Below are 122140 nucleotides of genomic sequence, written 5' to 3'. Positions count from 1 at the left end.
ACACTGGAAGAAGCCAAGGCCTGGGAGGAAGCGGAGCTCCCAGGGCTTGGGGTCAGAACATCCAAACCCCTGCAGGTCCTGGGAACGGGGGGCCTTCCAGGCTAGCTCAGAAGCTGCAAGTGTCGCCGTCTCCCCGAGTTTCGCCCCTTTTTAAGCCACGCCCACATCATTTACTTCTCAGGAATGAGGGGCTAAGGTTTAGCCCTCTGGACTACGGACGCCAGTTCATCCTCCTCCCCAGGAGCCCAGCCAGCGCTCAGCACTACCCCACCCCCACAGTTTGGAGACTGGAGGGACCCCTTCCTTTCCCCTATCTAGTTCGCTGTTCCGCCCCTGGCCTATGAAACTCCGCCCCTCTACCCTCTGCTGACGGTGATTGGTGGAGCTCCAGCGGCGGTGCCTAGTGATTGGTTCCCATGGATGACGGTAACCGGTGAGGTCCCGCCCCCAGCTGGCGCCGGGGTCTGGGGGCGCTGCTCAGCGGTGCTGGGGCTGGCGCGGCTTGAGCCGCGCCGCACTGACAGCTCGGTCTGCGGACCATGGAGACCGGCGCCGGCCCACATCCGCTGCGCCAGTTCATTTGCCTGATGCCACTTTCTCTCGCGTTGCTTTTGGGACCAGGGAGGCCCGGGACCGCCGAGGAAGGTGAGACTGGCGGCTGTTCTTGGAGCCTGGGGTGCCAAAAGACAGGGGGCTGAAAAGCGGGAGTGCTGGCGAAGGAGTCCTATGGAGAGACTGGAGTCTGTCTGTGTTGGGGTTTGAAGCAAGCGGGCGCGGGAAGCAAAGAACTGGAGAGACAGAGGAAAAGGTGGCTAAGCGATAGAAAAGAGAGGGGCATCGAGGAGCTCCGGGTCTGGAGACCTGGGAGGCTGGGGAAGAAAGACACCAGGAACTGTGGGAGCCAGAGGCGGTGGTCCAGGGGCCGTGAGACAGACCGGCTGAGCAATTGGAGGTGGGAGGTGTGGGGGCGGGGAGAAGAGAGCAGAAGAGAAGGGGGATGCTGAGGTGAGATAGGAGTATGGGGGGACGAGATGCAGCCCGAACAGCGGGGGCTAAGGGACCACTGTGCAGCCAACTGGAGGTGGAACGCTGCTGCTGCTGCTGGTGGTGGTGGTGGTGGTGTGTGTGTGTGTGAGAGAGATGGATCATGGAGCTGTCCGCAGTGCTGAATCTGGAGCGTAGACTCTGCGGAGGGGTCCTTGTTGCGGGTTTGGGGCTGCCTGCGGTACCAGAGCCCGAGTCTTACCTCTGATTCTGAATTTGGGGGAGCTGTATGCTTAGTTGAATCCAGAGGCGTCATATGCAGGTGCATAATCCTGAGGAGTTGGGGTTTGAGGCTTTAACGGCGAGGTTGGTTGGGGCGCTGGATTTCTGAGGCTTTCCAATATGAAATTTCCTATGTGCTGTCAGTTATATCGAAATCCGCTGTTGGCGATGCTGCCCACTGTCGCTGATGCCTTTGGGGCCAAACCTTGTAGAGGCCCTCACTTTGGAGCCCCATCCCTTGCGTAAGCTCCAGATGAGTAATCTTACAAGATTTGTCTGTGGTCTGGGCTCCTGTCTCTGAGCTGCTGCTATGCTGTCCAAACCTGTGCTTTTCTGGGACCCATACTGAGAGCAGAATTCAGACTTCTGAGCCAATGCCTCCTGGGGGCGGGGAAATGACTCCAAGCCTCTCTGGTGCAGGAGGGGTCATGGTTTTATATATAAAAGGACCACGGCCATTCTTTCAAAGGCAGTGGAGGTGACAGCCCTGGGAAAGGGGGTAGCTGGGGAAATGAGAAATTTTTATTTGTTATCCCCAGAGGCCCTAAAAGCCAAAGTAAAAAGGCTCAAGTTTCCTCCCTGGTGACGCCACACCTCAGAAGAGCCCCTGAGTCTACATGAATCCTGGGCTGTACACAGGTGTCTTCTGATATATTCACTCTCTCCCTCTTCTTGATGCTTAGTTAAAATTCAGAAAACCTGGGAAGGCTGGGGGGTGTCACTGACAACACCCCCCCCCCCAATTTTATAGGCAACCTTAGAGCACTTGTCATAGGCTCTGTGGCAGGCTGAATAATGGCTCCTCCCAACAGGTCTATATCCTGATCCCCACACCTTTGAATACTATCCTAAATGGTAAAAGGCTTATCAGATGTGATTAAGGAGCTTGAGATGGAGAGATTATCCTGGATTATTTGGATGGGCCCAATATAATTGCAATGATCCTTATAAATGGGATTTGGGAAGAGTCAGAGCCAGAGGAGAAGGCAATATGATGACAGGAGCAGAGACTGGAGTGATGCGCTTTGAAAATGGAGGAGGAGGCCACAAGCCAAGGAATCAAGGTGGCCACTAGAAGCTGAAGAAGTCAAGGAAATGGGTTCTCCCCTCTGAACTTCCAGAAGGAACCCATCCTCTTGACAGCCTGACTTTAGATCCGTGAAACTGATTTTCAACGTCTGACCTCCAGAACTGTGAGAGAATAAATTTCTGCTCTTGTAAGCTGCCAAATTGTGGTGGCTTGTTACAGAAGCCACAGGAAATGAGTACAGGCTCCTTCCCTAATCATATGGCTACCCCTCTCTGGACTTGAGCCTTCATGAAGTGGAAAAAACTTGTCTGTGTTCTTTGTCACATTCGCCATCCCTTCAGTTAGCAAATTTACAGTGACCCCACCAAAGGTCCACCCTCCTGGCTTTCTGACATCTCTGTTCTCCCCTCTCCCTAGTCATCCTCCTGGATTCTAAAGCCTCCCAGGTTGAACTGGGCTGGACTGCACTGCCGAGCAATGGGGTAAGTGTAAACCTTTCCCCCCGCTGTCACGGGGATCCTGTGGTGGTCCAGGACTCAGTCCCTTTAGCTCCCCATGGTTACATCACATCAAAATGCTCCTTGGAACATGTGGTCTGCAGCAGCCCTGGCTTCAAGCCAGAATCGCCTATTAGAAAACGTTGAGTCTTCAGTCAGACAGTAAAAAACAACAAACAAACAAACAAACATAAGTGAGGCAAGAACTGTGTCTAGCAACAGAAATGTGGCCTCTGGATGGAGCCAATGCTAGACAGTGCCTTACACACGGTAGATACTACAAGCAATGTTGTTGATTGATGGATTGATAGAACAAACAAGACTTGGAATTCTAAAAAAGGCTTGGAGAGAGGGTCAGCGTGGGGGTGTGTGGCCTGTGACAGCAGGTTGGTGTCATGGGAAAGACCGGGTGGAGAGCCAGGAGACTCCAGGCACCATTTCTCCCTCTGCTCCTAACTCCACGTGTGTAGCCAGTCAAGCCCCTGTCACTCGGAAGCTTCAGTTGCCCCATCTGTTATAAAACTTAAAATTGGACTCAGTTGTCTCCAACGTTTCACCTTGCTTTGCATCTTATAACCTCAGGGGCGTGTACAGGGAGCGGTGGGGGCCAGCGTGGGTAGGCGGGAGAGGAGAATGCGGAATGGTGGGGCAGGGGGTGTTCAGCCCCCGTCACCGCCGGGACTCTACCTACGCGGGGCGCCCGGGCTCTGAGCTGCCCACGTCTTTGTTCTTCCTCCTCCTCAGTGGGAGGAGATCAGCGGTGTGGACGAGCACGACCGTCCCATCCGCACGTACCAGGTGTGCAACGTGCTGGAGCCCAACCAGGACAACTGGCTGCAGACCGGCTGGATCGGCCGCGGCCGCGGGCAGCGCATCTTCGTGGAGCTGCAGTTCACCCTGCGCGACTGCAGCAGCATCCCCGGCGCCGCGGGCACCTGCAAGGAGACTTTCAACGTCTACTACCTGGAAACCGAGGCCGACCTGGGCCGGGGGCGTCCCCGGCCAGGCAGCGGCCGGCCCCGCAAGATCGACACGATCGCAGCCGACGAGAGCTTCACCCAGGGCGACCTAGGCGAGCGCAAGATGAAGCTGAACACCGAGGTGCGCGAGCTGGGGCCGCTCAGCCGGCGGGGTTTCCACCTGGCCTTCCAGGACGTGGGCGCATGCGTGGCGCTGGTCTCCGTGCGCGTCTACTACAAGCAGTGCCGCGCCACGGTGCGGGGCCTGGCGGCGTTCCCGGCCACCGCGGCCGAGAGCGCCTTCTCCACGCTGGTGGAGGTCACCGGAACGTGCGTGGCGCACTCGGAAGGGGAGCCCGGCAGCCCCCCGCGCATGCACTGCGGGGCCGATGGCGAGTGGCTGGTGCCGGTGGGCCGCTGCAGCTGCAGCGCCGGATTCCAGGAACGCGGGGACGTCTGTGAAGGTATCCGGCCGCCAACTAGGGGGTGTGGCGGGGGGGGGGGGCGGGTGTAGCGCGCGGGTGGCAATTGGGAGAGAGGGGGCCCTAGAGGAAAGAAGCAGGAGCGGGGGTGGAGAAGCCGTGGGCTGGGGAGCCCGGAAGTCCTGAGCTTTCGTGGAGCTTCCAATGGGTCCAGCTGGGACCAATGAGTGAAGTTACTAGGAGGTGAATTTGACGCCCAAAAAAGGGACATTAGGGGCCTATATTTCAGACACTATGGTAAATGCCTCGCAAGGCCTTCCCATTTATTCATGGCAATAAAGTTAGTCATCATTATCTCTGTTTTGCAAATGGGGAAACAGAGGCTCAGAGAGACTAACACATTTGTGAAGTTAGGAAATGGGGAACCAGGATTTGAATCCAGATTTGCCTAACTCTCAAGCTGTTTCTTTTACACCGTGGTGCCTCCCTGTGCATAAGGAAGAACTCACCCCGGTAGCTATGGGCTAGTGGCATTGGCTACATTATAGGGAATGGGCTACCTGTCACTGACAACATGCCAGTCAGAGGCGGCCAAGAGCATTCTGAGTTAAGAGATTGAGTGCAGAAGCATGGAGGCAGGAGAGAATGTAGCACGGTTGGGGCTAGGCAAAAGTCAGCCTGGCTGGGACAGAGGGCATTTGGGGATGGGAGGGGTGATGAAGCTGGGGAGGGGGTAAGGGCAAATCATGAAGGGTCTTGAACACTGGGATAAAGAGCGTAGACTTTATACTTTAGACCATGGGGGAGTATTTGAAGAAGGAATCTGACATGTTCAGATTTGTATTTTCAAAAGATCACTCAAGTGGCAATTAAAAAGAAAGGATTAGAGAAGGAAGAATTAGAGGCCAGAAGACAAGGAAGGAAAAGGATACCACAGTCCAGGAGAAGGAGCACAAGGTCTGAACTAAGGCAGCAGCAGAGATCATTGAGAGATGAGGACGGCTGTGACAGTGAAACAGCATCCACAACACTTGGTGGCCATGTGATACAGGAGTCCTTTTTGACTCCGATGCTTCTGGAGAAATGAATGGGCAGAGGGTCATTCACTGGGGTAGAGAACACAGGACATGGGTGGACATGTTGAATTCATGGTGGCCATGGTGCATTCGAGTGGGGGTAGCTAGAAAGTGGGTCTGGAGCTCAGCAACAGGGAGGTAGATGCTACTTGAATTTGTGGGTGTGATTGGGACAGATCAAGGAGAATGTGTGGGGTAAGAAGCCAAAGGCCAATGATCAAGTCTCACAGAACAGCAATATTTAAGAGGAAGTGTAAGAAATGGAGCCCACAAGGAAGGCAGTGATCAGAGGTTGGAGAGTGTGAATTCATGGAGATGGAGGTGTCTGGGAGGGAATGGCCTACAGTGCTGGGGAGCAGTCGGGGAAGGTGAGGACGGGACCATGTCTGCTTGGTGAGCGCAGTCTCAGCTGAGTGATGGAGAGGGCGAGCAGCTGCAGGAGGGTGAAGGATGAAGGGAGCAGAGGAGCGAGAGTCAGAATATAAACAACTTCCCAGAAGGCTGGGCTTGAAAGGGGAGGACAGGGCGTGGTATCTTGGGGACACTGTGTGGGGTGAGAGTGGATTTTTGCTGTAGAGGAGAGCTTTCATTATATGATAAAGGAAGGAACCAGTGGGGTACCAAGGAGGGGGTGGTAGGAGCCGTCTGCCTCAGGGGGGAAAAAGTATTTTATTACTGCTGTGGGTTAGAATAGCTGACACATGTTGCTAATAAAAGCAGACCATGTTTCAGTTAGTTTTGTTGTTTTTAAACACGATATAGGCAGGGCCTTACTGTCTGTACTCTAAATAGATCGCTTTTTTTTGCTCCACCCCTGTGTTCTGCCACTGGGAAGAGCCAGTAGAGAAGGCCAGTGTAAGAGTTTGGAGGTTAGGTAACTGATGGGATATAGTCTGGGAGGAGATGAAGGGGTGGGATCCAGAGTGAAGGATCCACTAGGCTTGGAAGGAAGGAAGGAGAGGGTGTGGCTAGAGGTGGATTTGATGGCCAGATATTGAGGGAATTACCAACTGACGGCCTCCCTTCTTTCTATAAGATGGGAGGAGGGCATCTGTGCCAGTGGACAGTAGCGTCCTGGTTTCCCTGTTGCATCTCCAGAGCCTAGAACAGCACCTGGCTCATAGTAGATCCTTTAAAAAAATTGAATGAATGGATCGGGGCTGGAGGGGGAGGTTTAGATCACACACATCCACCCAACACACTCAGAAACCCAATTCCACCCTGGAGCTGTGCTGAGTTCCCTCTCCTTAGGCTGAGACCAAAGATCACTTGTCAGGGCATCAGCTCTGCCCTGGGGAGCAGGGAGCTGGGGAGGATGCCAAGGAAAGCGTCACAGGGAGGTGTTATTTTAAACTGGGGTTTGGAGAAGCCTGGGAGTTTGCCAGGAGAGAAAGGGTGGAAGACATTATAGGACAAGACCCCGCGTTGTGAGGGAAGAGTTCATGGTGGCATGGGTGGTGTGATGGCCGTGCGGAGCTGTTGGAGGGGAAGTGAAACGGTCAGAATTGTACTTAGAAAGTAAAGGCCTCCCATGTGCCTTTGTTTCTCTCTTTAGTGATCTTGACTCTTGCTCCCCCTCTCCCAGCCACTAGAGAAACTGTTGAAAGACGTGGGGAGGAAATCAGGGTGTCTAACCTGTGTCTCCAAACCTCTGTAGGACTCCTTTGGAGCAGGGGAACCCTTGGAGCAGATGCCCTTCAAGGCTCCACAGGGCACACGGAGACCCTGTGATGTGGTGGCATTAGGGGGGACTACAGACAGGGAGACTGACTGGGGCTCAATATAAGGCAGCGCTTTCTAACTGCCAGTGTTGCTTGCAGCCTCAGAACAGCGTGGGCTCCCCATTACTAAGTATAGGAGCAAAGGCTACAGCTACTGCTAGGAAAGCTGCTGGAGGACTGGGCCAGCTGAGCTAGATGACCTCTGAAATTCCGACTGTGACCTTGAGGAAGAGAGGGCGGGGCTAGCAGTCAGGAGTCCCTTCTTGAGTCTGCCCCTCAACACAAACCTCTTCTAAACAAAGCCTCTCAAAGCAGAGATCACCAATGCTGTCCCTGATGGGACCACCCATCTCCGAGACACAGATGCTCACATGCACACAGAGCAAGGGAGCTCCTAGCCTTCTCTCCTGACAGCTGCGAGGCCCTGCAAGCAGATCGCCTCTCTTATTTTACAACAGAGGTGAGCAGGCCATGGCTGTTATTGTCATTTGACTGAGGGCTTCCTGAGACCAGAGAGGCAAAGGAAGTGGCAGCGCTGACACTGGGAGCCCAGGACTTCTGAGTCCCAGCTGGGGTCACTGCTGCTCACTACACTCCAGACCACAGAGTTAGTGGGTTCCGTGCTTTGTTCTGAGGCAGAGAGGTCCAAAGGCTCCTGGGCTACTGAAGCCTGGGCTACTGGATTCTAGGCAAGATGGACCCTCCCAAGCCTAAGCCTTCCAGATGAGGGAAACCCTCAGCTCTGCCCCTCCTCTCCCAAGCAGGCTGAACGTCCTTCCCAAGGGCCAGTCTTCATCCCTTCCTTTACACTACGTCCTCCTGGTGCTGGAGAGCAGCCTTCCATAACCAGCTCAGTTTCAGGGGAGGGACAGGGAAATCCTGATGGAGCTAAGGAGCACGGGAGAAGCACCCGGGCTCTGAGAGGAGGGGCCTGGAGCCACTGCCTCCTTCCCTGGCCCAGCTGGGGACACAGTTTCTTTAAGTGGGTGTGTTCAGTTTCCATTTCAGGCTGGTGCTGGGAGAACAGTAATTACTACCATTATTGTGTAAATGTTGTCTCTACTTGGCTAAGCAGTTTACACGTTTTATTTCGGTTAATCCTCCAAAAACCTGGTGGAGGTATTTTACACAAGGCTCAGAGAGGTCAACCGTGTTGCCCAAGACCACACAGCAAACAAGTGGCTGCAAATCCAGGTTGTTCCGTTTTCAAAGCCTGCGCTCTTAACAACCCGCGTTCTGGGTGAGGCGAGAGAAGCAAAGTAACTGAGAAGATGCCGAGACTAGAGCTGGTAGCCCTTTCTGTTCTCTTCTCTTTCCAACCCCCGGCCCTCCGGCTGGCTGGCCCCCCTTTCCCACTGGAACCAAGCGTGTGCGTTGAGGATTTGTGACGCCTTAACCCCGAATAGTGGTGTGCGTCAGAGTGTGTGTCTCTGTGGCCGGGAGGGTGTGGGCGTCTGTCCCTTGGTAACCGTGGAAGTACCTCTCTTCTGTCCTCACATCAAGACTGGAACGTTTGCCTCGTTTGCTTCCAATGGGCACTGGGACCCTGGTTGGAATCCCACCATTTACCAGCTGTGGGACATTGGGCAAGTTACTTAACCTCTCTGAGCCTTAGTGTCCTCATTCTTAAACTGGGGATCCAGCACATACCTCACAGACGGTTGTGAGGATTACAAGGATTGCTAGCAGTCAAACAGTGTTCTAGCACGCGTTCAGCTCTCCGAGTGAGGTAGGGTGGGGTTGCTCAGTCAGGAGCTACCACGCCACAGGGCGGTGCTGGGGTAGCTGAGGCCCTTCCTCCCACTTTCCCCACCACAGTTAGAGGAGATCAGCCCCACCCTAAGGAGGGCAGGCAGGAAGGCGGGGGAGAAAGAAGCTGTGGAGGACCCCCTCCCCCGTCCTTCTCACATGGCTCCTGCTTGCAGCCTGTCCCCCAGGGTTTTACAAGGTATCCTCCCGGCGGCCCCTCTGCTCCCCGTGCCCAGAGCACAGCCGGGCCCTGGAAACCGCCTCCACGTTCTGCGTGTGCCAGGACAGCTATGCGCGCTCGCCCACCGACCCGCCCTGGGCCTCCTGCACCCGTGAGTCCCCCTCCGGAACGCACTGCCCACGGAGGGTGGGGGGCGTCTATCAAGTCGGATCAAAGTGTTGGCGAGGGAGGGCTGGGGGCTCCGCACTGGGGAGGGTAAAGGCAAGCTAGAGGGGTGGGGTGGGGGAGGGGAGCCTGGGTGGGAATGGGGGCCCGGGCTTTGGGTTGGAAAAACCAGAAAAACGGGGAGCATGCGGACAGCGGGATGAGGCGGGGCTTCTAGGCTGAGGTCTGAGTGGACCGCCCCCATCCGCCCCTACCTCACCTCACCTCACCTCACCTCCCTCTCCAGCCAGGAGGCGGGCTCACTTTGTTCTCGGCCCCCAAACCCCCATCCTCGTCCCCTCACTCACCTCCGCCCACCCCACCATTCACCTCGCCCCACTGTCTCATCCCGCCCCCTCGCTGGGCCCCCCGCGCCCGTCCCGCCCCCTCGCTGCCCCGCCCCCCGCCCCCTCGCTGGGCCCCACGCGCCCCGTCCCGCCCCCTCGCGGGGCCCCACGCGCCCCGTCCCGCCCCCTCGCTGCCCCGCGCCCCCGCCCCAGCCTCGCGGTGACCGCGCCGCCCTGTGCCGCCCAGGGCCGCCGTCGGCGCCGCGGGACCTGCAGTACAGCCTGAGCCGCTCGCCGCTGGCGCTGAGGCTGCGCTGGCTGCCGCCGGCCGACTCGGGCGGCCGCTCGGACGTCACGTACTCGCTGCTGTGCCTGCGCTGCGGCCGCGAGGGCCCGGGCGCCTGCGAGCCGTGCGAGCCGCGCGTGGCCTTCGTGCCGCGCCAGGCCGGGCTCCGCGAGCGCGCGGCCACGCTGCTCCACCTGCGGCCCGGCGCGCGCTACACCGTGCGCGTGGCGGCGCTCAACGGCGTCTCGGGCCCGGCGGCCGCCGCGGGAGCCACCTACGCGCAGGTCACGGTCTCCACCGGGCCCGGGGGTAAGGCCACCCCGCGCGCCGGGCCTCCCTGCGCCCCCGTGCGGCTCCCGCCCCCCCCCCCGTCCGTCCCCGCGCCCTCCCCAGGCGGCCTTCGCGCGCCCCACGGGATCATCCCCACACCCCGCAGCCACTCCCAAGAAACCGCAATCAGTGCCAGGCGCCCAGCGTCTCTTCAGCAGGCGAAGTGAACCCCCAAACCCCCGACCGCGGTGACCCCCACCCAGGCCAGCCCCTTCCCGAAGGCCAGGCGGAGGGGTGAGGGTGCAGGTGACTCCCTGCCGCGGAGCCCACGGGGATGAGAGTCCACGGGAGCCAGTGGGCGCTCCTGACTGCGCAGAAAGCCTTTGCCCCAGAGGTGCCTTGCCTTTGCTTTCCCAGGGAAAGAGAGGTGGAAAGTCCCTGAATCGTTCGTCTTCCCTTTTACAAACGTCAGTAGGAAGCAGAGTCATACCTCCTCTTCTGTCTCAGAGGGACCCTCCATCCCTCAGCCTCGGCAAGAATTTTGTGGCCTTGGTCAACCTCTTTCCTGGTCCTGGAGAAGAGTGAGGAAGCTCTAGGGTCAGGCTGTAGGGGCGATAGAGCTGCGATGAGGAAATGAAGGCCTAGAGCCCTTTTATACTACACCTTCTTCGTTCTTGAAATTGCTTTTGATTTGTCTCTCACTCAGCTGGGGTTCACCTTTTGCAGGAAGAATAAGTGGCCGAAACCGGTTTGGCTCAGTGGATAGAGCGTCGGCCTGTGGACTGAAGGGTCCCAGGTTCGATTCCGGTCAAGGGCATGTACCTTGGTTACTGGCACATCCCCGGTAGGGGGTGTACAGGAGGCAGCTGATCAATGTTTTTCTCTCATCGATGTTTCTAACTCTCTATCCCTCTCCCTTCCTCTCTGTAAAAATCAATAAAATATATTAAAAAAAAAAAAAAAGAATAAGTGGCCCAGCCGGTGAGGCTCAGTGGTTGAGCATCCACCTATGAACCAAGAGGTCACGGTTTAATTGGGGTCAGGGCACATGGATCCCCAGTAGGGGGCGTGCAGGAGGCAGCCGATCAGTGATTCTCTCTCATCCTTGATGTTTCTCTCTCCCGCTCTCCCTTCCTCTCTGAAATCAATAAATATAAATTTTAAAAAAGCATAAGTGAGTGGTATAGTTTCTGCCTTCCCATATCTGAGAAGATATGATTGGTTTGTGACTCAACTTTCCTGTCTTCTGATAGTTGTATTGCAGAAAGTCTGAGGCCAGGAATTTTCATTCCTCTGTGTTTGAAACCACTTGGAATTCACTTCTAAATGGAAGGGAACTGTACAAAAGTGTTTGAAAACACTTGGAAATCACTGATAAACATCAGCAAACAGTGTAGAAGAGTGTGACCACACACACACACACACACACACACACACACACACGTGCGCGCATGCGCACGCAGCTGTGCACATGCACATGTGTATAATTCTTTAACCTACTGATGAAAATAAAATTTAACCAGTAGCACTCTACTTTCATTGAGTTTGGCTGGAACATAGTAAAACTTTTGATTTACACATCTTTTTGTATTCCTGGAAAAAAATATTTCCAGTTATTGCTTTGACTGGGACTTCTGGTAACTCCAGTATCTCTCTTAAGAATCTCTCTAAGCCTTGGGTTGTACATTCATTTTCTGATCCTCAAATCTTGTCACTCCCTTTATCATTTTTAGCTCTTAATCCATTTCCTTTGCCTTTTGGGAAAAGATTGGCCAATTTGTCTGGTTTTCTGGAGCAACAGTTCTGGTTTCTTACTATCTCTGTGTGATTTAACATTTGCTATTGCATTTACATTTTAAAAATTCAGTATGGAAAAAAGCACCCATAATTCTATTACCCAGAGATAAGCAACTATTAATATCTTGGAATATATCCTTCCACATTTTTTCCTGCCTTTTTTTTTTCTGTCTTTATCTCAATACCCATATATAGAACTATCTACTAGAAAATCCTTTTTGTATAATACTATATGCAATACAAACTTTTATCTGGTATTTCATATTAACAATCCTGTTTTTTTTTTAATAGAGATGGATTTAGAAATTATGTTAAGGAAATACTCTTTATTTCCAGGAAATACTCTTTATTTTTATTTATTAACAAAAATATGAAACGTCCACTGATTGAATGCTGCTTTATGTTTGGCACTGTGCAATGTGATTTTCTACATTAATTCATTTAAATGGAATGATAATCATGTTTCAGACGATGAAACTGAGGTCTGAGAAGCGAAGTGAGTTGTCCAAAGTCAATTAGCTGGTAAGTAGAGACCAGTCTTTGAATCCAGGTCTATCTACCACCAAAGCCCCTTAGCTATATAATGCTTCCACTTTTTAAAAAGTGAACTTTCTGTAAAAATAAGGAATGGATGCTAATTTTATAAAATACCTCTTAAGCATCTTTCAAGATGACCACATGTTCTCTTCTCTTTTGACCTATTAGTAGGGTGAATTCTATTAATGGATTTCTCTATGTGAACTCTCTTTGCATTCTTGGATGACTAGAGGCCCAGTGCATGAATTTGTGCATGGGTGGGGTCCGGCCGGTCGCCCCGATCGGGATACCCTGCTGGATATGAGTGCATTATTCTTTTATTATTTTGCTGAATTAATTTGCTTGAAGTTAATATTTTTCTCCACCTACATTTATAAGAGAGATTTGTGTAGTGTTTTTTATTGCGTTCTTTGCCAACTTTTGGCATTGTGGTGATTCTGGCTTTGGGAAAGGCATCAGGAAGAAACTCTTCTTTTTCTCCTCCTCTGGGACAATTTAAGTAGCACAATTATACATTCTTTGAAGGCATGGGTAACTCTCTGGGACATGCACCTTTTTTTGTGGGGGGGGGGGAGGGAAGTTTGATGATATTCTCAATCTTTAAAGTACCCACCTGGCACCATACATAGTTATTACAATATTATTATTTTTTAAAAATATATTTTATTGATTTTTTACAGAGAGGAAGAGAGAGGGATAGAGAGCTAGAAACATCGATGAGAGAGAAACATCAATCAGCTGCCTCTTGCACACCCCCCACTGGGGATGTGCCCGCAACCAAGGTACATGCCCTTGACCGGAATCGAACCTGGGACCCCCCAGTCTGCAGGCCGACACTCTATCCACTGAGCCAAACCGGTTTTGGCTTATTACAATATTATTGACTATATTCCCTATGCTGTACTTTACATCCCCATGACTATTTTGTAACTACCAATTTGTGTTTGTTTGTTTGTGTTTTGTGTTTGTTGTTTTTTGAGAGAGAGAGGGAGAGAGAGAACATTGATTGGCTGCCTTCTGTATGTGCCTGACCAGGGGATCAAACCTGCAACCTAGGTCTGTGCCCGGACCAGGAATTAAACCGGCAACCTTTTGGTATACGGGATGATGCTCCAACCAGCTGAGCCACACTAGCCAGAGCCCAATTTGTACTTCTTGATCCCTTCACCTTTTCCACCCAGCTCCCTTACCTCTCTTCCCTTTGGCAGCCATCAGTTTGTTCTCTTTATGAGTCTGTTTCTGTTTTGTTTGTTCATTTATTTTGATCTTTAGATTTTGCATGTAAGTGAAATCATATGGTACTTGTCTTTCTCTTTCTGACTTATTTCACTTAGTATAATACTGTCTAGGTCCATCAATGCTGCCACAAATGGTAAGATTTCATTTTTTATGGCCAAGTAATATTCCACTGTATATATGTACCACAGCTTTTTTACCCACTTGTCTTTTAATAGGCACTTGGATTGCTTCCATATCTTGGCTATTGTAAGTAATGCTATAATGAACATATATCTTTTCAAATTAGTGTTTTGGATTTTTTTTCGGATATATACTGAGAAGTGGAATTGCTGGGTCATAAGTCAGTTCTATTTTTAATTTTTTGAGGAACTTCCATACTGTTTTCCATAGTGGCTGAACCAATCTGCATTCCCACTAACACTTGCACGCCAACATTTGTTTGTTGGTTTATTGGTGATAGACATTCTGACAGGTGTGAGGTGATATGTCATTGTGGTTTTAATTTGCATTTTCCAGATGATTAGTGATATTTAGCATCTTTGCATATGTCTATAGACCATCTGTATATCCTCTTTGGAGAAGTATCTGTTTAGATCCTCTGCCCATTTTTTTTTAAATCTTTTTTTTTATTAAAAATTTAAAAATTGATTTTATAGAGAGAAAGGGAGAGAGAAACATCAATTTGTTGTTCCACTTATATATGCATTCATTGGTTGCTTCTCTTTTAAATATATTTTTATTGATTTCAGAGAGGAAGGGAGAGGGGAGAGAGAGAGAGAAACATCAATGTTGAGAGAGAATAACCAATTGGCTGCCTCCTGCACGCCCCCTACTGGGGATCGAGCCTGCAACCCGGGCATGTGCCCTTGACTGAATCGAACCTGGGACCCTTCAGTCCGCAGGCCGATGCTCTATCCCACTGAGCCAAACTGGCTAGGGCTGCCCATTTTTTAAGTGAATTGTTTGGGGCGGGGTTGTGTTGAGTAGTGTGAGTTCTTTATAAATTTTGTTGCGGCTATTCTGGGTCTCTTGTGGTTCCTTATAAGTTTTTGGATTATTTGTTCTAGTTTTGTGAAAGATGCCATTTTTGGTGTTTTGATTGTGTTGAAACTATAGATTGTTTTGAATATATGTACATTTTAATGATGTTAATTCTTCTTATCCATGAACATGATATATGCTTCCATTTATTTGTATCTTTAAATTTCTTTCTTCAAGGTCTTATAATTTTGCGAATATAGATCTTTTACCTCCTTGGTTAAATTTATTCCTAGGTATTTTATTTTTTTTTTTTAAATATGTTTTTATTGATTTGAGAGAGAGAGAGAGAAAGGGAAGAGAAGAGAGAGAGAGAAACATTAATGAGAGAGAACCATAAATCAGCTGCCTTCTGCATACCCCCTACTGGGGATCCAGCCTGCAAGAGGGCATGTGTCCTGACAGGAATGGAACTGGCAACCTCTCAATGCGTGGGACAATGCTCAACCAACTGAGCCACACCGGTCAGGAATATTACTATTAATTTTTTTTCTTTTTTTTTTTAAATATATTTTATTGATTTTATTACAGAGAGGAAGAGAGAGGGATAGAGAGTTAGAAACATCGATGATAGAGAAACATCGATCAGCTGCCTCTTGCACACCCCCCACTGGGGATGTGCCCGCAACCAAGGTATATGCCCTTGACAGGAATCGATCCTGGGACCTTTCAATCCGCAGGCCGACGCTCTACCCACTGAGCCAAACCGGTTTCGGCTAATTTTTTTTTCTTAATGCAATTGTAAATAGGATTGCTTTCTTTGTTTCTCTTTCTGATAGTTCATTATTGGTGTGTAAAAATGGAACTGATTTCTGAATTTTTTTGTATCATGCTACTTTGCTGAATTCATTGAGCAGTACTAGTAGATTTTTGGTGAAAAAAAAGTGTAGTATTCTTGTTCTGTAGTGTTTCTCTCTCTCTCTCTCTCTCTCTCTCTCTCTATATATATATATATATATATATATATATATATATATGCTTCTTTTTTCAAGTCTATTTTCTTCTAATTGTGTACTTGGTGTTCCAAAGATTGAGAGGTTTAAGTTTTCCCATTCTGCTTGTGATTTTGTTAAAATCCCTTATACAGTATTTGTAATGAATTTTCTTTTTTTACTTTTTTTTTGCTAAAGTGCTTTTAGTTTCTCCACAAACCTTTCGCAATATCACCACTTTTTTTAAAATGTATTTTTATTGATTTCAGAGAGGAAGGGGGAGAGAGAGATAGAGATAGATAGAAACATCAATGATGAGAGAGAATCACCGATTGGTCGCCTCCTGCATGCCCCACAATGGGGATTGAGCCCACAACCCGGACACGTGCCCCCAACTGGAATCGAACCTGGGACTCTTCAGTCCCCAGGCCGATGCTCTATCCCCTGAGCCAAACCAGCCAGGGCACAATATCACCACTTTTATCTTGTCTCACTGCTTTTCTTCTCCACCTGTTTTCTCCTCATGGCCTTCTGCTTCTATTTTGTGGAGTCTGTGTTTCTTTCACCTTCTTGAAGTGGCCAAAGGATCTCCTTACGTATTCTTCTGTCATACTAAACCAGTGGTCGGTTTGCCGCTCTGTTGACGAATGAGTTTGTCAACCACTGTACTAAACCACTCTTAGAGATCTGCCTCTCCTGAGTCTTCAGAATAATATTTCTGTTTGCTTAGTCAGAAGTACTTTCATATGCCCAATTTCTTGGTGTTTTCGGTTTACTTGTTCTTGAACAATAAAAAAGCTGATGTTTGAAAAAAACAACAAAACCCGAGATGTGTGAATTGTCCTTTGATTGTGAGACTTTCAGCTGCAAGTACAATAAATCTCAATCCATCTGACATTTGATTAGAATGATTTCTGAGTTTACCTAAAAAGGGTAGAGTTAAAGCCTGGGTAATCCAGCAGCTCAGCTGTGTCCTCAAGGACCCGGTTCTTTCCATCTTTCCATTCTGACGTCCTTATCACATAGGCTGGCTCCTTCGTGGTGGTAAGTTGGCCCCAGAAATCACATCCTTACTACCATCCAGAGCAGAAAAGGAACTGCTTCTTCCTTGTAGGCATCCTTTTAAGAACAAGAAACCTTTTCCAGAATCCCTCCTCTTCTTAGCTGATTGCTCCTTTTGTTGGCCAGAACCGGATTGCAAGCCCAACCCTAACGCAATCATTGGCAAAGGGAACGAGTGCACACAGATGTGTTAGAACAATCAGAATTAACCTGCATCATCTCGGGGGAGACAATAGATCCTGAGTCAAAAATTGCGCTCAGCCGTCAGGGAAGGGGGACGTGGCTGCTGAACAGGTTTCCAGCAGTGTCTGCTGCACTCGTGGCCCCACTTGATGCAGATGAATCTCATCACACACCTGCAGCGGGAGAGCAGGTGCCTGGGCTCTGTTTTTAGCTCCATTCTCAGGATTTATCAGGCTCTCGTCTAACGTATCCCTATGGGGCTGAAATGGAACCTTCTCTTGCCGCTATATCCTGTCCATCTGATGCTTTCAACAAATGCGGTTTTAAAAAATGACATTCCTAGCCCCTTTCTATCGGTGCCATCCCTCTGTATCTGCAAGGGACTGTGCCACCTCCTAGGACACTTCATCATCCCTCGCTCCCCTTTGCGCCACGTCTCTTCTGGGAGCTGCTGTCTCCAACCGGATTCAGGCTGAGAGGCACTCCCTGGGATAAGGAAGAGCACTTTTCCTGAAAGCAGCTGTGCAGTCGAGTGATGGTTGTGCATTGTCCAGTTATCAAAGACCTTGCTATTTTGTAAGGGTCAGACATTGTGAGGAAGGATGCAGGACCTCTCAAATTATTTTTAGGATGAGAGGCAGTGTCACTCTGTGGGCAGCGTAGCCTGGGGTTCACTACAATTGCACTTTTCAATCTAGTTCCACTGGCTCTATCACAGGTAGAAATATGCCACTCCACTTCCCCTTCCCTGCCCCCATTCGGGCCATCAGCTGTCAAGAGTAGTTTATGGTGCTGTTCTGGGTTTTTGACTCCTTCTGTATCCCTGTTTTAATGGGAAAAATATATATTTTTAAATCCTCATCCTAGGATATTTTTTCCATTGACTTTTTTTTTTTTTTTTTTTAAGAGGGAGTGAAAGGGAGGGAGGAGGGGGAGAAACATCCAGGTGAGAGAGACACATCGATTGGTTGCCTCTGGCATGTGCCCCAACCAGGGCCAGGGATTGAACCTGCAACCCAGGTACCTGCCCTTGACTGGTAGTTGAACCTGCAACCCCTTAGGTCCCCGGGCCGATGCCTAACCACTGAACTGAACCAGCCAGGGCTTTAACTGAAATTTGAGAAAAACTGGAGGTGGGGCTGCTAGATGGATACCATTTAAAACTGGAAGCCACGCTAACACACTTTCCCAAGAGGGAGCCACCTATGACCTGCCTCCTCTTCCTGGGCCCCTCACCACCTGACATCACCTCCCCTGTAACCCCTGGAAGCCTCTAGGAACCTACACAGTGTGAACGCCGAAGGGCACTTGGGGTCATCATCTTCCCCCTGTCTGTCTCTTCTCAGCATGTGACACTGCTGACCCCTGGCCCCTCTTGTTAGCAAACTGTGTCGGCGCTGTGCTACTCTCTTCACATCATTACTTCATAAAATCCTCACAGCCAGCCCGCGCAGTGCCATCGCTGTTTCCATTCCGCGTATGAAAATGGAAACAGTGGGCTCTGGCTGGTGGGCACAGCGCTAATGACTGGAGGGGTCAGGAGAGAAGCTTCTTGAATGTTCTCCCGGGGCTTCTGTGACGTCGTTGGCTCTTTGTTTTCCTCCTGCCTCTCTGGCTCCTCCTCTTCAGTCCCCTCTTTGTCTGCCTCTTAAATGTCGTGTCTTTGGCTTATTTCCTAAAAGCTTTTCCTCCTCTCTTTCCGGGCAGTTTCATCCAGTCCCTTTCCGATGGCTCTTGGATCTCCATCTTCCGCGCAGACACCTTTCGTGAGCCCTGGAACCACTCACCCAGCTGCCTTTCCAGCAGCTGCTCTTGGAAACCCCTTGGCTCCACACACTGAAGTCAAGTCATGACCTTCCCCAGTAACCTGGTGGTTTCTGCTTTGGTGCAGGCCAGTGGTCGGCAAACTCATTAGTCAGCAGAGCCAAATATCAACAGTACAACGATTGAAATTTCTTTTGAGAGCCAAATTTTTTAAACTTAAACTTCTTCTAACGCCACTTCTTCAAAATAGACTCGCCCAGGCCGTGGTATTTTGTGGAAGAGCCACACTCAAGGGGCCAAAGAGACGCATGTGGCTCTCGAGCCGCAGTTTGCCGACCACGGGTTTAGGCATTAGTACCTGTTCTTTTTCTTTTCTTTTTTTTTTTTTTTGCTGTCCATCAACATTAAGTTTATTCTTGAGTATTTTATTCTCTTTAATGTTATTGTAAATGAAGTTATTTTCTTAATTTTTTTAGACTCTCCACTGTTAGTGTATAATGCAACTGATTTTTGTGTGTTGATTTTGTATCCTGCAACTTTGCTGTATTTGTTAATTAGTTCTAACAGGAGTGTGTTGTTGTTTTTTTTTTTGTGTGTGTGTGTGAAATTATTAGGATTTTCTTTATATAAGATCATGTCACCTGCAGACAGAGATAATTTTACTTCTTCCTTTCCAATCTGGATTTCTTTTATTTTTTGCCTAATTGTTCTGGCCACGACTTCCAATATTATGTTGAATCAAAGTGGCAAGAGTGGGCATCCTTGTCTTGTTCCTGATTTTAGAGGGAAAGCTTTCAGCCTTTCACTGTTGAGTAATATGTCGGCTGTGGTCTTTTCATATTGGTTTTTATTGTGTTGAAGTAGTTTCCTTTCATTTTGTGTGTGTTGAGTATATTACCTCTTAACCAGATCATTAGAAGAGTTAAGTAGCTGGTCATCCTGGCTCTTATACTCCAATGTCTCTAAACCACAGAAAAATTAGGGAGAGCCTGGGGATTAGAACCTACCACCAGGAGGGGAGCTGGAGTTTAGGGGCTGGTCAAGCAGCAGGAGGCCTGGCACTTTCCCCATAGGAGTCACGGAAGTAGAGCGCAGGGTGTGGAGTGACTGGGGGCCTCGCTTGCCTCTGGCTTCAGAGACTCTACCCCTCAGCCTCTGCCCCTCTGGAGCCCATTGGGCCCGCCCACAGCCATCAGGCCCCGCCCCTCAGCCTTCCCCAGCCCCGCCCCCCCAGTCCTCCCACGCCCGACCCTTCCAGCCCCCTGACCCTGCCCTGCAGTCAGATTGGGTCGAAAAACCCACCTTCTTTTCTTCCAGGGCCCTGGGAGGAGGATGAGATTCGCAGGGACCGAGTGGAACCCCAGAGCGTGTCCCTGTCATGGCGGGAGCCCATCCCTGCTGGAGCCGCTGGGGCCAATGGCACAGAATACGAGATCCGCTACTACGAGAAGGTGGGTTGGGGGCCCGGGAGGCACCTGGCGCTGCCTTCCCAGCTGCAGTCTGTCCCCTGGCCCATCGTTTCCTCTTCTTCACAGTCTTTTCCCAGCAAAATCCTTCTTTCTTTCTAAACATACCCACTGGCCTCCTGAGTGGCCTTCCAGGCTGGAGTTTCTTCCTGGCCCCTGCTCACGGTGGACTCCCCTGCCCTCCCTCTTCCCCTCAGGTCTCCCTTCATCACCAGCCGTCATCTGTCATCTCCGTCTTCACCACTTTTGCCTGGTTTTTACAGTTGACAAAGAGCCTTCTCTGCCGGCGGATCCAGATTTTGTGTACCCGAATCGTAGACATACAATTTACAATCCTTAAAAAAATAATGCAGAAATATTATATTGTTTCAAATTTTACAAAAATGCATGATTGTCTCAGCACATGGCTAGGTTAGGTGGCCTGCTAGGGCTCTGAGGTGGGCCGGTAAGTGTTTAACAATCAGCTCTCCGAACAGGGAACGGATGGATTATTATAATAATTATACTGACATAAAGGATATGTAACATCATTTACAAATAATAATAAAAATATACAGTGGTCCTGCTGGTCCATGCAGCTTTGCTTAAGTAGATCCCAACTTCACCCCCTCCATGCTGAGCAATCTGGGCTCTAAACACCATCACAGTTAGTTACCAACCATTCCAAGCCCCAAGGGGTCATTCTCTGAGATCCTGCTGCCTTAGAGGCGTCATGCCAGCCTGAGATGAGGCAGCCACCCTCCCACCCATTCCTGGGGAACTTGGCTTTTACCACTTGAAACCAGTGTCCTGCCACTACCTTAGTAAGATGGTAGTACACAGAGGCCTGTTTACTTTTGTGAGGGTCAAGGGTGGGGAGAGGAAGAGGAGGTTGATGGACAGGAGGGGATTCCTTCCACTCTTCCTAATGAGGTACCCACAGACAGGAGAACTTCATGCTACAGCAGTGAAAAGCAAAATCAAAGTTAAGTTTTCAGCACGTCAACCCCCCCTACACACACACACACACACACACACACACACACACACACACACGGTGTGGACATCCTACTGTCCCAGCTTTATAAAATTTCAACTGAAATTTTAATGCATTTAACTTTAAGTGTATATTTACTGTAAGGATTTAGAAAATACAGAAAATTAAAATAGCCTCATGGAACTTTTATGATTCGATAAGAGAAGAAGGCATGGGTAGTATAAAGGAGATCATATGAGATTTTCCATTGACGCCATGCTGAGGAGACTGTCCCTGGACAGCAGCAGGATATGATCTGTGTATAGATTTATAGTCCTTCGTCCACAGTTCTGACAGCCAAACCAGAATCTTTCCTGTAATCCATTTGGCATTGAAACCTGAGCTGACATTATATATATAGATGTAGCGCTTCTTATTGTAAACGCCTATAGCCTATTGATTCTGATAGGCTACTCTGGCTGATTTTTTGCTCACCTCTTGTGTCTGTTGTCAATCCATGGTTGCCGTCCCGCCATAATTTGACAAATGGACTTACCTCCCGATCCACTGTCTCTTTTCCCCATGGCTGTACTGCCTTTAAACCTGACACACAATCTCCTGTTAAACTTTCCCACGTGGTGCACATGCCTTCATCACTGTGAAGCCTGCTTTCCGCCTCGGCACTGCCTGGGTCAGAGCTTCAGGGCTCCCGGTCGCTGGAGGAACTTCTTGGCTGAATCACATAATAGGTTTTGAATAGGAAGTCTATTGGGAGCTATGAGTTGGGGGAGTGGTATGTTGAACAGGAAGGTGGAGGGAGCCCCTCTCCCCTCTGAGCTCAATTTCCTTATCTCAAAAAGATGATGCCTCCTGTCCTGTGCCCTGCAGGGCAGTTGTGAAAGTCAGATGACAAGGGGAGGAAAAGGCTTTGTGAGCCACAAGGACCGGGCAGGTGTCCGGGCTCATTTTCTTATTCTTTCCTCAGAGGCAGCAGGTCCAGCTCACCCCCTGGACTGCCAGGCCCTGGTGCCCGTCATTCTGTCACCCCCACGAAGGAAGATCTAGCCCCTTCCCTGAAGTTTCCCTTAGCGAGTGTGGGTGGGAACTTGTGGTGGAGGAAGGGGCTGTGGATGCTTTGGGAGAAACATGTGGAACCCCCGGAGACGATTGGAGTCAGGTTCTTCCTCCTAAGGGTGCTCTCCCGCCTCCTTCCTCCTGCCCCCCATCATTCTCCCCGGAGCCTGGGTCTGGCCCTTGGTCTAGGCCTCACTTCTTGGTCCCTCCCCAGGGTCAGAACGAGCAGACCTACTCCACAGTGAAGACAGGGGCGCCCGCGGTCACCGTCACCAACCTGAAGCCAGCTACTCGCTACATCTTTCAGATCCGGGCGGCTTCCCCGGGGCCCTCCTGGGAGACGCAGAGCTTCAACCCCAGCATTGAAGTACAGACCCCAGGGGAGGGTAAGTGAGCTGTGCCAGGGGACCTGGGCGGGGATGGGACAAGGAGACAAATTGGAGGGGGGCGGTTATCTGTGCAATTAAGGGAGCCTGCAGTACAGTTTAATGACAACCTAATTAACTAATGCATTTGGAACCCACCTGATGCCTGTTCAGGATGTGAATTAGATGGGTTGCCTGTGCTGGAGGAGCTCACCGGGAAGGAGGTCACAAACACCCCAGGTCTCAGCTGGTGGCTCCCTGCCGCTCGGGACCTATCCCACATCTTGTGGAAACATCCTGTGCCCTCCCCAAGATTCTTGCTATTTCCTTGGGAGGAGTTTTAGTCTCATGGTCACCTCTTGCTCTGACCGCTAATTCTTTTTTTAAAAAATATATTCTTATTGATTGCAGAGAGGAAGGGAGAAGGAGAGAAATAGAAACTTCAGTGATGAGAGAGAATCATTGATCGACTGCCTCCTGCACGCCCACACTGGGGGTTGACCCACTGGGGATTGAGCCGGCAACCCAGGCATGTGCGCTAACTGGGAATCAAACCATGACACTCAACTACTGAGCCACGCCAGCTGAGCTGACGGCTAAATTCTTGTTCCCATTCTGCTTCCTTCTCTCTGCCATGATATGGACCCAAACCTGGGTCACTGTCACGTTCCCCACTAGGCCTTACAGTATTGAAACAGACTTCACTGAAGGTTGGGGGCGGTGAAGGGGTCGCACCGCAGCAATCAGTGCAACCAATCGCGAGTTATACATTCTCAGTGGTGAATAATTTCTCAACAGAGCGGTTATCAAAACAAAACAAAAGCCGAACATCAGATATGCTGATTCTAAAACAGCTCCGCTTCTCCACGGCATTGTTCTACCACCCCCTTCACCAGCCTCCCCTGGTTCCTCGTCCCTGCACCCCCAAACTCCCTTTCAGGATGCATAAAGAGCAGTTAGCTTCCTCTTTTGTTGTTTCTCTTGCTGCTAACCCAGTCCTCGGGGTCTCACCTCTATCTATCCCCAGCAGCTCATGGAAGTATTTTCCTGGACAAAGGCAGTTCCCCCTCAGAGGCATTCTGGCACCAGCTGTCAAGATAATAATTCTTCCCAACCTGCTACATGAGTCTAATCCAAGATAGGAAGAGCTCTGAGCCCCAAGGGAGGCGGAGATAAAATGTTGAGGGCGTTTGAGTTCTGGGAAGGGAAGACAGCTCTTCTTGCTCGAATGCCCGTCTGTGCCAGACCTTGGCCAGGTGCTGGCAAACGGAGATTAGAAGCCATGTCTTGAAGGCTGGGGAACATGACTGTGTGGAGATGGGCAGGAAAGGCATTTTGGATAGATGAAGCCATCTGAACAAAGGCGCATGGATTTGGCTGGAGTGAGTGGGGTGTGGGCAGGAGCTGGGACTGTTAGCGGAAGGGGCTGGTGACTTCCATTCATCTGGTGCTTTTTGGCTAGTGGATACTGCTCAGCTCCCCTGCATCCTTTGCTGTGGCCCTGGCTATGGGGGCTTGGGCCTCCCAATCTGCATAGCATTTTTTTCCAGTGAGCTATAACCCCAGATCAGGTTCATGATGAAAGACCATGCTTCAATGCCCCATTGCTGCATAACAAATCGCCCCCAAAACTTAGCAGCTGAAAATTACAAAAGTTTGTTATCTCGTGATTTTTTTGTGGGTCAGGGGTATGGGTGCAGCTTAACTGGGTACCACTTGACTCAGGGTCTCTCACTCTGAAGGCTTAACTGTAGGAGACTCTGTCTCCCTACTTGGGTTCTTTATGTATGTGTGTATATATATATTGATTGATTTCAGAGAGGAAGGGAGAAGAAGAGAGAGACAGAAACATCAATGGTGAGAGGGAATCATTGATTAGCTGCCTCCTGCAGGTTGGACCAAGCCCACAACCCAGGCGTGTGCCCTTGACCGGATTCGAACCTGGGACCCTTCGGTCTGCAGGCTGACGCTCTATCCACCGAGCCAAACCGGCTAGGGCCCTGCTTGGGTTCTTGCTGGCTCTTTGGCGGAGGCATGCAGTTCCTTGGCTCATGGGCTTCTCCATAGGGCTACTCACAACACAGCAACTAGATTCTTTTAGAGACTGTGAATGAGCGAGAACACCCGAGACAGAAGGCACTCTCTCCCGTAACCTAATCTTGGAAATGATACCCATTACTTTTGCCATATCCTTCAAAGCCTTTGGGAAGAAATTATTGTTCCTCTCTTCAGCCCTGCTCAGCTTTCTCTGTTTCTTATTTTATTCTACAGTTAAGTTTTTGTTTCTATCTCTCCCGCTGGTCTTTACACCCCTCCCGGCCAGGGACTCTGGCTCATTCATCGCTTTCTCCCCAGCGGTAGCCTCGTACTGTTGGATGGATGGATGGATGGATGGATGGATGGATGGATGGATGGATGGATGGATGGATGTGGGGTGGGTGGGTGGGTGGGTGGATAGGGCTGAGAGCCTGAGCTCCTCTAGGCCTCTCCCTTGGTGAAATAATTCAAAGCAGAGGTTTGAAATCGAGTTCAAATCTTAGGTGCATTATTTATTAGCTCTGTGACCTTGAACAAGTTATACAACTTGCCTCAGTGTCAGTTTCCTCAGCTGTAAAATGGAGACAGTGGCACCGTACTGGCTGGTTGTGATGATGAAACAGGATCATTCAGTTCAGGCACATGGCCTAGTGTCCAGAATGGCATCAGTGTGCACTAAACGTTTACTTTTATTATTATTGGTGGTGAATGGTCTCGCTTGGGGTTGGGGAGCTCAGGCGAGAGGCCATTCCCCCTGCAGAGCGACCTTCAGTCTGTCCTTGCCCATCTGGAAGGCAAAAAGGGAGTCCCAGGTCTGCCTGTCTGGACCCCTGCGCCTCTCTCTCAGAGCTGGGCTTCCGTGGAGGTGCCCAGCCCCGGGAGAACTGGAAGCCGCAGGCGCCGCTGTGTTTGGCGGGACTGGACTGCCTTGCTCCCTCTGCTGCTGGGAGGCAGAGGTGCTGCGGAAATCCTTCTGTGGGGCGAGGACACTGACCCAGGAGCCCCGTGCTCTGCCTGCCTCAGCCTCCTGCTCTTCCTCCCAGCTGCCTCCGGCTCCAGGGACCAGAGCCCCGCAGTGGTCGTCACCGTGGTGACCATCTCCGCCCTCCTTGTCCTGGGCTCGGTGATGAGCGTGCTGGCCATTTGGAGGAGGTAGGTGGTCCGAGCCTGACTGACCTCCGGTGGGTTGTGACCCTGTGCTCACAGGCACCTGTATCTGTACCAGCATTTGCACACACGTGGATTTGCACATGCAAGCACATTGCTGTACAGATGCAGGCATGGCTAGTCTAGTCCTGGCCCCGCCCCCACCCACTGCTCCTGCGGCAGCCAGCACTGCAGCTAGCTCAGCCGCTCTGGGATGAAGGGGATTTAGCTCCTTAACTCATTAAATGTCAGAAGGCATCACTGAGGATGGAATCAAGCTGCGGCTGCTCCAGTGCGATTAGGATTCTCCTGAGGCGCTCCGAGGCCCCCAGCTGCTGCCCCAAGGGGTCCTGAGGCCCTTGAACACAAGCAAAGGGAAGAAAGGCATAAATGGTGTTTGTGTGTATGTGTGTGGGAGGGAGGAGGGCAGGGAGGGGAACTGATAAACCAGAAACCCCCAGCCCCCAGCAGAAGGAAGCTTGCAGGAGAAGCTTGCAGAGAAGGGGGCTGTGAGGAGGGGAAGATGGCTCTGGAATCGGGCTCAGAGAAGATTCCAGGCCTTTTGCTTGCAGCAGAAACCTCATGGCACAGGCTCCCCAGGCAGGTCCGGGTGGGGTGGGGAGGGGAGGAGCTGAGCTCAGCACCCTTGAGGGGTTGGAAAGTCTGCACGCAAAGGGCTGCCATTGGGAAAGCAGAGGAGAGAAATGGGCTGGCCAGAGAGCCACATCTCCACACCTCTCAGCATCCTGGAACAAACTGCCTGAGGCTGGAGGGACAGTGAGCATTCATTGGGCACGACAGAACGTGACTGAGGGGGAGAGGACCTTGTCCTGTGGGTCTGGGAGCCAGCTCTGCCCGGGCAGGGGGTCAGGAAGGCAGGACCAGAGTAGCGAGCTCCTTCCTCACAGAGCCCCCACGTTCATATGCTGGACCCATTGGGAAAGCAGCCGCGGCCAGGAGCCAAGAGCACCGTGTCCTGCCTGTGAGTTTAGGGGCTCAGGGAGGCAGAAAGGAAAGGGGAGCGAGGGGAACGAGGAGCACCTCCCTGGGAGGACTCTGCAGGCCGGAGCCCCTGCCCAGGAGGGCTCAGAGACAGATGTCCTGAGCAGGCAGAGCAAGCCAGGGGTGGGTTTCACAACCTGCTCAAAATCAAAGGACAGTGAAGTGGGGAGAACCAGCCGGTCTAGTGCCGATGGGCACGGGGCACACTCCAGACCTCTGCAGCCCTTGCCCTGAGCAGTGGTCTCACTCCTCTCCCCCTCCTCGGTCTATCCTGGCTCATCCCACTTGTCGCTAGAGGGAGTCTTCCAGTGGAAGCTTCTCGTTTCCTCTGCCACTCCACCACCCACTCCCCTTGCCCCTTCCCTTCATCTCGACCCCCTCTCCTGGATGTCCCCTCACTCATGGAAGTCCTGTCCCCATGCTGAGTGACTTGCGTAGCCATTGGATGGCCAGTCCCAGCCCCCCCCCCCCCCCCCGCCCGCCGCCTCTCCATTCTTTGACTTCCTCGTTCCCAAGGACCTTCTCTTCTGTTCCACCTCCCCCTCCCTCCCCCTTATCCTGACAAGGACCTGGACATCACCCGGGATACTGGTCCATTTCTACTTTGGTCCTTCAGGCTCCCTGTCCCTGCAGCTTGCTCCCTCAGCCACCTCTGCAGCCCCCCGCCCTCCCCCCTCTCTTCAACTGTATCGTTAGCCCCTCATCTTCTCACCACCAGGTTGACACACCTGCCTCTCTCATGTCTTCCCTCCCTCCTTTCGCTGTAGAGGAGGTACCTTCCTCCTAGCCAGGATCAGTCTTCCTACCTAGAACCTGAGCCCGCTCCCTCTCACATCTCAGGAACCCGTACTATTTATAATGTCCCCCCCTTCCCCCCCGTGACAGCGAACATTTACTTCGTGCTTAGTAAGCTCTTTGCAACAGTGCTATCAGGTGGGGCTGCGTTGAAAGCATTACATATGTTCCCTTTTCCCCTCCACTGGCCCCCCTCCAGCCCGCCCCGCCCCCCACCCCAGACCTTCACTAACCTATTATCTGTGTCCATGGGTTATGCATATATGCATACAAGGTCTTTGGTTGATTATTTCCTGATTTTATTAAAGAGAAAACCGAGCCGCTCAGCCCCTCCTCCGCTGAGTGGAGGAGCTGGGAAGCCAGTCCGTGCAGTGAGGTTCCAGAGCCCACGCTGTTAACCGCCCTGCGACCACTTCCTCCTGTGTGACAGACAGCCTTTCTCCCCTTCCCCGTTGGTATGGAACCATGGCCATCGCTCTCCAGCCTCCCCTAATCCCTCTTCCTCCAGCTCGCCGTGACTGACCCCTCTCCCTGCTGCTTTTCTTTCCTTGGTTCCTGTGACATCTCCACCCCAATTTCCCTCCCACTTCTCTGGCGGTTCCGGTTCCGTTGTGATCTCCTTGGCTTCCTTCTCCCCTACCCAATCTCGAAATGTAGGGGGTCTTCTGACTTGTTCCTAGTCCCACTTCTCACAGCTCCTGAATTTGTGTTCCAAACTCCAGACACAGACACACACATACTAACTCCCCCCAACCCATCCTCCTGCTCATCCCAGAGGCCCTGCAAACTCAAATGTCTCCACATGAACTTTTCATCCTCCCTTCGTGGTAAATGGCAGCACCATGACCTCTGCTGGGCAAGCCTTCTTCCTCTCCCTTTCTGCCTCCCCGTCACCTGCATGTCTCTCGAGCCCTCTCCCTTTCTCACCCCAGAGTCTGAGCCCCCGCCATTGCCAGCAGGGACAGCAGCAGCAGCGAGGATGATCTTTCTAAAATGCAAATGGCATCGAAGCACTCCCTTCTCAGAATCCCCTAGGGGCTCTCCTCCAATCTGGAATAAAAGTCAAAGTCTTTATCTGGGCCAGCAAGGCCCAGCCTCAGGGGGCCCCCCTGCATGCCAGCCTGTGCTGGTGGTGATGTAGTCCTCTGGGCCCCAGCGGCCTCTGTCTCAGGCAGCCTTCCTGATGGCCGGGAAGGGGTGGTTTCCGTCCACTCTGTGCTCCGCAGCGCCCAGCCCTCTCCTTTGCTGGGCCCTGTGAGTGGGCTGTGGTGAACTCCCAGTGTTGGTTTTCCTGACGACGCCGGAAGCTGCCCTCCAGTGCAAGGCCTGTTAGTTCTGTTCCGCTGTAGCCAGGGGGGCAGCTTGAGCTGAAAGTCAAGGGGTATAGATTTAGGCGCCTCCCGAGTGGCAAGAATAGGCCCTGTGACTCAACGTGACAATAACTAGGAATGCTGATGGGGGTGAGGAGTTAGGTCTGGCGCTAGGGTTACCTGAGTGCTGTGGGGAGGAGCTTTCAAACCAGCTGAATAAGAAGGTCCCTCCCCTGGGGCACAGACCTTGTCCTTTTGAAGGGACAAAGAGGTGCCCACCCCCAGCCGGTGAAATGGGGAGGGCTGGGCAGCCTGGCTCAAGGAATGACTCTGCACCCCCAGGCCCTGCAGCTATGGCAAAGGAGGTCAGGATGCCCACGATGAGGAGGAGCTGTATTTCCACTGTGAGTTGTCTGGGCTTGGCGTGGGGTGGGGCGGGCGCCCCCTACCTCACTCCTCATCCCTCTTCCTGCGTCCGCTGCACACCCCCACCCTCTAGCCATGGCAGCCCCTCTCCTCAGGACCCTCCCTCTTTGTCTGTGTTCCCAGTCAAAGTGCCGACTCGCCGCACGTTCATGGACCCCCAGAGCTGTGGGGACCCCCTGCAGGCTGTTCACCTGTTTGCCAAGGAGCTGGATGCGAAAAGTGTCACCGTGGAGAGGAGCCTTGGAGCAGGCAAGCTGGGCCCCCAGGGAGCCTTGACTTGGGGAGCACCGCCTCTGCCCGAGCCCCACCCACTCGAGAAGTCCCAGCACCGCTCCTCCCGCTTTGATTCTCTAAGCCTGCTCCACCCCAAGGCCCTTTCAGAGCTGGCCTGTTCAGACTGCCACGGGCAGACGGGCAGACATTCGGTCCCAGGCCTTCATGGGGCAGTGAGGGGGGCCTTTGCAAGCTGGGGGACCAGACATACCTGAGCTTCAGTCCCCGCTCTATCACTAACCAGCTGTGTGATCAGGGCACAGCCTTCTGCTCTGAGCCTGATTCTCATCTGTAAAATGGGCATGACAGCTGCCTCAGCCTGAGCTGATACGGGACTTCACAGGCTCAGTCCAAGGCCTGGCTCATGGTAGGTGCTCGCCCCCTAATGGTCAGCCTCCTGACTCTCTTCCTTCCTGTCTACACACCCTTGGCCTGTGCTGGGGAAGGCAGCCACGTTCACCAGGAGCCAGAAGCCAAGCCCTGACATGGTTGCCAGACTCACTGGGCAGAAGCCAGAGAGCGGCAGTGCGGCAGAATGGGTGCCATCGCCATCCTGAGTCACATGGGCTGGAGAAGCCTTTGATGTGCTGGCATATGCCAAGCCCTCTCTTTGAGGCAGGCAGGGAGGAGTCCCCTTTCACACGGATACCAGGCAGGAGAGGGAAGGAGAGGTGGAACCACGTCACTCTGCTGGTACTCAGTTTAGCATGATTTGAACCCGAGAGCTCCGAGTCCCAGACAGGAAGCAGCTCATGACCCAGAAGTCGCTCTCTCCTCAGCTCACCCTGCCCGGGTTGGCCAAGGGAGTGGCCTCCAGCGGGCGTCTGAGGTGCCGTTTCCCCACAGGGCGGTTTGGGGAGCTGTGCTGTGGCTGCCTGCAGCTCCCTGGCCGCCAGGGGCTCCCCGTGGCGGTGCACACGCTGCGGGAAGGCTGCTCCGACTCCCAGAGGCTCAGTTTCCTGGCCGAGGCCCTCACCCTGGGTCAGTTTGACCACAGCCACGTCGTGCGGCTGGAGGGCGTTGTCACCCGAGGTAGGGCCCGGTGCTCCAGAAGGATGGAGGTGGGGATGACAAGGCGGGAGGTGGGTGCTCCTGTGCCCCAGGGCCCTTCCCTAAACTGAGAGGGAGCCCCTGAAATGCCCAGCAAGGGGGAAGGTCTCAGCTTTTCTTCACTGACTCAGGGTGGCCCCTCTGTCCCTGAAGGACCTTTCTGACTTGTGGTGACACTCTGTGGGATGGGCTGCTTGGACCGTGGGTGACTTTTCTTAGCAAACTTGTGGCTGTTGACCTGGGCCTTTGTCCCCCTGTAGACGCCTCCTCTTGTTCTTCAGCATAGGGGACCCTGGGTCCTGAAGGAGGGTGGCAAGATGAGGGGAGTGTGGCCTTGGTTCTGGGCATCCTGGCCCAGGTCGGGCCCAGATAGGGGAGCCTGTGTGCAGAGGGAGCAGCCGCTTAGCCTGTGTGTGTCCACGTCCCCGGGCGCAGGAAGCACCCTGATGATCGTCACTGAGTACATGAGCCACGGGGCCCTGGACAGCTTCCTCAGGGTGAGTGCTGTGGGCCCTGGGGGAGAAATGACCACGTTATTTTCTCTTTGTTGGGACTTGGAGCGGCCTCGTTCCCTGGAAAGGTACCCACTGGCCAGGCTGACCTGGTGGGTGACAGGGCAGACTGAAGCACAGAGAGGGCCACGTGACTTTCCTGGGGTCGCACAGCACCAGGGGAGCTGAGTGTGCAGCCCTGGCCTCCATCTCCTTCCTCCCTCAGCGGCACGAGGGCCAGATGGTGGCCGGGCAGCTGCTGGGGCTGCTGCCTGGGCTGGCGTCAGCCATGAAGTATCTGTCGGAGATGGGCTACGTTCACCGGGGCCTGGCTGCCCGCCGCGTGCTGGTCAGCAGTGGCCTTATCTGCAAGATCTCCGGCTTTGGGCGGGGACCTCGGGACCGAGCAGAGGCTGTCTACACCACCATGGTGAGGAGTTGTTTCCCCGAGGCAAGCCTGCTCCTGTTTCCATCAAACTGCCCCAGAGGCCCCATCTCCCCCCTCCCCACTTCCCTGCTGGGTCACGCTAACTCCCCCCTCCCCGCCCCTCCCCAGTCGGTCCTGGGTAAATGCCAGTGTGGACATCGCCTTGTGGTCAGCTGTGTGCTTTCCCCAGATGTGCAGCTGGGAGGATGGCAGGTGGGGCGGGAACTGGGACCCTGTGGTGTGGGGAACCTGGGTGTCCCTCCCTGCCCCTGACCTGCCCGCCCGCCCGCAGAGTGGCCGGAGCCCGGCGCTGTGGGCCGCCCCCGAGACGCTGCAGTTCGGCCACTTCAGCTCCGCCAGCGACGTGTGGAGCTTCGGGGTTGTCATGTGGGAGGTGATGGCGTTTGGGGAGCGGCCCTACTGGGACATGTCCAGCCAGGACGTGAGTGACCTCGGCTCCAGCTCCTTGCCTTCCGATCCTCTTGCCCTTTGACCTCAGTTCTCTTCACTGTTTCTTTGCTTCTAGTCCTGCCTGGCCACCCCAGTCTTCCTCTGGGGTGTGTGTGTGTGTGTGTGTGTGTGTGTGTGTGTGTGTGTGTGTGTTGGGGGGATCTAAAGCCTCCCTCTGCACCCCCCACCCCATGGCCCAGGTAATCAAGGCCGTGGAGGATGGCTTCCGGCTGCCGCCCCCCAGGAACTGCCCTTCCCCCCTGCACCGGCTGATGCTGGACTGCTGGCAGAAGGACCCGGGTGAGCGGCCCAGGTTCTCCCAGATCCACAGCATCCTGAGCAAGATGGTGCAGGACCCAGATCCCCCGAAGTGTGCTACGGCCCCCTGTCCCAGGTACATTCCCATCCATCCCCGACCATAGCAGATTCAGCGACCTCTCACCTGTCCATGAATGGCCTCCCACGTGCCCCTTGTACAACATCTCTCCTACCCCACCTGTTAGGTAGGACTGCTCACCCAGCTGCCCCAGATAAATCTGATATTCCAGCTGCCTGAGGCACATGCAGCCTTCATCCATCTTAGTCACTTTTGCTTGTCCTGGGTTGTGCTCACGTATCCCAGAGACAGTGACCATTGGATAAATACACTGAGTGGCCAGATTTTTATGATCTCTGAACGCATAATAATCTGGCCACTCAGTGTATATCCTATATAATAAAAGGCTCATATGCAAATTGTCCCCTCGACCAGGAGTTCAACCAGCAGGCAGGCCGGCCAACTGCCCACATCCCCTCCCCCTGGCCAGGCTGGCCGGACCCCACCCATGCATGAATTCATGCACCGGCCCTCTAATATGTGTGTGTGTGTGTGTGTACACACACACACACACACACACACACACACACTGAGTGGCCAGATTATTATGCGTTCAGAGATCACAATCTGGCCACTCAGTGTATGTGGTAACAGTCCTAACTGATTTGTAATTCCAGTAAATAAAATAAGTGAAATTAGTACGAGTTGTCCCAAATATGAGTTGCCTCCAAAACTGTCCTAGGTGTGTCCTACCCCCAGGCTGTTCCAGATACTCCCAGGACCTTTGGCTGGCTCAGGTGCAACCCACTCCCACCCACCTGAGTGTGTCGAACACTCCCCTGCTCTGAGAATGCGGCATGCGGTGTGAGCAGGTCTGCCTGGGCCCAGGCCTCCCCGTCTGTCCCGGCACAGCCGGCCTGTCCGCAGGACCGCGAGCAGGCTGGGCACCAGATCCTGCTGTTGATTGACCACCCCTCCTCCTCCCCCAGGCCACCCACTCCCCTGGCGGACCGTGCCTTCTCCACCTTCCCCTCCTTTGGCTCCGTGGGCGCCTGGCTGGAGGCCCTGGACCTGGGCCGCTACAAGGACAGCTTCACGGCAGCTGGCTATGGGAGCCTGGAGGCCGTGGCCACCATGACTGCGCAGTGAGTGGGGGGAACCCAGGGCCCTGCCCCCGCCTCTACGGGAGGCCCAGCGGGTCCTGATCCTGGCTGTTCCCTGTCCAGACAGAGGGAGGGGGCTTGAGCGGCTGGGTCTGACCCGTTGTTCTTCGCAGAGACCTGGTGAGCTTGGGCATCTCGTCGGCGGAACATCGGGAGGCCCTCCTCAGTGGGGTCAGCGCCCTGCGGGCACGAGTGCTCCAGCTGCAGGGCCAGGGGGTGCAGGTGTGAGCAGCCCCCACGCTTCCAGGCCGGGACCCCAGTGGGCTGCGGACCCCCGCCTTGACAGCACCCTGGCAAGCTGTGCTCCACCGTGCAGAAGTGAGCACTCATCGCATCTTCCTCAGTCTGAGCGCCTTGGCTGACTCAGTCTCCCTGGGAAAAGGGTCACATCCGTGGAGAAGACCCTCGAGAGAAGAGGGAGGAAGCGCAGGGTTTCAGACACTGAGGTGGGGCTGGGCAGGGAGGGAAGACAGAGTTTCATATCACCGGGCTCATGCCCTCCTGTCTCCCACATCCATGGGGGGCTGGGACCTACCCCGTATCCCACAGGCCCATTGGCCAGCAGGCAGCCTGGGTCCCTGCTGGGCTCTCTTTAGGCCTGAGTGACCAAGCTGCCTGGAAGCCCGTCCTGATGGGCCCTGGAAGGCAGGGTCCTCAGCTCCTTGCGCCCTGGCTCAGCCCTGGCTGGACGTTGGTCCCCGAGGCGCAGGCAGCGGAGGAGGTGCTGAGCTCAGGGGCTGGACCCCGAGGCCCTAGACTCTGGAGCTGGTTTCTGCTTCCCTTGCTTTTGGGCTGGGACAGTTCAGGGGGAGGGGAAGGGTCCTGGCTGGGCCACTCGAGGTCCTGGTGCTCCCCTGAGGCCCCGCGAGCCTCTCTTTGTGCTTTGCATTCCTTTTATAAACTCAGTGGCCGTGACCCCTGGGATGAGCAGGAGGGGAGATGTGTTCTCTCCAGGGGGACCCGGGGCTTTGTGTCCAGCCTTGGGGATGGGGAAGAAGAGACTCTCAGAGATGGACCTTTCTCTCTGGCAGGCTGGCCCAACCCTCACTGTTCAGATGGGGAAAACCGAGGCCCAGGGAGGAGTCAGGGCCAGGCGGCACAGGGCCCTGTGCAGGGGTGAGGTTGGCTCTGGAGAGAGGCCTTGGTCCTTCCCTGTGGCAGCCAGGGGTACTCTGAGGTGAGCCCCTATGGGGAGCTCCATCCCTTGGCCACCACCCAGCCCCCACAGAGCGCCTCCTCCCTGGGGCTTCTGCAGGCCTCTGACCAAAGCGGGTGCACTAGGCTGACTCCAGAGTTCCTTGTCCAGAGGGGCTCCCTAAAAGTGGTGGTGACCATGAGGCCAGGCTGTCGTATGTCAGGAAGGCGGCTGGGGCTGGATAGGGCCATGGGGCTGTCTTTCAGGTTACTCCTGACAGGCCTCTCTGGGTTTGGCTGTGTGTGGGGTGGGGTGGGATGGGATGGGGTGGGGTGGGAAGGAGCAAAGGGGTGAATGAGACACAGAGCCGGCCCTTGGAGGGCTTAGGCCAGGTGGGGAGATGAGCTCAGGCACCAAGAAGCACCCCAGGGGTGCCAGCCCACAGTGCCCCAGGGGAGACCTTTGGGCTGGCTGGCGGGCTGGAGGGGCAGCTGGACACCCTTGATTGTGTGTGTGGTGGGATGTCTGGAGGGCTTCGTGGCTGAGAGGCTGACTTGGAAGTTCAGGGGCTTTAAAGGTGGGGGAGGGTCCTTCCTTAGGGGGTGAAGATGGAGGCCCTAGGAAAGGAGGAGCCCAGGCAGAAGGGCGAGCTGAGGAGGAGCCCGGGGGCTGGAAGACGCAGTGCACCTTTGGGGAGCCCCCGTGGTGGGGATGGTGCCTCACAGCAGTGCCTTTGGCCTGGCCCTGCCAGCTCTTTTCTCCTTAGGTCCCCACCCCCACCCCCTCAACCTGCTTTCTGTTTACTGGGCACCTGCCCCAGCTCAGAGACTCGGGGGGTACTAGGGGAGACCAAGATATTGCTTCCACCTTTGACAGGGCTGGAGGGTCCCGTGCCAGGTGCCCTTCAGGCTCGGCACCCCCAGCCCCTGCCCCCCGGGAAGCTTGGAGAAGACATGGTGTGGGGACCAGCGTCCACTCTTGTGTGGAGGGAGCCTCATCTCCAGCTCCCTCAGTCGAGGTCTAAAGGTCAAAGTCCCCTCCCTGCAGCAGTTGTTCTGCAGAGTGGCCCCTGTGGGCAGGACTTCGGTGTCCAGGGTAGATCTCCCTCCACTGGAGTGAGGTCCCAGAATCCTGAGGGGTCCCAGGCCTCAGCCCTGAACGGGTGCTGGTGTAATGCAAGCTGACGGCTCTTTAGGAACCCCCTATAGATCTATTTTTATATGGAACTCATTCACTGGACAGAGGGAGGTGGCCTGCAACCCCCCAGTACCCTCGTCTGAGCCCACCCAGGGAGGGAAGGGGTCAGTGGGGGAGGTGGTTCCTTTGATTAGTGCTAGAGATGTTTTTAAAATTTGGGGTTCTATATGGAGGACAAAGTAATAAAAACTTGTCTGTGACATGGTGTCTCTTTCAGTGACAATTGTTTCACCATTAAGTATTTTGAGAGCCCCCTCCCTCTCCCTTGGGGGTTCTCCACAGTGTGTGTCTGAAATCTCTCTGCATGGAAACAAATTAGGGTGTCCCTTTCATGAAAGACCCCTGTCTAGTGGGGGACACTCTTAGGAGATGACAAGACACTGTGATCAGGGCCCCAGTAGCTTTGCCAGCATGATCTTTGCATCAGATTCGAAGGGGTGTCTCCTTGGAGACTGTCATCTGTGGCCATCCCACGGGCTCTCAGCATATTGTGACAGAGCATGTGCTTGTGGGCACTGCCAATTTGCTGATGGGATGCTGGGCTCTTCCTGGTGTCTTGGTGCCAAGGGTATGTTATGTCTTCCATCATATCCATCATCTGAGGATCAGAAAACACCAATGGCATGGATGCTACTATCAGCTAAGGAAAGACGATTGGATTGTGAAGTGTAGGAGGCAAGAAGTGTGTGTTACAGCTGGTGGGAGGGAGTGGGGGAGGGGAGGCTTGTTCTACAGGTGAGGCAGGGGGATTGGACTAGTAAAGGGGACTGGGAAAATGCCTAATCCTGTAAAGGCATCGAGAAGGCACCTTAGCCAAAGCGAACTGCTTCCAGACTCCCATTAAGTGGGAGCTCAATGTAGCCCCAGTTCTGATTGATCTCTCATTGTCTCTCCTTCCATTTCTGAATTGTCTACTATTAAATCTTCAGCATGTATGTGTCACGCTGAATTTTAGGTATGGGTCAACAACTCGTGTAGAATTAGAGGGGGACAACATTTGTCAGGGCTGTGCACATGTGGACATTGGGACATACCAGTACTTTGCTTTTCAGGGGTGTAGGACACAGCGTGATAAGCTCTGTTGGCATGTGAAGTCATTTCTTTGGCAGAGCTGGGGATAGTAGATCCTTTGAGCTAAAAGCTGTCCGATGCTGTGAATAAACGATGCTTAGGTGATGTCCTATCACACACCTCAAGCTCTTTCTAGGAATAATTTAACCTAACTCTTCGTGAGGCACTACATTTGGAATTCTTTCAATAGGAAGCCCCAAGGAGGGCTTTGGAAAGATCAGGGGGCTTGCAGGGCAAAGAATGAAACTTCACTGAAATTCTAGAGTTCTATGAAACGGCCTCAGGGGCCCCAGTGAAGGGGACTCCAGGCCCCATCTTCCCTTCAACCCAAAGCAGCTCTGCTTAGGGTACAAAGTAAATTGCCCAGAGGTACAAGGTAGTAACAAAGGTTAGTCAGAGTGGGAAATGCTTTCAGGGGGAAGAGGACTTGGTCGACTGTGGCCCATGTTGCCAGATCTTATTTTTTGGAGCTAGCAATGATTTTTGTGAACTTTGGCAATTTTTAAATTGTTATAAAGTAATTTAAAAAAAACAGTGAACATATGTCTATGGGCAGTTTTTGCTCTTTCTTTGGCTCAGATATATAAACAATTAAATATATATATATTTTTTTAATTTCAGAGAGGGAGAGAGAAAAATATCATTGATAAGAGAGAATTATTGATTGGCTGCCTCCTGCATGCCTCCCCCACTGGGGATCAAGTCTGTAACCTGTGCAGCTTGTAAATGACAGGCAGGTGCATGTTAATAACAAACACACAGTTTATTGAAAACAGGTACCTCTCAGGAGCTCTTAGAAGAAATCAGAGATACCGTTACTCAGGAAAACAATATGTACAAAGTCTCAGGAAAGGGAGCATAAAACAACTCGAATTGAATACAACTTAAACAGGACTGGGTTACTAGGATGGTCATGTCGCAAAATTATACAAAGTACAGCAAAGAGACACACATGAGAAAACGGTGGCCCCCAAGCCTGGGGTGGGAACTGTTCCCATATTCTTGGACCACATCCCATGATTCTTTGGGGCAGAGGCACTGGCTGGCACACAGGGATTTCAGTGCTAAGGAACTAGTCCATGCCCAGGGCACAGGCCAAATGTGGAATGAGGTGACTAGGCAGGTTACACCTGCTCCCTCAATGAAGCCAGTAAGACAGAAGTGCTCACTGCGTCTACAGACCTGGCAGGGACCACAGGGCCATGGAGAGCTTAGAGAGCTCCTCTGTGCCAGTCACATAAAATCCCAGACTAATCTCAGCCTCCGATTCCCTTATCCAAATCCCCACTAGCTGGAGAGGTAGAGGAGGAAGACATGGAAACTGCCTTCACACCAATTTTTGGTCTTCGGTCGAGATAAATACAAAACACCATTCCACAAGTCAGCCTGAAAACCACTGGCACAGCAGGTGTGAGATTCCACAGGAGGAGGGATGGGCCTGGGAGGGGAGGTGTGTTCTGCTGTGGTCACTGCTGAGACAGGTCCTGACTCGCTGTCCTGGCCCCATTTGTACAGTTCCTCCCAGCGTTCTGCGTCTGCCCTCTCATGGCCCAGAACTCACTTCTCTGAGCCCCAAACTCCCAGCCTCAAGCATACAGAGTGGAAACGCCAGATGCACAGGGTTCTCAGGCGAGGGTGAGTAGACAGTCTGCCCAAGAACATGAGGTCCTTCCATGCCACTTCCACTGGAGTCAGGGCAGGGCAAAGAGGACACTGAGTCCAGGAGGAAGAAAGCGGCAGCTCTGAGAGCAGGAAGAATTCAGCAGGGAGAAGGACAGGAAGTTTTGATTGCACGGATGCAGTGGGTAGTGTCTTTGGAAGGTGTGAATAGTAAAACTTTGTCTAAGAGATGAGGGAACAGTGTCTCCCCAGGTCCCGAATTCTCCAAGAGAACACCACTTCCTGCTCTGGAACATCACACTCAAACAGACAATAAGCTTGAAGGGAAGAAGGTCCCAGAAATGCCCACTGAAGATCCATCCTGTCAAGTTTGGCTTCTTGGAATAGCAGCCTCATTTGTGAGTCCGTATGCTGCTGCAGATTTGGGCAAGACGGCTCTATAAAGGAAAGGAGACAGGTCGTTTAGAGGATGGCACTGGGCATGCTGGTCCAGGGAGCCACTCACAGTCTACTCGGGCAGCACTGCACGTGTCTGAGGCAGGTCTGAGGGAATCTCAGCCCTCCAGTCTGTCTGTTTCACAAAAGAATTCACCTTCCTGATTCTCCGTTTCTCATCTGAACAAAGGAGCAAAATAACATCTCACCTGAGACAGTGAAAGTATAATTTGGGAAGAGTTCTGCTGTAGGTCCAGCTAGATGATGAATGTCACCAGATGTGGGTGGCTGGCTTTGTGATCTCAGCACTGGGCCTATGTGCAATAGGATGTTTGGGAAAGCAGCCCACCTTGTCCCCTTCCCAAGCGCCCCAGACAGGTGGGGCTATGGCAGCCATGTTTGCACTAAGTGCTCCCACCCACCAGCCAAGACCATGCTGACTGGACCAGGGAGGCCCATGTGACCAAACCTGAGCCAATTAACTTCTTGGGAAATGAAGCAATAGTTAGAGTTGAAAGTGTGGCTACCCGAGATCACCTACAAACCAACACAGAGGGAGGACAGAACCAAGAGCCTTGTGGACGGGGCGGGAGGGGGCGCGGGGGGAGAGGAAGGAAGATGTGCGCGGGGCCCCAGAGACAAGAGGAGCTGAAGGAGCTGGCGCACCAGAGTGGAGGTCCATAACCTCCTGTTGCTGATGGTCCCATCACTCCGAGGCCTGGCTGTTCAGCGCTTTCTTTGATTCTGTGGATTCTTTGTAATAAGACTCCCCCACCCCCACTGCCCATTCCTGAACTGCTGTGAGGAAGTCTAAGTTCCTGGAGGTCAACTGTGCCCTAACATATAAGCATCAACTGACTGAATAAGGCAGAATTTTGATTCTGTTAAGGAACTTCTGTGGCAGGCACTCTGGATGGACCTAAATGCAACATCAATTTAGGGACAGAATTGCTACCAGGTAAGCATGACATCAGTCAAAATCCACTGGGGGAAAGAAGGCTGTTAAGTACAAAGGGTGAGCCTGGACCTGAAAGACAATCCAAGGAAAGCTAACCAAGAAATCTCCTAGAGGCAGCTCAGGTGTGGAGACAAGTGTGAGACTTACGGACAGCTGCTTAATGTTCCCCAAGGCCTCTGGATCCAGCTGTGCAATATCAACTCTCTTCAAATCACTGGCCAATAACCGCATGCTCTGTGTGGAGGGGAGAGTGGGTTAAACTGCATGTCCTTCAGGGTGGGAACCTCCATCTAGCAGCCCAGTGTGCCCCCTTTGTGTCCTGCCCTTGGAGGGGGATGAGGCAAGGTAGGCAGGACACAGGCTGTCACTGTTGTCCCTAAGGATCCAGTGACATCAGTGCTCATCACTGGGCCAGCTGCCAAATCACCCGGGTACCAGGGCATCCCCATCAGCTTAGAAATGCCCTGCAGACCACACCTGAGATAAAACACCCTTCCTTCCAGGAGGTGAGGTCAACAGCTTGCTCTACTCAGCCCAGAAAGTGGGCTCAGCCTGCTTCAGAACCCCTGGGAGTTACACAGAGTGGAAGAGACAGCTCGTGCTCCCCTTCCTAGATGACACACTGTATCTCCATTACTGCACACATCGCATGATGACAGTGTCCTCAACTGTTAACCTGTACGACTACTGAACTGCTTCTCCAGGGCAGGAAGGTCTTCTACATCTTGGGTCTGCTACAGACGGGTGCCCAAATGTTAGCAGATGAACAAATGGAACCCGAGCTGGGCAAGGATCTTCCCAGTCTGGGCCCCTAATCTGGGAGAGGAAACTGGGTTCTGAGTCTTATACAAGTGTGGAGATCAGGATCCATGCAACTAAAAGGACTCTGGGGGAGGGAAGGGGGTGACAGACCAGGGAAAGAAATGCTGACTAAGACACAAGGTGGCCCGGCATCCCTCAGACTGAAACACTTACCTCTCCGCCTCCCACTGGCACAGTGAGGAAAATCTCTTTGCTGTCGGCCAGAGGGCTGCCGTTCACTGAGACGTTGTAGATCCGCTCTCTGGCTGCTGGAGTTCGAAGGCCTGGGGTCTTGAAGACCCTAGAAAGTGGGAGAAGTCTCTGTAAAGACGGCTTGGCAGACTGCATGACACCAAGCGCTAAGCCCTTCCAGAGCCCACCTGGCCTTGCCCTAGCCGGTTTGGCTCAGTGGATAGAGCGTCAGCCTGTGGATGGAAGGGTCCCAGGTTCGATTCTGGTCCAGGGCGCATATCTCAGTTGCAGGCTCCTCCCTGGCCCAGGCCCTGGTTGGGCCTCATGCAGGAGGCAACCAATCAATGTGTTTCTTTCACATCGATATTTCTCTCTGCCTTTCCCTCTCTCTTCCACTCTCTCTGAAAATCAATGGGAAATACCCTCGGGTGAGGATTAAAACAAAACAAAAAACAAAGCCCACCTGGCCTCAATCTGCACTTTTCAAATCACACATTTCTCAGAAGGAGAGTTCTAAAATTAGGGGGGGAATCTTTCTAAGCAGTAATGACTAAACACAGCTGGAGAAGGGAGATTGTAATTATCAAACATACATTTAGCAAGTCAATTCTTATCCATGCAATTTTAGGTCCAGAGCTCCATATAAATGCCAGTCATCCATCCATCCATCCAGAAATAAACTATGGTTAATGTACTTCCAAGAGTAGCTAAGTGTTTCTATCAAGAGGAATTTTCCAGGGTCCAAGGAGGAGGATTCAGAGATTACATCATTATATTAATTCCCAAATTCTAACTTTCTCAAGACAGTTACAATGCTATTATTTTTCCTCAAGTGTCCTTTGCTATATGCTCAGGTGAAAAACAAAGCTAAAGAAGATGGGAATTAAAAGCAGAAGGTAAGTCTTCCTCCTCCCCTCACCCCGGGGATAACCACTCTCAGTTCCTTATGCACCCTTCCAGAAACTTTCTATGTATGTAAAAGCAGATGGGACCATCCATCTAGGACAGCGGTTGCCAACCGATGGTCCGAGAGGTCCGATAGGTTGGCGACCGCTGATCTAGGACACACCGTGTTCCAACTTCTTGGAGATGCTTGTAATCCTGAAGCTGCTTCCCCCCCACCCCCCTACCCCCCGCCACACACACATCAGCGCATACAGATCTACTTCTTTTTAAATGTCTATATGGCATTTCCTATTTAGTTAACCAGCCCAAGGGAAGGGATAAATTATACTGCAAGAACATCCTTGTTTATACTGGTCTCCTAAAAGAGGATGTCAATTTCCCCCACGGGTATAGGAGAATGCCTACCCATTAAAAAAAACCTTTTGATCAGACTCAGAATAGACCAAAAATTCACTAGAGCTCCTAGTCATCAGAGACAAAGATCGCTCTCTCATCAGATAAAGAGAGGAATCATTTTGTTGCTGAAACAGATGAACCTGCACTCAAGGGAGAGGCAAACAACACCAGGAAGCTCAGCCTATCACCCTCTTCTGTGAGGGCTCGGGCCAAGGAGTCAGGAGTTATCTTCTTAAGCAATGTTCTTTTCTGAAGTTAAATACGGGTCTCCCACCCAAATCCAAGCCCGGCTCTCAGTACTCACCTTGAGTCAAATCTGGGCGTCAGGCCTGGAGTAGGTTTCACCAGGGACAGCTCCATTCGGCCCACAGCTGGGGTAACAGTGTTAAAACTGCTTGACCTACAGGTAAGAAATGGCCATTAGGTGCACAACTCAGGTCCAGTGACAGCAGCAGCAGGGGCAGCTAACACTTGGAGCACTGACCTTGTCAGATACTGTCCTGAACGCCTACATAATCTCGTGTAATTCTCCCAACAACCCTATGAGAAGCACCACTATTATCCTCATTTAGAGATACAGAAACTTCTTCTCAAATAACTTGTCCAAGATCACACAGCCAATCAGGAGAGCCACAACTTTGGACCCAAGCAGTCAACCTCCAGAATCTAACTCCTCAATCAAGCTAACGGAATAAGAGGAAGGAGACAGGCCCCCCCGCCAGCTGAGTTCTGGTCCTCTTGCCAGGAGTTACCACTGCTGAGGAAGAACTGAGGAGTCCACTCCTTCAGGCACCCCCATCACTACTTTCCCCAGCTTGTGTAAGATGCAGCCCCCACTCCCAAATGGTTTAGTGGGGTCCAGCAGAATCAGGTTAGGCCCATGGTGAGTCTTCTTTTTTTTTTAAAAATAATATATATTTTATCTATTTCAGAGAGGAAGGGGAAGGGAGAGAGAGAGAAAGACATCAATGATGAGAGAGAATCACTGGTCGGCTGCCCCCCTGCTCACCCCACACTGGAGATCGAGTCCACAACCTTGGCATGTGCCCTGACTGGGAATCGAAGCGTGACCTCCTGGTTCATAGATCGACACTCAACCACTGAGCCACGGTGGCTGGGCTCCATGATTATTTAGCAGGACCAGGAGGACATTTGAAGAAACTACCCATTGGGGTAAGTGACAGCTGCTTTGTGACCGACTATGGTGTAACTCTGCACACGGACTGTCAGGCAACTAAACACAATAATCTGCAATGCTTACCACATATTACTGGGCCTCATTCCCCCTGTTTGCATTGAAAAATGTGGGGGAGCATAGAGAATGTGGGCAAAACTGGAGGAGGTATTGGTTCAGATCATTTCGAGAAGCCCCTCAGTTCAGATACCCAAGGACTTGAAGCTCTACAAGAACACGAGCCACAAAAGTCCTCTGGCCCCTAGTTCTGCCATAATGAATGTGGCTCTCCAATAAACCCAACACCACACAGCTGAACTGGGAAAAGCCATTACCTTTTGCTTTTGCCTTTTCCTTGTATGGACTGCATTCTTTTCCTGGATGGAGGGCACCTTTTGACCTGAAGTCACAATCAAATGAAAATGAGGTTACAAAAAGCCTTTCCTGCAAAGGGGACAGGGGAACCAGCTCTGGAAAAGAAACCTAATATTGAACATATGAAGGTCTACCTCACAGATGTAACTCAGAACATAACTGATCAACTAAAGCCTCAAACCTGGCTTGGTTTCCAAAAGAGAGGATTTTGGCCAGAATTAAGGTTGAATGTCTTTTGAACTGATTGCAGCCTGGCTGGTCACGCCCCTCCACGCCCCCTATATAAAGTGCCACTGAAAAGGTGCATCCCAGGTGCCCAATACAGGGAACCGCAGCCGTCCTCACGCCTCCTGTGTCCTCGGAGATGTGTGACAAGAACCACTCATCTTCTGACGATTCCCTCCTCCCTCACCTTCCTCTGCAGTGTCTCACAAGTTTCTCTCTCTCTCACCTCCTTCTCCACGCCCTCCCTGCACAGCACGACTCCCACACTGGGACGACCACCTGAAGACCTGGGAGCCAGTGTGACTCTCAATCTCCTCCTCCTCCCTGAGCTCCAGGCTGAAATTTCTGTCTAGGCTACATGTCCCGGAAAAGTGTTACATGCTCAGCATGTCAAACAACTAACATGTGAACTGTTCCCCAAACCCAGCACCACTCTTCCTCCTGTGTCCCGCATGCCACCAGACGGCAGCTGCCTAAGCTAGAAACCATTTAGTCACCTCTGGTTTCCGTTCCTCCCTCCACCAATCTTTCCCATTCTCCCTTTTAAATCTTATCTCAACACCAGCTCTTTTGATAGGGTCAGAGGCTCATCCACGAGTTACAATAGCCTCCCTACTGGTTTCCTTCTCCCCAGTTCTTGCCCTCTCCCATTGATCCTGAATACTATTCTGATATACAGATCTGGCGAGGTCACTCACTACTTCTTACCCAATGAAACTGAACTTCCAAACCTGTCGCACAAGGCCATTCATTATCTGGCCCCTACTCTACCCAAACTGCCTTCACAGTTTATATCCCAGCCATTTCAAACTGCTTCCTGTTCCTTACATGGGCACTCTCAGACCTCCTCTGGGAATTCCCTTCCCTTTCTTTTCCAGCTAATGAAATGTCATTCACCTTAAAGGCCTGGTTGTGTCCCAAGAGAATAGGTAAGCCTTAATAGCTTCCTCTCTACGCCTACGCACGCTGTACATACTTCTATGATCGTGTTTGTATCAGCTATTTAACTGGGATCTTCTCTACTAAATTGTGAACTCTGGGAGGGCAACACTGTATTTTAAGTACTTTTGTATTTCCCCATCTGTCAGACCACAGACGGGAAAATACAAAAATCTGAGTATTTACTTACTTTGGCAGTTTTAAGTTTCTTATTTTTATTTTCTTCTTCTTCTTCATCTTCTTCTTCTTGCACTTTCATTTCATTCATTACCTTTCGTGCTACAAGGAACAGTTTAATAATGATATTTCTCATGAGAATAAACTTTCATACATTCACATCTTATAGGAAAAAAAACTAAAGCAATCTTAGGCTGTAAGCAAATAGACCCAATATAAAGATAATTTTAAAAAAAAGAGGGTTTAGACAAAGGAAACTGTAGTGGTTAAGAAACCCAATATGATGCCCTGTTATGGTCAGCCAGCATTCTGATTAATAAGTGCCAAGCCTGTTTTATCTTCCTTCCCATTTGGCCGGCGATATCCGATTTCACCGATAATGCTGGCGGCCAGAGACTGACAAGTTCCAAACGGAAAGGACAGTGTCAGTCACTGGTCACTGACATGGTGCTTAACGTGTTAAGAGTGTAGACTGCCCAGCAGGTGTGGCTCAGTGGTTGAGCATCGACCCAGGAACCAAGAGGTCACGGTTCGATTCCCTGTCAGAGCACAGGCCTGAGTTGGGGGCTCTATCTCCAATAGGGAACATGCAGGAGGCAGCTGATCGGTGATGTTTCTTTCTCCCTCTCTCTTCCTCTCTCTCTCAAGTCAATAAAAACATTAAAAAAAGTAAGAGAGCCCTCGCTGGTTTGGCTCAGTGGATAGTGTTGGCCTGCAGATCCAAAGTGTCCTGGGTTCAATTCCGGCTAAGGGCATGTACCTTGGTTGCAGGCTCCTCCCCGGCCCGGGCCTTAGTCCAGCACGTACAGGAGGCAACCAATCAATGTGTTTCTCTCACATCAATATTTCTGTCTTTCCCTCTCTTCCACTCTCCCTAAAAATCAATGGAAAGATATCCTTGGGTGAGGATTAAAAAAAAAAAGTGTAGACTGTGTAATCCGACAGACATGAGCTTGAGACCTGGCCTCACCACTAACTTGATCACATGGCTTCATGGTGGCTCCTCAGTTTCCTTATCTATAAAAGGCAGTGGTCACTTTATAGGGCTATCATGGGACCTGGGATGTGTGCTCCATAAGAACAAGGTCTTGGTTACTTTTATTTGGTGTTTCCAGTGTGGGGCATACTTGTGAGAGCCATTTACACGTGTGGGTCACTGAATCTAGTAACATGAAACTAACGTGCTGAGAAAGTTAGTCCTTTTACAGTTCTCTCTCAACCCTCTGATCAGGGAGAGCTGCAGCTGGTATGGCCCTGTCCTGTAACACTTCTGTAAATCTTGCTAACTTATCCAGCTCAGGGGAAGCAAGCAGACAACATGTTTGGTTTCCAGCACAACTTTTTTTTTTTTAATATATCTTGATTGATTTCAGAGAGGAAGGGAGATGGAAAAAGAGAGAGAAACATCAATGATGAGAGAGAATCACTGATCGCCTGCCTCCTGCACATCCCCTAAGGGGATCAAGCCTGCAACCCAGGCATGTGCCCTTGACCGGAATCGAACCTGGAACCCTTCAGTCTGCAGGCCAACGCTCTATTCACTGAGCCAAACCAGCTAGGGCACAACTTTTGTTTTTATCCTTTCATTTTCACTCATACATCAGTCTGGGGAGTTTGGTTAGTATCATTCTTGCATATAATTAACTGAATGCAGCTGCAAAATCACATTTTTTTATTTACAAGACTGAGGATCAGACATGAGAGGGAAGAGGCTTCCATCAGTGAGGCCTCCTTATGCAGCTAGCCAACCACCCTGGGCCTCAGCTCTCTCAGTTCAACAAGGGATTTTGAAAAGTACTCACTTCTGGTAGATTTCAGGGGTGTCTGAATAGCTTTTGCTGTTAGCTTGTTTATTTCTGTGATATCCAGGTCAGCCTGTGATAAAAACAGCCAGAAAACACTAGGCATAGTCCATCGAATATGAGGAACAATATTTTTAAATGAAAAACAATTCTTTTTAAAGCATATCACTTAGTACATTCGAAAGATTATGTTAATTATAACACAACAGACTCCCATAAGCCCACCATACCACCCAGAACCCAAAGCATCGGCAATAACTTGCTCCTAGGTATCTACTCTTCCCTGTTCCATTTCCTTGTCTTTCCTCCAAAGGTGACCAGTCTTCTAACTGACATTCTCCAGAAATAACCACTACCATTCCATTTGCTTGAAAGAAAGTGTGTGTATATATCTTCACAAATGTATCTGTGCTTAAAATAATATTTTGTTTAGTTTTGTTTCTGACCACTATTTGTAGTTAATCTCTTTTTATATAATACTCTACTGTGACTCTATCATAGTGGATTTGTCTAATCTCTTGTCCAGTCTTTTGCTATCACAAACACTGCTACTTTGAACTGTCAGAAATGTATGTCCAAGTTTGCTCTTGGCTATATACTTAGAGATAGGGCATTATAGGGCTATAGGGTACACAAATGTTCAGCCTTGACATTATGCCAAATCATTTTCCAAAGTGGTTATACTTGTTTACATCCCATCAGCAACCAATACAAGTTCAAAATGACCCACATTGGATAACACCTGGTGCTGCTGTGTCAGGCTTCTAGTTTTCCTCTTTTTAAGTCTATGTTTTCCACTGTGATCTTGGGCCCTTCAAAAAGGTTTCCAGTCGCCCCTTTAATTAAACTTTTTCCCAATGGTGGCTACCTATATGTATGAGACTAGTCAAGAGCAGGCATGATTCGTAGGCTTTTCCTTGTAGGGCATGTGTAACTATCAGAATAGTTGCCATAGACTCTGAGTGACAAGGTTTTATTTCTGGGTTGGGAGGGACTTCATGGAGCACTCAGAGGATTCTGAGGCTGTCCAGGCTTAGCAAGAAACAGTGCTGTAATAGGTTGGTGATGTGTGAAGGTTGATGGGATGGAAAGTGCTGGCCAACTTTCTGCCATCTCTATAGCCAGCTGGCATGCTATGAAGGGATTATTGGTGGCAGGACACCATTACCTAACATGCAGAAGAGTTAACTGATATCCATGGTTACATGGTTGGCCAGTGGATGGCACTAGAACTTGGACTTCAGGGTCCCCACCCTGATAAGAGAGGCTCCCTGTGCCTAAGATTTATACAAACAACATGGTTTAGGCTGAATACCTGCTTTCCTTCTGGAAGTCTGGAATTTTGGTACTGCTAGGCAGAAGATGTGACTGCCCCTAATAAAACCCTGCACATTAAGTCTCTAAGGAGCTTTTCTGTAGGTAAGGTGCTGAATTAAGCATGTCCTGTGTGTCTCCACTGGGAGAGGACTCTTGGGAGCTTGAGCCTGGTTTCCTCTGGACTTTGCCCCATGCATCTTTCCCTTTGCTGATCTGCTTTGAATCCTTCCACTGTAATAAATCATATCACAGTAATCCTCTCACTGTAAGGATGCCACCCCAATTCACGGTTTCACTTTCTGCAATTTCAGTTAACTTGCAGTCAACCTGCAAAATATTAAATGGAAAATTCCCCAAATAACCCACAAGTTCTGAACTGCATGCTGTTCTGAGCAGGTGATGAAATCTTGCATCGTCCAGCTGTGTCCTAGGACATGAATCATCCCTTTATCCAGCGTTTCCATGCTGTGTATATGCTACCTACCCATTAGTCCTTCAGTACCCATCTGGCCCCAAGCACAAGAGTAGTGATGCGGGCAATTCTGGATATGCCAAAAAGAACTGGAAAGTGCTTCATTAAGTGAAAAGGCGATATAGTACAGTAAGCTATTTTGAGAGAGACCACATTCCCATAACTATTATTAAAGTAGATTATTATAATTGTTCTATTGTATTATTAATCTCTTACTGTGCCTAATTTATACATTAAACTTTATCATAGGTACCTAGGTACAGATAAAGTCCCCTATGGAACCTCTTCCATAGTAAGCATCTATTGGTTGGATGTGTGAACAGACCCAACTTACAGTTCCAAAACAGGTCAAGTCACTTACCGTCGCTGCCTCCTCCAGGGCCTGCTTGTTTCCTCCAAGGGCTTGAAAAAGAACATTTTGTTCAGTTACTATCAGTCTAATTATAAATCATCTTCCCATGATGAGCTATCTTTCTAAAACGGGACCAGAGTAAGCCCCGATAATTTGAGGACCTTCATAATCTAGTCTAATCTTTCTCCAAGCTTGACTTGTCCTCCTCATGACCTAGTCTATGTTCTACCAAACTAAAAAGTTCCTGTTAGTTTCCAAATGTGCCACTGTTTTCTGAGACTCAGTGCCCTGGTATTATTTCCTATGCCCAAAATACTCCTCTGCACCCAACAAATTTCTAACTCATCCTTTGAAACTGAGCTCAAACCCAAAACTCTGCTTGTTTGTCTATGACAGCAGATTGCTGCTAAGTGCTGTGTTAGTTGTTCATCCTCACCCTACCCAACAACCACTCAAAGCAGTTTAAGTCTTTTCTCTCCCCCCACCCCCCGGGTCTTGAACTGAATTCCTTGAGGACAGAGATAATATCCATAGTTTCTGGCAAAACGTGCCATACAGTAGGTATGTAGTTAATGTGTGCTGAATGAAGAGGTCTGTGCAAGGTTAGATGTAGAATAAAAAGTTAGGTGAGGTCTTCCTGCTAGAAACTCTCAAGGTATCCTGTATGACAGTTCAGAACTTAGGGTTTGGAACCAGAATATGCCTACATTCAAATAAACTCTGCACTAACCAGCTCATGAGATCTCGAGCAAAGCAACCAATCTTTCTGTGCCTTAATCTTGTCATCTATAAAACAGGGGTAATGTTAATAATACATTTTTTATGAGGATAAAATTAGTTAAAACAGCGAGTCCTTGAATAACATAGTTTTAATTCGACATCGCTTCATTGGGGCTGATACATGTTCAATGAATATTTGTAGGAATGTGCAAACAAATGGATTAATAAGCAAAAGGGCAAGCCAAAAGGATCATTAAAAGTCTACTTTCTAAGGAAACCATGCATTTCTATCTCAGAAGGAGGCTACATACTGGGTAGTTAATAATAACCTGCTGGCCCAGAAGGCCTTAAGATATTATATGGCCTTTTAGAGAAAACATTTGACTACCTGCAGGGGTAGATGATGGTAAGTGCTAAGGAGATTAAATCTGCAGCTTTTTAAAAAATCCTCACCCCAGGATATTTTTTCCATTGACTTTTAGAGTGGGAGGGAGAGAAGGAGGGAGGAAGGCGGAGAGAGAGAGAAAGAAACACTGATGTAAGAGAGAGACGTCGATTGGTTCCCCCTCGCCCCCACCCCGTACACAGGCTGACGCTTTAACCACGGAGCCACCGGCCGGGGCAAACCTACTTCTTGCAGTGATCATGGAGGACCTAACTAAGGTGAAGGCTGTTGGGTGAGCAGCGGGCTCCAGGGCGAAGCCCGGGGACACTCCGGCGGCGCTTACCGAAGTAGTCGAGGCAGTTCATCTCGCGCAGCGCCTTGGGGAGCCGCAGGATCTCGATGTTGTACAAGTTATCCATCTCCTTGAGGATGTTCAGCCCGTCAGACAGAATTTGCTTGGATCGTATTTGCACTGCGATAGAGCAAAGTCGACAGAACCGGGGTCCCCGGTGGGTGAATGGAGCCTGGAACCCGTGCTGCCCGCGGCCACTCCGCCAGCACCCCGCGATCGCCCCGGAGCCGCTTCGACCCGGGCTCGGCCCTTACCTTCACGGTCGAAGTCCTTAAGAAAGGAGGCGAGCTTCCGGCTCCGTAACAAGTTGGTTTTGGTCACCCGACGGCTGCCCTTCCTAGCCGGAGCCATGGCGCCTCAGTAGCGGCTGCGGGGAGCGGGGAACCGAGCCCCAAGGGGTTAGAGGCGGAGACTGGGGAGGGAAAGTAGGGGGCCGCGAAGGCGCGGGAGAGGGCGGACGCGCGCCCCAAAGGGTTCGCGGAGGGGGTTGACCTTCGGGGCCTGAGCGTAAAGCAGTCGCGAGGGACGTACCTGCGGACCCCAAACAAGGGGAAACCTCGCCGCTCAAACAGCGAGGGAGCGGCTCTGGGGCTACCAAGACGTGCGACCGCCGTCACGAAATTCAAACTGCCACAGGCTGACGAATGAGAAGTCGCGGTCTTGGAAGGCGGGTCCACGGCACCCAATCACAAAGAAGCTCTTGTGTCGGCCGCCGGCTCACAGGTAGGACTACAGTCCCCAGAAAGCACTGCGGCATTACGGCGTATTTTCGCGACTTAACTGCGTAGCGGACCGTGCACAGAGGAGCTGCGGGCGTAGGCCAGCGGCTCCGGCGGGTCCTCGAAATTGGACGGCGTCTTTAAGCGTTTGCGTTTCCCCGCTGGTTTAAGGGAAGCGACCGGCCGTCTCAAGGACAAGAGACAAGATTCCGGAAGCACAACCGGTCTGGCGCTGGGGCGACCGGGCTTGGGCCCCGGGAATCCGCCGTCTGCAGCCCCGTCAGATCCTGAAACCCTTCTCGAGTCGGGAGACCAGCGACCCGCCTCCCGAGAGCCCCTCTAAAGGTAAGCCAGCGCCTCGCGCCGGAAGCTCCTGTCGGAGGGGATAGACAGCCCTACCTGAAACTCGCCTGGGAACGGAAACAACTCCCACCCTTGACCTGGTGCTTCCTCTACCGACTTGGGACCCGAATGCTGTTTTTTTCCCCCCCGCAACAGATGACTCAAGACGGGCCCTTGCTGGCTGTGCAGGAGGCCCTGAAGAAGTGCTTTCCTGTGGTGGAGGAGCAGCAGGGCCTGTGGCGGAGCACCCTGAGGGACTGCCCGCCCCTCCTGGCCTCCCTCGGCAACCTGGCAGAGCAGCTGCAGGCGGCGCAGAACCTGCGGTTTGAGGATGTGCCGGCGCTCCGGGCCTTCCCGGGTTTAAAGGAGCGGCTGAGGCGCAAGCAGCTGGAGGCCGGTGACACTGTCCTGGACAAGCTGGGAGAGCGGCTGTAAGAGGGGAGGCTCCTTGGCGGAAAGATGGTCAAACCGCGTGTTCCATAAGTCGCTAGGCTCAGTCAGGAAGGTGTTTTCTTCCTTACTCGAGAGCATGGCATTTGGAGGTGCCTCAGTCTTACCTTCTCTGCATCTGTTTCAGGGACCTCTGTCAGAAAACCATCGTCTGGCATTTCCCTGGTCAGAGGCCAGGTGTGGCCGCGGTGGACTGAGCAGAAGTTAAAAAAGTAAAATAGAGAAGCAGTTGGAGAATGCTGATTAGCTCTCTTCTGTAGTTTCCTTTGGCAGAAAGCAACGAGGAACTACAGTGGACCCTTGAACAACACTTGGGGTTAGGGATGACCTCCAGTGCCATGGAAAGTCTACGTGTAACTACAGTTGGCCCTCCCCGTACATGGGTTCCCAGCTGCAGAGTTAACCCTTGAACAACGCAGGTTTGAGCAGTGCTGGTCAATTGAAAAAAATCCCCATATAAGTAGACCTGCACAGTTAAAGCCCATATTGTTGAAGGGTCAGTTGTATGTTGTGAACTTGGAGGGTGTCAGAGCTAAGGGTGTTACATACATCATTGCATAAAATCGTTTCAGCACCTCTGTGTCTTAACCTCACTTAATCCCATTTTGCAGGTGAGGAAACTGAGGCTCCAACAGATTGCCTCTGGTCTCACAGCTAGTAAATAGCAAAGCTGGGGTTCTCACCCACGTGTGCCTGAACCACCACTTTGTTCTGCTGTACATTGGTGTCTGCAACCAGGAGTAGCACATCTGTCAGCCCTCATTATGCCTGATGTTAGACTCTACCTTAGTTACAGGTTATGAGGGTAGAGGAAAGACAGGGCACATGTGGCCTTGCCTTGACCAGAACAGAAGATGGTTCTAGTGTATCGAGTATATGCCATAGACCAGTGGTCGGCAAACCGCGGCTCGCGAGCCACATGCGACCGGCACCCCCACTTCTTCTAATGCCGCTTCTTCAAAATAGACTCGCCCAAGCCGAAAACCGACTTCTGCGCATGGGCCACGAAGTGTCAATCGCACTGTACGTGCGCGCCCGCACGTGATATTTTGTGGAAGAGCCACACTCAAGGGGCTAAAGAGCCACATCTGGCTCGCGAGCCGTGGTTTGCCGACCACTGCCATAGACTAATACGAAACTGTCAAAAATGGGGACCTTCTTTGTATTCATTTGTACAAAATACATTTATTAAGCACCAGTGGGATGCCAAGCACAAAGTTCTGGGACTACAACAATGAACCGGATTTAACTCCTTAGTTGAGTAGAAGAGGTAGTCAATTAAATATTAGGTCATGGTATATTCTAAGAGAATGAATTTTTATTTTAATTGTTTACATATGTGTGTGTGGGTGGATATTGGGCTGTTATTTTAAGTCTACTTTAAAATTATGGGTCATGGTCAAACGTTTTTGGAAGCCACAATTCCAAGCTAAGGAATGCCTTGCCCTTTAGGAAGTTGTAAACTTTGCCTTGGTGGTTGGGCCCCTTGGAGTCACCAATGGAGTAATAACAATATTTACCACAAGCCGGGAACTTCTCTCAGCATTTTATGTGCATTATTGCATTTAATCTTCACAGTAACCCTTTTTATTCATTCAACAAGTGTTTGTTCTGTGGGCCAGTCTCAGTGTTCGAGGTACTTAGGATACGCAGTGAGCAAAGCAGACTGGCTTTATGTGAGAGAGAAAAAGAAACTTTCCTAAGTCCACATTAGTCTGTGTGCACTGCAAGCCTAAACTTTTACCATTCGAGAATTTACTAGGATGGGGCTGGGCAACATCTGGATGGTACTGGTTTGTTGCTTCAGTTGCCTCTTATTCCCTTTTCACATTCATGTGTGAGCAGTTGCTTTTCTTACACAGCTTTATGGCAGGCTCAGACAGGCCCCTTGGTCATTACTTTCTCTGAAAGCCATGTAACTTACGTATCTCCTCCATCTTTAAGTAAATTCTTAATTCTTGAGCCACCCCGACCTCCAAGGCACCGTCACTAATCTCCTTACACAAGTGGGTGTCATTTGGAGGCAGTTTTTCCCCATTGGGACATTTGGCCATACCCGGAGACGTTATTGATTGTCACAGCTTGGAGAGAGTGGGGGCATGGTTTGGTCCTGCCATCTAGTGGGGAGAGGCCAGGGATGATGCTAAACATCCTACAGTGCACAGGGCAGCGCTCCACCACGAATCATGTGGTCCAAAATGTCAGTGTGCCAACGGCGAGGAACCCTGTCTTGTGCCTTTCTCATGATAATGCCTAATACCAGGCCCTTTCCCCCAGAGCTGCCCTCCTCAAGGTGCGTGACACTGTCAGCAGCCACGTGGGACAAGTGCTTCAGGTCTATGAGCAGCACGCAGACGCGATCGGCATTGACGCTGTCCTGCAGGCTTCGGCGGTGAGCCCCTCTGTGGCTGACATGTTGGAATGGCTGCAAGATATTGAGAGACATTATCGAAGTTCGTATCCTTCGCACACATTTCAAATAGTATCCAGGGCTGTTCCAGGAAGTTTTTTTTTTTTTTTTTAATCCTCACCTGAGGATATTTTTCCATTGATTTTTATTTATTTATTTTTTGTCTTTTTCCCATTGATTTTAAGAGAGAGGGAAAGACAGAGAGAAATATCATTGTGAGAGAAACACATCGATTGGTTGCCTCCTGCATAAGCCCCAAACAAGGCCTGGGCTGGGGAGGAGCCTGCAACCGAGGTACGTGCCTTTGACTGGAATTGAACCCGGGACTCGTCGGTCCCCAGGCTGACACTCTATCCACTGAGCCAAACCAGCTAGGGCCTAGGAAGTCTTTTAATTTCATTTTTCACAGAATTACAACATTGTATAGTATGGGTCAGTTCTCTTTGGTTCCTGAACTTCGGTTCTTCCTACAATTATTTCTCAACTCATTTATTGAGTAGCTATTGCCTGCCAGGCATTTTTCTAGTTTCTGGGTGTTAAAAAAGGAAAACACATAGGATGTCAGATGGTGATGAGTGCTATGGAGAAAAATAAAGCAGAGAAAGTGAGGGCTGAGGGTGAGGTTGTGATTTTAAATAGGGTGGGCAGGGCAGGCCTCACTGAGAAAGTGACACCTGAGAGAAGACATCAAGTGCAAAGGCCCTGAAGTGAGAGCATGCCTGAATGTTCAGGAACTAGCAAGGAAGCCAGTGTGGTTAGAGCAGAGTAAAGAGGGGAACCTAACAGGAGAGGGGCTAGATCTTTTAGGGCCTTGAGGTCTTTAAAAGGATTTTGGCTTTCACTTTGAATGAGATGGAAGGCTATTAGAAGGTTTTTACATAAGCAAACTTGTTTTTAACAAAACCACCCTGGCTTTGTTCTGAAGAAAGACTTGGGATGGTGTGGAGCAAGAGTATCCCTCTCTCTTCCTCTCTGTAAAAAATCAATAAAAAATCAATAAAATATATTAAAAAAAAAAAAGTAGAAGCGGAAAGATCATTTAGTTGGATGGCCTTTTTCTCTTGATTCTTGCCTGATACACTGGCTTAAATGTCTATCTTCATTTGAATAACTCTCAAATCCAAGCTTTCTTTAGATGCCTCCAACTGGATTGCTTATGGACCTGCACACTCAGATTTAGAATTGAGCTCCTCTATCTAGCCCTCACATTCTACTTCCTTTTCCTTTAGTTGTAGAATCAGCCGTGTATAATCACCCACTCTGAAGACTTAAGCAGTGTCTTCCCCCTTTCCCTCTGTTTTCTTTTTCAATTCCAGCAGCAGCATGGGCAGTAGGAGCTGCAGCTGCAGCTAACATTACTGAGCACTTGTTATGTGCCAGGTACTGCTCTGAGCATGTTTACACAGTCACCTGTCAAATCCTTTTAACCTGTTTCCCTGGTGCGTTTTATATATTGTTTCTCTATCCGCATGGCCTCTTCCATGGTTTCTTACCTCTCTCACTTGGACTTTTAATCACATGCAGCCTCTTGCTTCTGTCTCTAGCTTCTTTCCCTGTAAGCCATCCCCAAAAAAGCCAGCCCACATTTCTTCTGGAGGTCGAGTTCTGATCCTATTGCGTGTGTAGGAGTTTTTAGTAGCTCCTGTTGGGAGGCGGGAAAAATGCAGAATCCCCACGCTGGGCTGCAGTGCTGTTTGTGTTCTGGCTCAACCACCTCTCCTGCTATTCGACACATTGTTCCATGCCAGCCACGCTGGAAGGTTTACTTGTCCCTGAGTCCGTCCCAGACTTCCCCATCTCCATGCCTTTGCTTATGCATTTCCTGCCAGCTGGAATCTTCCTGGTGCCTCTAAACTGGATGGATTCATCCTTGCACTTCCTCTGACGTTTACCACATGTGTCACTTAGATTCTTTCTCCTCAGTTTCTGGTGTTTCCTCTCCGTGGCGAGGTCCTGGACTGCAGGGCAGTGTTCCACTCCTCTGTCCCTGAGCGCAGAGCCACGTGAGTGAAGAGGTGCCCCGTGAAGATGGGTAGCGTGGGCCAGTCCTGCCGGTGGAAAATTTCACGATAGCTGCACTTTCACTTTTAGGCGCTTTCTAGCTCTCTCCAGGGTATTTTTCTCCTTCAATATATTTCCTTTTCTTTTTGAGCGGTCCTTAACTTCCAGGAAGGTACCTGAAGAGAAAGTACCTCCTGTCCTCAATCCACTGGGGAGACTTGGCAAGCATCCAAGCTTTGCCCACAGCCTGGGACCGGATTTCGGAAGATGAACACCAAGACTTGGTACCAGGTACTGGTTTGGCTTACTCCTTCATGTCTCCCTCCTCCCTTCTGTCCCCATGTCTTGCCTCTTTGGGAGCATTGTGGAGGTGCCCTCACAGTGCCTCTGTCTCTCCTGTCAGCCGGGAGAGGTGGTAAGTCACGGTTCTCTCTTCCGATTCCAGACATCCTACTGAATGTTTCCTTCTTCCTGGAAGAGTAAGGAAGCCATGTGTTTATCTGGAGACCAGAGGGACACAGTTGAAGGTCAACAGTGCTGCACTCTGCTATTTCTTAAGAAATATCGATATTGCAACCGGGTTTATTTGAAAAATGGCCTACAGCCTAAGGACTGGCTCTTGGGAGAATTGTTGGGGCTTCTCCCTGCCAGGTCACGGCTGAGGGTACGTGGGCCACACCTCACTCTTTCCTAAGGCTCAGGGGAGTGGGTGGAGGCAGAGAGATGCAGGAGAGGCACTGAAGAACACCCAGGACAGAAGCAGCAGCCGCAGAAGTGGTAAGGAAGGAAGGACAGAGTGGCACCGCCGTTGGCATCACCCAAAGCTCTGAGCCTGGTTGGCACCAAGTCCTGGTTTGGTGTATTTGTGTTCGTACCTGATTCTTTGAAGAACGAGAAAGTGACTTTGATGATTTAAAGAAATAAGGGTGATGTTGATAGAAAACAGTAATTGTTTTCCAAGTGCAAAATAGCTCCTTATCAAACCAGTTTCAAGTCCCAGAGCCTACCACCAGGGGGAGGTGTTGCAGCATGAATGAGTCTGAATGCTGTCCTCTGTTGCTTACTATGTGAGAGTAAGTAACGGGATAGTGGGACTCCTAAAATGATGAGTTTTGTGACCAATGCTGGCAACGGACTTGCCACATTCCTCTGATCTTGGAATAGCTGCAGGGGTGGGGGAACCCCAGCCCAGAGTCAGTGATCAGGTCTTATGATGTGTTTTCGTCACAGATATGAAAAAGAGCTGAGAAAGGTTTGCAGCGCAATCAGGGAAAGATCTAAAGCAGTGTTTCTCAAGCTTTAATGTGCATATAAGTCTCTGGTGTCTTGTTAAAATTTAGATTCAGATTCTGTAGTTCTGGGGTGAGGTTCTAGATTCTGGATTTCTAACGAGGTTCCAGGTAACGTTGATGCTGATGATCCAGGGACAAGGCTGAGTTGAAGAGATTTGAATTGTAATACGATAATAAAAGTGTTGTATCAGAGCTAAAAACAATGCTGTGGGAGAAGAGAGGCGATAACTCACTGTGAGAAGACTTCATAGTGACGGCTCAGTTGGGCTTGAGGCTCCTTTTACCTGGGGCTGGGAGAGGACTGCAGGGCATTCCATGCACAGGGGACGGGCTAAGCGAAGTGCTGAGTGCCAGGTGTTGTGCTTGTTGTTTTATACAAAACATAGATTGATTGAAAAGTTCTCCCCCAGTTACTCAGTCCCTTTCCTCGAGGCAGCCAGTGTTTAATGATTCTGGCATATCCTCCCCCAAAATACTCTTTGCTTATATAAATGCAGTGGTGGGTAACGTCTAAGACAACCAGAACAATCTCACGCCCATGGACATCTCTTCCCCGTCAGTGTGGGCCGGACTTCCAGATTTGCTTCTAGGGAAGAGAATACTGCGGACATGGTGGGATGTCACCTCTGAAACTAAATTATGAAAAAGACTGTAACGTCCATCTTGGGAGATGTCTCCCCCTCTCTTGGATCCCTCATCCTGGGGCAAATCAGCTGCGATGCTGGGGGCAACCTGTGGAGAGCCCAGGTGAGAGACTGAAGCCTGCCAGCAGCCACCGGAGCGAGCTTGGAAGCAGACCCTCTCCTTCAGGTGAGACCACAGCCCCAGCTAACTGCTTGACGACACCCTCGTGAGGCCCACGCCAGAGGCAAGCAGCTAAGCTGTGCCCAGATTCCTGACCCATGGAAACATAATAAATGTCTTAAGTCATTAAGTTTTGGGTTCCACAGCAATTGTTAACGAATACAACAAGCAAATACGTTTATGTGTCTTCTCCATAATTTTACACAAATAGTAAAGTATAGGCCCAGTTTTGTGCCTTGTTTTTTCTAAAGCAGTTGCAGAGTTTTCTGTTGTGTGGGCATACCATAATTTATTTAACTAGCCCTGACTCGTGGACGAGTAGGCTGTCTACAGTCTTAATGTCGGTTAGGTATCAGCAACCCTCCCTCCACTCTCACCCCTGCTCGTGATGCTTTTTTTCAATTAGCTGATCCCATCCCACCCACTCAGCCCCAATAAAAAAGAAGAATTCTGTTGGTATTTTTACTGGAATCATATTACATTTAGAAACTAATGTAGGGAGAATCATCATAGTGGGAGTCCTAACACTCCTCCAGCCGTGCCACTGGCTTTGGGTTGAGATAGCAAATGCGAGTTCTCTTCTGCTTCCCTCAGTTGGGAAAATAGGCTTTGAGTTCAGAACGCGTTCCCTGTCAGTGAGACAGTCCGTTGGGATGAAATGAATTTAGGTTTCTTTCTTTCCTGTCTCTACCCTATCCCCATTTAGACATCAACCTCAAGACTGTTCTCTCAGGCAGAGTAGGGATTTTTCAAAGTTAGCAGGATCCTAGCTCAGAGGAGGACTTCTCCCCGCCCAAGGAGAGTCCAGGCTTAAAGTGATTGGATTATGTTTGATTTTAGTCTGGATGATAGGGGCCAGGAACCGTCTGCGACTTGTTCAAGCATTAGGTGGTTAGTAATTCATTCTTCCCATGGAGCAGCAGGCTCAGGGATAAGGGTGCGTTGATAATCAGCTCAGGGAAGGCTTGCTGAATTGCTAGTGACCCAGACCTGGGTTCAAGTCTCAGCGCAGGTAACATTGGGTGAGTCATTTCCCCTCCAAGTTTCGGTTTCTTCATCTGTATAATGGAGAAGATGATGTATGTCCTCACAGCGTTGTACGTTTTAAGTGAGACGAGGTATGTGAGGGCTTTTGGTAAATTCATGAACATTTAAGGGGTTGAAATTCACTTGAGATTTATTGGTCACCTACCAAGTGCATAGCTCTGCTGTGGAATGGGTATGCTTGAGAGACGGTGTTTTCCGAGGGCGCATAGCTTGTCAGTGACTTGCCAGAATTTGCACCGGGTTCTGGTGAGAGGGGTCTTGCCCTTGCACCACTGTTTCCTCCTTGCCACAGAGGCAAAAGCATCCCTGACACCTCCTCAGCGGGGACAACAGCCCTGCACGGGACGTGGTTCCTCCAAACAGAGGTAAGTGCGGTGCTTCCCCGTCTGGCGTGCCAGTGGCACAGGGCACCCACGGCGCTGGGCAGCTGCAACCTTGCCAGTTACCCTCCCTTCTGGTCCTCTAGCCAGGAGGGCTGGAGTGAATCCTGGGCTGTCTGCCAGAGTCTTACACTTTTGCTCTTTATGCCAGGGGCTGGGAGGAGAGAGCCAGTGGTGTGTGTGGGGGGGGGGGGGGAGGCTGCCGCTTCCAGGCACTCTCCCTCCTCCCGTCATTCCTGGAAGGCTCCTTCTTGGTTTCTACATCGTGCTAAGGAAAGTCATCTTTTCTGAGCCCCAGAGATTCTGACCCAGGATGTGTGGGGAGGGTCTAGGTGTGCCAGCCTTCTTACCAAGTAGGCCTCATTTTCTTTAAGAAATAACCTTAATCCTGAGAAAAAGAAGCAGCTCAGAGAGAGAGAGCTGGCAGACTAGCCACAAGAATTGCCCTTCTCTGGGGAAGAAACTAGCCTTAATAACTTCCTCATTGCCCGCTTCTTCCCTGTTACTTTTCAACACCCAGCTCGTCCTCAAGTCCAACAGGCACATCGGCTCTGTCCACACCCCACCTCCATGCGTTTGGAGTGGGGTAGGAACAACCTATGTACATGGTGCCTTGCAGCCGGCCACATCTGCATTTACTCCTTCAGAGGCCTCCCGTGTGCCCAGCACAGAACCGATGACCAGTGATACAAAGTTAAGTAAGAGAGGCACACAGTTGAGTGGGCCAGACAGATCCGTAAGCCCATGGTATACAGGGAATGCAGTGGATGGAGAGTGACTGATTCTTTCTGTGAGTTTTTGTGGGCGGCAAGAAAGGGAAATGTAAGAGCAGGCCCCCAGCAACTTGATTTCGGTGAGAGTCTTTCCCCTGGTCTGAACCAGAGGAAAGGGATGGGGGAGGGCGTCAGCAGGGCCGGACGGCCATCCTGTGGGCTGGGAGCCACCCTCCGCGCTCAGGCTCTGCTCTTCCTGGTTCAGACGTGCGCAGTAGGACTCAATTTGCACAGAGAGCCCAGACTAATAAATCCTCCACTCAATTGCAGTCCCCACAGTGCGTTTATAGGCAGCAGCTGACTTTTATCAGCTAGTTTGTTCTTTCATATAAGAGTTTTATGAGGGTCTCCTGAGCTGGCTCATAACGTGATGAAACGTCTGCAAAACTCAACCATAAATCCCCGGCACCTGCCAAGCGGAGGATGCTGTTTTCCAGGCACATTTTGTCCAGCTGGCGGCTCTGTCCCCTTGCCCAGTTTGCATTTTTGCACTTGTCTCTTTAAACTTGGATTTGTTTTTCAACTCTCTGCGGCCTCTTTAAAGACAACTGAAAAATGAGGGGCAGGAAAAAGGAACTAGAAAGTTACGTCTGTGCTAAAAATTACCCCTGGCTTATGTCGCCTTGAAAGCTGGTTTGGATCCTTCCTGTGCAAGGGAGACGTAAGGCTTCCCAGCCACACGAACCCCGGGGGTGGAGGAGTCGGGGCGGGGCGGGGGGCGGGGGAGCTGAAGGACAGTGCCAGCCCAGCCCGTTCTTAATTCTTTGATTCCTTTCTGGGGCATCACCTTTAGTTCTTGCCAAAGGGCCCTATCCTAGGTTGTCTGGTCTGTAAATTAAAGGAACCGCTCCAGAGGCCCTTTTCCCACATGATCTCCAAGCAGGAAACCTTTCCCCAGCATTCCGAGCTCCCCAAGCTGGAGATGAAATTCAAATGCCCTCCCTCCTCCAAATACGGGAAGACCTGGACACTCTGAGGATGCTGGCTGGCCTGAGGTGTTCTGGTGACTTGGGAAAGCTGCAGACACCTCAGTGGCGCGTGCTATCCGTTTAGGAAGTGTTGGTTTATTCGCCTGTGTGTCGACAGGTTCTCTCCTTTGGTCAGGAGACCTCTAGGTCAGAAGGAGACCCCTGTGGCTGCCCTTCAGGTGGCCTCATCCTTTGCTCACTTTCCCTGGACCCCACTTCAGGGCGGCTTCATGGGCGTGCGACCTTCGCTTACAAGGTCCCCAGCTTGGCCTAATGCTCTGCTGTCACCCTCTTGAAACCCTTTAGTTTTTTAACAAGAGGCTGGGTTTTCATTTGCACAGGGCCCTGCAAATTATGCTCTGGTCCTACTGCAAGTAGCTTCCCCAAAGCTGTAGACAGATCCTCTCTCCTCCCAAGTCCAAATTTAGGCCTGCACAAAGCAGGTTACTTGGTTGTTGTTTTAAAATGTTTTTATTGATTTTGGACAGAGAGGAAGGGAGAGGGGGAGCATGCAAGAGAGAAACATCAATCAGCTGCCTCCTGCACACCCCTACTGGGGATGGAGCTCGCAACCCGGGCATGTGCCCTGACTGGGAATCCAATCGGCAACCTTTTGGTACATGGGACGACGCTCAACCCACTGAGCCACACCAGCCAGGGATTACTTGTTTTTTAATGAGGAATCTGGCCTTGCCTCACTCGCAAAGGCTTCTGCTACCCAGTCTTCTGGTTACAGCCAACCTCTACCAATCTCTATCAGGTGACAGTACCTAACTGCCCTTCCAATACCAATTTCTAAGTGTCCTCACCAGCTCCTCGCCCCTCATCACCTTTCAGAAGAGACTTCTAGTTAACACATTCCACCAGGAGGAAGCGCCTGCTGCTGTGGAGGGGCTGGGGTCTAGGAGCTGGGCCGGTGATGGAAGGGAAACAGGACAGGAGTGGACCCCACCCCAATGACAAAGAGCCTCAGACCAGACTAAGCAGAGCATCCCTCCCTCCCCCAGCCCCGCCTGGCCGGGGCTCCCAGACCCACCCGGCATTGCCACACCAGCGGAAATGGTGGTTGCTGTCCCAGCCAAACCCTGGGCCAGTGGCGACAGACAGCCCCAACTGGGCCCAGCAACCACATCAAGGGCACAGCTCCACCCTCCTATTTGCACCCCCTTCAACCTCAGGCGTCCCTGCCTCTCTTTCCCAGAGAACCCAGCTTATAACCTCTGTTTGGGGCCGGGGTCAACCACAGGTCTCGGTGGCTGCCACTGCATGGTGGGGAAGGTTCTGGACAGGGAGTCGAGACATCTACCACTACCCCCTGTGGGATCTGAGCAGGTGGCTTGACCTCTCTGGGCCCAGGGTCTTCATTGAGTAAGCAAACACAAAGTAGGGTGATAGACAACAGTTTCAACTTCATAAGGCCACTGCCGGTTAAAGTGGGTTAAAATATGTGAAAGAACTTTAAGCCCTGTCATACAAATTTAAGTAAATTTCCTCTGAGAAGCAGCAGGATGTAATGGAAAGAATAATTTGGGAGCCACTAAGAATAATGCTATAATTACTACTTATTGAGCAGTTTCTCTGCTTCATGCCTATGTCTAGTGCTTTAAAAAAAAAAAAGATTTTTTAATTGATTTTGTTTTGAGAGAGAGAGGAAGTGAGAGAAACATTGATGTGAGAGTGTGTGGGAACCCTAATCAGAGTACGCCAGTTGTTCAAGGCCAATTAGCCACACGCATGTGCAAAGGCAATGACACAACTGTATGCACTGTGCAGGCGTACCTGTCTGTAACCCACGTATTGATACCACTGTTGAGCAAGAAGCCTCGTGTCTAAGTTGGTATAAAGATGTGTCACTGACCAGCTGGTGCGTGGCTGCTCTGTCGGGCTACTTTGAGGAACGGTTTGTCTAAGAGCTCCTATAGTAGCAATAGCTACTTAGTCTGCAATCAGGTCTCTCCTATATGTCGATGACTCCTCCTGTCTTCTTCCAATGCCCGGCATCCAAGGAGGCCAAGTGCCTGGTTGAGAAGCTTGCACCTGACAGTGAAATATCAATTGGCTGTTTTCTGCACGCCCCCTACCGGGGATGGAGCCACCAACCTTTTGGTGCATGAGATGATGCCCAACCAGCTGAGCCACACTGGCCAGGGCTGTGTAGTGTTTTCTATCCATTACCACAACCCTGTGAGGCAGGTGCTATTTCCCGAGTTTTACAGGTAATGACGCTGATTCAGGAAGATCATTCAGCTGGTCTGAGATTTAAATTGTTGATGAACTCTATCTAGCTCCAATCTACTGCACAGTCGTCTGAGACAGGGCTGGCTAGGTGTCCTCAGTCAAGTCACCTAGCCCCTCGGTGCCCATTTCCTCCCTGTGCAGTGAAGACCGCCATCTCCTTGTGACGGCCTCTCGGGTGAAGGAGCCCCTGTGTGTGGACCCCGGGCACAGTGCTGGTGCATTTTCTCCCGCCGGCAGCCCTGGCCTCAGAGCGTCTTTGGGTTGGTGGGGACTGACTTCATGGGGGAGCCGTGGTTCCCTGAAGTTCCCTGCGACACTTGGCTACACTTCAGAGGCAAGGCCAGGGATGGGAGCCTCCTGCTGGCCCAGGGCAGTCTGGAGACCTGTCTCATTTCTATCTCTATCCACTGAAATCACCATCATTCTCAGCCAGTCGCCCAAGCCCCAGAATTCCTGGGCGGAAGAGCCGCCATGCAGCAAGCCGTGTAGACGTGTGAGTGACCAGCATCGCCTGTGCAGGCTGCAGGGCCCATCGCTTGGATCCAAGGCCCCACGTGAGGAGGGAGGAGGGCACCTCTCACCCACCAAGGCCTGCAGCCTGATAGCTTCCCCACCACTGTCCCTAGGCGGCGGCCCGGCCCATTTACACCCTCGAAACCCCCGCCCAGTGAGGAGTGAACAGTCTCTTCACCAGCGAGGATTTAGGGATTTAAACCGGTGGTGCTTCTTGGCTGCAGTTGGCGTCTCTTGGGGAGCTTTATAAAGCGCGGGTGCCTGTGTCCACCCCAAGAGCCTGATTTAATTGGCTGGGATGCAGGGATTTTAAAAGCACATTCTCTCCCCAGGGACTTTACTGTGCAGTAAAGGCTGAGAAAAACGCTTTTATACAACTCGTTTGTTTAAGAGTCTTTTCTTGAGTGTCCACTGTGTATCATCTGGGCTCCGAGGTGGACGGAGCGCCTGGATCTCAACACATGGGGCTCGCATCCTAGTGGGGAGAGAGACAGTATCGGCATAGGATGACTTGGGGAAGGGGTGAGAGGGGCAGAGAAGGCTTGAGGTAACATTTGTGCTGAGATTTAAATGAAGTAAAAGAAACAGGTATCCGTTGGCACAGCACTTCTCAAAGGGTGGTCTAGTGTGGTCTGGGGACACCAGACCTTGCCAGGGACCTGAAAGGTTTGCTGAGATGCTCTATGCTCCTCCTCTCGTTCTCCCGCATGCATGGGGAGTTTTGAGGTGTCCTGTGAGGTGTGGTGACGTCACCACGCTGACAGCTAACGGGCATGTGCTTGTGTATCTAGTGTTTTAACATTCTCGGGTTTACTTTCTATTTTGGCAAATGTCGATAGATACAACCCACATGAACACACATTCTTTGGGGTCCTCGATTTTTAAGAGTGAAATGGAGTCATGGGACCAAAGAGTTGGAAACCGCTGATCTGGTGGAAGAGCCTTCCCGAGGGGGGAAGGAGGAACCAGCGTGGTGTGTTCAGAAAGGAGCAGAAGGCAAGGGGACTAGAGTGGGAGAGAGGGATCCGCGGCAGATGAGGTGGGGGGGGGGGGGGCAGAGACCAGGCACGCCGGGAGCTGCAGGGGGACCTCTTCAGGCAGGAGGACCCCAGGCTTTCCAGGTGTGAGATGAAAGAGGGAACCAGGCCCGGCCGGTGTGGCTCAGTGGTTTAGCATCGATGCAGGAACTAAGAGGTCACCGTTTTGATCCCGGTCAGGGCACATGCCCTGGTTGTGGGCTCCATCCCCAGTGGATGTGCAGGAGGCAGGCGATCAATGTTTCCCTCTCATCGAGGTTTCTATCTCTCTATCCCTCTCTCTCTCAAAATCAATAATATATATTTTTTTAAAAGACCAAACCAGGATAGCAGCAGGGGAGATGGATAGAAGTCTGTTCTGGAGATATTTGGAAGGTAGAATCAACAGGACTGGTGGTCAATCAAACATAGGGAGGAGAGCTCCAGGTTGCTGGCCATTCACCAAAGTGGGGGACCCAGGAGCTGGATGAGTTTTAGGGTGGGTGGCAGCAGACAATGTGAGAAGTGTCAGGGGTGGGGCATCCCGCTGGCCTCTGGAATAGACGGGTTTGGATGGCAGGGCCACAGTGACCATCAGAGCGTTGAGAGAAGCTGCATGGAGGAGAAAGGGCAGCTGAGGATCGTCGCTGGGGAAGCCCAACCTGCACACCGTGGCCCAAGCTGGTGTCAGAGGGTCAGGAGGTGCAGAGGTCCTGGGGGCCGGAGTCAAGGAAGGAGACGGTCGCAGGCAGGAAGGATGTGTGTGCAGAGGAACCATACAGGCCATGACCTCTGTAAGAAGAGTTTCTTGCGGGGGTTGGGGGGGTACTAGTTTGCATTGGGATGAAGGGGGAAAAAAGATTAAGGTGTGGAAGTGATGAGTGCAGACAGAATTTCAAGAGGAAAAGGAAGAGCCCGGGCCGGTTGCTCAGTGGTTAGAGCATTGGCCCTAGGAATGATGGGTCGTGAGTTTGATTCCGGTCAAGGGCATGTACTTTGTACCTCGGTTGCAGGCTCGATCCCCAGCCCCAGGTCAGGATGCGTGCGGGAGGCAACCAATCGATGGGTCTCTCTTACATCAATGTTTCTCTCTCTCTGTCTCTCCCCCTCCTTTCCACTCTCTCTAAAAATCAATGGGGTAGCCCAGCTGGCATGGCTCAGTGGTTGAGCATCGACCTATGAACCATGAGGTCACAGTTCGATTCCCAGTCAGGGCCCATGCCTGGGTTGCAGGCTCATTCCCCAGTGTGGGACGTGCAGGAGGCAGCAGATCAATGACTCTCTCTCTCCCTCTCTGAAATCAATATTTTAAAAAATCAATGGAGGAAAAAAATATCCTCGAGTGAGGATTAACAACAACAACAAAAAGGAGGGAAAGGAAGAAAATAGCTTGAAGGAAATGCAGAGGGGTTTTTAGATGGAGGCGTCGGGAACCTTTTGTGTAGGCTGAGAGGGGATGGTTGGTGGCACCAAGTCCCAGAGCACAGGTGAGAAGCTGGCTTAGGCCAGGAGAGGGAAGGACAGGAACAGTTCCAGGGATTTTGAGGGGAGGGTTACAAGAACAGGGGTGTCACCTGGATGGCAGGTGGGAGGCAAGGTGGTTTGCTCAGGAGGGGCCAGGCAGTGGAGGTTTGAAGGGAGAGGGGACGGTTTGGATGGCCACTAAGGATGCTGGTGAGGAAGCTTCTGGGCTCGGCAGCAAGCCTGGGCCTGGGACTGCTCTGGCCCTGCCCCCAGAGTGGACCTGGAGGGCTCAGAGAACACCCAATGCGCTGGCTTCCGGCTGTGATTCCCTTCAAAGAGCTGCTCACACCTTCCCCAAACGTTTCCCAGTATCTTCTCCATGTTGGGAGGAACTGGGTGGAAGCGGGGTGGGAATTAATATTGCGACTGCTGTGGGAAAATAGAAGTTCTCACAAAACCTGAAGGCAGCCAGGATCATAACGTGGAAGTCCTGGTTCCCTGAATCCCGCCCACTGGACAGCCACCCTGAGGACCCTCCTCCCATGGCCCCCTCCCTCCCTCCTTCCATCCACGGGCTCCGCACAGCAGCCTTGACTCCTCCCTCTTTTCTGCCTCAGTCCACTCCCCTCCATCCCTGCTCAAGCATATCAGTCCTCAAGATGGTGACACTGGCCACACCTCTCACGAATCTGTCCTTGCCTCTTCTTTCTCACTGTCGGGACTAGCGCTGGCCTCTGCCCTGGCTCTCTCCCTCCCGCCCCTTCTGTACCAAGAGGATTGATCAGAAATGTAAATCTAACCATGTTGTCCTCTTACTCCTGAAGACTTTCAAAGATTCCCAGAGTGTCTAGGTAGAGACCCCAACTTTTCACCTTCTCCCCTTGTCCTTTCATGGCTCAGTTGAAAAATCACCTCCTCTGTGAAGTCGGCCTTGACCACTCAGCCTGTCACCTCCCGCATCTGAGTCCCCCCAGTGCCATGGGCTGCAGTAGGACAGCCCATCCCACTTTGTGGTAACCGGCTATTAATACATCCATTTCCTCCCCCCAGACTGAGTTCCTCCAGGCCAGCGGCCGGGTCTGATCCTCTGTTGTGGCCCAGCAAGGAACCGAGTTTGGAGCCTTGTGGGCGCTGAAATGAATGAATGAATCCATCAATGTTCTCATGCATCTTGTGTCGTCAGTGTGGGAACCACTGCTATAGCTGTCTTTATTAGAAAAAGTGTATCCGGTTTTATACAATCCAAAAATAGATGGTGGGTCAAAGACCCAAGGAGGGGGGCTTTGCAGTGCACATGGAGGAGGACTCCAGCCCTCGGGGTGTGCACGGAGGACTGCTGGCACCTTGCAGCCGGGGGCCCCTGCAGAAGCCTTCCATGAGGTCATGAGCCAGGACCCCTGGAGAGCCCCGTTTTTGCCAGCAGGGCCTCGGGACACCCCAGGCCCAAGAGGCACAGATGGCCAGGAGGCCCAAGAGAGGTAGCCATCACTGCTCGGTTCAGGCTGGCACAAGTCTGCCCTGCCCCGAGGCAGGGGGCTGCGTGAAATGAATCCTGCTCCAAGAGGCCCTGGCTCCCTGCGCCTGCGTGACAGCCTGGACAGTTAAAAGGGCTGTGCGCAGTCACATCTGCAGGTAATTTCTGCAGCCATCTGCATTGGAATGGATCTCATTCAATTAATTAGAACAACACCCTCTGTCCCAGCACCATCTCAGGCGGGAGGGGCTGGGCCCCCTGGAGAGCACGTTGCTTGGGCTGTGATGGAACCAGGGTCTCCTCCGTCTCCTCGTGGGCTCTAATTGCATTAGGAGTAACCATGAGGTCAGCGGGCATGCTCAGTTACGGGCGGCCGGGCCTCCAGCCACCTGGGTGCGTGCGCAAGGAGCAACCAGGCCGTGCTGCCTGACATTTGCAATCGTTTAATGGGAATAAGTTCCATCTTTGAGCTCTGCTCAGCCTTTCATACAGCAGCCAAACTGTCCACCCCGGACAGGACATAAATTCTGCTGGCAAGTCACCAGGCCAGCTCCCCGCCTGGAGCTGCTTCCTTCCCAGAGCTCGCCAGGGGCAGCTGTTTGCACCCCAGTTTGGGAAAGGTCCTAGGGAACTTTTATATTGGGAGCCAAGTTCCAGAGGAGCAGTGTCCAGGCTGGGCAAGGTCCTTAGCAGTCTGAGCTTCGGTTTCCTCATTTGTAAAAGAGGATGACGCCTGCTTCTCTTAATTATTCTAAGAATGAAAGGCTCCATCTATTCCATCTGTGTACTAGCTGTGTGACCTTGGGTGAGATACATAACTTCTCTGTGCTTCATTTTCCTCATCTGTAAAATGAGACCACGGTCAAGTCAATCTCCTAAGTCAGTTGTGAGGATTGAATGAGGCAACATGTGTAAAGTGATTAGAGCCGGGCCTGCAACATGGTAAACACAGTACACGTTAGCCGCCATTGCTCTGATTTCTTCAGAGGACACAGTGATGGGAGAAAGACCTGGCCAGTACATTACTTGGGATCCTTTGGCGGTGAATTCTCTCCTTGGTGAGGTTCTGAGCTGAGATGTGGCAGTTTTGAAGAAGGGCCAGTGGGTAGGCTGAGTTTAAATGTCTCGTTCATCTAACAAATGGTTATTGAGGTCCTACTGTGTGCCAAGCATTGGGCTAAAATATAGAGTTGACAGGGACGTCTACCCAGGTTGCAGTCATTCGTACGATCTGATGATTGTAATGTTCTCTCCACTGGGCTATCCATGTTTTGAAAATCACCAATGAAAGAAAAAGGCTCCTTGACACCCCCTCCGTCCCCAGGTGATCCACTGGGTGTGTCTCAGTGGGGCACAGGTCCTGGGTGACACCCTTTCTAGGATCTTCTGTTTACTGTCTTCCCTCCTTTTCCAGTCTTACCTGAGCCAGCCTCTTCCTCCAGGAAGTCCTTCCCCATTTCCTCCAGCCTGGGTCAGGTGTCCCGTCCTGGCCTCCTGAGTCTTTGTCTGTCACTAACAATGCGGATCTCGAAGTTGTGTGGTTCCCTGTCCCTGACGCAGAATGGGCAGGCACCATGTCACTTGTTCTCTGCTCTTCTCCGGAACCTGGTAGATGCCTGGCAGGGAGTAGATGCTCAACAAATACTTGTCAAACAAAGGGGTGAAGCGTGGACTTGGGGCCCGTGGCCAGGTGTAGGACTGGGGCCCCTAAGAGTAACCTAAGCTCCTCAGGCCTCCACTCCAGCCCCGCTGCCAGGGACTGTCTCCAGGGCCAATGATTTCCCTGTGTTCCTCTGGCTCCCGTTCCCGTTTTAACGCCCATGTTGGTCAGGAAGTTCTTCCCAATGTCTGCCTAAATCTCCCGGAATAACCAGCTTGCTGTCCCAGAGCCAGGCAGCATGGAGGCGGATGGATGGGTGGCCTCCCTGAATGCCTGTCCTTGCTTCCCCAAGGAAAAGGCCGCACGAGGGACCAGAACAGGAAAGCGAGTGGGGATGGGGTGTGTGTGTGTGTGGGGGGGGGTGAGCAGGTTGGAAATGGAACTGGCAAATGTAAAGCACAGGTTCCCAAGGAAAGAGAATGCAGTTGTGGTGAGCGGGGCTTGGGAAGTGGGCCTGCGTCGGACCAGATCTAAGAGCTTTCCTGGTGGAAGGTTGCAGGCACAGAGGAGGGCTGAGCTGTCGAGCCATGGGCAGCCAGGCCTCCCCCGGTGTGGTGGGTGCCAGCCGGCGCCCAGTGTGGGGCATCAGGAATCCTGGAGTGCATGCCAGGCAGAGGCGGAGGAAGCGGAGTTGGGTGGGACTCTCCAGAACCTCAGCCTTCCTGGGCCGGGCTGGGGTTGGAAGGAGAACCTCAGCCTGGCCTGGACAGAGGGCCCTGGAACCTGGGTCAGGGCTACTCACCACCAGGCACGGAGGGCCTCTGGCTGGGGCACCAGGCAGGAAGGGAGGGCTCGGTCTACAGTCCGGGTCAGGCCCAAAGGCAGGGCCTCCAGCGGCTGCAGATGAGCCGCTGCTGTCCTCTCTGCCCTCCCCACCGGGGTTCCCTGTCGCCTCTGCTCAACCTGGAGAGGGAAAACAGCAACTTCCTAAGACCCCGGGACCTCCGACTGGCCCCCTCCTTCCCACCCCTCACTCCCTAAGGAGCTGTTTCTGGTCTCTCTGGTTTCCTGCAGCAGAGGGTGGCGGGACCAGGGACCAGCTCCACTCCAGGACGCAGGGCACTTCAGTCAAGTTGCAGCTTTGTGTGACCCTGGGCAAGTCTCTTCTCTCTGAGCCCTGAGTTACTTCACCGGCACAGAGTGGGAGAGGGCAAGGAGTTTTTAAAGGCTCTTTGTTTTTACACGAGTGGGCACTTGAGTGTTTTGGGGCGAAATCTGAAGTGGAAGGTCCATATACACAACAGAAACGGAGCTGCTCTGGTTGGAGTCCAGGAGGTCTGGGGTCCCACCGGCTCAGCCTTGAGCACCTCCCCCAAATCCAAGGCTGAAGGCCATGGGACCACATGACCTCTAAGGGACTTGTTGCCCTCAAGTTCAGTGGGGCTCCTAAGCCAGTTAGGACTGGGAGGTCCGAGTGCAGGGCTATGGGCTGGAGAGATGTCAATAGCCTCAAGTTCAGTGGTAGGGAAGGGGGAGGCTGGGCCCCGTGGGCCTTCTCATGAAGATGTTTCTCAGATAGAACTAGCTTCCCGGGATGGTCTTGCTCCAGGGGAATGAGCGATATGAACCCCCGCCCGCCGGAAGCTGCCCACGGAGGGAGACAGGTACCCGAGCCTTCCGCAGGAGGCTGCTGGGGACACTGCCTGGAGGCAGGAGACGATCTGATGACCTCCTGGGGCCTGCACGTTGGGTGGGGACGGCAGGAAGCGGGTGTGGAGGAAAGCCTAAAGCATGCACATGGCTAGGGAAGTGACCGAGTCCGCAGGCCCAGCCCTGCCCTCTCCAGGAGAGCACCAGACCAGACCCTGCCTCCAGCCTCTGCTCCGGAAACCCCCTCATTCCACCGTGTCTGCTTAATCCCTGTTAACAGCAGGCTGACCTCCCGCCTCCGTGGCCTCACACTGAGCCTGCCCCAGATCCGCATAGGCCGCCTTTGAAAAATAAATAAATACTTTCTCCATTATCCCATTAGCAGCTTCACAGGTTTTTCTGCTATTAGTTCCCAACTCCAGTGAAAGTGGAAACACGTGTCCTGAAGAGCCTCCACTTGCCCACCAGACACTATGGGGGCTGGTGCTAAACTCCGGGGGGAGAGGGGGCGGAGGGGTGTGTGCCCGTCCACCTGCCGCTGCCCACTGGGGAGATGCGATTCAGAACCAGCTCAGCTCCCTCCAAACTCTGCCATCTCCAGCAGATACCAGGGCCCGATGAGGGAGCTGGGAGATGCAGCTTCTGCACACTGCTCCTTATGCGCTGAGTGTCCTCAGGCAAAGCTCTTCACCTCTCTGGGCCTCAGGTATAATTAAATGGAAATTATAATTGCTATCTTGAAGGAGAGGAGGGTCAAAGTAATCTTAGAGAACTAGGAAGCGTCTTACGGGGCACAAGTGCTTTGCCACGGGGCGTGGGTGCTTGGGAAAGATGTACTTTTCTGGGCTTTGCTCCTGAGATTGAGAAAAGGCAGCAGCCAGGCCTCTCCTCACCACACCGACCTACCCAGAAGAGGGGCCTTGGGAAGCTCAGACTCGAGTTGTCCTGCCTGCCTTCCCTTGGTGCCCACCTCGCTCTGCTTCCCATGACCACAGCTCTCTGAGAAGGCCCGGGGAGGCCAGGTCGTCAGCTCCTCGAGGAGGGACAGGGAGCTGCCCAGGGGCCTTATCTGACAGCCACAAAGCCCAGTGCAGGCCCCGGCCCAGACAGAATCCGCTGGGAGCCGGGGATGTGCTCTCTCCCCATTCCATCTCCTGGACGGCTCTCCCTGCTGCTGCCCACGGCCCCAGGCCAGGGGCCCGGGAAAGGCAGGGCCAGCTCTTCGGCCCAGGTGTGCGGGAGTGTGGGCTGCATCTGGCTGCCACTGGGCACCGGCAGCTCTGCTCCTCGGGGCAGAGCCTGAGGGCAGGCGGCATCTGTAGGCAGTGCCTGTGCGGTCACTGTTCTGCCTCCCAGCTCAGGACGTCTCTGAAACCCTCTGCCTCTTGACTCCCAGCCCCTCCCGCCACCCCAGCCCTGCTTCACTTCTTGTCCGTGAGCTTCTCAGATGGAAGGGTGTCTCGTTACCCCTGGATGAGCAGCGTTACCTGGGCCGGGGAGTGTGCCGTTCAATGCCGAGTTTGGTGACCTTGATTGGCAGCGCAACATTACACAAGTGACCCAACTTCTCTGTACCTCCAAGGTCCCCATCTTTAAAGTGGAGGTAGCACATTGCCCTGCGCTGAGGGTCTAGTGCAGTGGTCGGCAAACTCATTAGTCAACAGAGCCAGATATCAACAGTACAACGATTGAAATTTCTTTTGAGAGCCAAATTTTTTAAACTTAAACTTCTTCTAATGCCACTTCTTCAAAATAGACTCGCCCAGGCCGTGGTATTTTGTGGAAGAGCCACACTCAAGGGGCCAAAGAGCCGCATGTGGCTCGCGAGCCGCAGTTTGCCGACCACTGGTCTAGTGGATGATGCATTAACACAGTCGCTGGTACTTTGCGGGCCCTCTGAGAAGAAGCTGTTATTATTCCTCTCCCTCTGTCCCTGGAAACCAGCCCCAGGCCTGGTACAGCCTAGCAGATGAGTGGGCGAATGCATGCCCAGCCCCAGGCCGGGGCCCCAGCTCCCCAGCTCCCCAGCTCCCCAGCCCCTCCTTCCAGGTCCTGGCCAGGTGGGAGATGCTGTCCGCTCGGCCAGAGTGTGGTTTCTCCACGTGGGAAATCTGTCCAGACACCTGGGAGCAGCAGGGGGACCAGGCTGGGCAGCCTCAGCGCCCACAGCACATTCCTGGTGGGGAGCTGGACGTGCCCACCTGCAGCCCCGGACTTGGCTTCCGTGTTCTCATGAGTTGGCCTCGTCTTACCCACCTTGCTGTCCTCGCTGCAGCTCTGCTCCCGTGGCTCCCCCAAAAGTCTCATGAGGAGACTTCCACCTGGGACCTGCTAAGTGCCTCTCCGAGCCCCCCTTGGAGGGTGAGGGGAGGCTGGGCAGCAGCTGCTCCCTCTGTCTTGGCCAATGCAGGTCCTCCAGGGAGCAAAGGGGAGGGCTGAGCTTCTCCCTCCCGGGATCCTGAGCTCTCTCTCTCTGGGCAGGGACTGGGGCGTTTGGGGAGGGTCTCAGGCCAGCTGAGTACTTGGGCATCAGGGTCCTTGCAGACCCGGATGGGGGTGGGCAGGCCCAGTTCCTCTTGCCACAATGGGTGGAGGGGGCTGGGTTCAGCCTCGTAGGGAGCTGGCCTGGACATCAGCGGCGGGGGGCTGGCTGGCCTGACCTGTGAGCGCAGAGGCAACAATTCCTGAGTGACTCTCCCTCTGAGCAGCTCTCCTGGGAAAGTGGCCGGTCTGGGTCAAGGAGGGGGGAGTCTGGTGTGGACCATATTCAGGGGCGGATTAGCCGGGGAAACTGCTCCCACCAGCAGGGAGGGGAGAGATAAAGCCTGTGAGCTGCAGAAGGGGGCCCAGCACAGAGACATTCCCTCCCCTGACCCCAGGCCCGTCTGTGGTGGGGGAGGGGGCGCCCCCTTTCCCAGGGTACTGGCCGGCAGTGGAGCCCAGCACTTTCTCAGGCCCTTTATTAAATTTCTCAGGAGCGCGAGGGGAGGTTAGCCCTCCCCCTCTTCCCTGGCTCCCCTCCTTTTGTCTCCCTTCCCAGGAGGGTCGGAAAGGAGCTTTTCTCATTATTGTGGTTATTAAAAAATAAATGAGGCAGAGACAGAGAGACACACGCAGAGACAGAGACCGAGAGGCTGAGAGACAGGCAAGCAAAGAGAGACAAAGGAAGACAGAGACAGAGGAGGTGGCCCAGCGGCTCAGGGACTGAGGAAAACAGATGGACGGAAGCAGGCTGGGCGCTGCTGGGCTGTCCACCATCACACCTGCCGCGGAGCAGTGCGGCCTGGGCCCAGCCCCTTCCGCCGCTGGAGCCTCAGTTTCCTCACCTGCAACATGGAAGCAGGAATTCCTCCTCGGTGACCTCACCATGAAGCACAGAGGAGTGTCGGTCTGATGCTGAGGTCGCGCTGGAAGTTAGGAGCTCACAGCACGGGCCGCGTGGAACACAGGATGGGTGTGGGGGGGAGGGCAGGACCGTGGCAGCCCCGCTCAGGGCAGGGGCGGGGCTGTGAGGGTCCGAGCACCTTCGCTGGGGAATGACTGTGTCTGGGCTCCAACCCCCCTTCCTGGTCCCCCCCCCGCCCCCCCGCTCACTTCTGTGAACTGATTCTTGGCTATTGAGTGGAAAACAAAACATGTTTTTCATTTTTTTTCTTTTATCTTCCAGATTAAGGATTTGAATAATGGGCTTTGGAAGCAAACAAACCTGGCATGGAATTCCAGAAATTTACTATGAATTTTTTTAAGGGCAAAAGGGCTAACAATGTTTATCTCATAGGTTGCTTTTTAAATAGCTTTCTTGGAGTACAGAATTCACTTGTGCAACCACCCATGTTAAGTGTACAATTCAATGACCTTCGTAAGTGTAGAGCCGTGCAGCCATCATCACAGAACAATGTTAGAGACTTTCCATCTCCCCCAAGTACCCCTCGTGCCGGGCGGCTGTCCCGCCCCATTCCCACCCTGAACCCCAAGTAGCTACTCATCTCTTTCCTGTCTCTATGGGTCTGCCCTTTTCTGGACATTTCCTGTGAGCGGGATAATGCAGTGTGTGATCTTCAGTGTCTGACTTCTCTCTGTAGCATCACATTTTGAGACTGCCCCCTGCTGTGGCCTGTGGCAGTGCGTCACTCCTTTTTATTGCTCAGTGGTGTTCCGTTGACGGGCGGGTCACAGGGGGTCTCTCTGTTTGCCAGTCAGTTCATGGACATTTGAGTGTCCACAGAGTATTTTAAGGGTTAAATAAGATACTGTACATAAGATGATGAGATCAGTAAATGTCAGACAACTTTATTTATTTTAAAATATATATATATGTTTTAAGTACAACTTTTATTAATTTCAGAGAGGAAGGAAGAGGGAGAGATAAAAACATCCATGATGAGAGAGAATCATTGATTAGCTACCTCCTGCATGCTCCCCACTGGGGATTGAGCCCACAACCTGGGCATGTGCCTTTGACCAGAATCGAACCTGGGACCCTTCAGTCCGCAGGTCAACACTCTATCCACTGAGCCAAACCGGCTGGGGCTTAAAATATATTTTTATTGATTTCAGAGGGAGAGATAGAAACATCAGTGATGAGAGAGAATCATTGGCTGCCTCCTGCACGCACCACACTGGGAATGGAGCCGACAACCCTGGCATGTGCCCTGACTGGGAATCGAACCGTGACCTCCTGGTTCATAGGTCGACACTCAACCACTGAGCCACGCCGGCCAGGCAACATAGACAATTTTAAACAGAGGAAGGAGAGAAAGAAAGGTCTTTGCCGGCTTACCCAGGCCCAGGCCCAGTACTTTACTTCTCACACCACCACTCAGGGGTGGGTAGGATTCTCATCCTTTCTGCTTTATGGAGGAGAACACCATGGCTGGAGAGGGGACTGGTTTGTCTGTGGCCACTCCCAGTAAGTGTGCAGCTGGGGCTGAGCCTGGGGAGCTGGCCAGAGCCCTGCAGAGGGGCCAGGACCTGCCCACTGTCTTCAGAGCTGGGATTCACACGGGCCTGTGCCCTCAGTACCCAGCCAGCACCCACCTCCACCCATAGGGCCTGCTGCTGCACTTAGCTACCCCCCCAACACCCCCCACCCCGGCGTCTCCAGGTGAGTCGCGCCTACTGGCAGGTGCTGCTTCACAGGTGTTGCATCAATGACCCGCTAGGATTCTCAGGCAGCCCTTGGATGTGGGGCTGTTAGCGCCAAGGTTCAGAGAGGTTCAGAAAGTTGCCAGAGATCACACAGGGCGTGTGCAAGTGGTGGAGCCCAAATTCCAGTGTCTGCAGCTGTCTGATTCCGAAGGCCATCCTCCCCCTCTCTCCCTCTGCTCTCCGCCTCGCAGAGGCTGGAGCTCCACATCTGGAGCTCCACATCTGGCTCCCAAATGCCCCCCCGGGAGGGAAGGCACAGGCCCAGGGACACTGCGGCAAGGGAAGAGGGACTCGAGGGGGTAGGCGCGGGACCGGCTGGCCTCTTCCCTCGGGCGGCCCCTCGCTCGGAGGCCCTCCCGAGGGTGGCAGGGTGCTGAGCTGCCCTCCTCCCTCCAGCTGCTTCTGGGAGACAATGTGCTTCACATTAGGCTGGCACCGGGTTTTGCAAAACCGCAGGTCTAATTGTGAAGGTTTGGGGGTGTGAGTAACTGCGCATCTCGTGTGAAGGGGAGAGCAGCCGGGCCTCTCCCTTCCCGGGGTGACCCCTAGCTGTGCCAGCCCAGAGGGGCAGGGAGCAGGCTCCAGGGAGGAGCCCGTTAGCGTTAGCGCAGGGGCCGGTGGGGCTGAGACCTGGCCACACTGCCTTCATCTGTGTCCTTCGGTCCCTCCGGGGATGGAAGAAGCATCCAGCCCTCTGAAGGCAGGGCTGGGGCCCCTCAGCTCAGTCTTCCGGCACCAGGCTCCCTCCCTCGGCCTTTCCGCACACCCAGCGGGAGGACTGCGGGGCAGCGGAGCTGGGGTGGGGGCACCCGCCTGGCTGCAACTTGGGTTCACAGTGGTGAAGCTGTGTAATGAGCCTGTAACTGAGTCAGGCCCACGGGAGCCCCTGAAGACGCCGGTTTCCTGCCCACCAGCGGGCTGTCTGGGTGACTGCGAGGGCCTGGGATGCCGCCTTCTCAAAAGTTCCAGGATCCTCTGAGAGGCTGAGCCAGGCGGGGCCACGCAGGACAGGGCAGGGTGTGAATGTCAAGCTCCCTGCCACTCTCCACTGTGCACAAACGCTCCCTGTCACAGCCGCATAGGCACACGGAATCCCACATGGGACCCTCACTCACGTGCACACACTCACGTGCACACACTCACACACTCACAGACGCCTTCTGACAAACACACAGATGTCTGTCCTTCCAGTCCCACACACACTGCATGGACTAACACACGTGGACAGACACCTGTGTAGGCACTTAGAGCCACTTACACTGAAACCACTTCCGGGGCCCACACTCGGGCACGCACACGTCAGTAGGCTCACTCAGATGCACACGCTGGGTCTGTGCAGGCACACTCAGGCATGTCCCCATTCTCAGGGCAGGAACCCCAGGGTCCCCGTGCCCCAGGGACCTTGCAAGTGCACCTCGCCCAGCTCCCTCCTGCAGGCCCCCCCCCCAGCGGCTGCAGGATCGGCCAGGAGAGCCCCGCTGTCGGCCCTGGCTCCAAGGTCAAGGAGATCCCAACACGTCTGACCAAAGGCAGATGGACCTCGTGGATCTGGTCCTTTGGGAGCCACCTCCCATCACTCAAAACCTCAGGTGCTGGAGCCCTGGGCTGCCTCTCAAAGGGCAGGGGCTCTGGGGCGGGGTGGACGGGTAGGAGGACTCACAGGGGGCCCTGACACTTTGTCCTGTGCAAGCTGAGAACATTCGTTTTACTTGTTTCTTTAAACAAAAGGAGGAGCAAGAGGCCCAGGCCTCTGTCCCTGTGATGCCCTCAGCAGACAGGGAGATGCGCGAGGGACAGGTCAGGAAACTGAGCAGGATGCTGGTCTGGCCCCTCGTCTGCGTCTGCGCAGAATGGAGGGAGGAGTGGCGTCCCGGGCTTTGGGGGAAGGGAGAGGAGACGGTCCTGTGAAGGAGGAGAGGCCCCACCCCATCCACAGCCAGAAGGCCAGAATGAGCACCTTGAGAATGAGCTAGAACAAGACTTGCCTCTGTTGGGGCCTGAGGCCTGAGCTCCAGGTCACCGGGGCTGCATCAGATCACGGCTTCCGGACGGCAACTGGTTGCTCTGTATTGTAACTAATTCTCTGCCTCCCTCACTAGATGGTGACCTTATTTTATGTCATTCCTTCATCCACTCAATCACTCATCACCAGATGCATACCCTGGGGCCGTTAATTATCTTCTCTAGGAGATGGAGAATAATAGTACCTTCCTCCAGGATGGCAAGATCCAACGAGTTATTATATGCGAAGGCCACAGAGCATCACCTGGCACAGAGTAAGTGCCACGTAAATGTTAGCTTTAACAAATGTAGAGCCACGTGCCGGACGCTAATAGGCACTGGGGACCCCGCAGTGAGTAAGGTGGACACAATGGAGCTCCAAGTCTTAGGGGCTGGGGGATAGGATGGGGTGTCATCCTTGATCAAGTAATCACAATACTGTGGGGGAAGCAGGGTCTTTGGGGAAGGACCAGGCAGGGGTCCTCACCTGGGCAGGGGCCTGGGAGGGGCCTCCTGAGGCAGGGACATTCAAGGTGAGACCCGAAGGTCTCTTATCCCCACCCACATTCAGATCACACTTCCTGAGCAGGACGAAGGATGTTGTAGGCCAAAGCCCCAGAGGGCAGGCTGTCCAGGCCATTGGTACAGCTCAGCGTCTGGCCCAGAATAAACTCCCAGTCATAGTCCTTGAATGCAGCGTTGCGCGCTCGCGCTCTCTCTCTCTCTCTCTCTCTCTCTCTCTCTCTCTCTCTCTCTCCTGCAGTGGACGTTCACATTTCATCCCACCGAATCTTTGTGGCAACCTTGTGAGCTGGGCAAAGTACTTCCATTTCACAGAGACACTGAGGCGGCCGTGACAGAGGTGACCAAAGCCGCACAGCTCGTGGGTCCGTGGTGCAGTCAGGACCCTCCACCTTCCCCTTCCTCTGACTTGGAGGACAGAGGACTGTTTCTTCGCTGCTACCGGAGAGCACTCCTGAGCAGAACCCATGGTGAACTGGCAGGCTGGGGGCACCGCGAGGCCCTCTCCCGTGAGATGCAGCCCCCAGGGCCCCTGAGATCAAAATCCCTGGAGCCTATATTTCCGGGGGACCCTGTCCATCCTGAGCCTGTGGTCGGCCTCCCACACCCAGCTTCTCCGTGGCCTGGACTGGAGACCCTGGCTCCCTCGGCCCACCTCTGCCCACCTCTCCCTCCCCGGAATTCCTGGGCGCTGCATCTGGCTTCTGTCAGAGCGAGGCCGCTGCCTCCACTCCCCGGGCAGTTCTGTGTCTGCAGCTGCGGAGCTGTGGGCCTGGGCTGAGGCCCTGCTGTGGGGTGGGGGTGAGGCCTGCCAGCACACCCATGTCCAACACCCCTCTCTAGGCCCCTGCCTGCCTCCACCAGACCCTTCAAACCAGCACATCTGGGGACAGGAAGGATAGTGTGTCTTCCTTTGGAAAATTGACATCTGGGAGGAGGACTCGTGTGTGATTGTGGGGGTGCGGGGACCAGGCAAGGATTGCTGTGTCTGGGGGCTGCTCAGGCCTGGCCTATGGCCCTCAGCTCCATGTCTGGCCAACTGTCAGCCTGTTTTCAAGTTAAAAATGCTTCTTCCTTAGGGCGCCAGGTCTCAGACCCCGGGATGAACACCAAGCCCACTGCACAGATAGGAAAACTGAGGCCTGCGGATGCTGGGAGGGGCTGAGGGCAGGTCTGGCTGCCCATCCTCCCAGGGCCATCTGTCTTTCCCAGGAGAGGGGCCAGTCTGTCTGTCCTCCCACCCTCCTATTCTCAGGCCACTCAACCCCCAGCCCCTCTCAATACTCCCTGGCCTGTCCCCAGCGACCCCCTTCCAGGGAATGTGATGAAAGGTCTATTTATTATACTTTAGCTCGCACAGTTGTTTCAGATGTTTCCAATTCGTTAGCCTGCTCAGACATCTGTTCCTGGTTGAAGTCAGAAAAGAAAGAAGAAAGGACAACTCGATGCATTTCGCACACCATCAGTCCAATACATGGACTCGCACGTCCCTGTCTCCCCTCTCTCTCTCCCTGTCTCTCTCTCCTTCTCTCTCTCTCTCTCTCTCTCTCTCTCTCTCTCTCTCTCTCTCTCTCTCTCTCTCTCTCTCTCTCTCTCTCTCTCTCTCTCTTGCCCAACCTCTCCAGCATGCCGCCCAACAGACCCTCACAATTCGCTCCTTATCCTCACCCACACTCAGATCACACATGGGTGCGCACACTCCCAAGCTTGTCTTGGCTTCCACAAATGCTCAAACCCTAACGCAGGCACACCTTGTTTTATTGCATGTTGCTTTATCATGTTTCATAGATGTTGCGTGTTTTACAAATTGAAGGCAATCTCACCAGCAGAAGGTTATAACTCATTTTATTGCTATACTTATTTGCTTTATTGTGGTGGTCAGGAACCGGCCCGCAATATCTCAGAGGTATGTCTATGCACCTAGCTGACACACGCAACCCAGCATGCACAGCGTCATGCCTACACACCTCCTTCTCTGTTCCCATGTGGGGGCTCACACCCCCTTCTCCAGGTCCTCCACTATCTGAACAACTGACAGGCCACAGGTGAGCCTCACAGCATCAGAGGGTGGCCTGGAGGTTGGGTTCCGGTCTAGATATGGACCCTCTGAGTCCTGTGACCTTGGTCTGGTTCGCCGAGCCTCTGTTCCCTAGTTATCCCCTTCTTTACCTCATGGGGCTATTGTGCTGGTTAAGATCTTATGTGTAAGCATCTGGCCCAGCACCTGCCAGTTACTGTCACTATCCTCCCTTTCCCCGGTCACATGCACAACCACATTCATATTTGCTCCTGGGCACAGGATGGGCCTGAAAGATCTCTGGGTCCCTGGGGAACTCGAGGTTCTGTGACGTCCCCCCTTACAGATGTGCACAGCTGCACATGCATGTGTGCTCAGCAACCCAGTCCGACACACACAAGCAGACAAAGGCACACGCACTCAGAAACAAACCTCCCATTTCACACTTCCTAACACATGCACACTCCTACTTGCACTACCCTTCTCTCAGCTCATTCACACATTCACACCCAGCTCCACACAATGCAATACCTGGGGGGAGGGGCTGAGGCTGAGTGGGGAGGGGGCAGGTTGGTGGGGGTTCCTGGGACAAGGGCTGGACTTGCTGGGGTGGGCATGGAGGAGCTCAACCTTCCCCCCCCCCCAGCTTCTCCGGGCCGGGCCTGGGGTGGGGAGGGCGGGAGATGATAAACCCCTCTCCTGATGCCTGGCAGTGCCCACCCCCGTCACCCCACCTCTGGGGGAACTCTTGAGTAGCTCTGAGCGAAAGGGGGGCTCTGGGTGGGGGTGGGCGAATCAGCAGGGTCAAGGTGATGACTCCTCTGCCCAGAGCCCTGGGTTGGCGCTTCTCCCCCAGCCCCAGATCTAGGCCAGGACCTTCGAAACAAGAGACCCTTTCTCTGTCCTCTGGTCTCTCCCAGTTCCCACCAACCACAGGTGGCTTCCATCATGGCTTTGTCAGACCAACCCAGGACCTCTCCTGTTTGGGGTGCTCCAGGCAGGCTTAACGGAGCCCTCCACTGGGCTCCCCACCCCCAGTAGAAGGCATGGTGGGGGGCTGCTGTGGGCTGAAGAGCTCGGAGAACAGGGAGCCCGGAGAAGGGTGTCAGGGCCCAGCATGCACCTCTGCTCCCCCCAGCTGGCCCTCCAGTGTCTGTACCGATGACCATGTGTCTGTGGGCCACAGCACTACTCCCCCAACTCAGACCCCACAGCAGGCGGGAGGAGGGGTCTTCCTTGTTAGATCTCAGTGATCCCAGGGCAGCTGGGGCACCCCTTCCCTGGCAGCCAGCTCAGCACATGTGTGTGTTGGGGGGCCTCAGTCAGAGCCCCGCTGCCACGGGGAACCCAGTTCCCAGCTCCCCTCCCTCCTCTGCTCGAGCTCTGGGCTCTCAGGCAAACTGCGGCCTCCTCCTTCTCTCCTCTGTTCTAGAGTCAGAACAGACCCGAGCTCTCACTGTTGTCTTGCTCTGTGATTTGGGCAAAGCATTTAACCGCTCAGAGCCTTGGTTTGCTTCCCTGCAAAATGGGAGGTGCAGGTTTTGTGGTGAGAACCCACGCAGAGGTGGCCACAAAGGCCCTGGTGCCCGGGGACAGCTCGTGGACTCTGCTGCAGCCAGGTGGCTTGTCCCCACCCGAGGCAGGCTGCACCCTTGGGAACCCCCTCCTTTGGTAAATTCTCCCATTTGGATCCTTCCTGGATGAGGAGGGAGCCTTCCCTGGCCCTCTCAGTTTTCCTGTCAAATCTACATCCTACAGCCCACCGGCCATGGGGAAGTCGGGGGGCTGCTGGTGGCAGGTGGCACTGTTGGTGCTTGGAGCTGCCCAGTGCCCTCCGATGGGGATCTCTCCTCCCAGCCAAAGGGCGGCATTTAGGACACAAGCCCTCTTCCTGTCCCTATCCGAAGGCCAAGGCCGAGGGCAGCACTTGCTAGTGCTGTGCTTTTTACTCTTGCACCTCTGTGCGGTTTGCGGTCGTGTGCCCACCCCATTCCTATCCTTGAAGAATGGGGTTGCGACTGCAGGTTTGTGGGCTGGGGTCAAGAACTTGGAGGAGGAAAGGGGGTGAGGAGAGGGGGAGTAATAGCAGGTGGGAGGAGCGGATAAGGAGTCAACATTTATTGGCATCTACAGTGTGCCAAGCAATATACATGTTCGTACGTGTGTACCAGAATGTAACTCCATGAGGGCAGAGATTTTTCTGTTTTGTTCACTGTTGTAACTCCAGGGCCTAGCACAGTGCCTGGAACATGGTAGGAACTCAATAAATACATGTCAACTAAATGAAATGTACCTGACATTCTCTCATAACTCTATGAAGCTGGCATAACTATTACCTCCATGTTATATTATCTTCACCCGAGGCCCAGAAAGGTTACGTGACTTGCTCAAGGTCACACAGCCAAGTAAATAGCAGATCTGGGCCTGTTTGCTGTAAAGCCGTCACTCTGTCCACTTCACTCGTGAGCAGGCCCAGATGATCCACAGACACACACGCCACCATGAACAGACTCAGGCTCATCCTAGGACTTCCTGCCTGGCTCCTTGACCTGCCCCATCAGTTCCCGCATCGGAACGCTGGAAATGGTAAGACCTTCCCTGTGGGGGAGCTTCTGATCACAAGCAGGGAGAGTGTCCAGCAGGCACACTAAATGTCGTGCCAACCTGAAGAGCGATTTATTCGAAACCTGCTTTGTGCTCAGGCCCCTCCGAGGAGCTGAGAGATCCGGGAAGAGTCTGAGGCCAGCTGCCTGCCGTCTGAGACTCAGGGTCTGGCCAGGAGAATGGCCGCTCGCTCAGGAGCCTGCTGCACAAATGAGGGCCCGGGCAACAACCGGCTGGGGAAGGAGCCGAGATGAATATGACAAGCCAATAATTACAACTCTTGCCACATAACAATTTCAGACAACCTAAGGGGGGAAACCCCACAAAGACCCCAGTAGGTTAATGGGCAAATGATAGGGATACAAAAAGTCAGCGGAGACAAGTTATAAATGTTTAGTGGTAGACTTTTGTAAAAATATATTCCATTTTACCAATGGTCCAAGAGAGGCAAATTAAAGCGATGATGACATTTCCGCCTATCATTGAATAGCAAAGTTATTTTTCTGTTGGTAGCATCCTCATGAAAAGACGACCTCAAACACTGCCACGTTTTCATTCATCCGTTCAGTGTTTCTCAGGCACCGTCCTGGGGCTGGAAAGCAGGTTGGCAATAGAGCTGCAGAGGCCTAAAGGCGTTCACACCAGCAACGCCCAACGCAGCCGAGTCTACGGCGCTGACTGACACGGTGGAGGCAGGTGGTGGCTGGCACGGATGGGAATCCCGATGCAGAGTGTGTCATTAGTGGCTGTGACATCCCGGGGGGCTGCCTCTGTGGCCGAGCCCTGTTTCCTTGTCTGTACAAGGACAGTGTTCCTTGTCGTGAACACTAGGAGAAACAGCAGGTGCAGGCGCGCCTCAGAGATGTTGTGGGTTTGGCTCCAGACCTCTGCAATAAAGTGAACATCTCAATACAGCAAGTCACACAAAATGTTTGATTTCCTGGCACATATGAAAGTTATGTTTACACTACAATGTAGTCTATTAAGTGTGCAATGGCATTATGTCTAATTTAAAAATGCAGAAGTAGCCCTAACCGGTTTGGCTCAGTGCATAGAGCGTCAGCCTGCGGACTCAAGGGTCCCAGGTTCGATTCCGGTCAAGGGCATGTACCTTGGTTGCGGGCACATCCCCAGTGGGGGGGTGTGCAGGAAGCAGTTGATCGATGTTTCTCTCTCATCGATGTTTCTAACTCTCTCTCCCTCTCCCTTCCTCTCTGTAAAACATCAATAAAATATATTTTTTTAAAAACAAAATAAAAATGCAGAAGTAGCTACTGGGCAGTCACAATGTACGGTCACAGAGTTGAGGCTGCGTTGGGCCACGAGTGGCCTTGCGGAAAAAGAAGAAGCTGGTCTTCAGCGAGAAGGCACAGGTGCAGAAACAGGCGTGGTGATAAGGGAGGGATGGACAAGGACAACTCACCTTTCGGGCTCCAGGGAGCAGCCCATCTCTCCTACATTTCTGTTACTTTCCTGGATCCTTATTGGATTATGGGTTGTAGCATTCCAATAAACCTCTTTTCCTTCAGCTGGGTTTATTTTGGCCACCAAAGACCTTGACTTAAGATGTGGCCCTGGCTGGTGTGGTTCAGTTGGTTGAGCATCGTCCCAGGCACAGAAAGGTCGCCAGTTTGAATTCGTTCAGGGCACATGCCCAGGTTGCAGGCTCAGTCCTCAGCCAGGGTGCTTGCAGGAGGCAACTGATAGATGTTTTTCTCTCATATCAATCTTTCTCTTTCTCTCTATATCTCTGCCTCTCCCTTCCTCTCTCCCTCTCTCTCTCTCACCAATAAAAACATATATTTTTTAAAACCCATGAACATTCTACCTGAAGTGTCAAATCCTCAGTGAAGTGCTTGACTTATTGGCTACAAAGAAATGGTTATTATTTTTATTATCTCATTTACTCCTTAAAGTAACCTGATAAGACAGAAGGTATTATACCCATTGGAAAAACGAGGGAACTGAGGTTCACTGATGCATTCAGCACTACTACTAGTTGAGTTCCAGTCCTCGGGATATGGAGAGACAAGGTCCCAGCTTTGAAGATGCCTGTATTATTCTAAAGGGGGACATAGGCAATGAACAGATAAATAATCATCAAGAAAACATCAGGTGGAGATAAAGTGCTATGAAAAAAATCATGCAAAATGGCCCATTAGAGTTACTTTAATGTCACCCCCTCAGAGAAAGCCTCTCTGAGGGGGTGACATTTGAGCTGAGACCTAAATGACAAGAAGGGGCAGCCACAAGACAGAAGAACAAGGAAGGGAAGGGGTTGGGGGGAGAACGGGGTCCTAATATGAGGTGACAAGAGAAGATTTGACTTTGGGTGGTGGACACATGGTGCAATATCCAGATATCATAACACTGAAACCCATACCTGAAACCTACATGTTCATGTTGACCCATGTCACCTCAATCATTTTAATAAATAAAAATAAAAAAGAAGAAGGAAAAACAAGGGAAAGGTTTTCCGGCAGGATTGGGTTTGGTGCACTCAGGGCACAGTGAGGGGACCACCACGGACAGAGTAGACAAGCGGGAGCAGGCCATCGAGGGCTTTGAGAATCAGGAGAAATGTTTGCCTTTAATGTTAGGTGCAGAGGGAGGATTTAAGAGTGTTTTGCTAAACAGTCTCCCAAGGATATCTACATCTGAATCACCAAACCTTGTAGATATGGCAAAAGGGATTTTGCAGGTGTGATTAAGTTAAGGATCTTGAGATGGAGGCATGACCCCGGATCATCCAGGTGGGCCTGATATAATCACAAGGGCGCTTAAAAAAGGGAGGCAGGTGGATCAGGGTAAGAGGAGGTGTGATGATAGAAGCAAAAGTCAAGTGATGCAAGGATGGGGCCATCAGCCAAGGAATGTGGGTGATTTCTAGAATGTGGAAAAGGCAAAGAAGCAGGTCTTCCCCAGAGCCTCCAGAAGGAATGCAGCCCTCATAACACATTGTAGACTTTAAATATATATATATATTTCAGAGAGGAAGGGAGAGGGAGAGAAAGATGGAAACTTCAATGAGGAGAGAGAATCATTGATCGGCTACCTCCTGCATGCCCCCCACTGGGGATCGAGCCCACAACCGGGGCATGTGCCCTTGGCTGGAATCGAACCTAGGACCCTTCAGTCTGCAGGCTGATGATCTATCCACTGAGCCCAGCAGGCTAGGGCCCATTGTAGACTTTTGACCTCTAGAACTGGAAGATGATAAAATTTGTGTTATTTTAAGCCATGGCGTTTGTGGTAATTTGTCACAGCAGCAATAGGAAACTAATGTAAGTGCTATGATATGGTTTATACTTTTTAAAAGTCAGAGTGATTTTGTGGGTGCAGAAGGGAAGCCAGGAGACCAGGCAGGTGATGAAGATGCTTGGAGCAGCGTGATTCGAGGAGTTGGATGGAACCCAATTCACCTCCTGCCTCTGGAGGCAGAAGAGAAACAGCTGGCCGATAGGTCAAAGGTAGGAAGCAAAGGAAAGATGCCAACCAAGCAAAAACTCTTGGGTTTTACCTTGAGCAGTTGGGTGGCTGGAGATGCTGTTTATTGAGATGGGAAAGAGTAGGGGAGAAACAAGTTTAGAAACATCAAGGTACTTGGATAGGATCATCCAGCCAGCAAATGGCAGGTCTGGGACTAGAACCTGGGTGTCCTGTCAGGCCCAACATGCTTGTATCTGTGAGAAAATCTCCTGAAGGGAAAGAGTTTAGGAGATTTTTAGTTAACATTTAGGTAACACTGTATTAGAATTCTCCAGAGAAACGGAACCAATAGTGTGTGTGGATTTTAAGGAACCGGCTCAAATGATTGTAGAGGCTTAGGAAATCCAAAATCTGCAGGGTAGTCCAGTAGGCTGGAGACCTAGGGAAGAGCTGGTGTTGCATTTGAGCCCAAAAGCCATCTGCTGGCAGAATTTCCTTTTTCCCAGAAGAGGTCAGTCTGTGTTGTATTAAGGCCTTCAACTGATTGGATAAGGCCCACCCACATTATGGAGGGTAATCTGGTTTACTTAAAGTCCACCAATTTAAATAGTCATCTCATCTAAAAAAATACCTTCAGCCCCAGATGGTTTGGCTCAGTGGATAAAGCGCTGGCCTGCGGACTGAAGGGTCCCAGGTTTGATTCTGGTCAAGGGCACATGCCAGGGTTGCAGGCTTGATCCCCAGTAGGGGGCATGCAGAAGGCAGCCAATCAATGATTCTCTCTCATCATTGATGTTTCCGTCTCTCTCTCCCTCTCCCTTCCTCTCTGAAATCAACAAAAATATATTTCAAAAAAATAAATAAAAATAAAAAATACCTTCACAGAAACTTCTAGAATAATGTCTGTACCATGGCCTAGCCAAGTTGAAACATAAAAATAACCATCACACTTACTTTTCTTGCTATTAGACCTTGTACTTTTTATCTATATTAGTTCACGGTTGAAGAGAAGGGTAGAAGGCCAGAAATAACTTTGAGCTCGCCAACAGTTAAGGGCCAAGAAGAGAGGAGGTAGGCAGAGGGACAAGGAACGGGAATCAGGACGAGGGAGAAAAGCATTCCGAGGAGGGGATGTCAAGAGTTGCAGAGATATAGAGAAAGAGGAAAGACACAGGAGTTACAGCACATGGTGAGGAGGAGGTTGTTGGTGACCTTAGCAATGGATGGTGCAGGGAGGGTGGGGGTGGTGAAAGGAAGGACTCTCACACGCAGGCACTGGGAACTCGGGTCCAGTAGGAGAGCAAGCAAAGTAAGCGACGACAAAACACAACGTCCGATCAAACGGAAAGGCAGCTGTGCTGGGGAATGATGGGAACTGCTTAGGCAAAGCCGCGGTCAGGAAAGGCCCTTCTGACAAAAGGATGTAGAAGCTGAAACTGGAAGGAAGGAAAGAAACCGCCCACATGGAGAGCGATGGGAAGAGCGAGCCGGCGGCGGACCTGTGCAAAGGCCCTGGGTTGAGAAAGGGTTCAGAGTTCTCAAAGAACTGAAAGAAGCCCAGGAAGACTGGAGCTGAGGGAGGTAATAAATGAAGCCGTAGGGATGCGGCCTTATAAGGGATGGTGTTTGGATTTCAATCTAAGTGCAATGGAAAATCACTGGAAGGTTTAAGCAGGGAGTGAGTGATGGGACCCGCTTTATAATTTTTAAAGTTTTCCCTGGCTACTGTGTTGGTGGGGGCTAGAGTAGGAGTGGGGGAACCAGTTAGGGACTCTTGCAATGACCCAGGTAAGCAAGGAAGAGGGTTTAAAGCGGGAGCAGTGAGGTGAGCAGTAGATGGGTTTGCGAAATGGTCTGGAGGTAGGTCCAACAGAATTTGCCAATGGAGTGGATGTGGGAGGTGAGAGGGGGAAGAATGAAAAACAACTCCCAGTTTCCTGTTTATCAGGTTCACTGCTGTTTACCAAGAAGGGGGAAATCTGGGGAGAAAGAGGTTCTGAGGAGGGATCACGAGTTTGGTTTTAGGGGCAGGAAATTGAAGGAGTCACTCTTGGCTGTCTCAGCTGTCTTGATGAGGGTGGGGCCCGGGTGGCTTGAGGGATCAACACCAGTGGCTGAGGGCCCAGTGGAGGCTGGCTGTGAATCCGCGGTGGCACCGTCCCAGGTAGCTGGAGGATTCTCTTGCAGAACTCAGCAGGAAGAGGCAGAGGGTTGGCAGGGTAGTCGAGATGTTGAGGAAAGGCCAGTGTGGAAATCATTATCGAGTGATCGAAATGTCAAGAATGTGAATTGGGAGGAAGAGAGCAAGAGGCTGGGCGCAAAAGGAAGTCCTGGCGGGCATCTGGGGGTCTGAGATCGGGGGGAGGGGTATCTTAGAGTCTACGAATTCAGGGATGGAGCACTGTGGGTGAGGCCAAGGCCATGGGATTGGAAGGCCGAGTGGATGGGAATATCCGCGGTGTTGGGAGTGGCACTGAATGGAGAATGAGGTCCCCAGGCTGATGCTGGAGCCCGAGATGGAGAAGAGGACCTTGCGACAGATGTCAAAGTCCTGTGGGAGCAAAGGAGGTACCCAAGGCCACTTGGCCGGTCCCAAAGCCCCAAGGTGAGAAGAGGAGGGAGGTGTCAGCAGGAGGGTGAAGGGAGGGCCACCGAGGGAGGGTGAGGGGGCAAGGTGCTCACTCCTCCTGTGGGAGAATGAGTGGTTTCCAGGTGAGGGCTGCTCCCCAGGTATGTGTTAGAGGAGCTCAAGCTCCTTCGGTCACGCAAGGTGGAGAAGCTGGGAGGGTGTTTAGGGTGCAGTGGGTTCCCAGCTGACACAGCTGGGCCTCTGGAAGGGAGACTGAGAGAGGAAAGGGGAAGAGCAGTGTTCTTGCAAATGACCCCCTTACCCTCTCTCACTGGGGCTCCCCACCCCCTTCATTCTCTCCCCATCAAATTCAGCCTTCACCAAAGCTGCCAGGCACTCCTTCTAAAGCACAACTCCAATCCTGCCTCTCACCGACCTCAACACCCCCAGCAGGTTGCCCACGACCCTCCAGGTAAAGTCCCTGCTCTTTAGCCTGGTGTCTGAGGCCTTCTGGAAGGATCTCAGCTGCTGCCCTCTTCCCACCTGTCATTTTAAGTCCCCACAAACCAGAGCTACTTCTAGCTCTAAGGCTCCCATGCTGCATCCTCTGGGCCTTTGCACATCACTCCCTGTGCCTGGAATGCCTCTTCATCGCACGTGCCTGGAAAACGCCAAGTCTTTCAAGCACCTCCTCCTTGGAGAAGCTTCTCTGACTCCCTCAGGGATCGCCCCTCCTCTCTGCCTCATCTACCTTGTCTCCTAAATCTCCTCTCCCACTAGACCAAGAGCGCCCTAGGAAAACAGACGGTGGGGATGTTCATTTCTCTCTCCTCCATTTCCAGCCTGCTCCTTGGGATACGATAGCACTAATATTTAATGAATGAAAGGACAACGTTATAGCAAATTATAAGAGCCAGCGTGTACTAACTACTCACTATAATTCTTAGCACTGTGTAAGCTTTTTTAAAAATATATTTTTTATTGTTTTGTTTTTTTTTACAGAGAGGAAGGGAGAGGGATAGAGAGTTAGAAACATTGATCAGCTGCCTCCTGCACACCCCCCACTGAGGACGTGCCCGCAACCAAGGTACATGCCCCCTGACTGGAATCGAACCCAGGAGCCGATGCTCTAGCCACTGAGCCAAACCAGCCAGGGCTGTGTAAGCTTGTTAAATGCATGGCCTGTGTTACCCTCATAAGAACTGTGGTGGGTGGGTACTGTGACCATGTCTATTTTACAGATGAGGAAACTGAGGCGAAGACTTGCCCGAGGACATTGCCCGTGGTAGAGATGGGTGTTGAACTCAGAAAGGGCTAGTTCTAGTGTCCATGCACTTACCCACTCTCCTCTATCACCTCCATAAGAGAGACAACCGCCAGATCTCCGCGACCAACGGGCCATGGAGACGAAGGTTTGCAGGAGAGTCTGCAGGAAATGGACAATAACGAAGTCAGCTTCTCTTTGGGTAACAGTGATGACCACAAACACTGTTAGTTGCGTACCCCAAACCCTATCTCCCCTTCTTTTGCCTGTGAACACCCTTTCCTACACAGTGCAGGTGAATGCTGACTGGTCTAAGCTAATCTTGGTGGCATCATCCCTCTTGTCTGTGATGGCTTCATTGGTGGGAATGTAATCCAGGTAGCTCCTTAAAATTTTTTAAAATTATGGTAAAATATACACAACACAAAATTTACCACTTTAACCATTTTAAAGTGCCAGTTGACTCTTTAAACGGGACAGCTGGGCTTGTTGTTGGACCCGGCTGGTAAAGATGTCGTGCCTGGACCCTCTGCAATCATCTTGGGATCGCAAGGGTAGTAGCCAGTACGCTGAGATGATAGAATGAAAATACAGGAAGGAATCTGATGTGGTTGTGGAACTTTTGGATCATTCCTGCCTCGGCCCTTCTCAATACAGGAGATCATAAACCACCCTGCTATCTAAGCTCGTTTGAGTTGGTCCTCTGTTACTTAGCTGCACGCATACTGATACACGGACAGTGCCGGTGGTAGAATAGTTTTTGCCTGGTAAGGGATGACCGTAAGTCTACAAACTTGAACGATCTCTGGGAGCTACTGCCCTGGTCCGGTCCACTGACCTCTGGTCTGATGAGAATGATGACCTTGTCCTGGGTGAGTAGTGAGAGTGACTTGGAACATCATCTGAATAAGCTTGAAGGATTGACAGGAGGTCCAGTCCTGGCAGCCTTGGGGTTCAGTTCACTAAACATCACGTAAGTATGTCCCTGGTGCTGGGATCGTATGGATACATCGGATACAGCCCTTGCCTTTCAGGGGCTCACAGTGCAGTGGGAGGGACGATCGCAGGCCAGTGGTGAGAGATGTACAGTCTCCATAAGGTCCAGAGGCTGGTGTGCAAGGTGGCTGGATGACGCTTCCTGGGGGCATTTGGAAGGGGGATGAGAGAAGGGTCCGAGGAAAACATTTCTAGGCAGAACGAACAGCCATACAAACCAAGGGCAGCATCGCTCTCTCGGGGAAATGACAGTCATTTGGCGTGATGGGAACTGGGCTAGCCGCTTTCAGGTCATGTGTTTCTGAGCAAATTACTTGACCTCTCTGAGGCTCAGAATTCACATTTATAAGAAAAAGAGAAAAAGAGGAAAGAAGGAAAAATGGTTGCAAAATTAGGTAACACTACCTATGCAAGCACAGTGCCTGGCATGTATGAGGTGCACAAGAAATGCTCTTAATTAGTCCTCCATTGCTGTCACATGGTTCTAATTCATTATCTCCTCGGATCCAGGTGGCTTTCTTCCCTTTCTCACTCATTCCTGAGCCTCGTAGTGCGCCCTCCACCCCCACCCCAACTCCCACAGACTTTTCCTCGGGCAGGAAACCCGAGCCCACTGCCTGGCCTAAGACGGCTTCTAGGGCTGGGTGGTTTGTGTTATTCCTTCTCTTCTCTTTCTCTCTCTCTTTTTTTCCCCTGAATGCAACAAAATAAAACCAAACAAAAAGCCCAACGCCTGGCGTGGCTTGTCGGGGAGTTATGCAAGTGTGTAAAAAAATAAAATAAAATAAACATTGAGTTTTCAGCATTTGGGGCTGTTTGATTAGGCAAGGAGCAGAGCCAAGGGCCAGTGAGACATAGGGAAGGCTCAGGGCAGAGGGGAGCGGGGAGGGGCTGCAGCGGGGGCTGGAGGGGGCCCAGGACCAACTCGGAAGTGGCTGTTTGCCTCCTGCAAACTTGGCAATGCTCTGGCTAACTGAGCCCAGACGTAGGGCATTTGGGGCTCAACTGCTCCACTTTCTCTGGCCATCCACCATCCTGGTTCCCTGGCCATCCGGACACACGAGGGGTCCTTCCATCGGTTCCCCCCGTCACTGTAAAACACACCTAAAAGACACTGTGCTCTTTTCCCAGTCGCCAGGGTTGCCCGCTCCTCTCCGGAGAAGGAGATTCCACAGCCTGTCTTCATTACCCACCCCCACCCCACCCCCACAACCAGTATAGCTTTTCTGCTCTAACTCACTCCTGCTCGCTGCAGTTTTAGCCCATTTTCCTTTACCCTAGCTAAAGTGAAGCTGGAGAGCAGCTGGGAGCCACCCTGCCAGTGAGTCTCACCTGCCTCCCTTCTGCAGGCTTGACTTCAACACCATCGGCAGGTGTCTGCAGCCCTTCAGGACTCATTCACAAACATGTAAAGAGCCCCCACCATTTACCAGACAGCTGAAGCCTTTGTTTCATTGACCTCTCAAAACAGATGACAACCCCGAGGCTCAGAGAGGCTGAGTAACTTCAGCATGGCCACACAGCTGGTAAAGGATGGAGCAGGAATTTGAATCTAGGTTTTCCTTCAAAGTCTCCCTCACTCTCCTACACCATTTTCGTGTGGAAGTGTCCTCCCCGGGGTTCTAGGGATCCTAGAGCCTCGTGTTTTCTCTGAACTGGGAAGATGCCCCTGAACACCTGACCCTGAGAGGAGGAGGGCGTGGCCAGGACTACAGACCCTGTTGCGCTGGTTCCTTGTCACTTTCCAGGATCCTGATAGGGAAACTGAGGTTTCCAGAGGCGCCTCGGCCCTGTTCTGCCCCCAGGATGCCTGGAACTGCAGCCCCTGCTCTGGAGTGTGGAATCCCCGGGGAGCGGGGCCGGGGTGCAGGGAGGAGCGACGGCAGAGGGTCTGCGCCAGGGTCCAGAGCGCGCGCGCGCGGCTGCCAGCCCTGCGCCCCAGCTGCGGGCAAGGGCGTGCGGGAGGGGGCTACGAACTCCCGGGCCTGGCGCTCCAGTCCGTTTTTTCCTGCGGATCCCGGGAAGGGGGGCCGGTTCGGGGGTGGGACGGCAAAAGGGGGGGGATTCCCTCCCTCGTGCGAGCAGAGGACTGGCCCCTCTCCCGGCTGGGAGCTGCGGCCGAGCGGAGGCGCGACGGAGAGAGCACGAGCTGGGGCGGAGAGCGGGGAGTGGACCGCCGAGCGGGGCACTGGGGAGAGCGAGGCCGAACCGAGCCGCCCAGAGGACCGATGCGCCGGGTGGGGCGCTGGCCCCGGAGGGCGTGAGCCGCTCGTAGATTGAGCAACTTGGGAACCGGCGGGCGGAGCGCGCGAGAGCCCAGGACAGTCGTGCGGCGGCGGGTGAACGGGCGCGCCCTCGCCCCTCCCGGGTCTGCTACCGCCGGGCCGGCAGCGCGGAGGTGAGTCCCCCCTGAGCTGCCCTGGGCTCCTTCCTGGCGCCCCTTCCCCGGGATCTGGGGCGCCACGGGCTCTCCCGTCGGGGCGCAGGCGAGCTGAGTTGGGGGGCAGACAGCGAGAGGGAGAGGACTTCTGGCTGCTCTCTGGTCAGCGAGGGCGGAAGAGGACGCCACTTGGAGCCCCTCCTGCAAGTCCTGCCGCCCCTCGCCCGCCCATGTCACCCCTCGAGCCAGTGGGCAGCCCCCTCCCGGCTGCTGCCTCGGTTCCCCTCAACCCCGCAGCCCCGATGGGCGTCTTCACTGGTAGTTCTGAGCGCACCACTTCCGCCAGCCCTATTCACACCACCCCCATCCTGAGGCTTTGATTCCTGGTCTCGGCACCGCGGATTCCCCCCATCCTACGGCCCTGGGTTACCCCACCCCAGTCGCGCAGCTCGGCCCGGGTCCGACGTGGCAGGGGCATGCGTGGCCGCCCCCTTGCACTGCGGGGTGGCGCGGCTCAGTGGCCCGCGGGGTAGGTCGCTGCGGGTCGCATGGCATTGCTTGGCTGGGGAGAGGTGGGTTGTGCGTTTGCCCGGGGCTCCCAGGAGGGCAACGGCGGGTTGTGGGTGCGAGCACTTGGGGTGCAGGAGTTTTCTTAAGAAACTGGCCTCTCGGGCTTGGAGGGCACTCTTGGATTTTGAGGGGAGTCAGGGGACTTCAGGTCCGCCTCTCCTCCCCCTGCACCTGTCGGGCCTCTCCGGATGATGGAGGGGCGTGTGTGTGTGTGTGTGGGGGGGGAGAATTTACACGCTTGGAGAGGAGATGAGGGGATGAGAAGCAGCCTTCCCCGCTGCTCTCCGTTTTGGGGGGCGAGCGGGGGACAGCACCTGCCTGCCTTAGCCCAGGGGGACACTCTAATCCCGGCAGGTCCCACCGGCACGCCCTTGGTTCCTCCCGCTGCCCCGCAATTCTTCGGCCTCCACCCGCCAGCCCACTCGGCGGCCAAAACTCTCCACCCGTAGCGGGTCTCGGGGAGGGCTAATGAGAAATGATGTGGATGGTTTACATTTTTGGGTCTGTGTCCGGCCCCGGATGGAATACTAATTTATCCTGATAGTGTTGCAGGCAAGAAGGTGAAAGGTATTTCAGCCCTCGGTGGGGTGGTGGGGTGGTGGGACGAGGCCCCGCCCTCAGCTCCACCCCCAGTTACGTCCCCCTCCCTAGCTCGGGTCCTGCTCTTCCCGGACCACCTGGCACGTGCATCCTCTCTCCTCCGTCTCCTGCCCCACGTCTGCCTCTGCCTCCGGCCCTTCCCACCACCTTCCCCAGGCTGGGTCATACTCCCTGCCCCAGCTCCCAGCCTCCTGCCCCACCCTCCGGTTCCCCAGTCTAGATAGCAAACCGGCTGGTCCCTGGGTAGGTGGTCACCGCAAGACCCTTAACCTCTAGGTGCCAGGAAAATGGGAAGGCTTTTACTCTCCTCCGCGAGGAGTAAATGAGGACCTAGCACACGGCAGGTGCTGAATGCGGATCCCTCACCCCCACCCTGGCGGACACCAAATGCCCTTCCTCACCCCCACGGATGTCTGAGACCTTGATCACTGCCAGCAGGTCCCATTGCTGGCTCTGCCTGTGCAGAGTCATGGGCCTCAAAAAAGTGAACCGCTTGTGCCATGTAGCCCACGGGACCAGGGAAATCAGACGGAGGAACTAATAGAAATGAGGCTGGCGGGCTACTTAAAAGGAAGTCATCAGCTCCTATCTCCTCTCTCAGCCTGTCCTCATGGGTGTGTGTGTGTGTGTGTGTGTGTGTGTGCGCGCGCGTGCCCATTGCAAGTGTGTAGGGCAGTGATGGGCAACCTTTTGAGCTCGGTGTTTCAAACTTCGCCAAAAAACTGAGCATAACTCGGGTAGTGTGTCCCTTTGAGGAAAAAACATTATTTCGCGATATTTATAGTTTAAATAACATAAATGTTTCATCCTCGGCATGCGGCCGCGTGTCATCAGAAATGGCACTGACACGCGTGTCAGAGGTTCGCCATCACTGGTGTAGGGGGTGGGTGTTGCAGGGTTCCTAGTCTGAGACCTACCCAGCTATTTAAATCAGATTTCACATAAAATTCTGAATTTTCAACTTTTTAAAAAAATCAGATCAGGCAATATTGAGTCGTTATTTCTGCCTATCTAGTGATGGGTGGCAGAGGCCGGTGTCCCTTGCTCCAGAGAAATTCAGATCTGGATCCTCCTCCCTACTTCCCAGCTGAGATCCTGGTTTGATGGTGATTCAGGTGGAAATAGACCATAAGGTCCTCACTGGCCAGGACTGGGTGAGCATGGCAAGATGGGCTGCAGCTAAGACCTGGGAGATTGGAGGTGGGGGGAGAATGTAGAGGAAGGGAGAGGAAGGGAGCTAACCTTTGCTGAGCACTGACCCTGAAGTGCCAGGTTCCGTGCAAGGCAGACAGAGGGGATTCAGAGAGTCCGAGGAGGCCTTTTCTGCACCCAGACCCCAGGAGTCCTGATCCCACAGTGAGACCAGAGAAGGGCTCACAGACCCAGGGTTTACCACCAGGTGTGTCTGGTGTGGTCTTCTTTCTCCTCCAGGGTCTGTCCAGTGTATCTGCCTGGGGTCCTCAGACCTCGGTTTGAAAAATGCTGCCATTATAGGTTAACCCTATCACTTTGAGTGATCACTTTGGGGCCAAGGCGATCAATGATAGAGATAAATACAAATATGGAAATTGCATAACAGTGCTCAGTGTTAAGATAGGTATCTAGAGGATACAAAACTTTATATTACTTCTTAGATGACCATTGGAATGTAGGCACAAAATAAAGTCTTGGTCAAAGAAAACACAACAAATATTATTGTCTTCCCTATGTGCCAGGCACCATTCTAAGCAGTTTCATGTATTAACTCATTTAAGCTATAAAAAACAACAACAACCGCCCTAGCCAGTTTGGCTCAGTGGATAGAGCATCGGCCTGCGGACTGAAGGGTCTCAGATTCGATTCTAGTCAAGGGCACAAGCCCAGGTTATGGCTCAATCCCCAGTAGGGGGCGGGCAGGAGGTGGCTCTCTCTCATCATTGATGTTTCTGTTTCTCCCTCTCCCTTCTCTGAAACCAATAATATATATATATATATATATATACACACACATATATATATATATATTGAACACACACACACACACATACAACAACAACCCTGTTGCAAATAAGGAAACTGAGGCCCAGGCCAGTTAATCAACTATCCCAAGAACAGCTAATAAGTAGGAGAGCCAACATTTGAAACCAGGCAGTCTGACTCTGAAGTTTATGCCCTTGACCATCATGCTCCATGGCCAACCTCTGAGACCATATACTTGGCACTGAAGATCCCAGTTTGATAAGCTGAAGGGGATGGAAATGTGTAGTGGGGGCTGGGGAGGGTGGGAAGGCTTTAGCAGGTCGTGAAGGGAGTGCTGGAGGGGCAGGTAGGGGCTGGCAGCTGACAGGCATTGGGGGTGGCTGGCCCTAGCACCAGGTGGGATCCATCAGCCTTGTGTAAACACTTCTCACAGGCAGCTTAACCACTTGAGTGTGTCTGGCCTTCAAAGCTGGTGGGAGAGGCTGAGGAGGGAGGTGCTAAGCTCCCCTGTGGGATAATGATTTATCTCCCATGCAGGTGGGCTCTCCTGGGGCCTCCCTGAGAGGCCGAGGGGAGAGGATTGGGACAGGGACTGGGAGGGGCACCTCCACTCCAGCAATACAGCTTCCTCATTTGTAAACCAAAACTCAGCCAACTCTCAGAGCAAGCCTGTGAAATAGGCATGTCTATCCCCATTTTATAGATGAGGAGACTGAGGTTCAGAGAGGCTGTGACTTGTCCAAAGATCTCTAACCCGTGGAGGGGAGGGTGATACTTCCCTGGCGTCTACAAAGCTTCCTGGAGGCTCGCTGTTTCCTCCTGGTGTGAGTGTGGGTGGGTGTGGGCGATGCATGGGCTGGCCTCTGCTGTGTGTTGGGAGCACGTGTTCCTATGAGTGTGCCGCGGGGTTTCATCCTCTGACTCCCAGGTTGGGCTCCAACTTCCCAGACACATTTTGTTGGGGAGGGACCAGCTCTCCCTGCCCCCATCACCAGCCAGCAGTCCAGAGACCTGGCTCTTACTGGGCTGGGGGATTATCCCCATTCTCTGGGTCTCTGACCAGGGCGGGCATAGCTGCCTCTTTTATCCTCTCACAAAGGCCAGGCCCGCCAGGCCTGCTGTGTCAGAGTTTCTGTGGCCTGGGGAAGCCTTACTTCCTTTCCTCTCGCCAAGCCCAGAGGGCCACGCAGCGTCTGCTGGCTTGTCGGGGCCACTGTTCTAGCTCCAGGACCGGTGAAAGGCACAGGGGTGACTCAACACCAGGAAAAGAAAGTTGAGGGGTCACTCACAGAAGGACAGAGAGCTCATCTTCAAGAGACACGATATAACTGCAGCGTGAGGTCTGTAGAGTAGACCTAAAGGCACCTAAAGGCTTTCTGTCAGAGCTGGCCAGTACTGGGCAGGGGTGGGGGCAACTGGTTCCCAGTGACCCACAAGCTTGGTTTGAGGGTCCACCGTATTCCAGCTGCTTGAGTAGCCAGCTCTAATCCCAGGGAATTCTGCAACACAGGAAAGGGAGCAGATTTCTTCTATAGGGGTGCCGGGTGGACAATTTATAATGTCCAAACATTCTGAGTTCTCATAGTCTCCTTGACAGGATGGTAGGAGGCATAAGTTGGGGTGGGGGGGGGTGCCCTCCTGGCCCCTCAGAATTAATCCTTCTCTCTCCTCCCCCAACAGGTTGGGTTTTGGAGGTGTCCCTGCTGAAGTGACAAATTCTGCCAAGTGCCTTTGAGGAAAGCTCTCTGGACCACCTTACGGGCCGATAGAGAAGTGGACTCCTCAGCTGAAATCATGGTGGAATTGGGACACGGCCCAGGCCTGGGCCTCCTGCTGCTGACCCAGCCCCGGAGGCGTTAGCGAGAGCCCTGCGCCATCCATCACCCCAAAGACCACCCCTCCTGCCAGGGGCTTGGAGCTGGCGAGTGACTATGCGGCTTGGGCTGTGTGTGGTGGCCCTCATTCTGAGCTGGATGCATCTCACTGCTGGCAGCCGGGGGATCAAGGGGAAGAGACAGAGGCGGAGTGAGTAATGACGGGGCTGGACCATGGAGGGCCTTGGAACTAGGGGCATGGTAGGGGGCTACTTGGGGGGCTAGAGGGCCTTCGGTGGCTTTATTCTGTGATGACTCTTGCCGATGTGTACTTGTGTGGAGTACTCGATAGGTTATCCTGTTTGTGGATTATCCAGTTTGTGGATTAATTTGTTGAGATTGTGCACTCTGTAGACTATGCCCTTTGTCTATTTCCCCCTTTGTAGACTCTGCTTTCTAGATTAACCCCTCTCTTGTGAGGATCCAGTGTGTGGATTATGCCCTCTGACATCATAGCACCAGCTCTGTGTGGTATCCATGGAGATGATCCCCCGTCCCCCTGCTCCAGGATGCTTGGTTCCCTCCTCACCTACACTTCAGGGCCCTTTCTTTCAGTGGTGGCTGAAGTGCAGCCTCAACCCCTTTGGGCCAGGAGTTCTGCCCACCTGGGGGTAGGCAGCAGCCTTCCCTGCCCAGATCATGGGGCAAGCACGGTGGAGCTGGGAGCTCATGAGACTGCCCACTCCTATGGTGTTGAACCCTGCCCAGGGGGAGTCTCGGAGTTGCACTGGGGGAGGGAAGGGGAGGCGAGTGGGCAGGAGTCAGGCCCTACCACCCTTCCAACCAGAGCAACTTCGCTTTTCCCTACTTCCTGTTAGATTCCACATACAGTATCATTGGAAGAAACGGTTCTCAAAATAAAACCATCATTGTACAGAGGGGGAAACTGAGGCTAGGAGATGGGAAGAGATGACAGTCCTAAGGACACACCTACTTCCTGTGAGCCCAGTCTTCTTGGAAACAGAGCTTGACAGAGTTCAAGGTGAACTTGTCCATGCTGCCCTCGCCGTCCCTCACAGAGTCCCTCCGAGCCCCATTCTAGGCGCATCCAAGAGCAGGTCCTCTAGCCTCTGCCTAATGTTTCCAGTGATGGGGGCTCTGTACCAGCCCGTTGGTGTGGCCACTGCATGTGAGAGATGTGTCAGGAGTGAGGAGGAGGCCTGTGTTACAGACCTGAGCACGACCCCAAGGTCTGTCTTTCAACATCCCCATCAGAGAGGTCACGCACATGGGCAGGCAGCTCCCCGGAAGCCTGGCCCAGCCACTTCTGGCTTCCCTTTTGAGGCCCGGAGACCCAGGCTGCCAGCAAAGGTCGAAAGGCAGAGGAGTTTGGTCGGATGTCGATGGGAGCAGCCAAGGGCAGAACCCAGCCCAGGACAGAAGCTCAGAGAACTGGTGGAGCTGAAAATCCCTAGCTTAACAAACAATTAGAGACGGTTAGGTTTAATTAGCATTGAAACCTTGATTTTTCCTCCCTTCTCATCTGTTGCAGCCAGCATTTTGGACTCCACGGGCCAGATGCAGTTTAGCGGTTTATAATATCTCCTCCATTTCCAAGATGAGAGAAAGAGTATGAGTGGAGCCATTCGCGCTCATGTGATGCGCACTAGTGATCACACTGCCCCTCACATGTGCAGAGCCACACACCCACCTAAACCAGAGGTCAGACTTGTTGTTCTAAACATTGTACTTAAAAAAAAAAATAGCACTGGCCTGGCCATCAGAAAGGGCCCGGCCCCAGCCATGACCAATCGAATACAGCAATTATGACGCTTTTGATATAGCCACATCCCACAGCCTCGGCAGCAGTAACCCAGTTTTTATTACCAAGTGGTGTGTGACAGACATCCTTGATGGGGAGATATGAGAATGGGGTAAGGTGAGGGGAAAAACTTGGGGTGCAGGGGAGACATGAGCTTGGAGAGAGATAAGGGTGCATGTTGCTGGGCAGTACTGCTTAAAGAATGACCATTAAGCTACAAGTGTCGTCGTTTAGGAATATAGTGAGGCTTGCATGAGATGGTGTTACATGTAGTGAATCCTTTGTGAAATAGCAAGCTCTCTGTTGACTTCAGGAGGCGTGTGATTGTTACATAAACAATGTGTGGACCGTTTGCCCTAGGGTATCCAGGGAAGTGGCGGGGAAAAGAGAGAGGATTCAGACCATTGTGTTGGCTTCTCTGGCCTCCTGACCACGTGGAAGGGCACTGGGCAGCCTTCGGGGCAGAGGCAGGCTTGCTATGAATATGAGCCTCAAGTCTGTTGGCTCTGTCCAGCATCCCGTGACTGAGTGCCGATAGGGCCCCAGAAGCCAACCGATATAATTCTGATCCGAAGTCACACACAAGTTTTGAGCCCAGAAATGGCTGATTTCGGGTACGAGTGATGGCCTCCCTGCATTGAGGGGCAGAAGTTGAGCAAAGAATTGTTTTTAAGCTTTTTAATTTAATTTAATTTAATTTTAAAAAAATATATTATATTGATTTTTTACAGAGAGGAAGGGAGAGAGATAGTTAGAAACATTGATCAGCTGCCTCCTGCGCACCCCCTACTGGGGATGTGCCCGAAACCAAGGTACATGCCCTTGACCGGAATCGAACCTGGGACCCTTCAGTCCGCAGGCCGACGCTCTAGTCACTGAGCCAAACCGGTTAGGGCTTTAATTTTATTTTTTTAAATATATTTTTATTGATTTCAGAGAGGAAGGGAGAGGGAGAGATAGAAACATCATGATGAGAGAGAATCATTGATCGGCTGCCTCCTGCATGCCCCACACTGGGGATCGAGCCCACAATCTGGGCATGTACCCTGACCAGGAATCAAACTGTGACCTCCTGGTTCATAGGTCAATGTTCAACTTCTGAGCCAAATTGCCTGGCCGAGCAAAGAATTCTTTAGCTATGAGTTATGAACCCTCAAAGGGCGTCCTTCTCCTCTTCTACTTACTGAGGACATGTTCCCACATCAAGCCTCCTGTTTACTCACGCTCACTAGCACCCACCCTCTCCTGACCACCTTCCCACCTACATTTCCTGCCCCTCATGGAGCCCTCATTCCTTCACCGTCCCTCACATTGAGTGCCCCTCCCTCACTGAGACCCTTCTCCCATCAGATTCCTTGGCCCCTTCGTTCAGTTCTGTCCCCATGAAGCCCCCATTCCTTCCCTGACGCCTCCAGAAGCTGCCCCCCCCACTTCTGTCCTTTCTCACAGCCCCATCCTCCATCTGGAGCTTTTGTCCCCTCTTGCACTGACCATCACTAGTCCTTCTTCCCTCACTGAAGCCCATTCATTCCATGCACCATTCCACCAACACTCAACCTATGGAGCGTGGCCTTAGTCATAGAAAAGAATCCTGAAGAAGGGGGGAAAGGGGACAATTTTAATCTTGCTACAACAGGATGAAGGTGGAGAGCAGGTATAGCCCAGAACCAGTACCTCCGAGTTGTGTTTTTAGAGACCAGTAGATGATCTCTAGGCAAGGGTGGGGAGTGGATGAGGGTGAAGGCATTCCAGGCAGAGGGGCCAGTGTGTGCACAGGTGTGGACTTGCGGGGAGGCAGAGACTGCTCAGGAAATGGGGTACAGCTAGGAGTCATAGATGGAAAAATGGGTTCTAAGAGGGGTTCTGGGGAGCTCTAGGGTTTTAACTGGGGCAGCTGTGCTCATATCTATTTTATACATGGAGGATCTTTCCTATTAAAAAGAAGGGTTGTGCTGCTAAAACGAACAGCCCAACACCTCTCAGGACAGAGCACAGATAGCTGCCTGGGCCTAGGGAGTGTTTTAGGGGGACGATGCTCCAGAAGTGGAAGAGGTCATACGGCAGGGCGGGGCGCTTCGTACTCGCCAGGCTGAGGAGTCTGCACCTGACCTGCCTTGAGCTATGGGTAATCACGGGAGCAGCAGGTCCAGCTGCCCGACAGAGGGCAGGTGGCTTGAGGTGGGAGGTAAACAGATTAGTTTAAAATGCATTTGGGCCCAGATGAGAAAAAAATGAAGGTCTAAACTAAGCTCCCAGCTGAGTTAAAGAATGCTGGATCTTCCCAGGGGGCCTACCGGGGATGACCTTGGGCACCAGGAGTAGATGGCCACCCCCTCACTGAGGCCCCATTCCCTGTCACCACCACCCCCACCCCTACCAATTTAAACCCCCCCTCAACTTACTGAATCTAGTTCCTCCAAGGCTAGATACCACCCCAATACCAAGGGCATCCCTCCTCTGGGTCATGGTGAGTTCCTCTCCACCCCTCATTGACCTTCAGCCAACCCACCCTGAGCCCCCATTCCTATCCAATCCCTCTCCCCACACTCTATCTATCAAACACTCAGTGAGCTCCATTCATATACCTGCCTCTCTGAGCCTCTGTCTCACTCACCACATCCTCAGCTCTACATTCTGGGGGGGTCCCTCATCCTTTCACTGGGCTCGCATTTAAAAATGAGACAGTCTCCGCCCTCTAAAGCTCTTTCTAACGGGCAAAGAAGACATTTCAGAAGATATTAATGACACGTGGTGATGTCTACCACGATGGCTTTAAGTATGGGGCCCGTGGGAACACAGAGAAATACTCCGTCCAGACTCTTCAGGGAGGCAAGATCAGGAGACACTGCCTGGGGGAGGTGACTTTGGTTCTGAGGCTAAAGCTTTTTAGGAGAAGTGGAGGAGCTGAGTCTTAATTCTGCAGGCATAGGGAGCTATTGAGGGATTTTAGGCAGGGGTGTAACACCCTCAGAGTTTTGGTTTTAGGAAGATGAGTAACTGGGAGAAGACAAGCCTTGGGGAGAAAGGTCAGTGGCCAGAAGCCATTCTTCAAGGAGGCAGGGCCACTGAGCCACCCTGGGGCAAGACCTGGTTATAGGAACATCAACTTGCAGGGTTTTGGACAAGGATGAAGGAGGTGGAGAAGCAGCAGAGGAAGTGAGGAGGGCACTTTCTCCTTGCCTTCCTGGCTCAGTGAGATGGGCTCACTGAGTGCTCAGGAGCAGGTGGAGGGCAGAGCTGTGTGAGGAGGGTTTATGAAGAAGGGAAGAAGGCGCCACCCCCTCTCTGAGCCCCACCCTCCACTGAGCCCACCCAACCTCCTTGGCCAAGCTATAGCCCTGCAAGACTATTCCTCTGCATGCCCCCTATCAGCCCCCATCATAGACAGGAGCTGGAGGGAGCTTATCAAACGGAATCTGACCGTGCCCTTCTGTGGTCCCTTTCCCTGCCAGCAGAATAAAGCCCTATTTTTAAAAAATATATTTTTATTGATTTCAGAGAGGAAGGGAGAGGGGTAAGAGAGATAGAAACATCAATGATGAGAGAGAATCATTGATCAGCTGCCTCCTGCACACCCTCTACTGGGGGTCAAGCCTGCAACCCAGGCATGTGCCCTTGACTGGAAATGAACGTGGGACCCTTCAGTCCGCAGGTCGATGCTCTATCCACTGAACCAAACCAGCTAGGGCTAAAGCCCTATTTTCAAATCCATGAACATCTAGGATGTTCAGTGCCTCAGAGCCTTTGCACAGGCCATGCCTCCGCCTGGCACACCCTCTTCACCTAGCCGGCTGGGTAAGGGAGTGCCTTCTATTGCTCCTCCATTCACCACAGTGCATAGCCAGCCCAGTTTCCCGCATTCCTGGGTGGGTTTTTGTTGTTACACCTCCACATTCTCAGCTCCTAGCAGCTCTGGGCATGTGGTAGGTGTGCAGTAAACAAACATCTATGGGATGAATTAACTTTGGCTTTTTCCTTTGAATCATTATGCAACACCCCATATCACCCACCATCTCCTTGGACACTCACACCTAACCCTCCCACCCCCATCCCCTGGCTCTCCATCCTCTCCTTGCCCATTCATTTGCCTTGCTAAGCTGAGAACACCCTTTGGTTCCTACCCCCTTGATTAGCATTCCTTTCCTCATTGAACTCACCCCTGCCCATCACTAAACCTGTCTTCTCTTTGCTGAGCCCCCAAACCTCATGGAGCTCAACTCCCTAGTCCCTTGTCCCTGACCCTGGCCTCAAGGCCACTCTTACCACCTGAGCTCTATATCTTGAACCTCCAATATTCTTGGGCCTTTAGCCTGCCTCTGAGTCTTCTATCATAGTCTCTCTCTCAGCTGGTCTCTCCCCTTGCTTTTTCCATGTTCTCTGACTCTCTCTGCCCCTCTCCTTGCTTTACCCCCACCACCGTCCCTTCCCCTCACTCTTCAGCCCACTGTGGTTTGGCTCTCATCCCTACCACTCCACCAAAACTGCTTTTCTCAAGGGCACCTCCTAATGCAAGGTCACCTCCTTAGATTTGCCTCAGAGCTCACGGCCATGGTCTCCTCCCAGCTCTGGTCCCTGTGATCTCTCCCCTTTCCAACTTGGCTTCTAGCCCCACTCTCTCCGGGTCTCCTCCCACCTCTCCAATGATTCCTACTTAGCTTCTCTCTGCCCCTCTTCCACTGCTGAACATGAGTGTTGTCCAGGCCTCAGCCTTGTGCTGTCTTTTCCAGCTGCACAGCTTCTACCCCGGGGTGCCTTCCACTCCCATGGCTTTAACCCCAGTGACGGCTCCCAGGATGGATCCCGAATCGCTCCCCACCCCCCAGGCAGCTTCTTAAAAGAGGATGGCCCTGCTTCCTCACTTTCCTTTTACTCCTCAACCACTGCCCCTGCTCTCCACCCCCACCAAGGAACCAATAACCTATATGTTGCTGTTCTTTATGGGACACTTCCGCAGCATGTGGTGTGTGATGCCTCCCTCTTCTTTTGAGTGTAATCTTCTCTTGGCTTCCATGATGCACTATGCTTTTGAGTGTCCCCTACCTGTCTGCTTGCTCCTTATCGGCCTCTAAGCTACCCCGATTTTTCTGCCCTTCTCTTAAATGTCTTATTCCTCTTCTCACTCTCTCTACCCACTCTCTTTGCCACCTCATGGACCTCCATGCCTTTAATGACTATTTACATGTTAAGGACTTCATGTCTCAATCTCCAGCCATAATGTTTCTTTTGACTTCCAGACCCACAGGTTCAACTGCCTAATAGACACCTTCCTCTGGGTGTCCCACAGGAACCACAACCTTAACACATTTAAAACTCAACTACTGCCGAAACCGGTTTGGCTCAGTGGATAGAGCGTCAGCCTGCGGACTCAAGGGTCCCAGGTTCAATTCCGGTCAAGGGCATGTACCTTGGTTGCGGGCACATCCCCAGTGGGGTGTGTGCAAGAGGCAGCTGATCGATGTTTCTCTCTCATTGATGTTTCTAACTCTCTATCCCTCTCTCTTCCTCTCTGTGAAAAATCAATAAAATATATTTAAAAAAAAACAAAACAAAACAAAACTCAACTACTCATCATTTCCCCACCCAAACCTGCTCTTCCTCCTGTGGTCCCTCTCAGGGTGAAGGGCCCACGGCTACCCTGTGACCCAAGCCCAACACCTCTAAGTCACCCTTGACTTGTGTTTTCCCCGACAGCACCTCGTCTTGCTGATTCCACCACCTGAATGTCTTACACGTGTCTACTCTCTTCCATCCTCTTGGTTCAGCTCCATGTCTTTGAACCTGGGAGTCCTTCTGCCTCCAATTATGCCCTCCTTACAATCCCATTCTCCATACTACAGAGTGATCTTTCTAATATGGAATCCAGACCATGTCTCCTATTTTAAAGCCCACAGTGATTTCTCACTGCCTTTAGAATAATGTCCGAACTCCTCTCTACACATTTAAGACCCTTCCTCATCTGGCCCCTGCTTCCCTCTCCAGCTTCCTGTCTGACCACTCACTCCAGGTTCCAGTCGTGCTGAACTAATTTCAGATCCCCATGTGTGCCCCACTCTTTCTTGCCATATTCTTCATGGATCTGAAGGGAAATACACTCAGAGATTTGTTGTTGGTTGCATGGGAGGTAGGCAGCAGGATTCTGAGAAGGCCTTCTGCAAATCTGTCCCTAACAAAAGTGATAAGAAAAGAATAAGTGAATATGGGAACATAGCTATTGAGGCTTTAAATGGGACACCTGAATGACTTCAATTATTGAAACCAAGGCAAAAACCTAGAGGGAACATTCATTTCAACAATGAATGAAGTAAAAACCTTGAGCAATAGAGGATTTAATATATTTGAAGTAGAAATGATATCTAACAACTCCAGTGATATAATTAATTTGTAATATAGCTGAACAAAGGCCCAAAGTGGAAAAATAATCCCTAGGGTTCTCTCATGAATCCAATACAACATTTGGAGTATTTTTGTTCTCATAATAACTAAACCAAGAACAATATTAATTTTTAAATCTATTGATTAATGAAATAACATCAACTCTGTACAAATAAACCTAAAAATCAGTCTAGTCACACTTTCAGTTTCCACGTCCCCTTGTAATGTCCTACCGCTGGCCTTCTGCACCCTCTGCCTAGAACACATACTCTCTCTGAAGCCTTGTTCAAGTAATTTAGCTTCTCTGTTTTCTCATCTGGAAAAATGAGGATTAAAAAGAAAATAGCAGCCCTAGCTGGTTTGGCTCAGTGGATAGAGCGTTGGCCTGTGGACTAAAGGGTCCCAGGTTCGATCCCGGTCAAGGGCATGTACCTTGGTTGCAGGCACATCCCAGTAGGGGTTGTGCAGGAGGCAGCTGATCGATGTTTCTAACTCTCTATCCCTCTTCCTTCCTCTCTGTAAAAAAAAATCAATAAAATAAATTTTTTAAAAAAGAAAAGAAAATAGCAGTACCTACTTCATGGGTTGTAAGGACTAAATGAGTCAGTACTTGTCAAGCCTGAGAGCAGCGCCTGCCAGAGAATCCGTTTCGACATTTACTAACAAGCTGCCATTATGCTGATTTTGTTGTTATTGTTATCGTTGTGTTTGTTATTCTCCTCTTCCCTTCTGCTCACCTTCCTAAGTCTTACTCCTTCTCCTGTTGTGAAATCAAGGATCATGCATGCTGTTGGTGCTCCTCCCAATAGCACTCCCAAGTGGGCATCCACGTCTTCCTTTTCCAGGGGTGGCAGAGGGAGGCTCACAAGATGCAGTGCTTCACCCTGGGTCACAGGCTGGGGATTGGCTCCAGGTCCGGCCCACTCTGCAGCCTGAGTTCCGCATCCTGCACTATCTCCTGCGTCTCTGTTCTGGTGCCCCAGCTCTCTGTCTACAGCCTGTATCTACAACTTCTCGATGCCTGGCTCCTCCTAAGTGACTCATACCTACTTTCCTTCCTTCTCAACTTGCTTCTCTTCCTATGAGCCTCTTTTAGTGACTGGCCCCACCGTTCACCCATACCTTGGGCCTGAATACTGGGCTGCATTCCAGACTCCTCCTCTTCATCTTACCCCTCCTCCTCCTGCTGTTGGTCCCCAGGGCCTACTGATTGTATTCCCTAAGCATTTCTGAACCAAATTTTGTTTTAAGACTCATCTTCCTCACCTGGATGACCTGGTCAGCTTCTTTCCAAATGGTCCTTCAGTCTCTGGTCTCTTCCCAGGCTGCCAAGGGAACCTTTCCATCATGTCAATCAGAGCAGCTCTTGCTCCTGTTTAAAACTGGCCAACGGCTCCCTGTTGTCTTATCAGCTCTGAGAAAGGTCCCAAGAAACACTCTGCAAAACAGGGTTCTGTGGCCAAATTGTTTGGAAAATGCAGCTCTCTCTGTCCTCATCTTGGAAGGGCAGTTGACTCAGGAGCATCACAGAGGGTGCAAGAAGCCCTACATTAAAGAATCTTGGTTAGCCCTAGCTGGTTTGGCTCAATGGATAGAGCACCGGCCTGCGGACTGAAGGGTCCCAGGTTTGATTCTGGTCAAGGACACATGCCTGGGTTGCGGGCTCACTCCCCAACTGGGGTTGTGCAGGAGGCAGCCGATCAATGATTCTCTCTCATCATTGATGTTTCTATCTCTCTATTCCTTTCCCTTCCTCTCTGAAATCAATAAAAAAGTATTTTTTAAAAATAATAATAAAGAGAAGTGATAGTTAAGAAAAAGAAAAAGAATCTTGTTTAGAGTGTTGGACCCAGTGGTTCTCAGTCTTACCTGATGCAGTGGGCCCCTGTGATCATTTAGGGCGGTGGTTTCCAACGTGGGGCACACCCCCCACAGGGGGGCAGTTTGACTTTTTAAGTGGGGGGGAATTTGAGAATGAGTTATTAACAGTGAATTTTTTGCATTTCTTATGGTTCTAGAGGCCTCATATACACTATATAAATATATATTGTGACATATTTATGCATTTCAGTTCTCTATTATATGTTTTGAAACTTTATTTGCTACTTTTTCGTATCACTTCATGTTATTATTATTATTATTTTTAACAATTCCTTCCTCAGTACTTCAACTGTCCTTTCGTTCTTTTCTTTTTCTCTTTTATGGGTGCCATGTTCTTTGGAAGCTTGTTTAGACGAAGTTAATGGCCTTTTAGGCTTCCTCCACGTGAATAGGAGTTCACTTTTTGAATAATAAGAATTATATGTCACAGGGGGGCATCAGGATTTTAGAGATGCTCAGGTGGGGCATGGCCAAAAGAGATTGGGAACCACTGATTTAGGGGAATCATGTTGCAAGGAATACTCATGGCCAAAAGAGATTGGGAACCACTGATTTAGGGGAATCATGTTGCAAGGAATACTCTGCCTGGCAGGATCAAGTGCAAGTTCCTTAGCATGATTTAAAAGTCCTTTTAAGATAGGACTCCTTATCTTTCACCACTCCCCTCCCCCATCCCTCCTGCACCCAATTATCTGCTATTCCCCTTGGGTTGTTTTATATCTCTGTATTCCTGCTCCTAGAAGGCCCTTGCCTCTACTCCCTAATGGACAAATGCACTCATTCTTCAAGAGTTGGCCCAAATGGCACTCCCTGTGCAACTCCTTCTCTCTCTCCTTTTGGATCCACTGTTGCTTGGTCTGGTGGCTGACAGCATTTGCCTGTTTGTGGGTCTGTCTGTGCCACTGGAGGATCAGGGCACAGTGACTAGGCGTCTTTGCCTCCACATCCCCAGCCCTCACACTGCATTTGGCACCTGGGAGGGGCTCAGTAAGTGTTGGTTGAACAAGTGGATGAGGAAACAAGATCAAAGGTATGCGGGGCTGGAGATCACACTACCTCAACGGGTGGTTCTAAGCCAGGGTTGCCCAACCTCAACACCACTGACAGTTTGAACCAGGTAATTTGTTGTGGGGGCTGCCTCATGCACTGCGGGCTGTTGACTGGCATCTGTGGCCTCCCTTAGATGCCTGTAGTACCCCCCTCTCCAGTGTAACAATAAAAAATGTCTCTAGCCCAGCCGGTGTGGCTCAGAGGTTGAGTGTCGACCCATGAACCAATAGGCCGCTGGTTTGATTCCCTGTTAGGGCACATGCCCGGGTTGTAGGCTTGCTCCCTAGTACAGGGCGTGCAGGAGGCAGCTGATCGATGTTTGGCTCTCATCCATGTTTCTATCTCTCTATCCCTCTCCCTTCCTCTCTCTCTAAAATCAATCAAAACATTTTTTTTTTTTTTGGTGGGGAAAAAGTCTCTAGGCATTGCCAAATGTCCCCTGGAGAGCAATATTGCCTCTGGTTGAAACTACTGTTCTAGACATAGGTTATTCTAGTTGTCTTCTTGTCTCTGGGCAGGTGATGTTTTCCTCAGATAGTTTAAACCATTATCCTTCTTGTCCTTAAAACTTTCTCCAGGATAAGAAGCCTCCTTCCTCTGGAGAGGGTAGGGGTAAGTTCCAGGAAGGGTGCAGCTCCAGTAGCTTCTCTGAGGATGGTGAAGCGAGCCCAGCGGGTGAGCTTGTGTTGTGCCTGGAGCTACGGAGGCATCTAGAATGGCTGGGAGCTCTTGCTCCAGGAGTCTGTGCCCGTTCCCTTGAGAGAGGACCCTGGGGAGGTTCAGAAAGCAGTCTTGCAGAGAGCTGCCAGCCTGGCCTGTGCTTTCTGAGAAACACAGTGTTTCTGTAGGAGAAAAGTCCAATCAACTCGCTTCCCATCCTCGTGGGAGATCGAGCTCTCCCCTACAGCCACCTTCTCACCCTTGTTCCACCTTTGCAGTCAGTGCCGAGGGGAGCCAGGCCTGCGCCAAAGGCTGCGAGCTCTGCTCTGAGGTCAACGGCTGCCTCAAGTGCTCACCCAAGCTGTTCATCCTGCTGGAGAGGAACGACATCCGCCAGGTGGGCGTCTGCTTGCCGTCCTGCCCGCCTGGATACTTCGATGCCCGCAACCCCGACATGAACAAGTGCATCAGTGAGTGTGGGCAGGGCTGGAGAAGGGCACAGGGACGCCGGTCACTGGGGGAGGGTGCTCTGAACTGTTGGTGGCCAGCAAGAGAAGGAGCGGGGATTCTGAGATGAGGGAAGAGGAGGCTTCTGATTCAAGTATCTGGTTACTGGTCAGACATCTCCCCCGATACCCCTTCCACATTTCCAACTCAGTGTGTCTGTATCAGAACTGCATCTCCTCCATCCAAACCTGCACCCACCTGTATTCCCACAGGCCACTCTGTGTCCCAAGCCATCACCCAAGCCATAGACCTGAGGGCCAACCTCTCATTTGGGCTATTCCCCATCCATCCAATAACTGAATCATGCGTGCTCCATATCTGTGTGTGTGTGTGTGTGTGTGTGTGTGTGTGTGTGTGTTATTGATTTGAGAGAGAGAGAGGATGGGAGAGGGAGAAATAGAAACATCAGCGCATCAACATCAATAGGCTGCCTCCTGCATGCCCCTTGCTGGGGATCGAGCCCGCAACTCAGGCATGTGCCTTGACCAGGAATTGAACCAGAGACCTCTTGGTACATGGGATGGTGCTCAATCACTGAGCTGGGCTCCATCTCCTTTCTGTCCTCACTGCCATTGTCTTACCCCGGCCCCCGTCATCTCTCCCCTGAACTATTGCAATAGCCTGTTGATCTGTCCTCCAACTCTCATCTGGTTTCCTTCCACCCGCCTCCGCACTGCAGCCAGAAAGATGCCTCTGAGACACACAGCCTATTCCATCACACTGCTGCTTAAAAACCGCCACTGGCTCTACTGACTGCAGAGAAATTCAAGCCCCGGTCAGCCTGCTTTCGCCTCCTTCTCCCCCTGGTCTCCTCACTCTCCAGCTTTCTCCCACACCAGCCACAGTTCCCGGCACCTGCTGTCACACCCATCCATCTCGGCTGTGACATGCTGGGGATACGCGGTGAACACACTCCAGTGAACAAAACCAATGCCCCTCCGGTGTGCTCAGTGCCTGGGAGCTTGGGATGCGTTTCTGGATCTCATATCAGTTGAGTCCGCGACACCCCCTGGAGGGAGACAGGATCTAGGTGATGGTACCTTTTTATAGCTGATAACAGCGAGGCTGGAAGGAACACGACTGACCCCAGATCAGCCGACTGGGGTTGTACTCTCAACCCTGCGACTAGTTCATTGTCTGACTTTGGGCGTGTCGTAACCACTCCAAGATCTCATATTTTAAATGGGAGTACTCGTTTTTTACCTCTGGGGTTGTTGTGGGAGGCATATGTAAAGCCCTTCGCGTCTGGCATTCAATAAATGGTAGCTGTTATTGTTCTTACTGTGTTCCACCTGCAGCCAAACCCAGGCATCAGAGCGCGAGAGAAGGAGGGAGGGAGGGAAGCTGAGATAAAGCCACAGAGGCCAAGAGGCACAGAGGAGGGTGCGGTGGGCGTGGGGAGCTTGTGAGGTTGGAGGTAGGACCCTGGGGCTGCCCTCTTGGGCTCTTCCCCATATTTGGGGTGGGGAGTTCCTGGCTGTGCCAGCTCCTGGGAAACTGGCAGCCCAGGCTCCAGGTGGCAGAGACTGGGAGGAAGTTAGCCCTGCCCACAATCTGGGAAGGGAGAGATTGTGAAAGACCCTGCCTGCTCCTTCAGCCCTGAACCCACCCTCCCCCCTCTTCCCCCAGAGGAGGGAGAGCTGGCAGGAGGGGATGGGGAGGGACCCAGGAGTCCAACCAAGGCGGTTCCTGGAACTCGCCTTGTGGAGGGAGAGGAATTTGCCCTGGGATGGCTTCCCTCCTCCAAACCCATTCTTTCTGCCCCAGGCAGGAGGAGATCCAGGGTTTGGGTCTGTGGATGCCCAGCAGTGGGGGAAGAGGAGACCACACAGCCACGGTCAGGGGGTCACTGTATCCCTCAGTCCAGCTCTGACGAGGTGGCCCTTGGGGTTCCATGAGATGCTGGGATCCTCCTCTCTTACCCCCACTCATCCCCCGGGGGTCCTGCCCGCCCCCCTCCCCTGAAACTGGCTCTCTCGGACCTTACCTTGGGTTCCAAGGCCTGGAATTGAGTTTGGGTTGGGATTAGCTGACCCTGGTGAGGCCCAGCCAGTCCAGAGAGTGACCACTTTGGCCCTTTTCCCCCCCTGCCCTGTCCTGTCCCAACACACCTCTCTGCAGTGATCACCGCTCTGGACCCCCGTCCTGCTCTCAGTGTGGGTGGGCGGCTCGGTGGGTGTTGGGATGGGGATGAGGGGAGGCTGAGCCAGAGGCCCCCACTCTCGTCCTCTCCTCAGAATGCAAGATTGAGCACTGCGAGGCCTGTTTCAGCCACAACTTCTGCACCAAGTGTAAGGAGAGCTTGTACCTGCACAAGGGCCGCTGCTACCCAGCCTGCCCCGAGGGCTCCGCAGCTGCCAACGGCACCATGGAGTGCAGCAGTCCTGGTACGGCGCGTGGGCACTGCGGGCGGAGGGTCCAGGACCCCCGGAGGAGGGCGGGCCAGGGAGAGTGTGGCTGGGGCACTGTCCAGAGAAAGCTCACCCCAGACCACCCTCTGGGGTTTCTCTCAGGACTCTCCTGCCCTCTGGGCCTGAGCCCCAGGTAGAGAGCCGGTGGGCAAAGCTCCCCTGGGGCATTCTGTGACCCTCCTCTTCTTCCTCTCTCTCCTCTCCCTTCCTGCCAGCACAATGTGAAATGAGCGAGTGGTCCCCGTGGGGGCCCTGCGCCAAGAGGAAGAAGCTCTGTGGTTTCCGGAGGGGCTCTGAGGAGCGGACGCGAAGGGTGCTCCACGCGCCAGGGCGGGACCACGCCGGCTGCTCCGACACCAAAGAGATCCGGAGGTGCACAGTGCGGAGGACGCCCTGTCCTGAGGGTGAGCGGCAGCCTCCGCCTCCGCCTCCCCGGAGTCGGGGCCCAGGCCCAACCACTGAGGTGGGAGCACCTCTGCTTCCTGCCTGTTGCCCAGGAGAGGGTCTCAGGCCAGGCCAGATGGGGCATCCCCAACTCAAGACCCCATGCCGTGCCATCCAGTGCCAGGCCTGGCAGAGACCCAGAACTCTGTGTGGTGGGAGCTGGACACTTCCGTGTGGAGATCCTTTCCGTGTCTCCATTTCTTCTGAGCCAGCAGCTGTGGGCGCTGGGAAGGGCCCTGCGAGGTCAGATAGGGCATGGAAGGGGGTGTAGTGATGAAAAACATTTTAACATGTTTTTATTGATTTCAGAGAGGACAGGAGAGGGAGTGAGAGACAGAAACATCAATGATGAGAGAGAGTCACTGACCGGCTGCTCCTGCACGCCCCACACTGTGGATTGAGTCCACAACCCAGGCATGTGGCCCTGACCGGGAATCAAACCTTGACCTCCTGGTTCATAGGTTGACCCTCAATCACTGAGCCACACCAGCCTGGGGATGGTGGTGGAGGGGGCTAGTGATTTGATCAGGGTCACTGAGCCTACAGTTGGCAATGATGTGGTGGCTGACCCCAGAGGAGGCGGGGCCATCCTGTGGGTCCTAAGAATGGCCCTGAACCTCTTGGCCCTTTGGGATCCCAGGTCTGAGGAAGACAGGAGGAGGAGGAGGGTGTGTGGTTTATCCAGGGGGGGAGGATGAAAAGGCTCTTGGGACCCCTCTCAGTGCCCATGTTGCAGGGTCCTCTGACGTGGCCGATGGTCAGAGGAGGCCTAAGGGCGCCTGACTGCCTAAAGGCAGCGATCCCAGCCTCCCCCCTGCCGCCCCTGCCCAGCTTCCTCACCACTCCCCTCCCGGGGCCCATGGCCATGCCCGGGGCCTCCCTGCTGTGGCAAGATATCCTGTGTTGAGTCTTCCTGCTGTTGGGTTGCAGGGCAGAAGAGGAGGAAGGGAGGCCAGGGCCGGAGGGACAAGGCCAACAGGAACCCGAGCAGGAAGGAGAGCAAGGAGGCAGGCACCGGCTCTCGGAGACGCAAGGGCCAGCAGCAGCAGCAGCAGCAGCAGCAGCAGCAGCAGCAGGGGACAGTGGGGCCGCTCACATCTGCAGGGCCCACCTAGGGACCCTCTTCAGCCTCCAGGCCTGTGCGGAAAGAGGGACGGAAGCTTTACTGAACTGGAGCCCTGGAGGGCAACATGTACACACACTCTGCACACATACATGGACATACACACACAGCGATCCCCATGTCCAAACATGGAATCAACAAACATGCAAACGTGTTTATGCGCGCGCGCACACACACACACACACACACACACACACACATACACACTCGAGGCTACCGGAAGACACTCCTATCCCTCGGACCTCATGATATGAACAGGGCAGGGAGGTGGACGGGTCATGTCCGCCAGGAGGAGGCCCGGCAGCACACACCTGGTTTGCGATGCTCCCTGCGGACACGGCGGAGAGGACATTTTCCGGCGTCCAGGCCCAACCTTTGCCGACGGGAGCCTTCTGGAGTAGCCGTGCGGCAGACAGGAGCCAAAGCGTGAGGACTGTTCTGCATTTCCAGCTGTGTGACTTGATCGTTGTTACCCATCCATGATCCACGTCAGGGCTGCCCTGACTCTGAAAACTGCTCAAAGGTTTATTTCCAATTAAAAACAAAAAACTAAATGACCACAGTGGCCCCAGGCACCACATTCTTTTTCAGGGTACAGGTTTTGGTGGGGCACGTATGGGAGCAGGAAGAGTCAGGGCTGAGTTTTAAGAGACCCCTGCTGGCCCCCTGGATACTCACGGTAAAAACTTGGGGATACTCACGGTGGAGCCAGCTTCTCTAGCCTTGTGACCCAGAGTGTGGTCTGCGGACCAGCATTGACGGCTTCACTGGGCGGCTTGTTAGAAATGAGACTCTCGGGCCCATCCCAGACCCGATGAGCCAGGGTGCATTTTAAGAGGCTCCAGGAGACTGGCGTCACAGTCAAATTTGAGAAGCTCTAATTACCTCTAAGGATGGCGGGATTCTGGTCAGCTATAGAAGAGGACTTTCCGTCTGGGAGAGGTGCCGTCTCCATTCCGAAGGGCCATAGTGGCGCTGCTAGGGAAGGGGTGCTCAGGCTCTCTGAGACGGCTGGGGACAGTGGACCCAAAGGAAGGGCAGCGGGTGGAAGACATCTTGTGGCATTTGGAAGTGTCCACTGGAAGGCTCTGGACTAAGTGTTTGCTTTCAGGAGGGGGACCAGACATGGCCCTTGCTCTTATGGAGCTTAGAGGTTGGCGGGGGTGACAGAGGTGAATCAAGTAATTATTCGAATAAATGTATAATTACAATGGGGCGGAGTTAAGAGGAGGCAACCACGGGCACGTACACATAGCTATGAAAGTGAATAAATATAAAAGACGATCTCAGGAAAGTTTTTCAAAGGAGGTGATATTTGAGCCAAGCTCAGGACAAGTAGAAAGTGTTAAGACGAAGAGAAGAAATGGCATTCTAGACCAGTGCCGTCCAATAGAAATATAATATGAACCAATTACATAATTTACATTTTTCTAGTAGCCACATTTAAAGAGTAAGAAGAAACAGGTGAGATTAATTTTGATTATATCTTTTAGTCAACGAAATATAGGCAAAATATTATCTTTTTAACATGTAACCAATACAAAAAACTATTAATGAGATATTTTACATTTTTTTTCAAACTGAGTCTTTGACACGGATTTTTTACACTGAATTTTCACCAGAAATAGTTTAGCTAGATTTAGATATCATAAAATTAATATTGAAAAGTGAATTCACATACGTTGTTTCAAGAACAGTTGTTTGCCAATATTTAATTTTTTTTCAATTTAATTCATTCAGTTTTTCATTTGCACAAGCCATGCTTCAAGTGCTCACTAGACACATGCAGCTAGTGGTTTCTGTATTGCACAGCATAGTTCTATATAGAGGGCACAGCACGTGCAAATGTCCTGTGGTAAAATGGAGCTTGGTGTTCAAGGAACTAAAAGAAGGCCGATATAGCTAGAAGGCCTAGAGGGCAAGTGAAGTGAGATCATCTCAGAAAGGTCATCTGGGGGCGGGGCAGAAAGGTCACCTGGAGTTGGGTCTTTATTCTCAGAGCCAAGGGAACTGCTGAAGGGTTTTTTAAATTGCAGGCCAACATGACGAGATTTGCATTTTGCCAGGATCATGCTGGCTGTAGTGTAGAAGACAGACTGGAGAGAAGCTGCTTAGGGTTTGGAATAGGTTGACTAAAAAGAGTGCCAGGTGATGAGAGAGCTCAGGTCTTCAAGTACGAAGATCAGATAACGGAGACTTGGTGGGGAAAAGAGCCAGAGAAGGAGCAGGCAATAGGGGAACCAGGGGAAGATCATGTCCCGGAAGCCAGCAAGCAGGAGGGGAGATCAAGAGGCCCAAAGGCTGCTAAGGTACCAAGTAAATGAGGACTGGAAATTGACGATTGGGCTGACAGATGTGTACCACGAGGGACCTTCACAAGGGGCCGGAATCAGTGCAAACAACTCCTTCAGGGAGTTTAGCTGAGAACAGGAGAGAAATAAGACAGGGACTAGAAAGAGACCTGAGATCACGAGAGAGTTTTGTTGTTGATTTTGTGAGGGTTTTTTTTGTGTGTGTGTGTGTGTGTGTTTTTAGGTGGGAAAGACTTAAACATGTTTAAAACCTTCTGGAAAGGATCTGGTTAAGAGAAAGAATAACTACACAGGAAAGACCAGGGGAATGGGTAGTGGAAGGCTCCAGGCGATGGAGGGATAGCTCTACAGGAGCCAGGAGAGTGTGGCATTGGTGTGAGAGGTTTGGAAGGTGGGCATCTCAGGTCTGCACACCTGAAACTCCGGGGGGTCGTCCCTCCCATACCCGTGAGCCCGTCCCTCCCACACCTGTGAGCCCCTTCACTGCTGGTCAGGAGCCTGGGTGGTCACGGTCTGCCCATGGCCACCTCTGGCCTCTCCCCAGCTCCTCGCCTTGCCTTCCTTCCCTGACCCTGGCTCTGTCTTTGCGAGTCTCTCTGGCCCTATCGGTCTTCCTTCTCTGGTCTGGTTCTCTCTGCTTTTGCCCTCTCTGTTTCTCTGACTATTCCCTTCTCTGTCTCGCTTTTCATAACCCCGTCTTTCTCTGTTCCCACCTCAGCCTCTGATTCTATGTGTATGTGCCATTGTTTGTCTCTGATTTTCTGTCTCTCTTCTGGGTATCAGTCATCAATCCCTGTGTGTCTTGGCTGTCTCTGGCTCTGATTTGCCTCAATCTGCCAGATCTTTAGGTCCTTGCTACTCAGAGTAACCTCATGCGGGAGCGGGGCTTGTTTGAAATGTAGAATCTCAGGGTCCTCCCACACTGAATGAATCTGAACATGCCTTGTAACAGATTATCACCCAGGTAATTTCTGTGCATGTTTTAATACACACACACACACACACACACACACACACACACACACACACTAGAGGCCCGTTGCACGAAGATTCGTGCAAGAATAGGCCTTCCTGCCGACACCGGTTTGGCTCAGTGGATAGAGCGTCGGCCTGCGGACTGAAGGGTCCCAGGTTCGATTCCGGTCGGGGGCATGTACCTTGGTTGCGGGCACATCCCCAGTGGGGGTTGTGCAAGAGGCGGCTGATTGATGTTTCTCTCTCATTGATGTTTCTGACTCTCTATCCTTCTCTCTTCCTCTCTGTAAAAAATCAATAAAATATTTAAAGAAAAAAAAAAAGAAAAAAAAAGAATAGGCCTTCCTTCCCCTGGCTTCGCCCTCAGCCACTCAGGAGCCTACAGTCTTCACTCCCCACAGGAGCACCGCTTCTGTAGCTCACTCTGCCCCCCCGCCCTCCCCCTCATAGCAGGCATCCTGCACCGCCCAGCTGATCCACGCATGCATATGCAAATTAACCCTCCAGCTTTGTTGGGTTAATTTGCATACTCACTCCTGATTGCCTAATGGGCATTGCGGAGGTATGGTCAATTTGCATATTTCTCTTTTATTAGTGTGTGTGTATATATATATATATATATATATATATATATATATATAAATTTTTATTGATTTCAAAGAGGAAGGGAGAGGGAGAAAGAAATAGAGATGTCAATGATGACAGAGAATCATTTTTTTTAATTTATTTTTTTAAATATATTTTATTGATTTTTTACAGAGAGGAAGAGAGAGGGATAGAGAGCCAGAAACATCGATGAGAGAGAAACATCGATCAGCTGCCTCTTGCACACCCCCTACTGGGGATGTGCCCGCAACCAAGGTACATGCCTTGACCGGAATCGAACCCAGGACCCTTGAGTCCGCAGGCCGACGCTCTATCCACTGAGCCAAACCGGTTTCGGCGAGAATCATTGATCGGCTGTCTCCTGCACATCCCCTGCTGGAGATCAAGCCCACAACTGGGGCAGGTACCCTGACGGGGAATCAAACTGTGACCTCTTGATTTGTAGGTCAACGCTCAACCACTGAACCACGCCAGCCGGGCTCCTGTGCATGTTAAACATTGATGAAGCATCACCTTAAGCTTTCCTCTAAAACAGCATCAAAACAAAAATCCAGAATCTCAGCAACAAGGGATGTATCTCCTGCATCACCTTGGGGATGCTCTGAGGCATCCGGCTTCTCTCCTGAAGCTGCTCCTGAGGCTCTAGGCAGCGAAGGGAGGGGACAGCATGAGCTTCCGCATCTGCAAAATGCTGGTGGGAGGGGATTCTCCTGATACTGATACTTGGGTGCTCCCAGGTGCGATCCCCATGCCTCCCTGAAAACAGCCCTACCCAGACCTACTCCTCTCTCTCTCACTCTGCGCTTTCAAGAGTAAGCATACTTTTTATATATATAAGTAAAGTCAGCTTTTCTTTTTTTAATATATTTTTATTGATTTCAGAGAGGAAGGGAGAGGAAGAGAGAGATAGAAACATCAATGATGAGAGAGAATCATTGATTGGCTGCCTCCTGCACGCCCCCTATTGGGGATCAAGCCCATAACCTGGGCATGTGCCCTTGACTGGAATGGAACCTGGGACCCTTCAGTCCCCAGGCTGACGCTCTATCCACCAAGCCAAACCAGCTAGGGCAGTGGTCGGCAAACTGCAGCTTGCAAGCCACATGCGGCTCTTTGGCCCCTTGAGTTTTTAGCAAAGGCCATCTTAGGAGTACCCTAATTAAGTTAATAACAATGTACCTACCTATATAGTTTAAGTTTAAAAAATTTGGCTCTTGAAAGAAATTTCAATTGTTGTACTGTTGATATTTGGCTCTGTTGACTAATGAGTTTGCCGACCACTGAGCTAGGGCAAGCATACTTTTTTTTCAAACAGGAGTTGGGATGTGAGTTTCAAGATGTGGGCAGTTACCTGCTCATAGCCCTAGAAGCAGCCCCCCTAAGGCCAGAGACCATAAGGATTGATCAGAAGTCACACGTGATTTTCAGAGTGAGTGGGGTGCTGGAGAGAGGGGGTCATGTCACGATTCCTAGCCCTGCTCCCAAGATTTAGGCAACACTAGCCCATGGTGTGTTTGTGACTGTTATCTGCCCACAGGTTCATTTGGAAAATGTGAGCCTTTTCCTCTACAGGGTCCCAGACTTGTCCAGATGAACACGTTTCTTGGCCACTCTACCCAGTGTCAGCTCGGTATGTTTCAGACCAGGTCTCCAGAGAAAGGGTTTGTTTTCCATTTGAATATTTTGGGTGATGGGGTTGCGTTGTCTGTTTTTTTGTTTTGTTTTGTTTTGTTTTGTTTTGTTTTGTTTGTTTTGTTTTTAAGTCTTTCTCTCTCTCCTCCCTCTGGCCCCGTTGGTTTGGTTTAGAAGGACTAAGAGAGGATTTAGGAAAGGGGTCAGCTTCCTGGGCCCTGAGTCAGGTCCCTGACCCAGAGCCAGTCACCTAAGTGCTGGCTTTTTTGCCCCTGACACTTTCAGCTGTGGTCCAGACCAGATTGTAACAGACTACGGGTGGAAACCTTGCTGAAAGATGGCAAAGGAGGAAAAGAAAACCAGAGAGGACAGGTTCCATTTTCAAAGATTGAGTGGGTTCATTGCAAAGGGCCTGGAGGACTGTCCGGCCAGGAAAAGTGAGTGAGAACAAAAGTCTTATTGTAGGGAAGTAGAGATCTGAAGATGAGATGCCTCCGGGGCTGCTGAGACGGAACACCAGAGTTGGGTGAACCTGTTTGGGTCCACCTCCTGGCTCCCCCCAGAGAAAGAACCAAGAGGCAGCAGAGGGTCAAGAATCACCAGGTTTTGGCTTCAGCATCACATAGACCTGAGATGAGCAGCCGCTGATGGGGGTGGCGGGACTGCCATTACCTGGGCCCCTTTGTCTAGTATCACTAGCCTACCAGGTTGGTGGTGAGGAGGAGAAGAGAGCCAGGTCAATGGCTGGAGAAGGTGGCTTGGGTCCTGCCCTAGAGCCTTCCAGAACTTAAGTAGGAAATTGCGAAACAGGGCTACATTTTAAAAGAGAAAGTATGTGAAATATGGTTCCTCCCTCGCCTGTCCACTCTCCCGGAGCCTGGTGAGGGGAGGTCAGTGAGATGGGTTCCTGGCTGGGCTCAGTCTGGTGTGAGAACAAGGGCAGAGCCAACCCCCACCAAAGGACCCCCAGCCTGCCGCAGCCGCTGCCAGCCTTTGGTTATTGATTATTGTTATTGGGATGTACTTTTTCCATCTGTTGAGCATCAGCCCCCATGGAGAAGGCCAGCTCCTTCCTCTGGCTAAG

General features: G+C 52.2%; 4 protein-coding genes across 7 annotated transcripts; 3 read left to right on the top strand and 1 right to left on the bottom strand.

The window, feature by feature from the left end:
- Positions 1 to 539: 539 nt before the first annotated feature.
- EPHA10 (EPH receptor A10) lies at positions 540 to 33524 on the top strand. The gene is made up of 17 exons (XM_054721064.1): positions 540 to 645; positions 2714 to 2778; positions 3538 to 4216; positions 8897 to 9052; positions 9640 to 9987; positions 19818 to 19951; positions 22210 to 22381; positions 25441 to 25549; positions 28993 to 29054; positions 29200 to 29325; positions 30196 to 30381; positions 30835 to 30896; positions 31117 to 31320; positions 31610 to 31759; positions 31968 to 32161; positions 33073 to 33228; positions 33360 to 33524. Exons 1-17 carry the CDS (start codon positions 540 to 542, stop codon positions 33472 to 33474), a joined length of 3024 nt encoding a protein of 1007 aa, XP_054577039.1. The 3' UTR covers positions 33475 to 33524.
- A 3869-nt stretch (positions 33525 to 37393) lies between these two features.
- CDCA8 (cell division cycle associated 8) lies at positions 37394 to 50892 on the bottom strand. Of its 3 annotated transcripts, none has more exons than XM_028160034.2 (11): positions 50779 to 50892; positions 50502 to 50614; positions 50239 to 50367; positions 48800 to 48840; positions 46650 to 46722; positions 44861 to 44949; positions 43467 to 43531; positions 42262 to 42357; positions 40638 to 40764; positions 39810 to 39896; positions 37394 to 38706 (listed from the first exon to the last, which is right to left on the bottom strand). In XM_028160034.2, exons 2-11 carry the CDS (start codon positions 50596 to 50598, stop codon positions 38662 to 38664), a joined length of 849 nt encoding a protein of 282 aa, XP_028015835.1. In that variant the 5' UTR covers positions 50599 to 50614; positions 50779 to 50892; the 3' UTR covers positions 37394 to 38661. The 3 variants fall into 3 exon arrangements, with proteins under 3 accessions (XP_028015835.1, XP_008149368.1, XP_054576493.1); XM_054720518.1 differs by lacking the exon at positions 37394 to 38706 and adding an exon at positions 38732 to 38884; XM_008151146.3 differs by lacking the exon at positions 50779 to 50892 and having other exon boundaries at positions 50502 to 50758.
- A 113-nt stretch (positions 50893 to 51005) lies between these two features.
- Positions 51006 to 58515, top strand: AIRIM (AFG2 interacting ribosome maturation factor). 2 transcript variants are annotated; one of them, XM_028160038.2, is made up of 5 exons: positions 51006 to 51311; positions 51465 to 51739; positions 54036 to 54215; positions 56342 to 56460; positions 56615 to 58515. In XM_028160038.2, exons 2-5 carry the CDS (start codon positions 51465 to 51467, stop codon positions 56650 to 56652), a joined length of 612 nt encoding a protein of 203 aa, XP_028015839.1. In that variant the 5' UTR covers positions 51006 to 51311; the 3' UTR covers positions 56653 to 58515. The 2 variants fall into 2 exon arrangements, with proteins under 2 accessions (XP_028015839.1, XP_054576494.1); XM_054720519.1 differs by having other exon boundaries at positions 56338 to 56460; positions 56615 to 56676.
- A 40750-nt stretch (positions 58516 to 99265) lies between these two features.
- Positions 99266 to 115523, top strand: RSPO1 (R-spondin 1). Its single transcript, XM_008151144.3, has 5 exons — positions 99266 to 99472; positions 111325 to 111516; positions 113791 to 113940; positions 114180 to 114368; positions 115339 to 115523. The coding sequence occupies exons 1-5, from the start codon at positions 99379 to 99381 to the stop codon at positions 115521 to 115523; spliced, it is 810 nt and encodes a 269-aa protein (XP_008149366.2). The 5' UTR covers positions 99266 to 99378.
- The last annotated feature ends 6617 nt before the right edge of the window (positions 115524 to 122140 follow it).

The sequence above is a fragment of the Eptesicus fuscus genome, chromosome 9, assembly GCF_027574615.1.
Source record: "Eptesicus fuscus isolate TK198812 chromosome 9, DD_ASM_mEF_20220401, whole genome shotgun sequence".
NCBI lineage: Eukaryota > Metazoa > Chordata > Mammalia > Chiroptera > Vespertilionidae > Eptesicus > Eptesicus fuscus.
This window is presented reverse-complemented; position numbering and strand designations above follow the sequence as displayed.

Bases quoted from the DNA above. Each gene is read 5' to 3' on its own strand.
- CDCA8 (XM_028160034.2), bottom strand. From the start codon at position 50,598: ATGGCTCCGGCTAGGAAGGGCAGCCGTCGGGTGACCAAAACCAACTTG. The intron at 50,368-50,501 runs GTAAGGGCCGAG...GCTCTATCGCAG, and splicing joins TAAGGACTTCGACCGTGAAG to TGCAAATACGATCCAAGCAA. The intron at 42,358-43,466 runs GTAATGGCTTTT...TCTTACCTGTAG, and splicing joins GGAAAAGGCAAAAGCAAAAG to GTCAAGCAGTTTTAACACTG.
- AIRIM (XM_028160038.2), top strand. From the start codon at position 51,465: ATGACTCAAGACGGGCCCTTGCTGGCTGTGCAGGAGGCCCTGAAGAAG. The intron at 51,740-54,035 runs GTAAGAGGGGAG...CCTTTCCCCCAG, and splicing joins GACAAGCTGGGAGAGCGGCT to AGCTGCCCTCCTCAAGGTGC. The intron at 56,461-56,614 runs GTACTGGTTTGG...TTCCGATTCCAG, and splicing joins ACACCAAGACTTGGTACCAG to ACATCCTACTGAATGTTTCC.
- EPHA10 (XM_054721064.1), top strand. From the start codon at position 540: ATGGAGACCGGCGCCGGCCCACATCCGCTGCGCCAGTTCATTTGCCTG. The intron at 19,952-22,209 runs GTGGGTTGGGGG...GTCCCTCCCCAG, and splicing joins AGATCCGCTACTACGAGAAG to GGTCAGAACGAGCAGACCTA. The intron at 32,162-33,072 runs GTACATTCCCAT...CTCCTCCCCCAG, and splicing joins GCTACGGCCCCCTGTCCCAG to GCCACCCACTCCCCTGGCGG.
- RSPO1 (XM_008151144.3), top strand. From the start codon at position 99,379: ATGCGGCTTGGGCTGTGTGTGGTGGCCCTCATTCTGAGCTGGATGCAT. The intron at 99,473-111,324 runs GTGAGTAATGAC...CCACCTTTGCAG, and splicing joins GGGGAAGAGACAGAGGCGGA to TCAGTGCCGAGGGGAGCCAG. The intron at 113,941-114,179 runs GTACGGCGCGTG...CCTTCCTGCCAG, and splicing joins CATGGAGTGCAGCAGTCCTG to CACAATGTGAAATGAGCGAG.